The sequence below is a fragment of the Oryctolagus cuniculus genome, chromosome 5, assembly GCF_964237555.1.
Source record: "Oryctolagus cuniculus chromosome 5, mOryCun1.1, whole genome shotgun sequence".
Lineage (NCBI taxonomy): Eukaryota > Metazoa > Chordata > Mammalia > Lagomorpha > Leporidae > Oryctolagus > Oryctolagus cuniculus.
The window spans coordinates 32,567,951-32,712,129 of record NC_091436.1 but is presented as its reverse complement, the minus strand read 5'-3'; the positions used below and the strand labels follow the sequence as shown (position 1 = coordinate 32,712,129).

General features: G+C 42.8%; 3 protein-coding genes and 1 pseudogene across 18 annotated transcripts in view; 2 read left to right on the top strand and 2 right to left on the bottom strand.

The window, feature by feature from the left end:
- Positions 1-32,869, top strand: part of PDE7B (phosphodiesterase 7B) — a 358,034-nt gene extending 325,165 nt beyond the window's left edge. For all 3 annotated transcript variants that reach the window (XM_008263552.4, XM_002714841.4, XM_008263554.4), the window contains 5 exons: positions 11,440-11,531; positions 16,351-16,495; positions 19,081-19,177; positions 24,163-24,243; positions 29,234-32,869. In XM_008263552.4, the coding sequence (XP_008261774.1) occupies positions 11,440-11,531; positions 16,351-16,495; positions 19,081-19,177; positions 24,163-24,243; positions 29,234-29,457 (639 nt within the window). In that variant the 3' untranslated portion in view covers positions 29,458-32,869. The remainder of the gene's footprint in view (positions 1-11,439; positions 11,532-16,350; positions 16,496-19,080; positions 19,178-24,162; positions 24,244-29,233) is intronic.
- Positions 32,870-61,454: 28,585 nt separating this feature from the next.
- On the top strand, positions 61,455-64,779 carry LOC108177356 (histone-lysine N-methyltransferase KMT5B-like; annotated as a pseudogene).
- An 11,612-nt stretch (positions 64,780-76,391) lies between these two features.
- Positions 76,392-92,389, bottom strand: MTFR2 (mitochondrial fission regulator 2). Of its 2 annotated transcripts, none has more exons than XM_008263555.4 (8): positions 92,051-92,389; positions 90,587-90,703; positions 86,989-87,093; positions 86,431-86,543; positions 84,137-84,372; positions 81,398-81,707; positions 79,768-79,942; positions 76,392-77,092 (listed from the first exon to the last, which is right to left on the bottom strand). In XM_008263555.4, exons 2-8 carry the CDS (start codon positions 90,647-90,649, stop codon positions 77,045-77,047), a joined length of 1,050 nt encoding a protein of 349 aa, XP_008261777.3. In that variant the 5' UTR covers positions 90,650-90,703; positions 92,051-92,389; the 3' UTR covers positions 76,392-77,044. The 2 variants fall into 2 exon arrangements, with proteins under 2 accessions (XP_008261777.3, XP_017200873.2); XM_017345384.3 differs by having other exon boundaries at positions 79,763-79,942; positions 92,051-92,365.
- Positions 92,390-99,075: 6,686 nt separating this feature from the next.
- Positions 99,076-131,702, bottom strand: BCLAF1 (BCL2 associated transcription factor 1). 13 transcript variants are annotated; one of them, XR_011388499.1, is made up of 15 exons: positions 131,005-131,702; positions 126,339-126,427; positions 125,536-125,703; positions 122,174-122,283; positions 120,030-120,941; positions 118,491-119,156; positions 118,180-118,349; positions 115,792-115,897; positions 114,561-114,645; positions 112,034-112,209; positions 111,736-111,898; positions 110,786-110,966; positions 109,651-109,797; positions 101,785-101,997; positions 99,076-101,640 (listed from the first exon to the last, which is right to left on the bottom strand). XR_011388499.1 is itself a non-coding variant. In XM_008263557.4 (14 exons), the coding sequence occupies exons 4-14, from the start codon at positions 122,275-122,277 to the stop codon at positions 101,635-101,637; spliced, it is 2,766 nt and encodes a 921-aa protein (XP_008261779.1). In that variant the 5' UTR covers positions 122,278-122,283; positions 125,536-125,703; positions 126,339-126,427; positions 131,005-131,702; the 3' UTR covers positions 99,076-101,634. The 13 variants fall into 13 exon arrangements, 8 of the variants coding, with proteins under 8 accessions (XP_008261779.1, XP_051710266.1, XP_069929631.1 ...); XR_011388502.1 differs by having other exon boundaries at positions 120,030-120,935; positions 131,005-131,555; XR_011388498.1 differs by lacking the exon at positions 125,536-125,703 and having other exon boundaries at positions 131,005-131,586.
- Between the last annotated feature and the right edge of the window lie 12,477 nt (positions 131,703-144,179).

Genomic DNA, 144,179 nt, shown 5'->3' with positions numbered 1-144,179 from the left:
ATGGCTTACCACAGTTTCCTGGCCCCATTCTCATCTGACCCCTGCTGCTCCTTCCAGCCTTCTTTCCCATCATCCCGCTGTGAGGCTTCTATGCATCATTGAGTCTGAAACTGTGTTCAGTTTCCCAAACATCACTCATTCCTGTATTCACTCAACAAATATACATGGAGTGCCTACCTCCTACCAGGTACTGGGAATACAGAGGATGAACAAAACAAGTGAAAGTCACTGCTGTCTTCTAGGGAAACAGAAAATAAGCCATCCGTGCACTCTGTTAGAAAGTGATCATTTCTAAAGAGAACCAAACACGGGAGGAAGATACAAAGTGCCCTGTTACTGGCAGTTGTCTCTGTTCATGTGTGCTCTTCCTACTGCCAATTTAGTCAAATGCACTATTGTACAGCATATTTTACGCAAATATTCTATATAATAAAGTGTCTGTGCCTTTGGATGCCTCTCTAACTTGCTCATCCATTTGATCTCAACTTGAACATATCCTCCTTTTGGAAGCCTTTTTTTTTTTTTAAGGGAAAGATTTTATTGGGGGAAACACGACAGACTGGAGGAAAGGGGAGAAGAAGGAAGAGGGAGAAGGGGAGCATAAGAGACAGAGACAGAGGTCAGGAGACAGAGAGAAAGAGAGAGAGCCACGTGCTCAGGAACAAGTCCTTTTAAAACTTTGTGGGGGTGGGGCAGGGAAGTAGGAGCAGCAAATCCCATTAGGATGGGGGTGGGGCTGACACCGGTAGTTGGGCCCTGTGGCCACCTGGGAGTCTTCTTTTTCTCTAAAAATCCATCTTACATTCACCTCCTGTGTGGCTTCATTGTCTTCTGCTACGCAGTGTTTTTCTAACTTCCCGTTGCCTGGTTAGATGATCCCCAGGAGAGGCTAAGTCTCTGGGCGCCTAACTCACCCCCTGCTGCTCCCGCCGTGTCCAGTGCAGGTCTGGTGGTCAATGAATATTTGATAGCTACTCCCACTGATTAGCAATTTCTCAGGAAAAGTTTACCAACCATGCAGAAGGAGTAGCAATGATTTTTAAATTCTTTACAATGATCTAATTTCCTCTTCAAATGGACACAGGCTGTGTGACACATGCCACTTGTGAAGTTATTCACCTCTCCCTGGCCATCTGTGAGTGAATTCTGGGAGAGCCAATTGCTATCATAATTGTAAAAGCCTCTTTGGCATCTGCCTAAGTCTAAGGATTTGAAAATAGAAGATTCCCAAGTGGTGCTTCCATTAGATATTGACCAAAAATTCAAATAGGGCTCTTTTTCTTTCTTTCTTTCTTTTCTTTTTTTTTTTTTTCCGGTTCCTTAAATGTTTCAGGCTCTTGAACTCTGAGGTTTAAACCAGTAGCCATTGTACAAATATTTACTCATTGAGGTGGCACCGTGCCCCCTACTGTGGTACAAAGACGACTGTGATAAGTCCTGCTCTTCCGTAGCAGTCATGGACGGCAGCAGCTCCTTCGTGGGCCAGGGGAGCCACTGGGGATTGCATGGAGCCTTCCCAAGGGGTGCGCAGGTGATGAATGGTGCTAAGAGACCACTGTCAGCATTTTCAGATCCTTGGACTGACCTGTCTAAAACACACTTTCAAGGCAGTCAAGCCAGTCCTACTTTTCACGCCCCTTTCACAATTGCAGAGAAATAGGATGGGATGACAATAAAATACTTTCACATGTAAAAATACATTACATCGGGATGGGCGTTTGGCACAGTGGTTAAGAAACCCTGGGGATGCCTGCATCCTGTATCAAAGCGCCTAGGTTTGAGTCCTGGCTCAGCTTCTAATTCCAGCTGCTTGTTAATGCACACCCTGGGAAGCCACAGGGGTGGCTCAAGCAATTAGAGTTTTGCCACCCACATGGGTAACCCAGATTGAGTTCTGAGCTACTGACTTCGGCCTGGCCCAGCCCTGGTTGTTGCAAGCATTTAGGAAGTGAATTATTGGATATCAATTCTAAAAAGTATTGGGAGAACGTAATTTTTCAAAATTCATTAAAAAAAATTTTTTTTAAAAACTTCATTCAAGAAGAAATGAGCAGAACAGTGATATGTAGGAGGAAGGCCTGTGAGCAAAGTTGTGACTTGGCATTTTAGACACTAGGATAGAAGCTTAGGGTAGGGGTGGAATGGCCAGAGGATGGGGCTTTCATTTCTGTTTGGGGGACCAGAGAGGCTTTCTTAGCAGGTGGCTATTATCTGTCTCAAAAATAGATGGATAAGTACATGTCCCTGTGTATATACAGATGTAAATTTTATGTGCATGTATACATGTCCATGTGTGAGTCCAACCTTATTAAGGTGATTTCTCCTCACTCTTTTTTTTGGAGTTACATAATTTTTATTACCATGTCTTATGCAAAAAAAAAAAACAAGAAGTATTAAAATCAGGATGTTAAGGCACTTTCATACCTTCTTTCAGAATGATATGGTAGACAACAGCCTGATTTTAAATGCATTTGGAGTATCAGTGACTTCAACAAAACAGAAGTTTTATTTCTATCCCTCACAAGAGGTTTGACAGGACAGGCGTGGGAGCTGCACAAAGTCCGCAGGAACTCAGGATCTTTCCAGTTCATTACTAGTGCAGAAAACTTGTCCTCAATTGCCCAAGATAGCTGCTAGAGCTCAGGCTATTCCTGCTGCATTCTAGACGATGAGAAGATATGATGGAGGAAAGCAAAAAGAGGCCCCTTTTTAAAGATTTCCTTTAAACAACATTCCTGGAATTCCCACACACTTCTGCCTACATGTAATGGGCTAGAACTTGCCCAGATGATTCCACTTAATGATAAAAAGAAAGCTGAGAAATGTCATTTTTCTGGGCAGCCATGAGCCTATCTGAAAACTGAGATTCTGTTAGTAAGGGGAAAGAAAAAAATGTAAGGGATGAACTGACAGGAGTCTCTACCATAGCCCATGCTTGGTCTTAAGCCTCAAACCATGAAAATGACTGATAATAGACTGCATCTATTACAGTGCCTGGAGCATAGTAAGTGCTCGATATATTTGTCAAATGAAACTAAGTCATTTGTTGGGTGACTTACCTAGCAAGTTTATGGAAACCATGCAAGGTATAGGGTTGAGTGGATACAAAAGGAACGAGGGAGGCATCCTACTCATAAGTAGCTCCTGATGTAGTAAGAAGAAGTGCACACAGAACTCAACGCCTATCAATGGAACCAAGTCCAACAGGACTTGAGGACGGCCAAAAGAGAAATTCCATAGAACAGCCGTAGATTCAGAGAACAGCAGGTTCCTCAATGACCGGAATAATTCCGGACAGCTTTGTAGGTAGCGTAATTGAGGTGGACTTTAGAAGACACTCAGTCATTTGATAAGGAAATCTGAAGAAAGAGGTGGGAGGCACGAAAAGGGGCAGAAGAAGAGGATGCTGTCCTGTAGTAATAATATCATACTTATATCAGTAAGCTATAGTCTTAGGACAGGTTGGAAATTCCTGAACCAAAAATTTTCCAAAACTCTGAAATACTCAAAAATCTGTAATGACACATAAAAATGTTTCAGATTTTGAGGTTTTAGATATCAGATTTTCCAGTGAATGATGTTCAACCAGTAAAGTCTACGCAACTATTCAAAAGTCTAGGGGGAAAAAATCCAAAATCTGAAACACTTCTGGCCCAAAGCATTTAGCATAAGGATGCTTGACCTGTAATATGGTATCATTTATTTGGACTCTGAGATTTATAGAAAAAAAGAGATAACTGTATTGAATTATCTCTAATGTATAGGAACATATTGATAGTTGGGACAATTTTTAGAGAGCATTGAGTGCTGAGTTAAGAAATTAGGCTTCAGGCCGGCGCCGCGGCTCACTAGGCTAATCCTCCGCCTAGCGGCGCCGGCACACCAGGTTCTAGTCCCGGTCGGGGCACCGGATTCTGTCCCGGTTGCCCCTCTTCCAGGCCAGCTCTCTGCTGTGGCCAGGGAGTGCAGTGGAGGATGGCCCAAGTGCTTGGGCCCTGCACCCCATGGGAGACCAGGAAAAGCACCTGGCTCCTGGCTCCTGCCATCGGATCAGCGCGGTGCGCCGGCCGCAGCGTGCCGGCCGCAGCGTGCCGGCCGCGGCGGCCATTGGAGGGTGAACCAATGGCAAAGGAAGACCTTTCTCTCTGTCTCTCTCTCTCTCACTGTCCACTCTGCCTGTCAAAAAATAAAAAAATAAAAATAAAAATAAATAAATAAAAAAGAAATTAGGCTTCATTCCTCTGATAGGGATCCGCTGTGGGCTTGGTTCAGGACATAGGGAAAGGCAGATGGCATGATCACCCTGCAGGTGAGGGAGCTCCTGGAAGGCAGCAACCTTGTCTTGGTTTTCCCTGCAACCTGAGCACCTGCCCTAACAACTGGCACATTAGTAGGTACTCAATGAGTGTTTCTTTTTATGTGTCAGCAAACGGTTAGGGAGATGATGGAATATTCTAACAAATAAACAAGTCATGTTCTGGCAACTCTAGGGAGGATGCCCTTGAGGGGATGATGGTTAAGAAGGGGAATAAAGCACTGTGTTAGTCCATTCGTCCATGTTGTGCTGCTGTCACAAAGTACCTGAGGCTGCACACCATACAAAGAAAAGGCTGCACACTGAAAACCATGTGTTTCGTTCATGATTCTGGAGATTCAACAACGTGGCCCTGGCATCTGCTGTGCTCTGGTGAGCCTCGTGACTAATGATATCGCAGTGGTCACAACTGCAGAAGAGATTGCGCAGTGACACAAGAAGCCAGAGAGCAAGCTAATACAGCCAAGCTTGGTTGATAACAAGCCATTCTTGCAAGAACTGATGTAGCCAGCGCTGCAGCTCACTAGGCTAATCCTCCGCCTTGCGGCGCCAGCACACTGGGTTCTAGTCCCAGTCGGGGTGCCGGATTCTGTCCCGGTTGCCCCTCTTCCAGGCCAGCTCTCTGCTGTGGCCAGGGAGTGCAGTGGAGGATGGCCCAAGTGCTTGGGCCCTGCACCCCATGGGAGACCAGGAGAAGTACCTGGCTCCTGCCATCAGATCAGCACAGTGCGCCGGCTGTGGTGGCCATTGGAGGGTGAACCAATGGCAAAGGAAGACCTTTCTCTCTGTCTCTCTCTCTCACTGTCCACTCTGCCTGTCAAAAAAAAAAAAAAAAAAAACAAAAAAACAAAAAAACAAAACAAAAAACTAATGTAGACCGTGAGACCAGCATCAATCCCTTCCAAAGACAATGTCTCCCTGACTTAATGACCTTCCATTAGGCCCCACCTTTTACCAGTTCTGTGATCTCAACACCACCACACCAGGGACCAAGTTTCCAGCATGTGAACCTCTGAGGGGGACACACTCAAACTGTAACCAGACTATAGCAAGCACAGACATGCCATTGCTTTGATGAAAACAAGGGCTGGGTACAAGAGACGTCATATAGGACAAACCGACGGGAGTCAGTGATTGGATATGAAGTATGAGAGTGGAGCAAAAGATGATTCTCCCTGAAGACCTTCTAAAGCCATTCAACCATTCACACGTTCAGATTTCAGGAGCGCGAGCAGTGAAACCAGATTTGAAGATAAATGCGAAGATTCCAATATGGGTTTAGAAACTAATATCTAATTAAAATAATCAATTTTTAGAAAGTGAAATCTAATTGCAGGCGTTCATCAGTTATGAATTTCCAGCTCCTGAATGTCTGGATGTGGCAGCAAGAGGGAATTCTTGTGAGGCAGCAACACATGCAGGGCTTAGGTCTTAACATTTGGCAAGTCTCATTTAAGGTCTTGCTTGGCCACGCATTAGCTGTTTGGCCTCTCTGAGAACCTGAGCTCCTGTCATCTATGAGGTAAGGATTTAACAGTAGAGAGGTGAGTGAGGGTTAAGTGAAGTTCGTAACACAGCATTGGTGCTTGGAAATGCTAGTCCCTCTCCCTATAGACGGCCCTGCTTTGCCTACTCTCTGGCTGCCACTGGAATGTACCTACACCCAACACAATCCTGGCCAAAGCACTCTGATGCCTAATGTCTCTTCTACAAAAGAGTATTCGCGATCACATACTCTCTTGCCTATTTGCTACACCAGCTTCCAAGTCCACTCAATTTCCTCCCATGTCCCTGGTGCTGATCTCCAAATATGTCTCCCTCAGCAGATTTCCCAAGTGTCTTTGTATTCTGTGTTGAGGAAGATTATTAATGAAGATGTTAAGCCAGGCTGGCATAAATAACAATGCTTAAGGCCATCCTCTGGACACTTTTGTTACATTCAACAGAGATAGCATGTCATTTATCATCAGATCTTGTTACAGTTTTCTGGCCTCTTAAAAAACTCATGTGAGGACACTCATGTCCACATCTCCTTGAATTAGTCTGGCAAGTGCACTCATGAGTGACTGAATGAAATGTCATTGCAGGATTAAACATCTGTTACATCACACTAACCTATCACTCTCTGCTCTCATAAATCTTTACAATCAAAACAAATTCGCCTATTATTCCTAATAAACATTCTCTTTGTTGTGTGTAACTTAAGCCCAAAAGGAAATAATAGAACAGTTGATTAAAGTAACAAAATCTCATCACTGGTTCAAATGTGGTCAAGTGATGAATAAAGAATAATGACTCCTTGGCAACGTGAGAAGCAAATAACAACATAACAGCCTATACGGAGGGTGAGCCTAAGACTCAGCCCCATTGAAACTCATTAGAACAAAATCCTGGAGGGAATTGTCTGGTCTTAGAAACAAGAATGCTTGCAGTTTTCTTGAGCTTGTGTTTTCCTAATGAATCCAGGGTGTGTCACTCAAGATTCTCAATAAAAATTGAGCATCATATGGGTGGCTCAGTTACTAGAAGGAGGCGTAATGATGGGATGGTTTGCAGTCCCACTCCATTTAGTCTCCATATTGATTTCCTTGCTTCTTTTCCCTCAATTTCCTAAAACCATGGTACAATACTGAAATTTACCATCTTGATGATTTTAAAGTATGCAACGCAGTGATATTTACTACATTTGTAATGTTGTGCAACCATCACCACCATCCAATCCTAAAACTCTTTCATCTTGCAAAACTGAAACTCTGTATCCATTAAAGAACAATTTCCCATCCCTGGTGCCCCCGGACCCTGGTAACCACCATTCATCTGACTTTCTTTCTCCATGATTATAATAACTCAGGGTACCTCCTATAAGAGGAATCACACCATTTCCCTCACCTTTAATGAATGCTATATTCTTATTTTTTTTAATATACAGTAAGATCAAAGGAAAGATGGAGCATAATGCAGGTTCCCACAGGGGAAGAACTAAGATAATTGACATAATAGCTAAGATATGGAGTCAACCCAGATGTCCATCAACCAATGACTGAATAAAGAAAATGTGGTATATATACACAATGGAATGCTACTCAGCCATAAAAAAGAATGAAGTCCTGTCTTTGACAACAAAACGGATGCAACTGCAAACCATTATACATAGTGAAATAAGCCAGTCCCAAAAAAGACAAATATCACATGTTTTCCCTGATCTGTGGTAACTAATAGAATACAAAATGTATAATGGATATGACTGAAATTGACATTTTGAGATTTGATTATTGTTTATAGCTCTTGTCTCTACTGTTGAGGAACAGTGTATTTTTCTCTACTATTTGTTGAATTCTTTACTTAGTGGAGGGTTAAGCTTATGATTATAAAATAAACTGAAAGTATGTCATTGTAAAATTAAAAGAAAGAATAAGAAAGGAAGGAGGAGGGAGGGTGGGAGTGTGAGAGCAGGAGGTGGGTAGGAAGGGAAGAATCAGTATGCTCCTAAATCTGTGTATATGAAATACATAAAATTTGTTTACCTTATATAAATAAAAAAATTGAATAAAAGGAATGGAAGTCATAGAATGGGAAAAGGTAATCACAAACATATATCTACACTGGCACTGCGGCTTAATAGGCTAATCCTCTGCCTTGCGGCGCCAGCACACCGGGTTCTAGTCCCGGTCGGGGTGCCTGATTCTGTCCCAGTTGCCCCTCTTCCAGGCCAGCTCTCTGCTGTGGCCCGGGAGTGCAGTGAAGGATGGCCCAAGTGCTTGTGCCCTGCACCCCATGGGAGACCAGGAGAAGCACCTGGCTCCTGCGGTGGCCATTGCAGGGTGAACCAATGGCAAAGGAAGACCTTTCTCTCTGTCTCTCTTTCACTGTCCACTCTGCCTGTCAAAAAAAAAAAAAATATATATATATATATATATATATCTACTAAACTTCATATTAAGGCTATATAAAGAATTTCTGAATTAAAAAAAGGAAAGAAAGAATGCCATCATTAGGAAGTATATCAAATTCTGCTAACTGATCGTCAAATCCAGGTGCTCTTATTGCAGAGCATACAACTCCTTTGCATTTGTCAACTTCCCATGAATTAGACCCTGCAGTATGGCGGAGTGCCATGCAATTAAATGGGCACACGAGTGGCAGATGTCACACCTATCCCAGCCCATAAGCCCACCAATGTGTTTTCATCTCTGGCTTTCCTCACGTGACAACTAGACATAAATTCTGAGGATGATGTCGATAGGCAAATGACAAAGACTAAACCAGGGTTGCTGAATGCCTATGTTGGATACAACACTCTGTTATTCCAAGTGTCCACCAGCTAGGAAATCCACCCCATCATATTATATCCTCAAGAATGTATGTGACAATTGGAAGGATGAAGAAGTGGCCCACAGGGAATGTTCAAGGCAATGAGACTATTCCATATGTTATTGTAATGGAGGATACATATCACTGTGTGCTTGTTAAGCTCCATAAATTCTACAACACAAAAAATAAGCACTAATGGCAATGGTGGGCTTTAAGTTAATGATAATGTGGCAGTGTTGGATCATCAGTTATTGTCGCTCCCTGTCTTCGTGGAGGAACGACACAGGACCCTGCGTTGTTCTTTCGTCTGCTTGGCCCTTCCCAGGTTTGCTGCTGGTTCTTCCCGGGTTGGCTACCGACCCCTCCACCTCCGTGGAAGGGCGGTTCCCCCTGCCACTTTCCCCACTTCCACGGGGGAGCAGCACACCGCCAGCCGGCTCTCTCAGGGGCTGCACAGGTGTTCCTTCAGATAGATGTTCCCTTTAGATGTTCCTCCTGCATGTTGTCTCTCTCCTCCTTTATAGTCCTCTTCCACCAATCCCAACTCTGCTACCCACACGCCGAGTACGCTGCTCTACTCCAATCAGGAGCAGGTCCTGCTGTTTATTGGTTGAACTGGAGGCAGCTGTGTAGAAGCTGTTTCCTCCTCTCCCAGCGCCATATTGTGGGAGAGCAGATGTATAGAATAAGTCTTAATTCCAGTAACTTAGTCTAGTCCGAGTTGCTCCCCACAAGTTATAACCAATGTTGCACACAAATTAAAGATATTAATAATAGGGTAAATCAGAGGAGGTACGGAGTATATAGGAACTCTACTTACCGCTCAATTTTTCTACACTCATAAACTTCTTCCAAAACAAAGTCTTTCAGTTATTTTTTTGAGTATGTATAAACAACTTTCACTGAAACGTCTTTATTAAGCACTGTTGATAATTGTGCCTTGTGATTTTTAACTACAATTTTATAGAAAACAGAAATGATACACTTATGGCTTACCATAATATGTTTTTCATCATATTAACTTCACATTTAGAATTAAAAGTCTCTGATTCTAAAGTCAGAAGTCCTGGCAGAAGCTCCAGCAATCTATAAATGCAGTCATTTTCTAGGAATGGGTAGATCACAACCCAGTGTTGTTGCAAATGACAGACATGTTTTTCAGCATTTAACAAACTTCAGCAAACCTGTTTGCTTTGCCTCATTATCAAAATAAAATCTGTCCTTATGGCAAGATCTTGAAGATGTTGAATCTGGGTAATGGCAGTATGAGAATTCATTACATGTTTTTATTTTTCTACTTCTCATATGTTTGGAAAATTTCGTAATAGGATAATAACTTTTTTCAGAGTATCTTTTTGGTAACTTCTATTCTACATATGATTATGAACATTTGCATTTACAGGACATTCTATGCAAGCACAAACATCTCTAAGGCTGATGCTGCATCCCAGTTTCTAGTATCCTGCTTGCACAAGATCTCGTAGTCTAGAAAACACTTGTAAGCCAAGAAACACTTCTATGATTTAATAAGTTAATTTTTAAATACCTAATTGACATTGACCTAATATTTCTGTTGCTATTCCTGTCACTAGCTTTGATATTAAAAGATCTTACACTGTGTTCATCCTTTTGTTAGTGTTATAAAATTTACAGTTCTTTAACAGTACTCCTAACGTTTTGTTTGGCCGCAATAAAAGAATGAAATGAAAAAAAAATAAAGTCTGTTTTAACACAGAGAAAAATGAACTTCAAAAAAAGATTTTTGAAAGGATAATTATAAATTTTATAAATCTATTTTGGAAGGTAAAGTAAATTATTTAAAATTTTTAAAATATGAAATGGAAATGAAAGCATATTTGTAATTTAATTAAGCCTTTATAGTTAATATGAATTTTGTGATGTGCAGATGCTTATAAAATATCTTCTGAATGAAATATTGCAAATATGTATTCACTTTCTTTATTTTAAAGATCATATGTAATCAAACTTGACGTTTTCTTGAACTTGCAAAAACTGGTATTATTCATCAGTGTAAGCACTTTCCATCATATATCAATCATTTATATGATTGAGAGTAAAATAATTTGAGTAACTAAAACAAAACAACAACAAAAAAAAGATGCTTGAACAAGGAAGCAATCGGAGATTCCAAATCATAGACCTAGTGGGCCAGCCTCCGGTGTACTGGTCACAAAGGCTGTTGACAGAGCTGCCCTCATGACAATAGCTCTCAAAGTTTAGCAAACATGAGAATTAATCACCATGAACCTGCTGAGTCAAAACTATTGAATAGACTCGGGGGTCTGAATGTGCCACAGCTGACCTGGTGGTTGGAGCACAGGCGCGCCTTATCAATGTTAGGGAACAATGGTCAGGGCAGGAGATTAGTGCAGAGGTTGTGGGGGCGGTCTCTGCTTGGTTTGGTAGGCTGATCTTCGATTATGTTATGACTGTAATGCCATGATATCCATTGCTCCCTATCTTAAACTGCTGCACTTCCTTCCTTCCATATTTAGCATTGCCTGACCACGCTGTTGAAAGCAGGGGCAGAGGCAGACATGAAGGATGCTGGAAATAAGTCCTCATGCAGCTCTGCAGTGCAGGGTTACCCAGGGCCCTGCCACGACGTTACAGCCTTGAGCGTGGGCCTTATGATGATTTTGTTTTGTGTTTCTTTTCTGGTCTGCCTCTGTGCCATCAGGTGCAAAGAACTAGAGGGAAAATGTTGGCTTCCCTAGAGCCGTGTCCCACGCGAAAGATCGTATCTGGCTTCTCCTTTGTTTATAGCTTTCCTTTTCTTTCTTTCCTTCCAGAATATGTCTGTGCTGGAGAATCACCACTGGCGATCTACAATTGGCATGCTTCGAGAATCAAGGCTTCTCGCCCACTTGCCAAAGGAAATGACGTAAGTGCCGCGAGATGAAACATATTGATGTGCACACAGTCAAGATAAGCCGCATTCTCTCGGCCATGCCTGGGACCCCTGTGTGAACGGCAGGGAGCCAGCCACTGTGCTTCCTGCCTGCACTTGATTGTCTATCAGAGGCCATTCGGTGTCAGTTACACAGCCCAGAAACCAGAGTCTCTCTGTGCACTTTGAAAGGGCCTTGGACAGTCTATGACCTAAAGTCAGGGAAAGGGAAAATACACAGCTCTCCGCTTTCACACTCTTCTGCCTCACTGTTCTACTTTGCCAAATTCCCATCCTTTATCTTAGTAGAATTGTCCTCCCGTGCACATCCAAATAAATATTTGCAAGAAAGAACACAGGAGTTCTCAAGCCAGATAGAAGACTAGCTCAATAAAGCATGTTTTGCAATCACCAGTCTCACCAAAAATAGAAATCAGAAATTCTTTTCTAAAATGTCTTTCTAAAGTAATTGAATCCACCCCAGAAGTTTTTTCACAATTCATTTACTTAATGCTTCTTGCACTTTGAACAAAAGGAGAAATACCAGTTTCTTGGCCTGCTGTGTCTAAGTCCCAGTATGTACATGAGTCCTACTAAAATCCAAGGCCTTTGCCCCACTTTCCACATAAGCCCAAGTTAGCAGCTTTACTATCTCCCAAGGCCAATGCTAATTCTCATGTTTGTAATGAAAATGTACAGAATCCAAGGGAACTAGGTGAGAGGAGTAAATAGAAAATTGTTCCCTTCTTAATCAGAGGCACATAATGAGGTCAAGAAGCAAGTGGTATGTATCTCCCCATAGAACAAGCAGTAAGCTCTGGGGTGCAGTTTATTCCTGGCCCTCAGATATTATCTCATGCTGTTTCCTAGCACCCAGAGGAATGTGGAATTTGCAGGAGGAGCTTTGGCTCTGATAATTTTTTACCTCCTGGAACTCAAGAAAACCAGTCCTCGGGCATGCTAAAATAAATTGCAAAGTTTGAAAAATCAAATGCAAAAGGAACTAAAAAGCAAGATACCAAATAAAAAAAAAAGAGAGAGGGGAGAATGGAGGTAAGTGGAAGAGGCAGATAAAGAAGGCAAAACGGAAGAGGGAAGGAAGAAAGAGGACAGGAATGAGCAAGGTGAAAGAATAAGCAAAGGCAGGAGGGACTCAGGGTGACCGCCTTGTCCCTGTTAACACCACATCCATCCTGCTTTGTGCCGGATTAGTCTTCATTTCCTAAGGTGGTCCTACTCATACCAATGGATTCCAAGTATAAACGCCTTATTATCTGTCGATCTTTGTGAGACACAGCATTAAAAATAGCTGTTGCGTGAAGAATTATGATTACGCAATAATACATGTGAAAGGAGTTTGTAACACAAGTTATCATAATCATCATTATTGCTTCCATCTTCATGCAAATGCTTTCAGCTGATTTTTCTGATTTTCAAAACAAGATGGGCTTTCTGAAGGCACTAGGGAAAATCTAGAAAAGAATTAGTTCGAACCATAAGGAGTTGCTGTTTTTAAGGATCAAAAACAGTGGGAGATCAGCAGTTTCATATGGTTCAACCTGAAATGAAGAAAATTGAAAGGACTGGCAGTCCTGCCACTCTGGAATGGTTCATGGTAAACGGTCTGCTGTAGTTGCTTTTAGTCTTTCCCGATACAAGCACTTCTTAACAACACAGAGAACTGACTCCCCAGTCCATGTTCTGATTTTTTTCACTTCCTATAGAAGCTTTTTTCTATACCATACACTAAAAGTATTTTACTTGCTATGTGGCATTATTGTGCCAACATGTACGTAACTATTGCCTATTGCATGGAATTTAGACAGTTTCTAAATTTTTGTCATTATAAGTAATGTCCAACAAACATCCAACAATCATTCTTAAATATATATCTTATCCCAAACTCCAATATTCTCTTTTCTCAGAAAATATTTGTTGGTCAGAAAGGTCCAAATTTTTTAAGGTTCTTATTGTACCTTAGCAAATTGTATTCCCATTGTGGGTTAGTAGAAAAATCTACCAATGTACCATCTCCAAAATTGCATTTTAGCTTTATTATTTCTTTATTATTTTATGTGACTATATTTACATATATATTTATATAGCAAGAGATTTTCATTGAATTAGTAAGCATCTTTTAATTACAACTGAGATTGAAATTTCTCATGTATTTGTTAGCCATTGCAATTTACTTAGCAAATTTTTGTATTTCATCTTTTCCTATATTTCTGCCCACATTATTCATTTGTAAGAACTCTTTGCATGTTAACTACATTCACTATTAATTATGTGTTGTGGATGTTACTTGAAGTGTTTAGTTTGATTCATGTAATATTCTACCTAACTAAAATAGTTATATTTTCTGATTGTACATTGAATAGATAGTCATATTATTAAAGAATTCATATAATATTGAGAAGTACAAAGCAAATGAACCTAAACCATAATTCTTAATATATAGTTCAAATTCCTTTCTATGACTATATAAATCACACTTTGCATGCTTTGCATGTGTTTTTTAATAAAACAACAAAACATGACATTTTTCCAACTCAATAAATATGACTTACATCATGATATTGAGTAATTATTCAAAATAACTGTATCATGGTTTAGATAATCTATTCATGAATTTCTGTGAAATATTTCTGAAATGCTCCATTATTATAAATAACAATAGATAAGCATCCTTGTAATAGATGTCTTTATTAATGTGTTAATATAAATTTATAGATGAAATTATTTGTATTCATCAAATGCTTTTAACACTAACTCTTAAATGACTCAACACTCTTACTAACAGAATGAGGGGACCATTTCTCCATGCCATCAACAGTATAAGATATTAGCAATCATTTCTTAAGTCAGCATACTTAGCCGTTACTTTTTTTAATCTTCCCCAATAAAAAGAGAAAATCATTTCCTGTAACCATTTTGATTTACTTTTTGGTATACTAGGAATATTTAATACAACTTCATATTTGGGGAGTATTTTGTATTTTGTTGTGAGTTGCCCGTTTTTTGTGATTATTTATAATATTCAGAAGTGAATTAAAGACGTATGTAGGACTCAAAAGCAAAATTATGACTGGAACAATTTTGAAGCTTTTAGAATATGAACTGGAGAAAGATCTTCATCAGAACTGAGAAGAATTTCTTAAGAGGAATGAGCTAGCCATAAATAAGGTTTATGGAGGAGATACATTAAAAGTTAAGGCTTCACATCATTCAAAAAGTGCAAAAACAGCTGTAACATGAAAAAAAGATATTTGCAGCACATAAGCAAAAAAAAACCTGTATTTAAAATATTCTTAGAATCAATAAGTAAAAGGCAGACCCAACAGAATAGCTAAAGACTAGAATAGAAACTTCTTCATAAAAGAGGAAATGGACATGGCCAGTAAACATGAAAATATACCTATTCTTATTAGCAATCAAGGAAATTCATATTAAAACCATAATAAGTTGCATGACATAGCCATCGGCTTGGCAAATGATTTAAGTAAGAATGTAGAGCAATGAGACTCTTAACCTATTACTGCTAAGAGTATAAATTTATCCAATTACTTTGGAAATAATTGGCAATATCTAGTAAAATGAAGAGGAACATATCCCGTGACCCAACCATTTCAGTTCCAGATAGAGACTCTAGTAAAATTCCTGCACATGTCTGACTACAAGTATACAAGGATGCGTATTAGGACATTTTCCATAGTAGTCAAGTGGCCATCAAAAGTATGCCATTGTAGAACACTCCTACACTAGCTACAGGGTAATAATGCAAATGTATGAACTACAACTCCACATCAACATGCATGAATTTCAAAAAAGTGTGACACTAAAGAAGCAAGTCATAAACTAGTACATACCATATAACTTAAGGCTCAAAAGTAGTTAAACCATGTTTAGCTGTTTGGACAAACACATACAATTAGTGAACTTATTAGTAGTAGCAAGAAAATTATTAAAACAAAGAGTGAGAGAGAAGTTACTTCCAGGCTGGAAGCAGAGGGCTGTGGGGGGAGGGGCAGTGGGAGGCACTCTTCTTGACCTGGGTGGTGATTACAAAATGCTCCCCATGCACTCAACTTAAATAAATGCATTTTTAAAGGTGGAGTTTAAAAAGTACTGACTCTTTCCTTTCTTTGATTACTTTCTATATGTGAGATAAAGCTCCAACTTGCTTTATGTTTCCAAAATATCCCATTTTTTTTCCATATCTCTTGCTGACTAACATATCTCTTGCCTACCGGTTACTAATGGTGTCATAATCACCCTGTTTTTCTTAAAGTTCCATTATCTCTTTCTAGCCTATTTTATTCCATTGATGGTTTTTTCCATCCCATACCACTGGTCACTATTCCTCCCTTCATTGTATTGCAATTATAATTGCAGTTATTATGCCATGGTCTCTCTCCATGCAAATCTTTTCATGTTTGAGTAGAGCTGAACTCTGAAATGCACAACTATCTTTCAGCAAATCTTTCTTGTGTCCCTCTTAAAGCATGCATTTCCATTTGGCTTTCCATTTTCCTGCCTCTAGGGACTATAGGAACATTTAGGCCACTACCACTTTGTTCATCTAAGGTTTCAGTCACTCTGGACAGGTCATGGAATGCCTCTTGCCAAGGACAGAGCTGGTGGTGGGTGAGAGATGAGCTCTTGGGCTGCAAAGGACTGGGACCCTGGATAATAAATAGAATCAAAGGCAGAAACGAGATTACAAGCCACCTGATGAGGAGGAAATCAATCATCCTCCTCAAAGGGATTTGCTTTGTGTATGTGTTTTTCTCTTTCGTTCTTGTGGATGCAGACAGGATATTGAACAGCAGCTGGGCTCCTTGATCTTGGCAACAGACATCAACCGGCAGAATGAATTTCTGACCAGATTGAAAGCTCACCTCCACAATAAAGACTTGAGACTGGAGGATGCACACGACAGGCACTTTATGCTTCAGGTAAACAAAAGGAACAATAAAAACCCATTATCCTTGCTGTATAAAAACACTTAGGGACATGATCGATACTGTTAGCACATTGGGAAGGCGTTATTTCCCATGGTATAAGTTAGGGCCGTGACCTACTTTAATAAAAGCTTTGAGAGACATGAAATTTTTAAGTGACTCCCAAGCAAGTAAAATATGGGTTTCATATCAGTAAGTTGATAGTATCTCATTTTTCCTTATTTCATGATTGCTTCACCACAAAGTAGTAACTGGGGAGTTAAATGCAGTAAGTGTCTACCACATTCTGTGACTTGGTATGAAATTTATCATGGTCATACTTATGCAATACTAAAAGACTTTTTTTATAGCACCAAAGTATATTATGTTAACTATTAACATAAAGAGAACTTGAAAACAAGGTAGTCTTTGCTTCCTTTTCATACCAAAATTCCTATTTCACCTGAAGCTCAAACATGTTTATCTAGTCTTACCATTTTTAGGCACCAATCAATAAACTATTTTAAATTGAATAAAATTGAATCAGATCAAACCCAACCCTTTCTGTTTTACTCAATGGCAAGAAACCATTTGTGCCCTGAGAAGGGGGGTGCCGAGTGGACCTTTGAAATAGAAGTCTGACCTGGTATCTAAACCAGAGCCCGTTGGTCTTCCATTTTCTCTTTCTTCTTTCCTTTTGACACAAAAGACTGAACAGAGGGACCCTGGACTCTTCTAGATAGACTATCTTCAATGAGGAGCTGAACATGGGAGACTGAACTGTGCAGTAACTTTTTGTTCCAGTCCTTCCTGCTGCCTTCTGTTGCTGTCCAAATTGCTCTGTCCTGGCCAGAAAATTCCCTGCTCCCAGCTGTAGAACAATGCCTCCCTCCCTTCTTCCCAAACAAATCTTTTTTTTTTTTTTTTTTTTGACAGGCAGAGTGGACAGTGAGAGAGAGAGACAGAGAGAAAGGTCTTCCTTTGCCGTTGGTTCACCCTCCAATGGCCGCCGCTGCAGCCGGCGCACCGCGCTGATCCGATGGCAGGAGCCAGGATCCAGGTGCTTTTCCTGGTCTCCCATGGGGTGCAGGGCCCAAGCACCTGGGCCATCCTCCACTGCACTCCCTGGCCATAGCAGAGAGCTGGCCTGGAAGAGGGGCAACCGGGACAGAATCCGGCGCCCCGACCGGGACTAGAACCCGGTGTGCCGGCGCCGCAAGGTGGAGGATTAGCCTATTGAGCCATGGCGCCGGCCCCCAAACAAATCTTCTAATTTCTGAGTACCACAAAGACCAACCAGGTGTCTGATTTGAGTGACTTAAGTCAAGTGGTGAGTAGCTAAAAGGTTTGGCTGGCCTGCATGTGCCCATTTCAGAAGGAAAGCATGGTGACTCAAATGAATACCTAAAGTGCAGAACCCGGGAGTGACTTATGCCCCTTTCCCTACTTCCATTAGCCAGGAAATCAATAAACAACCAAAACTGCAGCTTACCATGATCTAAGGCTCTCCCAGACCCCAGCACTGCTAACTGTTCTATGATCTCAAGGACCTGGATCAAACCAATGGACATTGGTGGGGGGTGGGGGGGGGGGCAGTTCACATTGCAGCAGCCTGGCAGTTGATAGGGAGAATCTGCTTCTCTGGGAGTTCAGGGGTCATCATCACTGACAAAAGCTGGCAACCCAGACCCACACCAATGGGGTGAGCAGAGCAGTCTAAGGATTGATCCGATTTAGCTCCCTGGCCAGCAATCTGAGCCGACTTACATATGCACACACAGGCACAGAAGTGCAAACACACATCATTTAAGTGAGGTGTAGACTGGTCTATGTGGCAACTGTGAGAGTGAGATCCAGATGATCTCACAGGAGCCTGGCTTGGGCTCCTCCAGCCTGCCTCCCTGTCCCCCCGGGGAGGGGGGGGGGGATGGGGGAGTGGAGCAGGGCACTAGAAGGAGCCAGGCTTCAACTTTCCTTGGCCAGCAACCACCAAGTCTCCCCCAGGAAGCTCCTTGCCCTTGGCCAATGGCTCTTCTCTCCTTCTTTGTGCCATAAGATAGCAGCTCTGGGCCGGCACCGCGGCTCACTAGGCTAATCCTCCACCTGCAGCGCCGGTACTCCGGGTTCTAGTCCCAGTTGGGGCGCCAGTTCTGTCCCAGTTGCTTCTCTTCCAGTCCAGCTCTCTACTGTGGCCTGGAAAGGCAGTGGAGGATGGCCCAAGTGCTTGGGCCCTGCACCCGCATGGGAGACCAGGAGGAAGCACCTGGCTCCTGGCTTCAGATCGGCACAGCACGCCGGCCTTAGCGGCTATTCGGGGAGTGAACCAACGGAAGGAAGACCTTTCTCTCTGTCTCCCTCTCACTAACTCTGTCAAAAAAAAAAAAAAAAAAAAAAAAAAAAGGTGGCAGCTCTGAATGCAGGTTTTGTGTCCTGGTGAGCAAGTGCTGTTCCCTGAAGAGCCAGGTCAGGGAGGTCCTTTGTGAATATGGGCCTGGTACCATGAAGCGAACTGGTGGGCCTGACAGCCCCTTTGCCTTGAGGCACATTTGCCACTGAAGGGGCATCCTCTGACCATCTCCCCCTGCCCTGTCATTCCTCAGATCGCCTTGAAGTGTGCTGACATTTGCAACCCTTGTAGGATCTGGGCGATGAGCAAGCAATGGAGTGAAAGGGTCTGCGAAGAATTCTACAGGCAAGGTTAGTAGTGATCCACAGCTGAGATTTCATTACCCTTCGCCTTTTAGGCATTGATCCTAATAAAACAGGAAGTGGCTAATCTATGATGACATTTGTTCTTTCATCAACTCTTATTATCCTAACCTTCCCCTGTAACTCTCCCAAACCATCAAACCCTCCCCCTTTTTTTTTGGAAAAAGATCTAAGATAAACGTCCTTGACTTACTATAGAAATAGGTAGTAAGTAAGGAAGCACACTAAAAATGAGTGCAAATGGGAGCTTATGTCTTTATATGGCTTTCCTCTGTGAATTAAGAATGTGAAAGAGAGTTTGATTTTTTTTTTTTAATTCTGACCTTCATTTTAATGAGCTGAGCTCAGCCTAAAGGCTAAATGCCATTTGGGGTCAATGTTTTCCACTCCGACAGGAGGACTTAGATCCTCTTGTATGTCTTTTCCTTGCTTCCTTAAACAAAGTGAATAATGAAATAGAACCCAGCTGCCCAAAACTTGAGTTCATTCTTTAAAGTACAGTTTCCACAGTGAGGCAGAAGAATTTTGCCATGAAAAGACAAATGGCCCTGAGTTAGGGTATAATTTTTAAAAGATTAACCTCATTCAGAAATAAGGCAGTGAATTAGCAAGCAGGATCTTGACGTTGGGTGGGATATCGGCCTTGAAACACAGCCTTGTTTCTTCGGGCTTGGTTTCAACGTTCAGGATGTTTGTTCAGGCATCGGCAGTGCCCTCATGCTAGTGACAGGATCAGGTTTGAGAGGCTGAGAACAAATAAAGCCTGAAGTGTCCCACATCCCAGCTCCGTGGGGAGGTCAGATAGCAACAGTGAGCCTTCTGGAGAAACCCGCATTGAAGATGTGTTCAGTGACATCGCGATGGCCCCAAAGACAGAAGACAAAGAAGAATTGATTGAGTTCATGTGGGGCCAGAACGCTGTGCTCACCATTTCTTTCTCTCAGAATGAAAGCGTTCAGGTAGCTCCTGCTATGCTGTGTCATTTCACTCGAATTGAAGGAGAGTGGTTAGAAATCAAAAGATCAGTGCTAGTTGCCTATGATGAAAAAACAATTTCCACTGAGAGCAAGACAAAAGGAAATATAATGAAATTGGAGCAAAGAGGTTTTACCTTACATACAATAAGTACTTTCTTTACTTGTGTGATGTACAAAATATTGAAAGAGCACACTGAGAGAGTGCCTAGACTCTCCATCCTTGGAAATCAAACGATGGAGCAAGAGAAAAAGATTCTCCCCAGTCCTGTTTGGCATCAATTCTAGTTTAACCCTTGAATTTGTTCATCTTGCACCCTCTCTGGCTTCTGAGTAACTTCGGGCAGGATTTATGTCATTTGGACAGATAGTAAGGCCCACAGAATTAAAGAAACAAAGTTATTCAATGAGTAGAATAAATGGCATCAACCAAAAAGGGTGATCTATAACATCCCTTTGCAAAAGCTCATTGTTGTTCTACTAAAATACGAATGTGTGGCATTAAAAGGTAGAAAAATCTGGAACATTTGTAACTTGGACCACTAGAGGTGAGTTTCCATGCCCTTTGCGTGGGCATGTCTCCTGCAGAGGAAGCAAACTAGAAAGGGCAGAGCAGGTCTTTTTATTTATAGGCTTATGGTCTAGCAGAACTTCCACCTGTTTCAAGAGGGGAAGACCAGACTCTCTGACCATCTAAACTGCCTACTCTCCATACTGAACTACTATTTTTTAATTCTTTAAAGAGGACTTTTGTGATTTTCATTAATATTATTCTGGCTTTCCGTTAAGGACTTGGACTCAACTCCCAACTCATTCCAGCCTGCTCCTGGCAGGCAGACTTCCACTACCTAGACAAAGTATCTTTAATACGGTTCATGATGTTGAGCAACAAAAAACCTTTCAAATCAAGGTTAAATTCATGGAGGAAAAGAAAATGAGATCTCAATAAATTAATAAAACTTTTAGATTCTCAGAACAAAGATTAGGATTCCATGCCCCTTCCTCCCACCCCCCAATGCTTTAAGAAAGTAGAATTACCATTCTGTTGTGACTACAGATTGGTATCTTCTCAATCAACCAAGTTTGCCAGAAGTTTTTATTAAAACATGTTCCTCCAGCCTTGTCTAATCTTCTGCAAAACTGTGGTTTTCCTACACACAAAGTCCTACCGGGGATGTAGAAAGGATGTGAAGAGGTGTAGTTCATGTTTTATGCCCTCAAAATATTAACCAGTACAGTACCTAGAGGAGAGAAACTAAGCAGTTTTCCTCTTTGGATTCTCTGCGTTGATGAGCAATGGCATCAAAACCTACAAGTGAATAAGTGAATGAAGTAAATGAAGAAATGATCTCATTGGAAGGCCTCTGGTGGTAGAGGCACTAGGAGCAGACGCAATGCTGAAGAAGCTGGGGTTTGAGCCAAGAATGGAAGGACATGTACTGTTCTATACTTTCTAATATGGCAGCCACAACACAAATGGGGCTAAATATGTGTTCAGTAAAATTTAATGAAACTAAAAGTTTAGTCTCTCAGTTATGCTAATCATGTTTCAGAGGGGCTTCCAGAGTGGGTAGTGCAGAGAACATTTCTGTCATTGCAGAAAGTCCTATTGGACGGTCCTGGGCTACATAGAGGGGGATGGAAATGGACAAAGACTCCAGGCCAGGCCTTTGCCTTGTAGGCCAACTTGTACTCACAAGAGATGAGAAAGAGAGGATTGAGGAGGCCCCTGCACACCAAGCTAGAGTAGAAAGCATGACAATAGGGATCATCTTAGAATGAGCATTTATAACAACATATAGAGTTGAAGTAGAAGAAATACTGAAGGAACAACCCTAGCTAAGAAGAGGGCAGATGTTGAGCCTAGTGGCTAAGACACTGATTAAAACACCTGGGTCCTATCAGAGACGCCCACCTCCAACTCCTGGTTCCAGCTTCCTGCCGGTGCAGGCAGTGGGAGGCAGCAATGATGGCTCAAGCAGTTGGATCCCTCCCACCTGTGGGAAACCGGGATTGAGGTCTGAGCCCTTGGCTTTGGTGTGGCCCAGCCCCAGTTATTAGGGGATGGGATCTCCCTCTTTCCCTCCCTCCCACTCTCACTCTCACTCTTGCTCTTTGTCACTCCTCTCCCACTCCCTCTCTCCCTCTCCCTTTTCCTCTCCCTCTCTGTCTCTTTAATAAAAGGAGGAAGAAGAGGAGAATAGTGGCTAAGAAGCAAAAGTTAAAAATGAGTTGTTGGAGCAGGCATTTGGCACAGCAGTTCAGTCACCTCTTAGGGTGCCCACGTCCCCTCTCAGAGTGCCTGGGTTCAATTCCTGGCCCTGCTTTCAATTCCAGCTTTCTGCTAATGCGCACCCTGGGAGACAGCAGTGATGGCTCAAGGACCTGGTCCCTGCCACTGACATGGGAGACCAGGATTGAGCTTTCAGCTCCTGAACTTGGCCTGGCCCAGCCCCAGCTATTGCAGGCGTTTGGAGAATGAACCAGCAGATGGGAGATCTCTGCCCATCTCTGCTTCTCTCTTTCTCTCTGACTTTCAAATAAAATGAAAATTTATCTTTCTAAAAGCGTGTGTAATGAGAAACCAAACTAGGGTTAGGTAGAATGAAAAGGGGGTCACACAGTACTCTAAGCAAGACAGGAAGAAACAGGAATGGGCGCCTCAAGACAGAGCAGGAGGGGAACAGAAATGTTCCAGATAACTCTTCTAAAATCTCTAGTTTGACTAATTAACAGAAATAAGGCAAATGCCTGGTGATGGGAAATGGAAGCCTGCCCTGAGCTCAGAGTTTGTGCTCACGTGGAGCTGAAGCACCCGAGACCCGAGGCTCCCCTGAACACCCCAGAGAAGCCTGACCCTCACCTGAGGCTCACCAGGCTGGGAAGAGGGACCACAGGAAGCTGGGCTTCAGAGGAAGTGACAGAAAGAATGTGGTCTGGCTCGGTGGCCAAGCACAGGCCGGCTGAACCCAAACTCCCTGGCTTGGAATCCAGGCATCCCTGTCCTGGCAGTGTGACCTGGGGTTAAGGTTTTTAACCATCCCGGCATCTCAGAGACCTCAAAGTGGAGATGATGATGATGTCACCATGAGGGTGAGATGAACTAGCACATGCAAAACACTGACAGCAGTGCCCGCACCCAGTGAGCACTATGTAAATGTCGCTGTTTTCTCTCCTGTTGCTTAGGGGGGTAGGATCACAACGGTAAACACCAGCTAGCATGTCTGAGCACCAGCCTCCTCCCCCGCCCAAGATTAACCAGATTGCTTTATCCAATACAAAAATTACAATTGTTCGCCCTAAGGAAGCAATGCTAATGTAGTCTAATAAAGCTTTATTATGATGCATTTTTCCCCTTGGGTCTTCAAGCCGACAAAAACATTAAAAAGAAATATCATTCTGACCCTTATACTTTTTGTAAGCTTCAATTACGTTAGGTAATAGTCTGAGGGTTTGGTATGAAAGATACTGGACCCTTATTTCTGCCTAATTTTGTAGCTGCAGACTGAAATGCTGCCACATGAGATCTTCCTGGTCCTTCTACCCTGTTTCTCAGCTACTTATTATTCTTGGTTGTCCTCGGGTGAAACCAGACTGGGGCCAGGCAGTGTGAAATGAGGGAAGGTGGAGGGAAGGGAATAAAGCCTGTTTTCTTAACCTATAACTTAAAACCAGAACTCCCATTTCATGTTAGGGAATTACCCATTCGTTGTTTTCGTGTTTTTCTAAATCGTGTTCAAAAGTTTGTTCTAGTCCCAGAGCACACCTCTTTACAATGAGCCTATTCTAGAAGGTCATTAACATCCTGCTATTTTAAATTTTCACGGAAGCTACCAGAGCAAGGCACAGCAAGGCAGTGCTAAAGGGCCCCTAATGATAACAAGGCAGGGCCCAGTAATTCCCAGAATAACTTCGTCCAGCAGGGTCATTAAAACTACTGACACTCATTGTGTGAATCCTGGGTTCCCAACGTCTTTCTTCTTTCTTCTTTCGTCCTAGGTGACCTTGAACAGAAATTTGAACTGGAAATCAGTCCTCTTTGTAACCAACAGAAAGACTCTATCCCTAGCATACAACTTGGTGAGTGGAATCACTGTCCATTTGAAATGAATGTTTTGGGCGCCTCTGCCAGCAATGACAAAGTAAAGAGCTGCACCAGCTTTTGAGAGATCAGCACTGAAGCTTCATCAGCGCCCCCTTTGAATCCAAATAAACACTTTACACATGGCTGATACACCAGACAGTTCTCAATTGAGAAAATATGAAATACAGCATAAAAGCTGTGTTGCAGACCATTAGCTAACCTGTAGCAATGTTGTAGTTTAGAATAGAATCCAAATCAAATAGAGTAGTTGAAAAGAAACAGAAATCAATTATTCGTATTCCCCTTGGGGCTTGAAGGGTGAGAAGTCAGCAGAATCTGCCTATGAGACCCTTGCACTTGGGCTCCCACCCCACACTCCGAACACTCGTGCCCAGCGGCCCTGTCCCCACGAGTAAGGTCTGCAAGCCTTGCTCTCCCATTATGGCCTGGAGTCCCACGTCTCTCAACTCCCCACTTCAGAACTTATTATCAGTCTCATTCTCTGAAAAACACATTCTTCTTGCAAGCGTCAGTTGTCATAAACCGTTGTTGAAGGGCAGTGTCAAGACATCCAAAAATAATTATGACTTTATCTAATTGAGTGATGCATAAAGTCATTGGGCAAACCAAGCTATGGAATTCCAGGCACTTTAGTGCAAGAAATGATTTTGCTACAATAAGAATTCCTGTCACACCTTAAAACAGCCCACCGATACTGTGTACAGTGAAAGCAAACCTTTCTTTTCCTTGCAATTGCAATTGCGATTGAAACAAACTCAGAACTTTAATTTTTCTGCTGTGAACTCTGGCCCTGACATGTAGCAGTTCAGGGTGTTTTGTTTTGTTTTGTTTTGTTTTTTACCTGTCCCACAGATTTCGGATAGTGTCCAGTGCTGCAGACCTCTGCAAAGCTCTAGGTTGTTTGCTTTGACTTTGGCAGGGAAGGGGGAAGCCAAAACTGAAGAAAGCCAGAGCAAGTTAGCATGATCTGCTGGCCTCCCTGGGGATCTGATGTAACCCACAGACCACCAAAGAGTCATAAAATCATCATGAAGAAATAGGAACAAAGTAAAGCTAGCTACAGAGGTTGAAAGAAATACATAATCAATAAAATAAGTGTGCGATAATTATGCAATTCATGGTGATCCATAGTTTCTTTCCAAATTGCCCTTGATATTGTTATATTGTCTTCCCAATTAACCTGGTTCCTCAACATAAAAGCTGAGGGCAGGAGAGGGCAGTTGGTGTAGCAGTTACGATGCTGAGTGCCTGGGGAGTTCCAATCCTGGCCTCCTCCACTTCCAATTCCAACTTCCTGCTAATAAGCACCATGGAAGGCAGGGAGTTGATGGCTTAAGTACTTGGGTCCCTGCCATCCATGTTGGAGACCCAAACTGAGTTCCTGGCTTCTGACTTTGGCCTGATCCCAGCCCCAGTTGTTGCAGGCATTTGGGGAGTGAACCTATAGATGCAATGCAAGATATTCTCTCTCTCTCTCTCTCTCTCTCTCTTTCTCTAGCTACCTAGCTACCTATCTCTATTTATCTATCTTTGTCTCTATCTCTATCTCTCTATCTCTCTCTGCCTTTCAAATAAATAAATAACTCTTAAAAAAAAAAAAAGTTAGAGGCGGGGCATGTAAGACAGTGGAACCCAGGGCAGGGCCGGTGATAACTCAGAAGTGCGGGGGAGTTACAAGGAAAGGAAAGAGCATCAGCAACAGAAACAGAAACGCAGCCGCAGCCTCCTCAGGTCAGCTCTCAGCCATCAGCTGTTGGAGCCCCGGAGGTTCTGCAGATGAGATACCGACCAGAGTCCCCACCCTGAGATTCGCTGTGCTAAGCTCTGGCTAGGAAAAGCTTGCCAGGCAGCCATTAATGGCATTCTGAAGCCCCCAGCAAAAGCATGCACACTGTGGAAGCACGCAGCCTGCGTGTGCAGGACTGAGCGGATCTCAGTGCTTCTGTCCTGTTGTTGTCGTGAGCGCACACTTATTCTGTCAGTTCATACGTCCTGATTTTCAGCCCAGGAACATGTGGTTTCCATAGATACCTCTTTTAAAAATGGGATGAGGGTTGAGTGAGTAGGATGCTGCACCAGCTTACCGGTTATAAAGAGAAAGCGGTGATTATGAAGCAACGCTTAGTACGTGAACCCTTCTCTGCGTGGTGCCACCTCTGCCAGCCCTTACACAGGCTCAGTGTTGAGCAGTGTGGCAGGGAGAGACCAGGCGAAACTGGAAAAGCCAGGTAGGTAAACTGAGTCTCCTGGGTGCTGCAAGTTCCACTCTCTGCCTCCATTCCAAGACGATTTTTTCATAGGCTCTCAAGTAATGCAACTATTTCCTCTGTCCTGACTCCCTTCTGTTTCATGACCCCATCCAAGATAAGCATTTCCTGAATGCCAGCCTCAGTCAGGCTTAGATGGCTTTTTGTAAGTAATTCACATTAACCCAAGTGGACCTGGGCTTATTGTCCCCTTCTCCACTTCCTTCTCGCCACCAAATTTTGTATTTTAAAAAGAAGCTTCCAGTCAACTGAATCTCTAATGGGTGAAACATGTTGGCAAATGAAGAAGAAGGGGTATTCCTTCATTTCAGGTCTAGTCCGAGGGCCACCATGCCCCTCCCCTCCCCACCATTCCTCTCTTCCCTCCCTCCCCACCATGCCTCCCCTCCCCACCATTCCTCTCTTCCCTCCCTCCCCACCATGCCCCTCTCCCTCCCCACCATTCCTCTCTTCCCTCCCTCCCCACCATGCCTCCCCTCCCCTCCTCCCACACCTCCAGGAGGAAAATATGCTTGAGAAGCCAGAAACTGACACCATCATGATGGACAGGGCTCCAAATCTGACAATGCAGAAGCTCTCCTTTATTTCAACAACTGCCTCGTGCTATCTATTCAGACTTTAAAATAGCTTTTCCGTCTAGCATAAAATGTCTTTATAGCTGATGAGTATACATACAGGCATATAGCTCCAGGGTAATTTCAGGAAGAAAATGAGTTGATTTTTAAAGTGTGAATTTCAAAATGTTGGATTTGTAAATTTTTATACTTAGATAAATTTAATAAATATTCACACTTTAAACTTTACATTCTATAATATCATTTTGCTTGCTATCTTTTTCACCATCTAATATCTAGGCTCTTCAAGGTGAAAGATATGCAGAATTAAATATAGAGATCATGAAGGAGATGGAGAAAATTCAACAGCAGCGAGCAAAATGGGAAGCCTTTATTGGCTGACTCCCTATAGAACTCTATCAAATTGCCATATGCAGGGGTGGATGTTTAGCCTGGCAGTTAAAATGCCCACATCCCACATCAGAGAGCCTGTGTTCAGTATCTGGCTCCAGCTCCTGACTCCAGCTTCCTGCTACTGCAGACCCTGGGAGGCAGAGGTGATGACTCAAGTCCTTGAGTTCCTGCCACCCATGTGGGGGACGTGGAGTGGAGTTCCTTGCTCCCAGCTCCAGTCCTACCCCAGCCTCAACTTTTGTAGGCTGCAGGCATCCAAGGAATGAACCAGTGGGGAGGATCTCTGTTTCTCTCTCTCTCTCCCTCTTTCTCTCTCTCTCTAATAATTTTTTAATACCAATACAAACATAAAGTCACTGGCTTAACATTTTTCCTTGAGTTCAGATTATCTAAGATGATCTCACAATATTCAAATCATATTCCATGTAAAATGAGATAGTACAGAAATGCATGATAGCATTGTTTTTTAAGTATTTATTTGTTTATTTGAAAGGCAGAGCCACACAGAGAGAGAAAGGGAGAGAAAGAGAGAGAGAGATCCTTCATCCACAGGCTTACTCCCCAAATGGCTGTAACAACCCAAGCTGGGCCAATCCCAAGTCCAGAGCCAGGAGCTTCTTCTGGGTCTCTAATGTGGGTGCAGGGGCCCAAGTACTCTAGTCATCCTCTGCTGCCCTCCCAGGCACACTAGCAGGGAGCTGCATTGGAAATGGAGCAGCCGGGACTGGAACTGGCGCCCACATGGGATGCCAGCGCTGCAGGCTGTGGCTTCACCCACTGTGCCACAACACTGGCCCTGCAAGATAGCATTTTACATTGCCGCATCCTTTCCCCACCTGTATAGCATCCCCAAAGTGTCTGCTGTTTGTCCAATAAAAAGCTGATGTAATCAAGTCTTATAATTCACATGCCACAAACGTACAGGGTTCGTTGCTGGAAATCTTTATTATGCTGAAAAAACATTTCCCTTCTCCTGCCTCACATTCATTTCAAGGACACAAATCCTATGTAAGTCCAAGTCTGTGATGATTCCAGTAATTCCAGCCTAGGCTGAACATAATCATTGCTTAACAAATCAGGTTTGGTGTGGAAAGCACATTAACAGTGAAACATGGTTAGAAAGGAACAAATCGAATAATTAAGACAACAGGCTTGTAAACAAGGAAGCCTAATATCAGACAACTTCTGTAGTCATTACAGTAGGGGTTTTCACATGTAAAATCTGTATCGAACACAAATGAATTTTTTTTTTTGCCTAAATGTTGTGATTTAACATTATTGAAAGAAGACAAAACTATAAACAATAATCTTGGGGGAAAAAATCTCCTACAGGATAAATGCATGAATTCAGACGGTCCGAAGCAGGGAAGAATCCCTCCCCCGTCATGTTCCTATCCCGTCCTCGCCCCCCCCCCCACCCGCACCTGCTGCCTCAGCTCCCCACTCGCACGCTTCTCTCTTCCTGCTTGCTCGTCGTTATCCCTCAGCAAATAGCCACAGCCAATAGTTATGCGTTACTCCATGCCTGGAGCTTTCCAAACGCAGCACACGTGTGAAATCATTTGAGCACCTTTTTAGGAAACTGAGGCACACAGGGGTGAAGGGACAAGCCCACAGCGACCTAGCTCATGCTCCGGGACCCAGAACAGTGAGCGCCAGTGTCGTCCCGTTTCCTGCCGGTGGGTTCCCCCTGCCCTCCGTGGTGACGCGTGTGGCTTTGCCCCTTCCAGGTTTCATGACCTACATCGTGGAGCCCCTCTTCCGCGAGTGGGCCCGCTTCACCGGGAACAGCTGCCTGTCTGAGAACATGCTGAGCCACCTCGCCCACAACAAGGCCCAGTGGAAGAGCCTGCTGCCCAAGCAGCACAGGAGCAGGGCCGGCGGCGGCCCGGAGCCCGCAGGCCCGGGGACTGAGGCCGAGGAGCAGACGGTGGCCGAGGGCGACGCCCCCTAGAGCCGGCGGGCCGGAGGACTCTCCCGCAGCCAGGCCTCCAGGGAGGGCGGAGGCGTGCCCGGGCCCCCGCCGGCCCCCTCAGCCGCTGTCTGCGCTTTGCGCCCCGGGGCCCTCTTTTGAACGCCACCCTCCTGCTACGGACCTGCCTCCCCTCCTCTTCCCAAGCTGTACAGAAGCCATCTGTCACCTCAGCATTCGCTGCCGAAACGAGCGACTCCAATCAGGAACGTGGGAGCTGATTCCAGGGGCAGGCTCGCCTCCCCCACCCACCCCCTCACCCCTCGAGGAGAAGACGGGGAGCGAGGAAGAGGGGCTGGGCCCCGTCCCCGCCGGGGGCCCCGGGTCACACTGGGTCACCCTGGGACGGGCAGCTCCAGCATTTGCCATCTGACTGCTGAACTGCATGACAAAAACACCAGCATATTCGGACCGCCAAGGATATTGGTTGTTAGGTGCCAGAGCACAAATGAGAACGGGAGAGAGAGAACCTTCTATTTTAATAATAATTATTATTATTATTATAAAATAATAATAAATCTTTTTAACTTTTCTATTTTGTGCACTAAGACAAAGGAGCTGAAACTTTGGACTAAGATTACTCAATGCACCCAAACGTGCACGCGGGTTCATTGTTTTCTTACTGACTTGATGCCACTTGGGGTCAGAGATTCGGCATCTTCTCGATTTCAGGACCCACGTTTCCCAGCCGATCCGAGGGGAAGGTGCTGTACAGTTCATTCCTTTGCACCATCAGCCAATCTGTCTTTTACGGATTCCGAGACCTGTTTATATTCCCCCCGTGTACATTTCCTTGTAAATACCAAGCGCTACTGATTCCCATGCCAAAATACATGAGTATTATGGGATCGCTACCTGTCTAAACAATGGCACTGTGAACAGAATACTGTTAGTTTTCATACGAGAGAATGCATTTGTAAATACGGTATAGAGTTTATTAATATACTATGGTTTGCAGATAAAGGCCTTAACTTTAAACATCCTTTCATGTCCTGAAAGCCGCCCAATTTAAATCCTCCCAGATGGCTCTCTGAACTGCCTGCCCCTGTCCATCTTTGTGCTGTCCAGCTAAGTTCACAAACCCAAAGCTCATAAGGTCTTTGAGGAAACCTGTTGCAAAGCGGATGCGTATTCTGCTTGAAACTACAATGTTTCACCTCCGGCACCCACAAGACCCTTTCAGCCAGCCTGAAGCCACTTTTCAACACAGCGCCGCCGCACCCTGTTTGAAGAAGTGGCCTGATAAGCTTGTGTTTCTGTGACTCATTATGGAACAGGGCAGTGTGTCAGCCTCCCACGAGACACAGCCGGTCTCGAAAACCTTCTACCACCCTGTCGTCTCACCGCCAGGGGATCCCCTGGTCCCATACCACGCATTTGTCTGTTGTGGCTACAGTACCAAAGTACCTTTGGTTTATGCTTGGCGTACATTTCTTTGGTGTGAACTATAACTGGATTTTTCTTTTTTTTTCTCTTAATTCCAGGTGGACAACTACCCAACTGTTTAGCTGAAGTTAACGTTATTTAAGTAAAGAAAATATTTCAGTTTTATGACAGATATTACCTTGCTGGCAGGTCACTGTGGTTAATTATGGCTCTAGCTAGCAGAGTCTCCTTGGAATTTTGTTGCTGGTTGTGTTGTTTTTTGTTTTTTGTTTTTGTTTTTTTTCCAGCGGACATTTGGCTGCAATTCCCATCTGTGACAGCGCCTTCTCTAGTCTGCTACACTCTGTGCATTGAACTTTTCTTTTAGAAGTTCTAGCATACCTAATGTCAGATGAAAATTATCGCTGCCCCTTCTTTTTTACCTGAAAACAATATGGTAGTGGAAGAATGATCATTTCTGCTGCTGTCGAGCTGTTTCATAAGCCGACAGAATGACTGCTAGCTCTCATTTCCTAAGTGCAACTGATTTTATGGGTTTTTTCCATCCCATCATACAAATGAAATGTTAGGAAGGTGGCTGGCCTGTACCAGGTTCCTATAGAGAGACTGAGGCTTACAGAATTCAGGGAAATTTGGAAAAGCTGGTAGAAGAGGTTGTCAGATGGTGCTAAAGCAAGTGTAAAGACTTATGAAACGGGTGAATGACACGTGAAGTCACTGATGTGGGTAAGAAGGGAAGTTATGAGGACTGAACACTGACTTTTTTTTTTTTTTCTGTCATAGCTATGAACTGACATGTGTTTCTTTATCACTTTAATCTTCTGAAGCTTGTCAGCTCGGTGAGGCCCCAGAAGAGAATATGTTGGGTTTAGTCTTGCTTCCAGACTCTTACTTTTATGTGTTGATATGGAGAGGGGGCTGTTTTCAATGTATATGAGATCAAATCAAGGAATGCAATTGCTGGGGCTAAGAAAGCAGAGTTAGGACAGAAGACACTATTTTAGCTGATGAGGCCTCTATCTTGAGTTTAGGAAATGGACTTCGAATTATAATTATATCCTAATTTAACTAAATAAGATTGGGTGAGGGAATTCTTAGTAGTACCAAGTTATAGGGCAAAAGAGTTTATTTGACAATTAAGTCTTGAAGAAGAGCTCAAATACCCAATGGCTAAGAATACAGAGTTTCTACCAGTACAACCAAAATCTGAAGTGAAACGAGACATGATGTGTAAACCAGATGCATCAGTCTCCTTCGTTCACCACCTGGAGAGGCCTTGAGTTCCCCACTTGTTGGCAGAAGAAGAATGTGAAGGCTTTTTTTCTTGCCTATCAGTGGCTCTCTCACTTTTAATAGGGGAGTCTAATGGCTGGTTAGACTCTTTTCTTTACTATCTTATTCCTCTGGGCCACAGATCCCCAATAGTTGGCTTACCAAGTTTAGCTGCTTCATCGGTTGAGAAGAAAGGAATCAAAGGGCTATTTTTAGTAGAAGGCCAAAAGGTAAAGTTTAGATCAAAGTAAGTGAGAATATGTATCACTGCCAAGCAGGGCTGATCAGCAAAATCTGCTTTCCCTTTTTATCACTGCAATTAACGAACAGTCAGAACTGTATTCACGAAACGCTGATATGCACATCCCTCCTTGCCAGGCTGAGTAGGAACTCACTCGCTTCTTCCTGTTCACAGCTTCCCACGATGGCCTTAGAGCGTCCAGCCACCTGTCTGCAGGCAGTGCTTCCTACAGAGCACAGGCTTGTTTTGTTTCCTTTTCTCATGTTGAATCGGATCTGCTCCCGGATTTGGATTTGGTTATAAGCTTGCATCTCACTGTATTTCTCATGCTTTTTCCTTTGAAGCAAATCCTTAAAAATTGTGTTGTTTTGTGTACCCATGTGAGGTTTGAAAAAAAAAAAAATCCACTCTGTGAGTTTTGCTCAAAATGTGGCCTCACTATCCATTGGCATGTCTAGATGAACAATTAAAAATAAAGATAATTTCTTAAAAACATCACAGTATGAAGATATCCTCATTCTCACCAGGTAATGTGTTATCAGCCAACCAATCACATTCGACAAAAAGGACCCTCCGCTTAGGAGAGGAAGCATTTGAGGAAAGAGCCCTGTGCAGACATGGTCCATGGGACCCCTTCTGTTTGGGCTGCAGAAATGCCCACATCCACGAGGCGTCGCTTGCCAGTTCATCCCGAGCTAAGGAGATGGGCCCACCTTTCCGCTCTGCATTTCCCCGGTCTCACTGCTTTTCTGACTCACATTGGTCAAACTCATGTATGAATGGGAACGAAGTACAAGGTTTTCAGTGGTGAAAACATAGCAGACTCAGGGCAAGGATTATTTGTGAAAAATGCAGTCTCATCTTTCAGGATTGGAGGCCATGAAGAACGAAATATCAGTTCAGGTGGGACAACTCCTACATCTATATGGAAACAGGAGAGAAAGAATCTATCGTGTTTCCCAGAAACACCCTTGTGTCTTCATATCTTCTCCCACATCCATTTTGTTAAGATTTGTCCTCTTATCCCTTAATGCCTCCCTGTATCTAAGTGCAAAGCCACTTTCTCCTTCACAGATATTCCATATCATAAAGTCAAAAATCAAAAGGGAGACCCCAGTGGTATTCCAAAGGAAGGAAGGTCAAACATGACTTTCAAATATACCTGAGAACCCAGCCTAAGCATTGTCAAATAGGCCAAGCATACAGGAGCAGTCAAATTTCAGTTAAGCAAATATTGATTGACGATCCATTGTGTGGCAGATATTGTGCTGGGCACTGAAACATAAAAAGACTCAGTTGCTCCTAGAGCAGTCAGACCTGTATCAGAGGCTGACACTACCAGTAAAGGCCTCCTAGAAAATTCACAGAACCGTTGTGACAGCTCAAATGCAGCCAAAGCTCCCTACCAGAGTACAGCATAACAGAAGGTAGACCCTTGTCGAAGAAGTAGGTCCTGGGGCCCATGCTGTGGCATAGTGGGTCTGCAGTGTCAGCATCCCACATGGGCTCCAGTTCAAATCCTAGCTGCTCCACTGACAATCCAGCTCCCTGCGAATATGCGTGGGAAAGCGGAAGGTGATCCAAGTTATTGGGCCCATGGACCCAAGAGGGAGACCAGGAAGAAGCTCCTGGCTCCGGCTCCTGGCTCCTGGCTTCTTCTCGGCCCAGTCCCGGCTGTTGCTGCCATTTGGGGAGTGAGCCAGCAGATGGAAGATCTCTGTGTGTGTGTGTGCATGTGTGTGCCTCCCTCTTTCTCTCTCTGTAACTCTACCTTTTGGATAAATAATCTTGAAAGAAAGAAAGAAAGAAAGAAAGAAAGAAAGAAAGAAAGAAAGAAAGAAAGAAAGAAAGAAAGAAGGAAATGTGTCCCAATCCTGGTTCTGTCACTAATGTACTCTGTGGCTTCAGAGAAATTACTAAAACCACTCTAAAAATTATTTCCAATTAATATCTTTTATAATGTTGCTGTTGTAATTAAAAAGGACTGCATACATAAAGCACCAATCTCATGGTAGGCTTTCTTTTATTTATTTATTTATTTATTTATTTATTTTTAACAGGCAGAGTGGACAGTGAGAGAGAGAGAGACAGAGAGAAAGGTCTTCCTTTGCCGTTGGTTCACCCTCCAATGGCCGCCACGGCCGGGGCGCTGCGGCCGACGCACCGCGCTGATCTGATGGCAGGAGCCAGGTGCTTATGCTGGTCTCCCATGGGGTGCAGGGCCCAAGGACTTGGGCCATCCTCCACTGCACTCCCTGGCCACAGCAGAGAGCTGGCCTGGAAGAGGGGCAACCGGGACAGAAACCGGCACCCTGACCAGGAATCCAGCACCCCGACCAGGACTAGAACCCCGTGTGCCAGCGCCGCAAGGCGGAGGATTAGCCTAGTGAGCCACGGTGCTGGCAGTAGGCTTTCAGTAGATGTAAATTCTCCTCTTAAATTACAAAAGACGTGGCCAGTAACTGTTCACACAAGGCTGAGAATGCTGAGAATTTATGGAGAAAAAATGTAATAAAGAAATGCTGGCAGTTTCCTATCAGGAAATCAAATTCATATATTTTAAGAGATTGGTTAATTTTTGACTTATTTATTTGGGAAAAAGATTACCCCTTGTTGCTCAGTGAAATTCCGCCTCAGCTACAGTCTGCTTTTCTGTTGAGTCCCTGGGTTCTAGAATGGAAGACTATCTTTTCTTAGCAGTTCTGTCAGAAGTGTTTATGAAGGAAACAGCTCCTTAAAATGAGAGTCATTTTTCTCTCCCTTGTTTCCATGCCACCAAAGCCGTAATTCTTTCTGGTCGTGGCATTGATGCTGTGTGTCAGGCTTTGCTGGGCTTTTACCCAGGTGCTACAGGAGCCGTCCTGGATCGGGGTCTCCCAGGATGCACCTGGCTCCTGACACTCCCACATTTCCAGATGTGTCCTTAGTTACTGAATATTGTCTGTCCCAGAGCTGGCACCTAGCAGAGCACATGTTAACATCCTGTCAAAGAAGGGAGCAGACACAGCTCCTCCCTGCAAGGAAATGGGATGGATGGGCCACTGTGGGCTTTTCTGCTTTCAATTATGTCACCAAGTTTATTAGAAAATTTCAAGCTTTAGGGACCAGCATTGTGTCATAATAAGTAAAGCCACTGTCTACAATGCTGGCCTCATATGGGCACCAGTTCATGTCCCAGCAGCTCCACTTTTGATCCAGCTCCCTGCTAATGCACCTGGGAAAGTAGCTGAAGACAGCCCCAGTACCTGGGCCCCTGAACCTACATGGGAGACACAGTTGAAGCTCCTGGCTCCTGGCTCCTGGCTCCTGGCTCCTTGCTTTAGCCTGACCCAGCCTTGGCTGTTGCAGCCATTTGGGGAGTGAACCAATGGATGGTAGATCTCTGTGTGTGTGTGTGTGTATGTGTGTGTGGTGTGTAACTCTGCCTTTCAAATAAATAATTTTTAAAAAACTTAAACGCCAGCATCCCATACAGGTGCCAGTTCTAGTCCCAGCTGCTCGTTTTCTGATCCAGCTCTCTGCTGTGGCCTGGGAGAGCAGTAGGAGATGGCCCAAGTCCTTGGGCCGCTGCACCCACGTGGGAGACCCGGAGGAAGCTCCTGGCTCCTGGCTTTGGATTGGCACAGCTCCGGCCATTGCGGCCAACTGGGGAGTGAGCCAGTGAACGGAAGACCTCTCTCTCTCTCTCTCTCTCTCTTTCTGTCTCTCTCTCTTTGTGACTCTGACTTTCAAATAAATAAATAAATCTTAAAAAAAAAATGAAGGAAGGAAAGACAGCATTCCTGTGGCACTAAGAATACAATGATAAAACAAGGCACTATGTCTTCTGATTTTAAAGTAAATGGTCCTGAACCACTCTGACTAACCTGAGAGTGTCCTAAAGTCGACAAGAACACAGACAGCCTTGGCTGGAGAGAAGGTGTGGCGAAAAGCTAAGCCTGATAAGCTGTCGAGTTTTCATGAATTCCCCTCAAAGCTTACAAAACCTATCCACCGAAGTTTCCTGTAGCCCTTGCCCCTGTACCTTCGCCCATCCCTTCAGGCCACCACAGCAGAGGCGAAGGACTCCAGGGTGGCCTCTGCAAAAGAATGGCCCTGAAATAGAGTCAGCTCGAAACTGAAATTTTCCAAATTGCAATAAAATGGGTGTGCCAAAAGATGCTTGTTGGGTGTTCCCAGGGGAAAAATGACTTCGCAGTCAATGATGTTTGAGAAACAAGGAATTTTTGTTCTTGTGTGCTTGCCAGGGCTCTCTTGCCCTAATGGCCATCTCTGACAAGATGCTAAATATATACGATATATATCATGTAAATAGAAACATCATTTGTTTAGATCTAGCTTTGGTTTCATATCATGAATCCTTCATTGAATATCTCAACCAAGGCTGATCTCCCCGTTCATCACTGTCTTAGTGTTGTTAGTGATTCTTACCTTTCATTACTAAGAGTGATACGTGTGTGTGCTGTGCCCAACTTGAAGTATAAGAAAACAGTGCAGTCAACTTGCCCGAGGCTGTGGCTGACTTTATCACTTACTGAGTGTTTGACCTTGGGCAAGGTTCCAAATTTCCTCCACTCAGCTTCTTCACCTGTAAAACGATGATAAAAAAATATCACCTAGCTAGTAAATGTTTTGAAGATGAAAAGAGTTCATGCATATAAGGAACTTTGACCCATGCCTGGCACATGGAAAGCACTTGTTAAATGTTAATAAAACCAGTCTCTCCCTCTCCAATCTGATTTGTAAGCTCCTTTGAAAACAGAATTCTCCTTTTTCTCTAGTCTCCATAGTAAAGCTCAGAAAGTACTGAAAGAAGGACACATTTTTGATGGACAGATGGGAGCTCATATCAGAATAGTATGTTCACATTTAAATACCAATAAACTCCAGTTGGAACCATTTCTAGCCCAGTAATTTGAATGCAGATGCTGTTGTGCAGGTCGGAGTGGAACCTGCTACTAGACTCAGTGTTTCGAGGAACATGGTCTAAGGACAATAGCTTTGCTCTTGCCAGCCGATGGGCGCACCCTTCCTAGGAGCTTGGCAATACTTTCCTGAAGGACTCGATATCAGAGATCACTAGGCTTTTTTCCATCTGCTGAGAAAGAAGCCTACAGAAGCTCCACTACATTGCTCCCATTGTGAGGCTAACACAGTCCTGGATCATAAGACACACCAGGAAAAAACAGGCAGAGCCCAGTGCTCATCCTGAAGAAAGAAAGCACTTCACAGTACACGAAACCTCTCTTACAGCCCCTCCCAATAAGCAACGACAGGGGCGTTTGGAAAACTGTCAGCAAAGAAAGCCTAATGCGGGGCCAGCACTCGACAGCATCTCATATGGTGCCAGTTTGTGTCCTGGCTGCTCCTCTTCAGATCCAGCTCTCTGCTAAGGCCTGGGAAAGGACAGCCCACATCCTTGGGTCCCTGCACCCACGTGGGAGACACAGAGGAAGCTCCTGGCTTCAGATCGGCTCCAGATCGGCTTCAGATTGGCCCAGATCTGGCCGTTGCAGCCATTTGGAAGACCTTTCTGTCTCTCCCTTTCTCTGTCTGTAACTCTACCTCTCAAATGAAAAAAATAAATCTTTTAGAGAAATAAAAGAAAGCCTAAAGGACCAACATGTAGGATCTGTTTGGGGAGTTATTTATTTCTTCTTACTTCCCGCTGCTGAATTTTCCTTTGCATCTTTCTCAACTCAGGCTTTAAATTTCAATTAACTTATGTTTTAGCAGAAAAAAAATCTGACTAGGTCCATGTTTGAAAACAAAACACCCACAGTGTTAAATAACATAAATGAGAATCACTTTTTTTTTGAAAGATTGGTTTATTGGGGCCAGCACTGTGGCGTAGTGGGCAAAGCCACCACCTGCAGTGCCGGCATCCCAGATGGTTACCAGTTCGAGTCCTGGCTGCTCCACTTCTGATCCAGCTCTCTGCTATGGCCTTGGAAAGCAGTGGAAGATGACCCAAGTCTTTGGGCCCCTGCACTTGCATGGGAGACCTGGAAGAAGCTCATGGCTCCTGGCTTTGGATGAGCAGATCTCTGGCCATTGTGGCCAATTGGGGAGTGAACCAGTAGATGGAAGACCTCTCTCTCTCTCCCTCTCCCTCTCCCTTTCTCTTTGCCTCTCCTTCTCTCTCTGTGTAACTCTTTCAAATAAATCAATCAATCTTTAAATAGATTTATTGATTGATTGATTGATTTGAAAGTCAGAGTTACAGAGAGGGAGAGAAAGAGAGACAGGTTTTCCATCCAGTGGTTCACCCCCCAAGTGGCTGCAACATCTAAGGCTGAGCCAGGCCAAAGCCAGAAGATTTATCCAGGTCTTCCACTGGTCTACACTGGCGTGGGAGACCTGGAAGAAGCTCCTGGCTCCTGGCTTTGGACTGGCCCAGCTCCAGCTGTTGTGGTCATTTGGGGAGTAAACAACGGATGGAAGACCTCTCCCTCTCCCTCTCTCTGTAACTCCACACCTCAAATAAATAAACAAAAAGAAACTTTAAAAATAAATAAAGGTGAGGAACACACACACACACACACACACAGGCATAGTTCAGGAAAAGAGTGGGCCAGGGGACCAGCGCTGTGGTGCAGTGGGTTAACGCCCTGGCCTGAAGCACTGGCATCCCATATGGGTGCCAGTTCTAGTCCTGGTTACTCCTCTTCCAATCCAGCTCTCTGCTATGGCCTGGGAAGGCAGTAGAATATGGCCCAAGTCCTTGAGCCCCTGCACCCACGTGAGAGAACCGGAAGAAGCTCCTGGTTCCTGGATTCAGATCGCACAGCTCCGGCCATTGCAGCCACCTGGGGAGTGAACCAGCAGATGGAAGACCTCTCTCTCTATCTCTACCTCTCTCTATAACTCTTGTCTTTCAAAAAAAAATAAATTAAATTAATCTTTTTTTTTTAAAAAAGAAAGAGTGGGCCGAAGGGAAGCGGAAGGGGAGGGAAGTAGAGAGACAGTGCCTCAGCACCCTGTCTCATCTTCATCTGCAAAGAGAAAGAGAGACAGAGAGGGAGACAGAGAGAGACAGAGAGAGAGCGCGCGCTCCTGTTTTATGAGGTTAGAAGGGGAGTGGCTATGTGGTACCTTCCCCAGGTCCCAGGGGTAGGGGGATCCATTCTGGGAAAGAAGTGATTTAACTGATAGGATTACACAGGGCAGGGAGTGTGGCTTCCAGCTCATGGCCCTAATCTTGCTACCTGCCTATCCCAAATCAAAATGTTCAAGCATTGAGCTTGATGAGATGAGGACAACAAAACATCCTGGTAGATCTTTCAATACTTGGGTTATGCAATATTCTCTGAAGTATTTCTTCGTTGTCTCTATTGACTTTATTTGTTAGAAGATATTAACCATTCTGCAAATAGCTCATCGAAAAACATCCTTTTGTACCTGAAGCTTTCTTTATCTTCAACTCAAAGGGCAAGGTTGAGACACTTTTTCCCTCTAATCACCATTTTTTCCTAGCAGCAGGGGTCCAGGTCTGAAGCATGAATTAGCCACTGTCGAGCCCCAACACCAGCCTCTGTAGGTGGCCAGCAGCCAGGCCGTAGCCCCATGGTGATTATGCAGTCCATCACTGCCAAGACCTGAAGTCCCCAGGCACCTGTGCTGGCTTCTGGGGAGGAGGAGATGAGAAGAGCAGACAGGTCACCGAGTGGGGGCTGCATGCGGAGACTCTAAATATGCACAGGTATCATCATGGGAAAGGGCCTTGGCACTGTGTATTTGGGGAAATAACAAGATTTAAATATCTGAAGTGTGTACTGCATATTCATAATACTTTGTTTTGCTAATTTCATTTATTTATTCAAAAGTCAGAGAGAGACAGAGAGAAGTGTTCCCATCCTATTAGGTTTACTTCCCAAATGCTTGCAATGGTCAGGACTGGGTCAGGTCAAAGCCAGGAGCTAGGAACTCAATCCAGTTCTCCCATACGGGAGGCAGGGATCCTACTGCTGGATCCATCATCTGATGCCTCCCAGTGTCTGCATTAGCAGGAAGCTAGAACCAGGAGCAGGAGGGAAGTATCAAACCCAAACCCTCTCATATCTGATGCTGGCGTCCCAACCAAACGCTTGCCCCAGAAATTTTATTTGGGCTAACAAGCAAACTATGGAGCAGGCAACTCACTGGACATCTTTGTTTTTTGTCTGGAATTGTCAGAGCTAACTGTCCTAGGCTCACTTAAAAAAAAAATATATACAGGATGGGACCGGTGCCGTGGCTCACTTGGTTAATCCTCCGCCTGTGACGTCGGCGTCCCATATAGGCGCTGGGTTCTAGTCCCGGTTGCTCCTCTTTCAGTCCAGCTCTCTGCTGTGGCCCAGGGAAGGCAGTGGAGGATGGCCCAAGTGCTTGGGCCCTGCACCCACATGGGAGACCAGGAGGAAGCATCTGGCTCCTGGCTTCAGATAGGTGCAGCGCCGGCCGTAGCGGCCATTTAGGGAGTGAACCAATGGAAGGAAGACCCTTCTCTCTCTCTCTCTCTCTCTCTCTCTCTCTCACTGTCTGTAACTCTACCTGTCAAATAAAAAAAAAGTTTTTACAGGTGGTTTTGTTCCATTTTGCCATACGTCAAGCATGTTGGTAAACTTCATCCATATAAATCAGATCACCTTTAGGAAGTGATTTCTGAGGTTTAATTTCATCACAGAAACAATATTTCCTCTTCTGCAAATGTGTAGTGAGGATTAGAGTTGATGGAGTGTTTGCAAGTGTTTTGCATGTAATTGTATTACTGATAGGTATCACTGACCAAAAGCAATGGTGGTGAGGTCTATGTTACATTTGCTGCAAGAGATGATCCAATTCTTCTTCCAACTCAAAGGATTCTGCCAACGAAGGAAGGAGGTAAGGAGGAAAAATGACAAAAGGAGCAAACATACGTGGATTTTTCTGTATCGTGTAAGGGAAAAGAAGCATTTAAGGAAGAATAAGCAAGATGAAAAGGAATGACTACTCTCCTTGTGTATTAGTGTCCTAGGGCTGCCCAGACAGCCTGCATGCCTTAGAACACAAGAATCGACTGCCGCACAGGTCTGGAGGCAGGGATTTGAAAACCAAGGTGTCCTTCCGTCCTGTTCCCTCTGAAGACACCAGGGCAGACCCTCGCTGCCTTTGACAAGCTTCGTGTGGTTGCAGCAATCCCGGCGGTCCTTGGGTGGTGCTCACACAGTCCTTACCTGTGCCTTCAAATGGACCTCTTCCCTGCACCCTGTTTTCTCCTCTTATAATAGCATCAGTATAGCCTCTTGGTCACCAATTACATCCACAAACACCCCATCTTTAAATAGGATTGTGTTCTGAGGTTCTGCATGAACATGAATTGGAGGCACTCTATTCAGACAGATACATCGTGACATTGTTCACTCAGCCACTCCATGCTGTACCTGGGATTTGACCCTAGCACACACACACACACAAACACACACTGCAAACACATCTCTAAAAGTGTTTATTCTTTAAAAAACAAAAAGATTTAGTTCAGAGACAATTGTAGATTGAATGTCATTGCAATATGCAATGAGAGAGAGAGACTATGTAAATCCCTCACCCAGGTTTCTCCAGTGCTAACCTCCTGAGTAACTATATTACAATATCAGAACCAGGAAATCAACATTGATTAAAAAAATCCAATGACTTTATCAAGATTTTACCAATTTTACCTTCATTCATGTGCTGTGTTGGGGTGGTGGGGGAACGTCACATTTTTCAGATTTCACCTGAATGAGGATGTGGGGACAGATTGTTTCAGGCTTGAGATATGGTTGTTTTGCATAGTTTTTGATATAGTCAAAGAAAGCCTGGAGTTTGAAGGAAAGAGGGTCAATAGCCCATCTTTGTTCCTTTCTTTTGTATTCTTTCCTAACCAATTCAGATCTGGCGCAGGGTGAAAAAAAAATGTTTTCAACATCTCAGTGACCTGATGAGCCATCTGGAGATGGTGACTTCTTCACTTTCTCATCACCATGATGTTCCAGATACTGCAATCCATTCTTTCATTCGTTTGACAAGTGCACAAGCACTCAAGTTGTGGTAGATGATAGAGAGACCATGATGACTGTCTTTGCTGTGCTTACAATTACAATGAGCAGCTGGACAGATTTCATACTCAGCAGACCACGATAAGTTCAGTAAAAGGAGGAGTAGGCAAACTGTGAAGGCGCCTACCCCACTGCATAGTGCAGACAGAAGTCAAGGCAGTCTTCCCGGAGGAAAGGCACCAAAGTGGAGATATGACTGGTGAGTGACTATTCCACCGATGAACAATCCTGAGGGATGAAAAATATCAAGGATCATCAAGAAACAGAGGCTGACTTTTAGTAATCAAAAAAGATACTTAGATATTTGTTCAGATGATAAGAAGAAGTTAAAGATATATCAAAATGACAGGTGTGCCAGTTCCTGAGCAAGGATGGGCTTCAGAGAGCAGGCAGCCTTGGGGTGTTGGTGGACTTAGCACCACTGCAATGAGAGAGGAGGAGGGAAAGACATGGGGGACATGGCTGTTGTATGTGCTTCATGAGAAAGCAAAAGGAGCTAAGAATTTTCATCTGGTGGCCTCTCTATTCTGGCTACAGCACCACACACAGGAACTGCTAGAGTGAAGGGGGTGATAGCAGGGCCATGTGTATGGAAGACAGAGAGGAAATCAATAGACCATCTGTGGAGCATGGAGAGATGAAGAGAGCTGACTGAAGAAACTGCAAATGACGATGGAGACGTTAGAGCAGCGTCAATGTCAGAAGTCACGAATTGACAACAACATCAGTCTACCCATTCTGGGGCAGTTGTGAGCCCCAACACGGAGGCACAGGCAAGGTCAATTCTTCTTCCAAGGTCTGGATCTTGCCAAGGAGAAGAACAGCAGGCAATGGAGATGGTTTAACTTTTATAAGTTAAGCCAAGTAGAACAGCAGTGAGGGCAAGAAGCTGTTGAACAAGTAAAGAATCAAGAGATAAGAACTTTAGAAGACTTGGTGAAAAGAGAGAGTCAAAGAGAGCAAAAGTGTTAGGAGTGTGTGATCTCAGACTGTGGACAGGTTGGATTTGTTACTTCAGAGAAAAGGCAATTTGATGTGAGGCCCAGAAGGTCTGGCCATGGGAGTGGGTGGCTCAGGAATGTGGAAGAAAAGGTTACTGCAGCTCAGGAACCAAAAGGATGTGGCGGCAGATGAGTCACCCGCTGCACTGCCGAAGTCATACCGGATGTTGGCAGGACCTGGGTGAGGAGAAGTTGGGAGCTTCTCCAGTAACCGAACTAAGAACAAGAGGGTGGTAGAATTTCATGGCAAGAATCTCCAGGGGGGAAAAAAAAGCAGGGAGGGGGAGGAGTTTCTGGGTTTTTGATGCCACAACACAGCAGTAGATGAGTGGTATAGTGGAGGACAAGTCACAGGAGGCCCTCAGGGAGACACTGATCCCTTTCCAGTGCTGATGTGAAGGGCAGTCCGTGACAATTGGCTTCCACTTGTGAGGCTTACATAAAGCAGTGTCCTTGGAGATAGGTTTTTTTCTTAAAGATTTATTTATTTATTTATTTATTTATTTATTTATTTGAAAGGCAGAGTTACAGAGAGAGAGGGAGACGCACAGAGAGAGAAATCTTCCACCTACTGATTCACTCCCCAGGTGGCCACAACGTGTGGGGCTTGGCCAGGCGGAAGCCAAGAGCATAGACCTCCACCCAGGTCTCCCACATGGGCGGTAGGGGCCCAAATACTTGGGCCATTTTCTGCTGCTTTCCCAGGCACGTTAGCAGGAAGCTGGATCAGAAGTGGAGCAGCTGGGACTTGAACCGACACTCATATGGGATGCCAGGGAGTCATTTTTAATTAAAGCAAGATCAAGGAACATCTGGTGTATATACGGTGCCTATAAGAATATATTTGTTCTGATTTGAGAGCTCCAGAGATCCTACTGAAGAGGGTCAAGAAGGAGGACAGTGCTAGGAAAAGGTTGGCTCAGAAGACCACAGACTATGATATGAAGCTATGGGAGAAGATAAATGAATGGAGGAGGCATTATTCTACAGGGATGAGAGGAAAGGTGGACCAAGCTGGCCACTAGTTTGCCCAGAAAGTTAATCCCCAAATTCCCCCTGTAGATGGGAGAAGACTCTTAGGGATCTACAGAGTTCCAGCCTTCACAGAAGGGGACGCCATTGATCTGGATCCACTTGACGGTCTCAGGGAGGGTCCACGAAGGAGAGAACTTCCACCCAGATACCCAGGGAATGATCAGAGACACTGCACTCGGAGAGCTGAGCTGCAAGGGCTTGGTGGAAGCAGGCTCCTGAAGGGAGCAGCGATGACCAGGAGATACCATACAGCCAGCCCTCTGCTCATTTCAGGACCCCAAACCCTGAGGTACCACTCTTCAAGAATCCGTGTGCTGGAGGCAGTAGTTAGAATCTGTGCCTAGCGCTTTTCTTTTTCTTTTCTTTTTATTTTTTTTTAAGATTTATTCATTTATTTGAAAGAGTTGCAGAGAAGTAAAGGCAGAGGCAGAGAGAGGTCTTCCATCCGCTGGTTTACTCCCCAGATGGCCACAAAGGCCAGAGATGGGCTGATCCAAAGCCAGGAGCCAGGATCTTTCTCTGGGTTTCCCACGTGGGTACAGGGACCCAAGCACTTGGGCCATCTTCTACTGCTTTCCCAGGCCATAGCAGAGAGCTGGATTGGAAATGGAGCAACTGGCACTCAAACCTGCACCCATATGGAATAATGGCACTGCAGGCAACAGCACTTTTCAACTCCCCTCCATGCCAGGAGCCCCGAGGTCAACTGAGAACGCAGGTGGCTTGCTGCCAACAGGAAGGACCATCAGACCTACCCATACTCTGCATGAAATAGAGGGGCAGGATAAGTTTGAATAAAGCAGAAAGAAACCTACCCCCAACCCACCAAATGGGCCATTGTTTAATGAAAGACAACATCACGTGGCAGCAAAGACCAAAAGTGGTTACTGAAATGTAAGCGGTTTTGATAAGTACTTCCAATCACACACTGGAAGTGCAGGTATTCCCTTTGTAAAGCATAAATCAAGCAACATCCAGACTTTAGTCCAAATTCAGCATCCTGTTTCAAGTGCCTTGCCACACACAGTTCAGGAGGTAAAAAAAAGGCTTAGAAAGTAGCTAGAGAAAGAAACTCCACTCTGGCCCCCTAGTGGCTGATCAGAGCTGGCTCCCAAAAAGCAGCGGACAATGTGGAGGGAAAGAGAGCTTTGAGAGCATCCTAGCTATGCTGTGATTTCTTATTAACACTTAATTTAAGGAAGAGGGAATTCTTAGAATCTGAGAAGCTGCTAAAAAATAAAATACATCTTCTTCCCTGAAATTGACCTTGCTCTAGAGAAGCCTCCAAGCCTTCCTGGAATTTTTGTTTAGAATTCCAGAGAGTTGAGTGAGTATTTTCAAATGCAGCCCATCTTCTGCTAACTTTATATGCAGAGGTCTTCTTCCTCCTAGAACCAAAAGGTGTAATCCAAATTACAAATTACAAAAGGTGTAATTTCCAAATTGAAGCCTACTTTACATGAATTCTATATTGTTAATAAATTTTAAGTATACAATGAATTATTATTGGCTATAAGTGTAAATTTCTATTTTTTAATATCAAGAACTCAGACATCTAAAAATTACAATTATTCATTTTCCAATCATGTAAAAAAATATAGAAGAAGAATAACCATCAGAGGTTTCCATAACTTACAGAAGGGAGGATGGAAAGAGCCACTTACTAAAGCAAACTTAATGAGATTTAATGGCCAGGAGACTACAATCAAATAATTAAAATATGTTCACTAAGATAATCACATTTAATACTTGAACAGAACTATTTGAACATAGAAATAGCTGAGAATTTATCTTTCCCTCCCCCAGGAACATTCTAAAGTAGATGCTTATAGATTAACTAAGACTATAAAACAACCAAAATCTGGTTGTGTAACAACTTCTTCAAAAGGTCCTATATCACTGTCAGGAACTCGAACTCACTGTAAACCGACTTCCATCTTTAAATGACCCTGAAACCTCTCAACATCCCAAATTTCGATGACATTTTCTATCTTTATCTAACATAATCTTAGCAATATTTGTCATCTTTGCCCACTATTCCTTCCTTCAAGCACTGTAATTCACATCATAGGCTCTTGTTTCTTCCTACTACCTCTTCCAGAAATTCTTTGGTAGAGTAACCAGTCATCCCAGTTGGTTTAGAACTATCCCAGTTTTAACACCACGTCCCAAGAAACTGCTCACTCCAGAGCAAACCAGGGAGGCTGGTCATGCTAGCCTTCAGGCTCCTTTAAAGGCTTTGTGTCAGGGCAGGTGCTGTGGCATAGAAGGCTAAGCCTCTGCCTGCAGTGCAGGTGTCCCATATGGGTGTCAGTTCTATTCCTGGCTGCTCCACTTCCAATCCAGCTCCCTGATAGTGTGCATGAGAAAGCAGCAGAGGATGGCCCAAGTGCTTGGGACCCTGCTACCCACATGAAAAACCTGGAAGAAGCTCCTGGCTCCTGGCTTCATCCCGGCCCAGCCCCTGCTACTACGGCCATTTAGGGAGTGAACCAGCAAATGGAAGATCTCTATCTCTGTTTGTATCTACCTTTCAAATAAATAATACATCTTTAAAAATAAATAAATAAAGGTTATATGTCTTTCAATGGATATAAAAATGTCAGTATCTCAAAGTTCCATCCTTGACTCCCAGTTCTTTTCACCCTATACAATCTCCTTGGTGAACTCATCTAATTCAAGATTTCAAAAACCATTGATAGGAATGCATGTTTAGCCTAGTAGTTAAGATGCCCACATCCGCATTAGAGTGCCTATATTCAACTCCAGCTTTAGCTCCTAACCACAGCTTCCTGCCAATACAGAACCTGGGAGGCAGCAGTGATGGATCAAGTATTGAGTTCCTGCCACCCTTGTGAGAGGCCTGTGGTCCTGGCTCTGGCCATGGGCCAACTCAGGCCCACTTCCAGCCATTGTAGGAATTTGGAGAGTGAACAGAATAGGAGTGCTCTCTCTCTCTCTCTCTCTCTCTCTCTCTCTCTTTCTCCCTGCCTTTCAAGTAATTTTTTAAGCTTAATATGTATGTCTGATGGTTAACAAATCCATCTCTCCTCCAAACCCAACTACCAATATAGTTTAGCATATCAAAATAGAACACATGCTAGGGTGAGTGTTTGGTACAGTAGACAGTAGATTAAACACTGCTTGAGATTCTCATATGCCATATCAGAGTGCCTAGGAGTGTCTGAGTTCAAGTCTTGATCCACTTCTGGTTCCAGGTTTCTGCCAGTATACACCCTGAGAAGCAGCAGGTCATGGCTTAAATACTTGGGCCCCTGCTACCCATATGGAAGACTCCAGATTGAGTTCTAGTCTCCTGGCTATGTCCTGGCCCCACCCCAGCTCTTGGAGGCATTCTTGCTCTCTTTCTCTCGACTATAAATAAATATTCTTTTTAAAAAAAGATTTATTTATTTATTTATTTGATAGAGTTACACAGAGGGGGAGAGAGAGAGAGAGAGGTCTTGCATCTGCTAGCTTACTCCCCAGTTGGCCACAATGGCCACAGCTGCGCTGATCCAAAGCCAGGAGCCTCCTCCAGGTCTCCACATGGGTGCAGGGGCCCAAGGACTTGGGCCATCTTCCACTGCTTTCTCAGGCCATAGCAGAGAGCTAGATCAGAAGTAGAGCAGCCAGGACTTGAACTGGCGACCATATGGGATGCTGGTACTGCAGGTGGTGGCTTTTACCCACTAAGCCACAGTGGCAGCCCCAATTAATATTCTTAAAAATAAAAATCAGGACCAGCATTGTGGTGCAGTGGGTTAAACCAATGCCTGAAATGCTAGCATCCCATCTGGGCACCAATTTGAGTCCTGACTGTTCCACTTCCAATCCAACTCCAAGCTAATGTGCCTGGGAGGGAAGTGGAAGATGGCCCAAGTGCTTGGGTCCCTGCCACCCGCATCAGAGACCCAGATGGAGTTCCTGGCTCCTGGTTTTGGCCTGGCACATCCCTGAATGTTGTGGTCATTTGGGAGGCTGACCAGCAGATGGAAAATCTCTCTCTCTCTCTCTCTCTCTCTCTCTCTCTCTCTCTAATTCTGCTTGTCAAATAAATAAACTTTAAAAAAGAAATAGAACACATATAGTCTACAAAACCTGCTCCCTGTTTTCTATCTTGGGAAATGCCCATCTACCAAACCAAAGCAAAGCTAGAAGTCATCCTTCATTTTCCCCATCCCTCACCCATTGGCTCTATCCTCCAGCTACTCATGCCCCTCATCTCCAATTCTCTTATGCCGTTTTTCTTCATGCTCCATTGTTCCCCATCTGAAATATCAGTCTACTCTAGTGATCCAATGGCCTTTTTTTTTTTCTTGGACAGGCAGAGTTAGACAGTGAGAGAGAGAAACAGAGAGAAAGGTCTTCATTCCATTGGTTCACCCTCCAAATGGCCACTACGGCCGGCGTGTTGCTCCAATCCGAAGCCAGGAGCCAGGTGTTTTCTCCTGGTCTCCCATGTAGGTTCAGGGCCCAAGCACTTGGGCCATCCTCCACTGCACTCCCAGACCACAGCAGAGAGCTGGACTGGAAGAGGAGCAACCGGGACAGAATCCAGTGCCCCAACTGGGACTAGAACCCAGGGTGCCTGCGCCACAGGTGGAGGATTAGCCTAGTGAGCCTTGGCGCTGGCCCCAACCGTCTTTCTAAAGCACTATTCTAATTAACCTTTCCATGGTCATTTCATGGTTCTCTCTGGGACTTTTCAGAGTAAAATTCAAGTCCTTAGTTTAGAGCACTAAGGTGTACAAAAGCTGAACCCTGCGAAACTCTATAGCCCTCTCTCCATCCACTACCCCACCTCTGTCTTGCCACCTAACCCTTGTCTTGAGCCCAGTCATTCCATACCTAAAGATATCCAAAAGCCACATTCTATTTCCCACCAATAAGCTTACCCAACTGTAGTTCTCAGGTCACCTTCCTGGGCCTTTGCAATTCAAGTAACGGCACCTCTGTTCAGCTTGGCTGTCCTCCTTTGGACAAGCAAAGCACTCTCCCCCCTGGCACTTATCACCCGTACCCTCAGCATTGGTTATTGTGTGTTTCCCTGATTGAACTGTGTGCACCTTGAGAATGGAGTCTGATTTTTCTAAATGGTAATAGAGTCTAATGTACTAAATAATCCAACACCTAAAACTACAGTGCTCAGTAAAATTTGTTGAATGAAAGAATGGATGAACAACTCATGGGCAAATGACTTAATACCTGGAAAATCCAAGAGCTATCTAGGGCCAGCACTGTGGTACAGTAGGTTAAGCCTCTGCCTACAGTGCCAGCATCCCATATAGGCGCTGGTTTTGGTCCCAGCTGCTCTACTTCCAATCCAGCTCTCTGCTAATGGTCTGGAAAATCAGTGGAAGATGGCCCAAATTCTTGGGCCCCTGCACCCGTGTGGGAGACCCAGAAGAAACTCCTGGCCCGGCTCTGCTCCAGCCGTTGTGGCCATTTTGGGGCTGAACCAGCGGATGGAAGATCTTTCTGTCTCTCCCTCTCTGTGTTTGTAACTCTACCTCTCAAATAAATACATATATCTTAAAAAAAAAAAAAAAAAAAAAAAAAAAAAAAAAAAAAAACGCAAGCCATCTGGCTGGAAATGGTTTCATGGGCTTTATTCCTTAAAGTGGATATTTCTAAACTTCCACACATTTTAAAAGCCAGAACAGTTTCCAGAGTAATGAGAATTAAAGCAAGGTTCCCAATGATGAGAAAAAACATGTGAGGAAGCTTGGTTTAAGAATACCTATAGGCTTCCATAGCCTAGACAGCTCATAGCAAGAGTCTCAGGTGATTGCTGACGTCATAAATAAGAGTGCCAATTGTTAAATCAACAACGGGAGTCACTGGGTTCATGCTCCCCATGTAGGATCTCTGTCCTTAATGTGTTTAACTATGAAACTCAAACAACACTACTAGTCGAACAACACCCTATATCTTGTGCGGTTGTGTGAGTACAGCCTGTTGAAATCCTTGCTTAGTATATACTAAGTTGATCTTCAGTATATGAAGGTAATTGAAAATGAAACTCGATGAAGGGTGGGATGGGAGAGGGAGTGGGAGAGGGGAGGGCCACGGAAGGGAGGGAGGTTGGGGGGGCACAACAATACAAAAGTTGCATTTTATATTCTACTTAAAACTATTGGTTGAACTCTGTAATTAATACACAATTACTCTTAGGTGTTTAATTAATGCTATAAGCAGTACTCAAATAGTATTTTACACTTTGTGTTTCTGTGTGGGAGCAAAATGTGGAAATCTTTACTTAATATACGCTAAATTCATCTTCTGTATATAAAGATAATTGAAAATTAATCTTGATGTGAAGGGAAGGGGAGAGGGAGTGGGAGAGGAGAGCATTGTGGGTGAGAGGGAAGTTATGGGGGGGGAGGAAGCTATTGTAATCCATAAGCTGTACTTTGGAAATTTATGCTCATTAAATAAAAAAAAAAGAAAAAAAGAAAAATCAGTAAAGACAAAAACTAAGAAATAAAAAAAAATCAACACACATAAATCAGTGCCATTTCTATACACTGACATCAAACGACCCAAAAGAGATATTAAGAATGCAATTTCATTTACAATGGCATAAAAAGATGTACTTAAGAATAAATTTAGCTAAGGAGGAGAAAGATTTGCTATTCAAAATTATAAAATGTTCAAGAAAGAAATTAAATGTAACACAAAGCAATGGAAAGATATCTGATGTTCATGGATTGTACTACCCAAATTATTCAATTCAATCACTACCAATACTCCAAAATCATTCTTCACAGAAATAGAAAACAATGGTAAAGCCAAATAGAACTACAAAAAAAACCCAATTAGCCTAAGCAATCTTGAGAAAGAGTAGCAAAGGTGGAGGTACTCAGCAATTAAATTTCAAAATATAAAACAAAGCTATAATACTCAAAACATTATGCCAGAATCATACTTTTATTTCAACAAAGCTGCCAAGCACACACAATGTGGATAGGACAAAGTCTTCAACAAATAGCATTGAGAAAATTCAATATCTACATGCAGAATAAAATTGTATCCTAGCCTCCCCCATATACAAAAATAAACTCACTTTCAAGTCAGAAAAAAAAAAAAAAAAGAATACCTATAACAGGCTGGCGCCGTGGCTCAATAGGCTAATCCTCCACCTTGCAGCGCCGGCACACCCGGTTCTAGTCCCGGTCGGGGTGCCAGATTCTGTCCCGGTTGCCCCTCTTTCAGGCCAGCTCTCTGCTATGGCCCGGGAGTGCAGAGGAGGATGGCCCAAGTCTTTGGGCCCTGCACCCCATGGGAGGCCAGGATAAGCACCTGGCTCCTGCCTTCAGATCAGCACGGTGCGCCAGCCACAGCGGCCACTGGAGGGTGAACCAACAGCAAAAGGAAGACCTTTCTCTCTGTCTCTCTCTCTCACTGTACACTCTGCCTGTCAAAAAAAATTTTTTAATTAAAAAATTAAAAATAAAAAAATAAAAAAGAATACCTATGACTCCATAAATGCATTGTGAAAGGATTTTTTTTACAAAGTCCTGTTCAAATGTTTATTGGATGAATAAAGCAATGATTGTCTTTGATCCTATGTCAGCTGAGGAAGTAACACGCAGCAATAAGTATTCAGTAGACTAAGACACCATTGCTGTCTTCTGCAAGCTCACTGTCTGACTGCGAGACAAGATACGCAAGGTGACATTAGATAAAGACTCCAGGGAAGAGAAACTTCATTCCTTGATCTGGTTCAGAAAAGACTTCACAGAGGAAGGGCCTTGGAATTGACTTTGAGGGGGACCTAAATGAGATTGACAGCAAGAAGGAAGAAATGGCCTTACCCTGAGTAAAGGCCAAAAATTTCCATCACTTGAAGATGAGACTGTTAACCAAGTGCAGGTAAAAGTAAGAATGAATAGGACTATAGGGTCATTGAAAAAACTACAACAGAGGCAGATACTATGGCACAGGGGGTTAACCGCCACCTGCTACACCAGCATCCCATATGAAGCTAGTTCGAGTTCCAGCTGCTCCACTTCCAATCCAGCTCCTTACTAATGTGCCTGGGACAGTGGAGGATGGCCCAAGTCCTTGGGCCCTGAACCCGCATGGGAGACCAGGAGGAAGCACCGGGCTTCTGGCTTCGGATTGGCACAGTGCACCGGCCATAGCGGCCATTTGGGGAGTGAACCAACAGAAGGAAGACCTTTCTCTCTGTCTCTCTCTCTCTTTCTCACTGTCTAACTCTGCCTGTCAAAAAAAAAAAAAAAAAAAAAACTAATGTGCCTGGGAAAGCAGCAGCAAATGGTCCAAGTACTTGGGCCCTGCCACCCATGTAGGAGACCCAGATGGAGTTTCAAGATTCTGGCTTCAGCCTGGCCCAGCCCCAGCCATTGCAGCCATCTGGGAAGTAAACCAGCAGACAGAAAGTCTCTCTTTCTCTCTCTCTCTCTTTCTCTTTCTCTCTTTCTCTCTCTCTCTCCCTCTTTCCCCCTCTCTCTCCCCTCTCTGCAACTCTGCCTCTCAAATAAACAAATATTCTTTAAAAAGAAAATTACAACAGGCCCAAATGTGCAAGTCCTTGAATACCAGCTAAGGTCAAAGGGCAAAGGTACCATTGTGTGGTCAGAACATAATGGAAATAATATTGACTAAGTAACTGGGCCCTAACCAGTTACTGGTTAGATAAAGATAAAGGAAACCGAAAGCATCAAAATATTTTTGTTACCACAGCAATGTAAGAATGGAAAGAGGGAAATGGGAACACTTGATCTTCAAGGAGCCCCCTGTTGAACAGAAAGTTCCAGCAACTGGGGGAAGGAAGGTGGCCATACGAGGTGTACAGCCAGGCCGTGTTCTGAGAGTCCAGACAGAGATCAGCCTCACAGAGCACGGGGTAGGCCCACACAGGAGACACCCATGCAGAGGAAACCCTAATGCAGTGTGCAGGAGGTCATGGAGCACATCTGTGTAAAAGGGATGATGAATTCTATCTTCATAATAATTAGACCTGGGGCCGGTGCCGTGGCTCACTTGGTTAATCCTCCACCTGCGGCACCAGCATCCCATATGGGAGCCGGGTTCTAGTCCTGGTTGCCCCTCTTCCAGGCCAGCTCTCTGCTGTGGCCCAGGAGGGCAGTGGAGGATGGCCCAAGTGCTTGGGTCCTGTACCCGCATGGGAGACCAGGAGGAAACACCAGGCTCCTGGCTTCGGATCGGCACAGCATGCCAGCCGTGGCGGCGTGTACCAACGGAAGGAAGACCTTTCTCTCTATCTTTCTCTGTCACTGTCTATAACTCTACCTGTCAAATAAATTTTAAAAAAATTAGACAATCTTAGTAATAAGGAACTTTTAGGAACTACAGATGTTGCTGGCTGGTGGTACAACTGTACCACAACAAGATGATGAGCTGAGCAGCCTGGAGAAAACAATGACTACAAGGGACAAGCATTTGATATAGTGGTTATGATGTCAATTGGGGCGGCCAGCATTGTGGCATAGCACGTAAAGCTGCCGCCTGCAATGCCAGCATCCCACATGGGCGCCAGTTCAAGTCCTGGATGTGCCACTTGCAATCCAGCTTCCTGCTAATGTGCCTGGTAAAACAGCAGAAGATGGCCCAAGTGCTTGGGCCCTTGCACCCATGTGGGAGACCCAGAAGAAGCTCCTGGCTCCTGGCTTCAGCTCAGCCATTGCAGCCACATAGGAAACATGGATTGAGTTCCTGGCTCCTGAGTTTCGGCCTGGCTCAGTCCCAGCTCCTGCAGGCATTCAGGGAGTGAACCAGCGGATGGGAGATCTCTATGTCTGTCTCTGTCTGTTTTTCTGTACTTCAGATTCATTCATTAGCAAAATAAAGTGATGGCTGGCTGCTTGCCACGTCAGGGAAGAGTAAGCAGCCAGTCACAGGGATAGCACAAGCCACCGAGGCATCTGAAAGTAGGAAAGGCCTGAGAGGCAGAGGGGGAAATCCACCGAGGCACGGACAAGCACAGGAAGTCAAGGCAGGCGCCGGAGGCGTAATGCGAGCTCACCCCACACTGATCAGTGAGGACATTCCTGGTGCTCCATGCTTGTTTAGCGTTTTCCGGCTTGTTTTGTAATTTACTGTTTCATTAATGTCTCAAAAGGACGCCGTTGAGTGGAAGAGGTAGGAATTACTATCCTCATTTGATGACCAAGGACGTTAGGAAACCAGAACATGACTAAATTACTTGTCCAATGTCTCACAGGAGCCGGGTCTAGAGTTCTGATTCCTGGTTCAGTTCTCTTTACCCTATAATGGGAGGCCTCTCTGATGCACGCCTTGCCCTATATAAAGAGAAAATAACAGGCGGACATTTGGCCCAGTGGTTAAGCTGTTTGGGACGTTTGTGTCCCAGATCAGAGTGTTCTGCTTTTCCATCCAGCTTCCTGTTCACGCATATCCAGTGTTGGCTCAAGTACTAGGGTTGCTGCCACTCACATAGGAGACTCACAGGAAGTTCCAGCTCTTAGCTTGCCCTGGCCAGGCCCCAGCTGTTATCAGCATCTGGAGAGTGAACCAACAGATGAAAGATATCTAGCTCTCTCTCTTTCTTTCTCTCTCTCTCTCACTCTCTCTCCATTTCTCTCACTTTCAAATTAAAAAATAAATTATTTTTAAAATATTTATTTATTTATTTGAAAGTTAGAGTTACAGAGCGAGAGAGAGAGAAAAGAGAGGTCTTTCATCCACTGGTTCACTCCCCAGTTGGCCACAATGGCCAGAGCTGCGCCCATCTGAAGCCAGGAGCCAGGAGCTTCTTCCAGGTCTCTCATGCAAGTGCAGGGGCCCAAGGACTTGGGCCATCTTCTACTGCTTTCCCAGGCCATAGCAGAGAGCTGGATGGGAAGTGGAGCAGCTGGGACTCAAACCAATACCCATATGGGATGCCGGCACTGCAGATGGTAGCTTTACTCACTACACCACAGTGCCAGCCCCAATAAATGATTTTTAATAGAAAATAAGAACAGGTGAAGCCATGTGGAGACTGGCCTTGCAGAGACATGGCTAGGTGGCCAGCCATCCATAAGAAGACAAGTCAGCAGGGCAGGCACTGTGGCATAGTGGGCTAAGCCTCTGCCTACTGCACACACATACTTCAAATCCCGTCTGCTCTACTTCTGATCCAGCTCTCTGCTATGGCCTGGGAAAGAAGTAGATGGCCCAGGTTCTTGGGCCCCTGCACCCATGTGGGAGACCCAGAAGAAGCTCCCGGCCCCTGGCTTTGGATTCAGCCAGCTGTGGCCATGTAGCCATCTGGGGAGTGAATCATCGGATGGAAAATCTCTCTCTCTCTCTCTCTCTCTCTCTCTCTCTCTTTCTCTCTCTCTCTTTCTCTACCTCTGCCTCTCTGTATCTCTGCCTTTCAAATAAATAAATAAATCTTAAATGAATCTTTTAAAAAGAAGAAGAGTCAGCAAGGCCAGTCAACAGCCTTGCCAGCTGAGTTTAGACAAATCCCAAGCAGGGAATGCAGAAGACTGGCAACCTCAGACACCAGGTGTCCTTTGGAGTGACAGGGATGGTGTGGGACCAACTCCTCCCAGTTCGCCCAAGTCTGTCTCTGTTTTAAAACAGAAAGTCTCAATCAGATGGGAATGTCTGTAGGCAGTAGGGAACTCATAAATACGAATCAACATATCCATATTATTTTTATTTTTATTATTATATAATGATTCTTTAATATCAAAGCAAAGTAACACAGGGCTGGAGTGACCAACAGCTACAGTCAGTGGGGGAACTCTTGTAATTTTTTAAAGATCTCCAGGAAAGTTACTTTTCTTTTCACCTTTCCCACAGATTTTATTCCTGCCCTAGATTAATGGTCATTCTGATATCTACCAGATAATCCCAGGACAACCCAACAGAGCTGAAAATTCAGACATCTGGTTTGTTCTTAAAACAAATGTATGCTTCCAAAAATGCCCTGGGGCTATGTGCTGTGTGGAAATAAGAAAATACATTCATGAAGTGACAAGTGAGACCAGAAGCAAGCCACAGACAGGACCCTACTGGGGACACTGGGAAAGCAGAAGAAATGAGAACGCTGCTGGCTGGAAGCTGTATTCACCTTGAGTCACCCAGGAAGATGAGAGTCTTTAGAAAGTTTGTGAACTTGAAATGAGCAAATGCATTGTTTTGTTGCAAAACAAAATTGAAAACCATGCATAGTCTTTCCTAATACATATTTTCTATGAACTTTTTGAAGCACCATCTCCGCCCCCCACCCCCCGGAGGTTGTGTAAATTGGGTGGGAAATGTAATGATTGCTTCTTCCCCACACAGAGCTCAGAGATACGCAACAAACAAAAAGCTCCAGGCCGCCATTCCTTCCAAGAAAAGGGGGAAGGAAGGAGGGAGAAGTGAAAGCCCTGCTGCGAGAGCACAATCTATCTTCCAGGCCAGACATGAGCTCAGCCAAGGAGAGCGACTTGGAGCTGTTGAAATCAGCCCCTTTGGCCCAAGGCAGCTCTGTGAACCTTCTCTGACTTCAGAGTATCTGTAACAAGCACACGGCTTATAGAAAACCTCACTGCTTCCAACAGCAGCTTTCATGCCACAAAAATGACAAAAAAAAAAAAAAAAAAAAAAAAAAAAAACACAGACAGAAGCGCGGGGCCCCAGGGAGCCGCCTTGCTGGCCACACTGCCACCAGCGAGCAGCCAATGCACGTGCCAGACGCCACGTGGACAGAGCACCGACCCGGCTCCCAGGGCTCCGGGGCTCCATTCTGCTACTCAGATTATTTTCCCATGATTCCATACTGATGTGTTAATTTGCAAATAACGCCTTTGTTCCCTGTAAAACATTGAAAAATGTCATCACCTTTAAGAGAAAAAAAAAATATTCTCAAGCTCCAAAGGGCCAGCAAAACGTGTTATACACACTCAGCCCTCAAGTAACTTTGGGAGCTGGCACGGCTGTCAAAACCTTTTCAGAACATGGAAAATGAGGTCTATGGCCAGGCCGATTAGTCAGTTAGTGGGGACACCTGCTCCTCCTTCCCACCACTGGATTGCCAGGGGTGGTCCACTGGCAAGATCTCGGCTATGGGCTCGGCAGAGGACGGGGGCAGACAATTGTGATGGGTCCATGCCGCACCCGGCAGGCTGCTGCGCATGCGCCTCCACACACACACACACGCAGGGTCCTGGCAACATTCGCGTGTCGGGGTCTACACCGTCAGCCCAAGAGGATCTCCAATTTTGGCAGCCCCTCAGTGGCAAGTTTTTCAGAGAGGCGGAGGGAGAGCTGCCCACCAGTCTCTAGCCTGTCGGAAACCCATGGACCCACGACGCTACCAAAGGGTTAAATCATTGTTGTGGTCAATGAAACCAGGCCAGCAGGACCTGACAATATTGTGTGGCCTCTCAAATGCTTCCTGAGGAATCCCATGTGCTCGAATACCTCCAAAGCCGGCAGCTCTGTCACTCTGCTCACCAGCAGGTGCACATGCCCATTCTCTCCCAGGATTTTAATACACAGTTGTGCACATAGATGATTCTTTATTGGTGCATATTTGTCTTTTGTACAGAAAATAAGCTACATGTCCATCAACAGATAGTTAAATCCAATACCAGATAGCTACAAAGGGCAGTAGTCTGTAAAGCTGGCTCCAAGCTTGCGCCCCCTGCACCACTGCAGTCACACAGCCTAGCCATTGGGAAGAAAACCAGGCTGTTTCTTATAGGTGGAGGCAGCCCCTTGGCAGGGTACTCTCATTAGCCAAGTCTTTTGGTCATGTTTGCATTTTTATATGTGCTGTGAACCAAGGATACCTTTTAGAAAACTTGGAATTTAATATTAAAATTTGTTAAAAAAAAAAAGGGGGGGGGGTGATCCTTTGGCCAAGCAGTTAAGATACCAGTTAAGACACCCACATACCCTATCAGAGAACCTGAGTTCACTACCTGGCTCTGTCCGCTAACTCCAGCTTCCTGCGAATGCAGACCCTGGGAAGCAGTGGAGATGGCTCAAGCAGTTGGGTTCCTGTGACCCATGTGAGAGACGTAGATTGAGTTCCTGGCTCCTGGCTTTGGCCTGGACCATTCTGGACCATTCTTTGGCATTGTGGGCCTTTGGAGAGTGATCCAGCATATTCTCTCTCTCTCTCTCTCTCTCAAATAAAAAGAAAAATTACTACATAAATCAATAAAAATAAAGTACTCATTAATGGTGTCACAAACAAAAGACTAGAAAAAAAATTTTTGATAGGCAGAGTTAGACAGTGAGAGAGAGAGACAGAGAGAAAGGTCTTCCTTCAGTTGGTTCACCCCCAAATGGTTACTACGGCCGGAGCTACGCTGATCCAAAGCCAGGAGCCAAGAGCTTCCTCCTGGTCTCCCATGTGGGTGCAGGGCCCAAGCACTTGGGCCATCCTCCACTGCCTTTCCGGGCCACAACAGAGAGCTGGACTGGAAGAGGAGCAACCGGGACAGAATCCGGCGCCCCAACCGGGACTAGAACCCGGGATGCCAGCGCCACAGACCAAGGATTAGCCTAGTGAGCCTCAGTGCCGGCCTAGAAAATTTTTAAAAATAGAATCTAAATGTCCAACAATGAGGGGAATGGGTAAATACATCAGAGGATATAACTTTAGTGTACTTGTGTATTCATTAAAAACAGGAGCCATGGAAACTGTGTAGCAACAAGAAAACACCTTTAGATTATAACTTCATTGAAAAAATGAAAAAGCAAAATTCCGGCTGGCATCACAGCTCACTAGGCTAATCCTCTGCCTGTGGCACCGGCACCCCGGGTTCTAGTCCCAGTCAGGGTGCTGGATTCTGTCCCGGTTGCTCCTCTTCCAGTCCATCTCTCTGCTGTGGCCAGGGAGTGCAGTGGAGGATGGCCCAAGTGCTTGGGCCCTGCACCCCATGGGAGACCAGGAGGAAGCACCTGGCTCCTGGCTTCGGATCGGCGTAGCTCCAGCTGTAGCGGCCATTTGGGGGGTGAACCAATGGAAAAGGAAGACCTTTCTCTCTATCACTGTCTAACTCTGCCTCTCAAAAAAAAAAAAAAAAAGAAGAAGAAAGAAAAAGAAAAATTCCAAACGGTGCATGCAGTGTGATTGCACTACAATACTATGAAGACAGTGGCTTTCTCTCAGCAGTTAGAAGGGAATTTCTCCTTAGGCGTGGGGGAGCCTACTTCTATGGCAAAGATGGTTCAGTCAGTGCTTGGCCTGCAAATCCCCAGGCAAATGTCAGTGGTTTCTCTCTTCCTCCGTCCTACACTTCACAGTGAACAGATTCTGTTCACAAAGGCTGCGTGGAGAGTCAGGGGGCAGCTGATTCTAGGTTCCCCACCATGTAGATGCGGGAAAGAATGGCCAAAATAAGCAATGTGAATTGCTAAGTGATTATGCTAACAAGAAGTTTCCCCGATATTTTTATTTCTGGATCATAGGTAATATGATGTTATTACCTGATGTTTTGGTGTGCAGTCACACATCACTTAACAACACAGATAGGTTCTGAGAGATGCGTCACTGGGTGATTCCATCATTGTGTGAACATCACAAAGTGTATGCACACAAACCCAGATGCCATGGCCTACTACACACCTAGCTTAGAAGGTAAAACCTACAGCTGCTAGGCTAAAACCCTGAACAGCATGCTACTGCTCTGAACACTGGAGGCAACCGTAGCACAATGAGGAGTATGTTTGTATCTAAACCCAGTACAAAATTCGGGGTGAGAGATGTTTAGAATGTTGTATCTATATAGGGCGCTTATGGTGAAAGGCCTGGGACATCCCTGTCCACCACCATAGACTCTCCAAACACTGCACAGTGAGGTCATAGTGTATTTATAAAACACATTTCTTTCTTCTGTAATAAATCAACCTTGGCTTGCTGTAACTTCTCTACTGTATGAAATTTTTGACTCTTGGGGCCTGTGCTGTGGCTCACTTGGTTAATCCTCTGCCTGCGGTGCCAGCATCCCATATGGGCGCCGGATTCTAGTCCTTGTTGCTCCTCTTCCAGTCCAGCTCTCTGCTGTGGCCTTGGAAGGCAGTAGGGGATGGCCCAAGTGCGTGGGCACCTGCAGCCACATGGGAGACCAGGAGGAAGCACCTGGCTCCTGCCTTCGGATCAGCGCGGCACTGGCTGTGGTGGCCATTTGGGGAGTGAACCAACGGAAGGAAGACCTTTCTTTCTGTCTCTCTCTCACTGTCTATCTGTCAAATAAAAAAAAAATTTTTTTGACTCTTGGAATAATGCTTAGATTACATCACAGACACATAGTACAGGTGTACAAAGACATTTTCTTTCTTCACAGCCTTATTCTATAAACGTTTTTCTGTTTTGTTTTGTTTTTTACTTTTAAAATTTTTTCATTAAAAACCAAGAGACAAAGACACCAATCATCCTAGACCCACACAGACAGGGTCAGGATCATCACCATCACTTTGGTCCCACTGGAAGGTCATCAGGGGCAGTAATGCAGGGGGCTGTCATCACCGATGATAACTGCACCTTTGAGAAAGCTCCTGGAGGACCTGCCTGAAGCTGCTGTACAGTAAACTCCTATCCTCTGGTGACACCCAGGGGCTCAGAACAGCCAGGGTTGGGCTGAGAGGATCCTGGGAGCTGGGAACTCAACTCAGGTCTTCAACTGAGCCAGTTGCTGCCGCCTCACAGCCTCAGGATTAGTAGGAAGCTGGAATCAGAAACAGTGTAGCCTTGAACACAGCCCCTCTCCCCCATTCCCACCCAGTGCAGGATGCAGGCATCTCAAGCAGCGTCCTAACCCCTGTGCCAAACAGCCACCCCCTAAACATTTTTATAACACTCTAAAGTAACAATACAAAGGATAGCAATGGATAATGCATTAGCCGGTAACATATCATTTCTTACCATTTTCAAGTATTATGTACTGTGCATTATCGTACGGTTAAATTCTCTGCTTTTGTAGAATTGGCAGAGCAGTAGGTTTATTGACACCAGCACAAAAAAATGGGTAATTGTGTTGTGCTATGATGGCTGGGACGGAGCCACGGGAGTTTGTCAGCTCCATTGTAATCTTACAGGATGACTATCATATGTGAGGTCCAACCTCGTGTCATTGTGTGTGTCACTATAGGGTGCATTCATGATGGCACATAAAGAGACAAGTGAGAAGAAACTCTGGTCCACCTGAAAAGATAATTGGAAATCTTACAGAAAACAACAGTCCCCGTCTGCTTCCCTTAACTTCCACTTACAAGTCCAGGGCTTCCACAGAGACCAGGCAGCCCTCCTTCCCTCCCCACGTGAAGAAAATGTCATGTCCCCGAACAGTCTTCTGTTTGAAATCACACGTCCAGACGGTGTTAACTCCTCCCAGTGAAATACAATGTCCTGGGTGGGTGTTTGGCCTTTCGGATTCAATGCCCCTGTCCCACCTGGGAATACCTGGCTTCCACCCCCAGCTCTAACTCCCGAGTCCAGCTTCCTGTTCATGCAGGTCCTTTAGGACAGTTTGATAGCAGAGTTTATGAGGTCTGTGCCATCCATACAGGAGACCTGAATTGAGTGCCCATTTCCTGGCTCCAGCCCCAGCCGTTGCAGGCATTTGCAGAATGAACCAGTGGATTCCAATAAAATGTTTAAAAGTCAAATAAATAAATACATGACGGGGTGGGGACAAGTGTTTGGTACAGCGGTGGAGACAACACTGGGGAGGCACTCATCCCACAGCCAAGTGCCTGAGTTTCTGTCCCAGCTCCACTTCCAATTCCAGCTTTTTGTTAATGCACACCCTCAAAGACAGCAGGGATGGCTAAGTATTTGGGTCCCTGCCACCACATGGAGACCCAGATTGGGTTCTGGGCTCCTGATTTCAGCCTGGCCCACCTCAAGCTGTTGCACGCATTTGTGGAGTGAAGCAGCAAAAGAAATATCTCTTTCTTTCTCTGTCTCTCTCTGTGTCTCTGTCTCTGTGTTTCAAGTAAAGTGAAAATAAATTTTTTAAAAAAACTTACCTTTTGAGGCCAGCATTGTGGGGTAACAAGTCAAGCTGCCGCCTGCAATGCCTACATCCCATATGAGCTCCAGTTGGAGTCCTGGGTGCTCCTCTTCTGATCCAGTTCCCTGCTAAAATGTCTGGGAAAAGCAGTGGAAGACAGCCCAAGTGCTTGGGCCCCTGCACCCACGTAGGTGATCTGGAAAAATCTCTGGGCTCCTGGCTTCCTTCTGGTCCAGCCCTGACTGCTTACGTCTATTTGGAGAGTGAACCAACAGATGGAAGATCTCTCTCTTTCTCTCTCTCTCTGTAACTCTGCCTTTCAAATAAGTAAAAATAAATAAATCTTTTTTAAGAAAAACTTACCTTTTAATTCCATTTTTCCATGAACTTTTTTAAATATCCAGAAGCTTTTGTCAAAACTAGGTTGCTTTTATCTTCATCCTAAATTTCACTCTATCACCTGTTCAAACTAACTTTAAATCTTGGATCAGAATCCACACTGAAGCAACATCAATCCCCAAACACACGAATGGTTTAGAGTCCTAGAAATGATTTCCTGACATTCGTCCCAGAAACTAACTGAACCGAGTATCGCCTCTGGATTACACAGCCAGGGTAGCCATTGCTCAAAATATTTCTGGTATTGGGGCCGGCACAGTGGTGCAGCAGGTTAATGCCCTGGCCTGAAGCGCCAGCATCCCATATGGGCACTGGTTCTAGCCCCAGCTGCTCCTCTTCTGATCCAGCTCTCTGATATGGCCTGGGATAGCAGTGGGGGATGGCCCATGTCCTTGGGCCCCTGCACCCACGTGGGAGACTTGGAGGAGGTTCCTGGCTCCTGGCTTCAGATCGGCGCAGCTCCAGCGGTTGCAGCCATCTAGGGAGTGAACCAGCAGATGGAAGACCTCTCTCTCTGTCTCTACCTCTCTATAACTCTTTCGAATAAATAAAAATAAATCTTAAAAATATATATATATTTCTGGTATCACCTAGCGGTGGCCACGTCTGCAGTGCGGGCAGCAAGGCTGCGGGGCTATTAGGTGAGGTCGCCCGGGAAGCCAAGGCGGCACGGCAGGGCACGGGGACCCGGGACAGGACATGCAGCCCCACAGTGGCAGGGACCTTGTGGCCACCGAGGCCACGCGCGAAGCGGAGGAGAGAACATGGACATGATTCTCAGAGCGATTGGAAGAGCCTGACTACACGCACTGTCTCTGAAAGACAGTCGTTCTGTGCTGTCTTCTGGAACGTCCGCCAAGGAACTCTGAACATGATGCTCTCGCAACCAGCTTGGTTCTTGATCCCTGTTTAGGTTTTCAAACACACAACGTGGATGCCAGCGCCTCTCCTGCGAGGAGCTCGGCGCTTTCCACAACTGACATTTTCCTCGCAGCAACCCTGTGAGATGGAGGCCTATTCAAGGAAGACAAGAAGAACTCAAGGAAGTAATAGGACGTTCTGAGGAGGATGAGCACCCTGAGAAAGCCTTCAAACATCCGACTCCAGGCGAACGGGCACGCCACTATTTTCTCAATAAGAACGAAATGCAGGAGAAGCTAGCGAGGAACCTGAATCTATTTACCTGCCAATGTTTGCGACTGTCAGTGGCCTTGTAATAGACACTCATCAGAAAGAAATGGAGCCAAAATAGTTGCACCAAAAAGAGTGAAATTCAGAACATCTACTTAGACATGGAGAAAACCATTTCAGTGTCATGAATTCCAGGAGGAAAACTTGTGCTCGGCGTTGGCTTGGTCCTGCCCCGTGGGTCAACCGTGACTGTGGCCTTAACTGCAAAGTTTGCATCGTGTGTGAACCTGGGGAGAAATCTCTTGTTATTATGGAGATGGGCTTTTTTTTTTTTTTTTTTTTTTTTTGGAGAAAATAATGAGTTCTGGGAGTGTTACCCTTGTGAAAGACGGGGAACTGGTGCTTTTAAATCCAGAGTGGGACTGCCTACGCCTACGCCCGCTATCAGTAGCAAATACAGACTCAGAGAAGCAGGTCGGTATCTAGATAGGCTTAAAAAGCTAGGTGACAGCAGCAAAAATTCAGACATCGGTCAGCTCCAACACCGATGCAGGTCCCACTCAGGAAGAAAACAATGCAACTTCTAGCCGAAAATCTTCAGTGGGTATAAAAAGAACAGCGAGAGCAGAACATTAACCAAGCAGTCGACGTCAAGAACTCCAGCTTCCAACTCGACCTCATCTAAGCTAATTCCTCTAAATAATTCCAGGGTACCAAAGAAACGAAAAAAGCCTGTGAAGCTCTTGCTTTCAGAGATAAAATTAAGAAAGCATTGCAAGCGGCTGGAGCAAAAAAATGTAGTTCTGTATAGAAAACTGGCCTATTAAAAAAGATCAGCATGGGGTTGGCGCTGTGCCAAGTAGGTTAATCTTCTGCCTGCGGTGCCTGCATCACATATGGGTGTTGATTCTAGTCCCGGCTGCTCCACTTCTGATCCAACTCTCTGCCATGGCCTTGGACAGCAGTAGAAGATGGTCAAGTCCTTGGGCCCCTGCACCCGCGTGGGAGACCTGGAGGAAGCTCCTGGCTCCTGGCTTCGGATCAGCTCAGCTCTGGTGGGATGGGGCCATTTGGGGAGTGAACCAGCGGAAGGAAAACCTTTCTCTGTCTCTCTCCCTCTCACTGTCTGTAACTCTACCTCTTAAATAAATAAATAAAATCTAAAAAAAAAAAAAAAAAAAAAAGATCAGAAGCCAGAGGGCCCAGTGCACGCTGCAGTCGCTGCTGGGTGCTTGACCAGGCGCGCGGCACCAGAACACACACAGAATCTGGGAAGAGGTGCTGTTGGCGGACGGAGGCCTCGCCCTGCACCTACACAACCAGGGGACGAGAGCCAGCCTGAGGAAGGCCTGCACATGCAGCTGGAACCAGATCCGCAGGACGGCTATAAACACAGGGAGACCGAACCTCGCTCCAACAGCAGTGAGCAGGCAGGAGAGGAGGAACTGGCTCCTGAGACTGCACCAAGGAGCCAGCAGAGCGACACCAGCCGATCCAAAAAGAAGTCGCCACAAGGAAAACTGGTAAAACGATTCGTACGTACAGAGGAATCCACTGCGGTGCACGAATGCCCCGGAAAAGATGGTGTTCGCGCCAGATTTGGTGGAGCCGCGTCCTGCCCAAGGCGAGCACGGTAGCACGGTTGGGGTGCTCCTTCACCACTCGGTTGCTCGGTTGTTAGACCCGACAGACGGCTTCAGGACTGCAAACAGCAAGAAGAAGGGGTGGACCACGAGGTAGGACGCCCAGTCTTGCAAACGGCTCTGGGATGCCCAGTTGGCTCTGCGCAGGCGCCATGACAGCCGCAGCAAGGCAAGACCGGGAGATGCTGGGGTGAGCGCTTCGGAGATCAGCATCCAGGTAAGCGAAGACAAAGCTCAATGACGGGTTTAACTCGGGGTCAGGCAGTAGCTCTACCAAGTTGAAAGTCCAGCTCTAGCGGGCCGAGGAAGGCAGGGACCTGTGCAGAGGGCTGTGCTGCGGGGACCCTCTTTCTCCCCTGGAGTCTCCATGGGAGTGGATGACTGCGTCAGCACGCAGAGGAGTAGAGACGACGCCTCCCCCAGGGGACGAGGGGGACTCTGAAGACGACCTTATTCCTCCTCCTCCAGCTAAGCGATCGGGAGAGACGCTACAGGTACTGACATTTCTTCAAGGAGAAGATCAGTCTTTCAGCTTAACAACCGCACAAGCTCCTGGTCTCCATGTGACCTGGGTAACTGAAGAAAGAAAAACCCCGGTCGGTTGCTCCTCAGCTGAACCCTTCGTCTCTTCAGCTTTCTGCCTCGTGCTATAGAAAGCGCACAGTGTGCCGACTCTGCCCAAGTCGGATGTGCACGCATTTGTACCGTGCTTTTTAAATTGCCTTCCTATGTGCAGTTCTGAATTGCAGATAAAGCCCTGTTGTAAAATAAAGGTTCAAGCAAAATTGTGTGGTGAGAACAACTTTCCACACAGGACTGGTTGAAAACAATAATGTGGCTGCACAAGGTTTTTAGTTTAGTTTTTTTTTTTTTTTTAAAGAGCATCGGCTGAATCTAATATATGACTAAACAATGATTTAAATCATAGTAGCAGCGTGTTAAGGTCTCTGGTGTGTGCTCCTATCACCAGCAACGACCTCTGGCTTTTGGTTTATTTGCTACATGTTTCCTGGTTGCAGTTTGGTCCGTTTTACACTGTTTGGGGGCCCAGGTGTACTGTTTGTGGCCTTTGTTAACACAGCAAGCCACTGGTTGGAAGTCAAATTGATTTCTTTAAAAATCTAAAAAGAAAAAAAGAAAGAAAATTACCCATGTGACAACTCATGATGTGTGTGGGGGTGGCAGTGTGCAGGATGAGTTTCGAAACCGAGTATTTCTTGCCTGTCATGTAAATTCCAGACCTTGTATTGAACACTTTTCAATCCCTTCAGATAAAATGGTTCTTTGCAAGAATGATTGGTGCTTTTTTTTTTTTTTCAAAAATTTGCTGTGAACAATGTGATGACGACAAGCGACATTTGTCTAATGAACTTAACAGCTGTCTTGATTTGGTTCTTAGAGCTTTCTGTTGCACTTGTGAAATGCTACAAAGAATATTTTTTAAAAATCTATTCACTTTAACTTATAATACTTTGTGAAATAAAAACATGAGTCACACAAAAAATATTTCTGAAAGTGGTCTTTAGAAAATGCCTTTAGGGCCCAGTTGCGGCCTTTACAAGAAAATCACTTGAATTACTGGAAAGTCACACCCCTCGGGACCAGTCGTGACACCAGCTCGATCATCCACTCATTCATCAGATTTGGTACTTACCTGGCTATTTCCGGAAATCAAATGCATCCTCACAGGATGCAGCTCTTGGTCAGGCTCTCCTCTGACATGTGCAGGGACACAGAGCTAGCAGAAGGGGGAAGAATCTGCACCAGGCAGGGAGCTGCTCCCTGGTGTCCAGTTGGTCAAGCGCAGTAGCCAGGGCCTCCAAGGGCAGGCTGGTGCTCCTGGCCAGGCCAAAGGGCCGTCCCACTCAATGGATGCTTCTGGCACTCCGGGATTCCAGGCTGACCCATCCAGCCAAGGAGGCCAGGCCTTCGGGAAGGGCTTTCACTTTCCACATGGGCCATATATTCTGAGGGCCACAGCCCTGGCCTCAGGCATTCTTGGTTTAAATCCCAGCTCTGGGGGCCGGCGCTGTGGCACAGCGGGTTAACTCCCTGGCCTGAAGTGCCGGCATCCCATATGGGCGCTGGTCCTAGTCCTGGCTGCTCCTCTTCCAATCCAGCTCTCTGCTGTGAAAGCAGAGAAAGATGGGAAAGCAGTAGAAGATGGCCCAAGTCCTTGGGCCCCTGCACCCATATGGGAGACCCGGAAGAAGCTCTTGGCTTCAGATCGGCACAGCTCCAGCCATTGCAGCCTATTGGGGAGTGAACCAGCAAATGGAAGACCTCTCTCTCTCTCTCTCTCTCTCTCTCTCTCTACCTCTCCTCTCTCTATGTAACTCTGACTTTCAAATAAATAAATACATAAAATCCCAGCTCTGAAACCTTCTAGCTGTGTGAATTTGAGCAATTGCATTATCTTTGATGTTTTTTGGATGAGGTATTAGATATAATGTTAACTAAGTGAGTTTACATTATCTATTTTCTATCATACATGTCCGATGAGGATGCATATTCTAATCGTTACACGCATAGGCCGAGAAGTTAGCCTCAGGTTCAATCCCAGCTCCCCCCACTCAGGAGCAAGTGGCCTTAGACAAGCTACTGGAATCCTATGAACTCCGTTTGCTTCATCTCTGAAATGGGGATAATAATATTTCTTTTGAATGGCTGTGCTTAAACGAGATACACACGTACTGAGCAGTCGTCTATGCACACGGCAGCGCTCGCCAATTATCGGCTGTGATCGGTGTTTGGATGTAGGGAGAAATGAGATGAACATGACGCAGTGCCCACCATGAAGTTGCTCAGAAGAGCCCGGTGGAGCTGGGAGGGACGAACTGGGAAGGCATTTTAACTGCAATCAATCCAGTAGCTGACAGTCGGTCAGATCTGCTCCCCTGGGTGGGCAAGGGTGGGGGAGGAAGACCTGAGAAAAATGCCCTTTCAGCTTTATCTGAAGGCTGAGTAGGAGCTCCGCATGCAAACGCTGAGGCCCGGAGTTATGGCAGCGTGGCACTGGGGAGCCCAGCAGGTCCATGCTGCCTCGGGGACAAGGGCCACCGGCCGCTTCCGCTTTGAGGTCAGAAGAGGGGGCAGCGGCAGCCATTGGGAGGGCGTGGCTCAGCAGTTAAGAGTTCAGACTCTGCGGCCAGAGGGCCCAGGGTTGAGTCCTGGCCTGGCAGCTTCTCGGTGATGTGCTCTTGGTGGGGACTCAGCTCTCTGTTCCTCTGTACAGGGTGTGTGCTGACGCCTCTGTCCCACGGCTGTTAGGAGGACTTAGCAAATGAGTGCTGGAAAGGTGCCCGGCACAGGAGCAAGTATGAGGTTACTGTTCCATGAATTTAGCTACTAAAATAAATGATCGTCCTCCCTGACCATAGACACAGACCTGTGGAAGGCAGGAGGGTTGCCAAAGGAAGGCAGAGCAAAGCCCCGAGCCCCAGTCCCCAGCTCCCTTTCAGCCTTTAGGGCAAGGCTGCAAACTGAGCAGAGAGGGGCCCAAACCAAGACCACACCGCCAAAGGCTGAAACCCATGGGACCGAGCGTGCTGCCCTCAGGGGCTAACCCCTGGCAAATTGGCTCTGCGCCAAAGCAATTCCACGCTCCAGTGGATGGGTCTGCAGGCCCCAGTAGTGGGTCAGGTGTAGCTTCCCAGCAGGCTGATCTCAGCTGAGGGAGGGAGCTGATAACCCACACAGAAGGAAAAGCAAATGCAAGATGGTATCTCGGAAAGCATGGGTTTGCATGTACAAGTTTCTGTGTACCTAATATATTTCCACCACTTTGATTTTCCAGTCTTTACTGGAATAAAAGCAAAATCAATAAGCATATTATTCAAAGAAAGCCTTGCGCATTTCCCAAGTAGTGAAATAAATAGCTGTACTCGTACTGAAGAACTCATGGGACTCCCACTGCAATCTTGAAGTTTACCAGTTAAGCCGTACTATACCTTGCTTTCATCATTGAATTTTAGGGAATATTTATTTGTTGGAAAATGTTGAATTAGCTCGATGACATCAATCATCTAAGATGTATCAGCAATATGGCTATTTATGATTCAAAATGAAAATTCTTTAAAATAGCCACTTTTGCAATTAATAATGACTCTAGTCTTGCTTTGTCTATAGGTTCTAAAAAATTGATAACCAAAATGTGCTAACAGGTTAGCAGTGGTCAACATGGGCGCACTCAGTGTTATACTGCCCTCTTGTGGTAAACATGGAAAACTGCAGCCTGCAAGTGTCCTCTTCTGGCTTCTTGTAAACATTATTTTGCCAGGTTTTACTTTCTCTTTGCAAACTGCCTAAAATATTTTCTGGAATAAAGCAAAGCAAAGTCCAAATAAACAGATAGTCAAGTTTAATAAGTGGGCCGTGTTGGAAAACATGGGCTGGAAATCTCATCTGCCTGGGGTTCAAACCCAGCTCCACCACCTAACCAGCTGAGAACCCAGGATAGCTACTAGAATGGAGAGATGCCTATTCGGCATCTGTAAAATAGGATACCAAGAGCCTTCAGCCTCCGTGTACCGACGTGCAGGTTAGCTGAATCACTCTAAGGAAAGCACTATGAAGGGTGTCCAGCCGTAAGCAGCTTTCCAAACGAGACCCGTGCAGTGCCTCTTTGGCCTGGCAGTTAGGATGCCCACATCTCACATCCAAATGCCAGGGTCTTGCTCTTGCTCTTGCAGTCCCAGCTCTCGCTCCTGGCTCCAGCTTCCTGCTGATGCAGGCCCTTGAAAGCAACAGTGACCATCCAAGTAGCTGGGTTCCTGCCCACCCACATGGGAGACGTAGATCCAGCCTCTGTGGCCCAGCTCCAGCCACTGCAGACCTTTGGGGGAATGAGCCACTGCTTGGGTACTCACTCACTGTCTATCTGCTTTTTCTCTGCCTTTCAAGTCGATTTTTTAAAAGATTTTTATTTATTTATTTGCGAGGTAGAATTACAGACATAGAGAGACAGAGAGAAAGGTCTTCCATCCACTGGTTCACTCCCCAAATGGCCACAATGGCCAGAGGTGAGCTGAGCTTAGCCAAAGCCAGGAGCCAGGAGCTTCTTCCGGTCTCCCACCTGGGTGCAAGGGCCCAAGCTCTTTGGCCATCTTCTACTGCTTTCCCAGGCCATAGCAGAGAGCTGGATCGGAAGTGCAGCAGCCGAGACAGGAACCGGCACCCATCTGGGATTCCAGGGCTGCAGACTAGACCCACAGTGCCGGCCCAAGTAGACAAAATATTTGTGGGAGTGAGAGCCGCTGTCATTACCCAACAGGCGAATTAGAGCCTGCTCCCAGTCAGAGTGCTGCAGAGGCTCTCGCGGCCCCCTTGACTGTCCGTTGGGTCCAGCCCAGACCACACGGCCATGCTGAGATTAGTGACAAAGAGAATAACTGAACCTGCAGCCAGGCTGAGCTAGGACGATGTCTTTCCTCGCCAGAGCAGGTGAGTCATGGAATGGGGCACATTCTGTTTGGCCCCCACACTTGACAGTTGATGAGCCTGAGACCCAGAGAAGCGGCGTGGCAGTTAAAGCTGCCACCTACAGTGCCCGCATCCCATATGGGCGCTGGTTCATGTCCTGGATACTCCTCTTCTAATCCAGCTCTCTGCTATGGCCTGGGAAACAGTGAAGTTTGGTCAACGGGAAGGTGTTAAGAATCAGCACCCGGCCAGCGCCACGGCTCACTAGGCTAATCCTCCACCTGCAGCACCAGCACCCCGGGTTCTAGTCCGGGTCAGGGCACTGGATTCTGTCCCGGTTGCTCCTCTTCCAGGCCAGCTCTCTGCTGTGGCCCGGGAGTGCAGTGGAGGATGGTCCAAGTGCTTGTGCCCTGCAACCGCATGGGAGACCAGAAGGAAGCACCTGGCTCCTGGCTTCGGATCAGCACACCGTGCCGGCTGCAACGCACCAGCCGTAGTAGCCACTTGGGGGGTGAACCAACGGAAAAGGAAGACCTGTCTCTCTGTGTCTCTCTCTCTCTCTCCATCTAACTCTGCCTGTCAAAAAAAAAAAAAAAAAGAATCAGCACCCTCAAGGCGAGGAGAAACAGCTCCCAGTAGCCATCAGAGCCCCAGCGAGATCTGCTCGTCTTTACTCAGATGCCATCATGGCCCCTGCTGCCTCGGCTGACCCCGCCTCCCGAACTCACCCAGGGGTCGGAGAACACTTTACAGACGCCCTGCTTATTTACCTGAGCCTGCTTCCCAGGAAACTCAACCTACAGTAGCCTTTTCTTTTTTAAAAAGATTATCTATTTATTGGAGAGGCAGTCAGGGAGGGGGGGAGAGAAAGACAAAGGGGTCCTCCATCCACGGGTTCACCCCCGAAATGGCTGCAACAACTGAGTTGAGCTGATCCAAAGCCAAGGAGCCAGGAGCCCCTCCGGGTCTCCCACAGGGGTGCAAGGGCCAAAGCACTTGGACCATCCTCCACCACTTCCCCCGGGCCATTAGCAGGGAGCTGGATTGGAAGTGGAGCAGCCAGGACTCCAACAGGCACCATGTGGGATGGCTGTGGCACCAGCAGAGGCTTAATCTACTACACCAAAGTGCTGGCCCCCTTTTTTTGTTTTTTTAAAGATTACCAGTAACCTTTTTCTATAAAAATCTCTCCCCTTAAACTGTTTGAGGTAAGTAGGGGTTTTGTTTGGGGGCACATTGAATTTAAAAGAAATCCAACTATATACATAGCCTCTCCAATTTGAGTAGAGTGTATGTGTGTGTGTGTGTGTGTGTGTGTTTAAGATTTACTTATTTATTTCTTTATTTGAAAGGCATAGTTACAGAGAGGCATGGGCAGAGGTAGACAGAGAGAGAGAGAGGTCTTCTACCTGCTGGTTCACTCCCCAGAAAGCTGCAATGGCCAGAGCTGCACCAATCTGAAGCCAAGAGCCAGGAGCTTCTTCCAGGTCTCCCACATGGGTGCAGGGACCCAAGCACTTGGGCCATCTTCATCTGCTTTCCCAAGCCACAGCAGAAAGCTAGATCGGAAGTGGAGCGGCCGAGTCTCAAACCAGCACTCATATGGGACGCTGGCATGGCAGGCAGGCTTTACCCGCTACACCACAGCACCAGCCCAGAATGTGTGCTTTTTACCCAGCTAAATCTACTGAGGCTCTTTCCCCATTGCTACCCTCAAAATTACCTTCTCTATAACTGGCTCTCTCCCCAAACCCAATTTGCAACAAACTGAAAGCCTACATCTCCTCCATCTTCAAAAGCTGAAATTACCCACCCTTCCCCCCAAGGAAGGTGGGGGCTTTGGTGTGATTAGATCATGAGGGCGGCACCCACGAGATGGGGATGGTGCCCTCCTAAGAGACCCTGGAGGGCTAGCTAGCTTAGGACACGGCAAGAAGACCCATCTGTGAACCAGGAACAGACCCTCGCCTGATAGCGAATCTGCTGGCACCTTGACCTCAGACTTCCCAGCCTCTAGGACTGTCAGAAATAACCTTCTGCTGTTTATAAGTCGCCCGGTTTACCATGCCTTGTTAGTCTAGTGCACTGAGACAGAGTTTTTATTTAAATTTCATCATTACAATTATACAGATCCTCATTATAAAAGTAGGGTCTTTGGCTATCCCCTCCTAGCAACCATGCCACCACTATTTTCAATCTGGGTCTCCCTCCAGATTCTGAATCAGGAAAGTTGTGTCTCCCCTGTCTATGGTCTGCATATCTCAAGTTAAATTCTGAACAGCCTTCACTTTCTGCAGTCCACATTATAACCCTTTCTTTAAAAACTTCCAGATGGAAAACAGCAGAACGCTTTGTCAAATGTCCTCACTCAAGCATCTTAGTTACAGGGATTAACAGCCACTTGGGAAAGAAGACAGCAACCTAGTTTAAGGCACCCAAAGAAAAGGGACAAGGGTCTTTTCTAGGGCAAAGGAGAGAATCAATGTTGTAGAGCCTGGGAAAGAAACTAACATTTCTGTTGTCCTTTTTTAGATTTATTTTCTTTATTTGAAAGGCAGGGGAGAGAGACAGGAGAAAGGAGAGAAAAAGGAGAGACAGACAGACAGACATACCTTCCATTAGCTGGTTCACTCTCCAAATGGTTATAATGGCCAGGGTTAGGCCAGGCAGAAACCAAGAGCCCTGAACTCCATCAGGGTCTCTCACGTGGATACAAGGACCCAAGCACTTGACGCATGATCCGCTGCTTTCCCAGGCACATTTGCAGGGAGCTGCATCAGAAGTGGAGCAGTTGGGACATGAAACAGCATTCATATGGGATACCAGTGTTGCAGGCAGTAACTTAACCTGCTGAGCCACATCGCTGGCTCCAAAACTAGCTTTTCTGTAACTTGCAAGAGAAAGCATTTCAGCATTCATAGTACTGTGAACAAAACAGTGATCAAGTATGAATTTTATAAGATTCAGGTATTAGGTAACCTTTATACAGGCTCATGATCAAGGACAAAATTGAGTCTCCAACCCTGGGCCTCTATAGTAAACAGTTGTTCCTGAGAGCCCAAGCTTAGGCCACTCAAGGAGGGACTTTAGGGAAGACGGTCACATCTTCCAGAACACCAGGGGTCACACTTCCAGACACAGAAGAGTCTCATGTGTCACTGGTATTGAAATGTGCTTTGGGAAAGCAGAAAATTCCTTCTAAAGTAAAACACTAAAGTCTTCCAAAATTTCAACTCGAGGTTTGTCGAGAAAGATGCTTCCCTGAGCACAGGCTGGTACATGTTGAGCATCCCTCATTGGAGAATCAAACTCAGACTGTTCCAGAATCCTAAACTTTCTGAGCGCCATGTGATGCCAAAGTGGGAAAGCTCACACCATGAAACTGTTTTCATCTACAAAGTTATTAAAAATATTATCTAAAATTACCTTTGGTTTATGTGTATAAATTCTACATAAAGGGGTCAGTGCTGTGGCATAGTGGTTAACGCCACTACCTGCAGTGCCGGCATTCCATATGGGCACTGGTTCAAGTCCCAGCTGCTCCACTTCTGATCCAGCACCCTGCTAATGTGCCTGAGAAAGCAGTGGAGGATGGCTCAAGTGCTTGGGCCCCTTCACCTACATGGGAGCCAAGAAGCAGCTCCAGGTTCCTGGCTCCTGGCTTCAGATCAGCCCAGCTCCAGCTGCTGCAGCCATTTGGAGAGTGAACCAGGGAACGGAAGACTTCTCTCTTTCTGTTGTGTTTCTCTCTATATATCTCTGCCTTTCAAAAAAGTAAGTCTTTAAACACAATTAATAAATAAATAAATTTATATAAAACATAATTTAATTTTGTGCTTACACTTGGGTCCCCTCCCAAAGACATCTCATAACGTGTGTGCAAATATTTCTACAACAGCAAAAAACTGAAAACACTTCCAAGCCACAGCATTTTCTCTCTTTATTTTTTAAAGATTTATTTTATTTGAAAGCCAGAGTTACACAGAGAGAAGAGAGGCAGACTGAGAGAAAGGTCTTCCATCCGATGGTTCACTACCCAATTGGCCGCAACGGCTGGAGCTGCGCCGATCCAAAGCCAGGAACCAGGAGCTTCTTCTAGGTCTCCCACGCAGGTGCAGGGGCCCAAGGACTTGGGCCATCTTCTACTGCTTTCCCAGGCCACCGCAGAGAGCTGGATCAGAAGAGGAGCAGCCAGGACTAGAACCAGCGCCCATATGGGATGCCGGTGCTCCAGGCCAGGGCGTTAACCCACTGCGCCACAGCGCCGGCCCCAGGCCTGAGCATTTTCAGTAGGGGATCTTCAACCCATAACTTCCAAAGATTTCTGCTGGTTGCTGGGACATTTCTGAACAGGAAACTAGGAAATATCAACTCATTTTGAGGGATGAAAAGCAGTTATTTGGAAGAAACAAAAAGAGAAAAAGGCAGGGTGAGGGAAATATACATGAGGGAAAAGAACAATCAAGCAGGAAAAGAAAAAACAGAAAATCCACCTCAGAAGGAATAACAGGCAAGCATCAAAACCACACTATAGGGCCCGGCACTGTGGCACAGTGGCCTGCAGTGCCAGCACTCCATATGGGCGCCGGTTCGAGTCCCAGCTGCTTTTCTTCCAATCTGCCTCTGCTATGGCCTGGGAAAGAGTAGAAGATGGACTAAGTGCTTGGGCCACTGCACCTGCATGGGAAGACCTGGAAGAAGCTCCTGGCTTTTGGCTTCAGATCTGCTCAGCTCTAGCCATCGTGGCCATTTTGGGAGTGAACCAACGGATGGAAGACCTCTCTCTCTATCTCTACCTCTCCCTGTATCTCTTTCAAATAAATAAAATAAATCTTTAAAAAAAAAGAAAACTACACTACTTGCTGTATCATTACTGATGATTTGGGCTGCAAGTCTCAGAAAACCCACAATGCATATTTTTCTGAATTTCTCTTATATAAGAAGTCTGGAGAGGCCTTGCTGGCATTGGTTCATCAGCTCAGCCACATCAGAACGAAAGCCTACTCCTTGTGGTCCTAAGATGATGGCCGCACAGCCACTCCTAACCAGAAGGTGGCCAGTGAGAAAATGAAATGGAGGTGGGTGAGGCAGCCGCCCCTCCGCCACAGCAACAAGAAAACCCTGGGCAACCTGACAGTGCAGGGCCAAGTACAATGGGTGGGTACTGAGTCCATTCAGGTGTTTACCTAAGCTCCCAGCTGAGCACAGACGGAATCCCACATCACATTAGTTTGTAGGCAGAGACAGAACACTTGTGTATATTTACATGTTTTGTTTCTATCGTCCAAGAAACTCTACCTACAGAACTCACTCACAGAAAAGTTCCAAAGTTATGAAGTAGTGGGAAAACATGATTTGAATGGCTCCAAACACAATCAAGTTCAAAGAGTGCATTTATTTTCACTCTACTGACAAAGGAACAGAGTATAAATGTATTAAGGAATGAAGGAAACAAAAATGATACATTTTTATACAGCAATACTTGTCAAGATTCTTTAAATACTTTAAATTTTAGAATCTCTACTTTCAGTATTTAACAGTTAAAATCTGCTTTTAAAAATAACTTCTTTATCATCTCTCGAAGAAGTTTAGAAAACTTAACCTATATGATTGAAACTAGGAATATCTTAACAAAAGAATTACAATTTTATCTTCTCTGAAAATCTCCAAGTTGCTAGAAACCAAGCAAACCAGATCATTACCAACTTTTAAAATATCCAAAGGCTCTTAAAATTGGGAAAATTATTAGAAGGACGTGTTCAGCGTTCAGCAAGATTCACATACATGGAAGAAGTCCATACCCCTACCTATCAGCAGCAGCTCGCTCACTGCTGGATCTTGCGCAGCTGGAGACGAGGCTCCTCCGACGTCAGCCGTGTGACAGCCCGCTGCACAGACTCCACTTGATTCCCTTCAGCAGATCTCTAGCAATGTGGCGAAGGCGTGCGGGCACATTGCCACGATCTTTCCTTCTGAGTGTGGACACAGCTCCTGTTGTCGGTCCCTTGGTCAACAGCGTTTGTGTGTATCAGTTCTTCCTCTCCTGCCCTTCTGACTGTGAAGTGTTATGTCCAAACTGAAATAAAGCGAATGTTTAACACGCAATTTATTCCAGGGCAAAAAAAAAAAAAAAAAAAAAAGAATGTCATGGTAAGTAGCAGATGACACTTTGGACTGAATTCGTTCAACAAAAAAACAGTGATGTGAGCACTGGTGAGACGTCAGACACATGCTCAAAGCTAAGGACACAACAAAGCCAGCCAGCCAGCCACATGGCCTGGGAGTTGACGACAATTTTGAGTCCCTATGTGTCCAGCCTGAAAGTTGACGCTCTAAAATATATACGAAAATATTCTCAAATGTTCATAGTTAGATGGAAACAAAGAGCTAAGAGACAATGAACACACAGCACCTGACCACCAAATAATTGTTGGAATTCAGTGATGCACTGTCCTGGGAAATAGTGTGTTTTACCTGGATAACTAATGATTTTGAACATCCCATAATTGTAATGAACCACATCCTAGTCTCTGCTCTCCCCCTCAGATGTGGGATTATGGGCACTGTTAGGCTCACTCAACCTGGGTCTCGCAGGTGAACGGCAAGGACCAACCACTGCAGCCATCTCCGCCGTCTCCCGCGCTGTGCACTAACGGGAAGCTGGAACTGTGCTTCCAATTCTGACTGCTTCATCGGAACTCGAACCCAGGTACTCCATATGGGATGCAGGGCCCCAAATGCCACACCAAATACCCACCCCATCCAACCCCCAAGCCTTATTCTTATTACTGCAACAAAACTGTAGGATGCGAAAACCACCCTAAATTAGAATTATTTCTAAATTTCAAGAAATGAGATTTCAACAAAAGGAGTAATCTTAAGGATGAACTGCTTGAAATAAAGTGTGTCCTTTTAAACATCCAATAAATATTATTAACAATTATTATGATCTTATTTCCTATTTTAAAAGCAGAGTTGGGGTGAGTATTGGGACAGCAACTAAGATGCTATGTGGGATACCCACCTCCCATATCAGAGTGCCTGGGTCCCAGTCCCAACTCTGTTAATTCCGGCTTCCTGCTACTGCATACCCTGAGAGGCAGCAGGTGATGGCTCAAGTACCTTGGTCCCTGCCACCAACATGAAAGACTGAGTTCCAGGCTCCTGGCTTCAGCCTAGCCCAGCCCTGGCTGTTGCAGGTGTCTGGGGAGTGAAGCAGTGGACCAAAGATCTTTCTCTGTCTCTCTTTCAAATAAATAAATAAAAATTAAAGGGGCGGGCGCTGTGGAGCAGTGGGTTAACGCCCTGGCCTGAAGCGCCAGCATCCCATATGGATGCCGGTTCAAGACCCAGCTGCTCCACTTCTGATCCAGTTCTCTGCTATGGCCTGGGAAAGCAGCAGAAGGTGGCCCAAGTCCTTGGGCCCCTGCACCTGCATGGGAGACCCAGAAGAAGCTCCTGGCTCCTGGCTTCAGATTGGTGCAGCTCCAGCCGTTGCAGCCAATTTGGGAGTGAACTATCGGATGAAAGACCTCTCTCTCTCTGCCTCTCCTCTCTCTGTGTAACTCTTTCAAATAATAAAAATAAATTAAAAAAAAAATAAGATTAAAAAGCAGAGTTTAACATGCCTTTCAACTAAATAATCTGATGTCTTTTTATGTGGGAAAAAGACTACAGTATTCACATTTGATATGCTTAGATTCAATATGTTTAAAACTATGTAGAGTTATTTGCTGGTTCTCTCAAAGTTTCAGTCACCCAGTTGGTACTGAAGATAGTAACCTTTAACTAGCACCTGTCTGTGATAAAATCTTTTTTTTTAAACATGTAGAGGTTTTTGTTTTTTGTTTGTAGTTTTTTTTTTTTTAACATTTATTTATTTATTTGAAAGGCAGAGTTACAGAGAGGCAGAGGCAGACAGAGAGAGAGGAAGAGAGAAGTCTTCCATCTGCTGGTTCACTTCCCAAATGGCTACAATGGCTGCAACTGAGCTGATCCGAAGCCAGGAGCCAGGAGCTTCTCCAGGTCTCCCACACCGGTGCAGGGGCCCAAGGACTTGCACCATCCTCTACTGCTTTCCCAGGCCACAGCAGAGAGCTGGATCGGAAGTGGAGCAGCCGGGATTCAAACCAGCATCCATATGGTAAGCTGGCACTGCAGGCAGCAGCTTTTACCCCCTATGTCACAGTGCCAGTCCCCTGTGAAAAACTTATAAACTTGAACATGAGTACTTTTCTTTTCTAAGATTTATTTATTTGAAAGAAAGAGGGAGAAACAGAGAGAAAGAGATCTTCCATGCTCTGGTTCACGTCCAAATGCCCACAACAGTTGGGGCTGGGCCTGGCCAAAGACAGGTGTCAGAAACTCCATCTGGTCTCCCACACGGGTGACAGGGACCCAAGCACTTGGGCAAATCTTTCACCACCTTCCCAGGCACATTAGCAGAAAGCTGGATGAGCAGCAGAGCAGGCTGGAATTGAACCAGCCTCCAGTATGGAATGCGGCCAGCCCAAGCAGCACCACAACACGGGCCCTCGCGTGATGACTGTGTAAATCAATCGAGTGCTTTATTTCACAAGTCTTCACAATAGGTGAAAGGCAAAGACGAGGACATAAAATTCACAGAAACAGCAACATAACTGTCTAACACATTCTGCATAATAACTTCAAGAAAACTTGAATGCAAAGCTCTATAGTAAACAGTCCACTTGAAAAGAACTTAAACATTAATTTTACATTATTATACCTCACCCTTGAAGTTTCTGGACTAGAAAAGGGCGACGACTCCCAAGATCTATTTTCTTTCTCAAAGGAATCATCTTCTTGGAATGCAAATTTTTGCTTAAGTGCTTGTGATATTAAAGACACGGGGTCCCACTGTGAAGTCGGTCTTTTCCTCTTGTGAATGGGTCTACCGCCGGGTGACCTAATTTGAAAATTGAATAAATTGAAATTCTGATGTAATTTTAGATCCTTATTGACAAACACAAGAGAACTACAAGAACAATATCTTATAATATAATTAGTTAATCTCATTATTTTTCAAGAGAATGTTGCCATGAAATAAGGAATCTTCAGGGCACATGAATTAAGATTCAGAAAGTCACAAAAACATGTGTGTTAGGGCTATCTAATATCACTGTGCTGAAAAGCTTTACTTTTCATTTTTTAATTGTCTAGGTAGGGAAATCCGAAGAAATATGTAAGAATTTTTATTATTATTTTTTAAGATTTATTTATTTGAAAGGCTGAGTTACAGCAAGAAAAGGAGGTATAGAGAAGTATCTTCCATCTGCTGGTTTAGTTCCCAAACGGCCACAACTACCAGGGCTGGGCCAGGCTGATACTAGGAGCCTAGAACTCAATCCAGGTCCCCTGCACAGGTGGCAGGAGCCCAAGTGCTTGGGCCACCCTTTGCTGCTTTCCCAGGCACACTAGCGGAGCCGGCTTGGAACAGGAGCAGCCGAACTTGAACTGGCACCCAAATGGGATTCCAGCATCTCAGGCAGCCGCTTAACCTACTGCGACACATTGCTAGCCCCCAAGAATTTTAAAAAGGACTAGTCTTCATGAAAAGAAAACCAATAGGCTAATTGCTCACTCATATAGTCATGCATTCATTCAACTGCCATTGAATGCCTACTATTTCTTCATGCAACTCAGAAAGGCCTGCAATTTAAAATGTATGAACTGCTTGCTTCTGCAATTTTCCATTTGATACTATCAGATCACAGTTGGTTTTGAGTTACTGAAACCACAGAAAACAGAACCATCGGGGCCAGCACCGTGGTGCAGTAGGTTAATCCTCCACTTGCAGCGCCGGCATCCCATATGGGTGCTGGTTCTGGTCCTGGCTGCCCCTCTTCCGATCCAGCTCTTTGCCTGGGAAAGCAGTGGGAGATGGTCCCAAGTGCTTGGGCTCCTGCATCCACATGGGAGACGGGGAAGAAGCACCTGGTTCCTGGCTTTGGATCGGCGCAGCTCCGGTTGTTGCAGCCATCTGGGAAGTGAACAACGGAAGGAAAACCCTCCTCTCTGTCTCTCCCTCTCACTGTAACTCTACCTCTCAAATAAATAAATAAAATCTTTAAAAATTAAAAAAAAAAACTAAAAAGAAAAGAAAACAGGACCATCAATAAGGGGAACTACTGTATTCCTAACCTTCTATGGTGGAAAGTAAATATAATTAAAATACTGAGAAATAGCAAAAGTCTGTTTCAAAAATAAAGAGATAAGACACTAGAAGGAAAATCAACAACTGAAAGTAATTATCTCTGTCTGGGGAGGAGAAAGACAAAATTGTGCGGTGTTTTTCATGAACACAATCTTAAAAACCAAGGGGTACAATTTCAGTTCATTTCTCAAAGCTGCAAGAACATACCGTTCAATAGCCCGAAGCTTGACCTTGTTCATATCCTTGAGAACATCCAACATGTCTGGAACACCTTTCATTCTCTGGCTCTTTGAATGATGACCATAACTGGTCTTACTAGCACCTGGATTTCCCGAGTCACAAATATCATCTGATTCTGGCTGGATGGGAGGGAAACACGAAGGCTGGAGAGGAGAAAATGGAGGGGGAAGCGGTGGTGGTGGAGGAGGGGAAGAAAGGATCAAACCCGGAAACTGAGCAGCTCCTGATGGTGGTGCTTGTCCTAATCTACTGGGCCTGTCATTCACGTCAAAGGAACCTACAAACAAAGATTGTTTAAAAGAGTGAAAAATTATCCCTAAAATGATATATAACATTAATTAGGACTAAAACAGAAACAATTACAGTATTCCTACTACCACTGTGCTATGCTAGCCAGCAAGCAAAATAAGTCCTAATTGCTTGGCAAATTCTTTAAGAATCAAGTCAGGGGCTGGTGCTGTGGCACAGCAGGTTAATGCCCCGGCCTGCAGTGCCAGCAACCCATATGGGCGCCAGTTCGAGACCTGGCTGCTCCACTTCCGATCCTGCTCTCTCTATGGCCTGGGAAAACAGTGGAAGATGGCCTAGGTCCGTGGGCCTCTGCACCCACGTGGGAGACTCGGAGGAAGCTCCTGCCTCCTGGCTTCAGATAGGAGCACCTCCGGCCGTTTCAGCCAATTAAGGAGAGACCATGGATGGAAGACCTCTCTCTCTCTCTCTGCCTCTCCTCTCTCTGTATAACTCTGACTTTAGAATAAATAAATAGGCCGGCGCCGCGGCTCACTAGGCTAATCCTCTGCCTGCAGCGCCAGCACACCGGGTTCTGGTCCCATTTGGGGCGCCAGATTCTGTCCCGGTTGCCCCTCTTCCAGTCCAGCTCTCTGCTGTGGCCCGGGAAGGCAGTGGAGGATGGCCCAGGTCCTTGGGCCCTGCACCCGCTTGGGAGACCAGGAGGAAGCATCTGGCTCCTGGCTTCGGATCGGTGCAGTTCGCCGGCTGCAACACACCAGTCGTAGTGGCCACTTGGGGGGTGAACCAATGGAAAAAGGAAGACCTTTCTCTCTGTCTGTCTCTCACTGTCTAATTCTGCCTGTCAAAAAAAATATATATTAAAATAAAAAAAGAATCAAGTCAACTTATAAATTCATTTTTTTTTTATTTGACAGTGAGAGAGAGAGACAGAGAGAAAGGTCTTCCTTCTGTTGGTTCACTCCCCAAATGGTCACTATGGCCAGCACTGTGCCGATCCAAAGCCAGGAGCCAGGTGCTTCTTCCTGGTCTCCCATGCGGGTGGAGGCGCCCAAGCACTTGGGCCATCCTCAACTGCCCTCTCGGGCCACAACAGAGAGCTGGACTGGAAGAGGAGCAACCTGGACTAGAACCCGGTGCCCATATGGGATGCCGGTGCTGCAGGCTGAAGATTAACCAAGTGAGCCATGACGCCAGCCTCCAGTAATCATATTTACACATAGCTCCTTACATCCAAATCTATTGTTTTTTTTATTATTATTTTTATTTTTTGAAAGGTAGAGTTAGACAGTGAGAGAGAGAGAAAGGTCTTCCTTTTTCTGTTGGTTCACCCCCCGAGTGGCCACTATGGCCGGCGCGTTGCGGCCAGCGTGCTGTGCCAATCCAAAGCCAGGAGCCAGGTGCTTCTCCTGGTCTCCGATGCGGGTGCAGGACCCACGCACTTGGGCCATCCTCCACTGCATTCCCAGGCCACAGCAGAGAGCTGGACTGGAAGAGGAGCAACTGGGACAGAACCAGTGCCCCAACTGGGACTAGAACCCAGGGTGCTGGCGCTACAGACAGAGGATTAGCCTAGTGAGCTGCGGCGCTGGCTAAATCTATTGTTAAAAGCACTCACTCAGTATGTTGCTTTAAATTTCACACATACTCACATGCACATATGCATGGATTTCAAAATTTTTTAAAGCAAAAAGTAACATCTTTTAATTCCACTTTCCATGAACTTTTTGAAGTATACTCTTATGTATGTACTATTTATGTGTGTGTGTTTAAAGCAAGTAGCAAGTTGCATTTCTAAAAATTTAGAAAAGGATCATCTGGAAAACACTGTTCACCTGAATGCAGTGGAAGGGTAGCATCAGTAACTAAAAGTACAAATATATGAGGCCTCAAACCTATATGCCTCTTTTCAAACCAATGGATTCTTTCATCTCCAACACTTTTGTGATGAACTGGAAAATTTTATTTAGAAAACAAGGGACCTTTTTACACAAAAACAATCTTCACAATATAACTAGCTCTTCTTTAAACCAAAAGCCATAAACACCAGATATTATCATTGTATATATTCAGAGCCAGCAATGTAGCACAGTGAGTTAAGTCGCCACCTGTGACAATGGCATCCCATATGGGTGCTGTTTCCAGTCCTGGCTGCTCCACTTCCCATCCAACTCCCTGCTAATATGCCTGGGAAAGCAGCAAATAATGCCCCAAGTGCTTGGGCCTCTGAAGGCCCGTGAGAGACCTGGAGGAAGCTCCTGACTCCTGGCTTTGGTCTGGTCCAGCTCTAGCCATTGCAGCCATTTGGGGAGTGAACTGGTGGATGGAAGATCTCTCTCACTGTCTCTCTGCCTTTCAAATAAACTTAGTTAATCAATTAATTAATAAAAGAATTGTACTGATTTAAAAACCAGATGAGCATCACCTAAGAAACAAAAATTCCAGTATGTGACTTACCAGAATTTGTGCTGTTTCTCAGTTCCTGCATTTGCACAATTGCAGCAATCTGAGAGCGAAGGAAAGTAAGTTCCTCTTCGAGGGCAGCTATTTTTTTTACTGCAGCTTCATTTGCAGACAGGTCATGTTTCACTGGTTTGTTTTCTCGTCGAGTAGGTAGCAATGGATCCCCGACTAGTTGCACAGGACGGGTAAATTCAGTTTTCTCCTCTCCTCCATGTTTCCACATGCTACTTCTGTGGGATCGAAGGAAGAAATGGGGAGAGACGGAGGGGACGTGGGAAGGAAATTTTCAATCAAACAAGGAAAACAATTTTTTCATGAAAAGCAAAATACTGCAAAATCAGAGTAACCTTCTTTCCCTATGAGCAACTCTAGATTCACTGAAGACGAACCTATCTTATTTAGCTTTGTGTTCTCAATATAAGGAACTGAACACACCCTCCACTGGAAGGACATTAAGGGATAAGGGGGCTTTGCTTTTAGATTGCAGAACAAAAATAATTACCCTATAATTATTCTACTTTTTATCACAGTAGAAATTCTTTAAAAATTCTACATAAGGTATGAAGGGCCCTATATTCAGAATTATGTTAGGAGTAAGTTTATGATCTTCTATCATTTGGAAAATTGATAAACTATACATAACAAGTTTAGCCACATTATGTGAATAACTGGTTCTCACTGTGCTTATAGCCTGTATCTGAATAAATTATCACATAAGTCGGTATTCCTTCAGTGTAACATATCCAAAGTTTCGAAATAGTTGTCTCTCAGAATCTGTGGGGAAATTTGTTCTGGGACCCCCACCCACCCCGAGACACTAAATCCACAGATGCTCAAGTTCCTCACATAAGATAGTCTATACTGCATGTGTGAGCTAAGAGGGGTTGTGACTGCAGAGCCAGAGGCCTGAGACATGCAGTGAAGATGCTCCGAAGCACGACCTCCCAACACATGCTAACCCCAACCAAAGAAACAGCTACTGTCTCTTCATCAATAAATCAATCTTTACAAAAGTGAGCTTTCCCTCTTAGGGCAAGTGGGTGGGAAGAGTGATTAATGACCTATAGAGATCACACCATAGAGAGCGGGTATGTAATGCACCTCCTTAATCAGTGATCACATCTGTGAACTATTTCCAGGTGTTCTTCCGTTTTTAATGAGGTATTCTTCCATTTTCAATGTGATAACTACACATAACTTTGTCTTATTTGAACTTGATTCAATGCATATACCCACTTTGTGAGAAAACTATAAAACCTGTAACTACACTCAAGTTTGTGGAAGAGCCAACTCAGGCAACTGACGGGTTGAGTTAAATCCTCAATTTGACTAGCTAAATACACTTAAACTTTGATTTTCAATCTGACTGATTCTTTCACTGAACACATATAACCTTCACTCACCTTCCTATATACTTCAGATCATCTCTAGCTTACTTACAAGTCCCAATACAATGCTGACACACCACTTGTTACGTGTGGAATCAGCATAATACATGAGTATAGCAAATTCAAATCTTGCTTTTTGGAACTTACTGGAATCTTTTTCAATCTGTCATTGGTTGAATCCACATCTGTGAAACCCATATATCCAAAGCACCAACTTTATATTTAACATTGCCAGGTGTACAGTAAGTACTACATGAGATTTGACTAAATATATAAAATAAATCTTGTAGCTAGTTTAGAAAACAGAATCAACATAAAGATTCTAATATCCCTTTACTAATTGCTTCTTCCTAGGATGGTTAAATGTGCCTTAAGAAAAAACAGTTTTACAAAACTGAGAAGCAGGGGCCGGCACTGTAGCATAGTGGGCTAAGCCTCCACCTGAGGCACCGGCATCCCATAAGGGCACCAGTTCGTGTTCCAGTTGTTCCCCTTCCCATCTAGCTCTCTGCTATGGCCTGAGAAAGCAGTGAAATATGGCCCAAGTACTTGGGCCCCTGTACCCGCATGGAAGTCCTGGAGGAAGCTCCTGTTTCCTGGCTTTGGATTGGCACAGCTCTTGCTATGTAGCTACTTGGGAAGTGAATCAGCAGATGGAAGACCTTCCTCTCTGTCTCTCCCTCTCTCTGTCTGTAACTCTACTCTATAAATAAATAAATCTTAAAAAAAAAAAAGATAAACAACCAGGCATCCTTATTAAGAAGATAATATTAGGACACATAGAACCATACAGAGGTGGACAGAACAAGAAGACTCAAGGAGTAAAAACCAACTTCAACACATGCAAGAATCCAGGTTATAGGCGATACCCCACGTCCCAACATAAGCACTTAAAATTACCGAAATCTGAGACAACTGGCTTCTTCATCATTTGCCACACACAAAATATCAGCAAAAGATGGAACCCTAGGTCCACCATTATCAGGGTCTACAGAGTTCAAGAGCGGGATCAACTAAAGTAAAAAAAAATAAATTAAGTCAGAGCTCTGCAAGGAGTCGAGAGAAGTCACATGCTCATGCATTAAATAAGGTCACAGTGCAAAGGAGGGAAGAGGGAGAAGGATATTGAGTAGAAAACCATGCACCCATTAGCCAGAGTATCGGGCAAAATGTTATTCTGCAGCCAAGCATATAGCAATATTCTCTCCCCTGGCTACTCTCCTCAATCATAAACACACAATAAACTCCTGAGGTGTTACTCACACCTGCCCATCTCTGAATGCAGTTATTTAAAGAAACTAAAGCTATAAAAAACACACATGCAGTGACTTATTTCCAGAAGTAAAGGGTTTTGGCTTGCAGGAAACATTTCCTCTAGATTATTCTATCCCGTATCCCTAGGAGTATGAAGGATTATATTATACAGAGTGCTTAATCAATGCACGTCCATTGACTTACCTCAAAATTAGGTCTTTGACAAGGTTCTAAAGGAAGCATTTTCCCAATAATACGAACAATACTCCGAGCTGATCCATAATCTTTATTTTTCCAAATCACTGAAATCTATTTAAACATAAAGCACTATTTAAAATATACTGAATATGCATGGTTATACATCTCAGAAAAAATGTAAACTATGCAGTAACTTTTTTTTTTTTTTTTTTTGACAGGCAGAGTGGACAGTGAGAGAGAGAGACAGAGAGAAAGGTCTTCCTTTGCCGTTGGTTCACCCTCCAATGGCCACCGCTGCCAGCGCACCGCACTGATCCGATGGCAGGAGCCAGGAGCCAGGTGCTTTTCCTGGTCTCCCATGGGGTGCAGGGCCCAAGCACCTGGGCCATCCTCCACTGCACTCCCGGGCCACAGCAGAGAGCTGGCCTGGAAGAGGGGCAACCGGGACAGAATCCAGTGCCCCAACCGGGACTAGAACCTGGTGTGCCGGCGCCGCAAGGCGGAGGATTAGCCTAGTGAGCCGCGGCGCCGGCCCAAGTAACATTTATTTTTAAAAAGAAAACACAGAATGGTATAAAGTATCCTCCTCGAATAATTAAATTTTATTAACATTTGTCTTAAAAAAAAGGGGGGGGGGTATAGATAGGGGCTGGCATGGTGGCATAGCAGGTATAGCCACTGCCTACCATACTGGCATCCCATATGGACACCAGTTCGGGTCCTGGCTGCTCCACTTCCGAACAGCTCCCTGCTAATGCACCTGGGAAAGGAGTGGAAGATGGCCCACGTCTGCACCCACAAGGGAGACCCAGATGAAGCTCCTGGCTTCAGCCTGGCCCAGCCTCAGCTGTTGCAGTCATTTGGGGCAGGAACCAGCAGATGGAAGATCTTTCTATCTCTCCCTCTTCTCTGTACCTCTACCTTTCAAATAAATAAAGTAAATCTTAAAAAAAAAAAAAAAAAAAGCAGTGGAAGATGGCCCTGACACCCACACTGGAGACCTGGGAGAGGCTCCTGGCTCCTGGCTTTGGCCTGACCCAGCCCTGGCTGTTGCAGCCATCTGGGAAGTGAACCAGTGGATGGAAGACCTCTCTGAAACTGTTTCAAATAAATAAAATAAATATCAAAAAGAAAATTTTAAAAGGAATCGGAATGAACATATAAAATTCCAAAAAGATCTTTCATGATAGCACAACTTGTTTTGTTCTATCTCTGATAATATCTAAACAGCTTGGGAAACTTCCCCCCACCCCAGGAAAATCACCCCCACACACACTAAAAATCCCATGTTTTAGCCCAAACACTGGCAATTTCAAATTATCTAGCAATGAGGTAATACAGAGAAAACTTATATAATCTCCTTTAAAGAAGAAATGAATAAGAGGAATAAATAGAATCCTAGGCAACTGAAAAAATTATTTACATACAGTGGAATATTATCTGCTGGAAGCCAGTTCTTAAAAATGTATTAAAAGTGAATGTGGGGGTTGGCACGTGGTACATTGTGACTCTAGCATCCCACATTAGCACCAATTCAATGGTGCTAACCTGGCTGCTCCACTTCCGATCCAGCTTCCTGCTAATGGGTCTGGGAAAGCATTAGATAGCCCGAAGAACTGAGCCTTCGCACCCAGGAGGGAGACCTGGAAGAAGCTCCTAGCTTCTGACTTTGGCTTGGCCCAGCCCCAACCACTGCAGCCATAATATATCTATTCCACGCATTCCACATCTGTTCTGAAATTACCCCTTTGAGGTTCTCTGCTACTTGGCCCTATCTATCCAACTTAATTTCTTACTTGTCATTAACAAGAACACTTGTTCTTAGGTTAAGCTCTTTTCCTCATTATCCCAAAAAGGAGATAACTCCCATGCATTTTCCCAAATGTATAGTGAGCCCTAATCTAACTGTAGTGCCAGTGCTGGCTTAATGGACTATCCAATTCACACTCCTCTATTTCCATTCTTATCAGCTGCTTAAGCTCTACTAAGTTGTAAACTAGTCTGATAAGTACCACATAATCAGACACACAACTACATGTGACTGTATTTCCGTGGAAGCTATTTCTGCCCTACTATACTGAATTCTGAGGACAGAGACAGGATTATATTTTTGTTTGAACCCTTCAGGGCAGTAGTTAACCATCAGTATACTAATATCACATCAGATCTCTCCAAAAGAAATATAACATATGTCATATGTAAATTAAATTTTGAAGTCATTTTTAAAAAGAAAGGTAAAAGTTTCTTACTATATTTTATTTAACTTGATATGTATACATTATTTTAACATGCACTCAATATTTAATCCTTTGAATATTTGTAACTATAGCAGATTGCAATTCAGACATCTGAAGTACTTAAAAGTGGTTTTGAGGCCAGAAGCTGCCATATTGGATAGTATAGTCAAGTGTTCATAGATTCTAGATCTATTAACACTAGAATCTTTGGAGACCTGAGCATTTATATTTAATGGGTTTTACAGACCATTCGTATGTGTACCTCTGCTAAGAACCACAGGCCTACAGGCATCACCACAGTAAGGGCTATGCACTGTACAGTGTCTCCCAACTGTTGGGCACCTATGTGGTACTTTCGTATCTTGCTCTGCCACTTTGATGTTGAAAAACTCATTGATTGCCACAGACCATCTTCATCATTCTTAAAATTTCACCTCCTTTTCCTCTGTTCCTGGCCCAGCCACTTCTTTTTGATTTACCAATTTTGCTAGCTCACATGGACTTTCTGGTTAATTATTTCATTGATATGCTCATTGCCATTCAAAAACAGTTCATTGTTTTGGTATTATGTGTTACCATCTTGTGGATGAATAAACTAGCCCAACTACTTTTAGCTAAAGGAAAACACAATAAAAAAAATAAAGCTCTTTAGAAAAACTACAGGGGGCCAGTACTGTGGTCTAGCAGATAAAGCCATCGCCTGCAGTGCCAGCATCCCATATGGGCACCAGTTCCAGTCCCGGCTGCTCCACTTCTGATCCAGCTCTCTGCTATGGCCTGGGAAAGCAGAAGAAGATGGTCCACGCCCTTGGACCCCTGCACCTGCATGGGAGACCCGGAAGCAGCTCCTGGCTCCTGGCTTGGGGTCAGCACAGCTGCGGCTGTTGCGGCCATCTGGGGAGTGACCCAGCAGCTGGAAGACCTTTTTCTCTCTCTGTGCCTCTTCTTCTCTGTAACTCTGCCTCTTAGATAAATAAATCTTTAAAGAAAAAAAATTACAAATCCATGCTGACTTCCCCTGGGTCCTCACAGGCACTCTGCAATGTCCTCTAACAGGTTACACTCTGCAGTACGTGACCACACGAAACTCTCAACCTCTGAAGTCTCCAGCACCCCACTTCCATCACCACGTCTCCATTTTCCTTCCTTTGTATCTCCTGTTGACATTTAACCTATCAGGGAAACAGGTTCTTAAGAATCTTACCTCCCTTTCTAACTTGAACTATCAAAGCCATACTACTGTAAACTCCCCTTTGTTCTCATCTAAAGAGAAATAACAACTTTGCCTTAAATGTTTACATATAAATCGTTTTCAAAATGAGACCCACAAACAGCAGATTCATTCAAAACCATGAAAAGACATTTACCTGGTCTATGGGAACACCAAAATATTCCAGCATCTCTCTTAAGACACGCAATATGAGAGACATGGATGGCGTGAATAGTGAGGCAAATTCATGGAAACATTATCAGTGTCTTGGTGCCTTTGGGAAAAAATTTTAGAATACATTACTCTTGACAAGTAATTACCACATAAGTTCGTACTAAATAAGCTGGAAGTACCCTTTCGTGACACACCACATCACACCACTACCTGTATACTGAAGGTAGCCAAAGAGAACAGAGGAGAGACAAGGGAAGAGGGGAATATTATTATAAAGAAAAGGTCGAGATCTGTGCTGTGGCACAGGTTAATCCTCCACCTGCAGTGCTAGCATACCGGTGCCAGTTAGAGTCCCTGTTGCTCCTCTTCCAGTCCAGTTCTCTGCTGTGGCCCAGAAAGGCAGTGGAGGATGGCCCAAGTGCTTGGGCCTTGCACCCATGTGGGAGACCCAGAGGAAGCTCCTGGCTCCTGGCTTCGGATTGGCCCAGCTCTGATCAGTACAGCCATTTGGGAAGTGAACCAGAGGATGCAAGACCTTTCTCTCTGTCTGTAACTCTGCCTCTCAAATAAATAAATAAAATCTTTTTTTTTTTTTTATTTGACAGGTAGAGTTATAGACAGTGAGAGAGGGAGACAGAGAAAGGTCTTTCTTCTGTTGGTTCACCCCGCAAATGGCCGCTACGGCCGGCGCTGCGCCGATCCAAAGCCAGGAGCCAGGTGCTTCCTCCCCGTCTCCCATGCGGGTGCAGGGCCCAAGCACTTGGGCCATCTTTCACTGCCTTCCCGGGCCACAGCAGAGAGCTGGACTGGAAGAGGAGCAACCGGGAGTAGAACCCGGCGCCCATATGGGATGCCGGCGCCGCAGCTGGAGGATTAACCTAAAGTGAGCCACAGCGCCGGCCCAATAAATCTTAAAAAAAAAAAAAAAAAAAAAAAAGACAACCGACCTATTGTTACATTAAAATTTCATAGGACATTTGAGACACTAAATGGGTCTAGTTAACAGATATTAACAACAGAATGGACACCTAGCAAGGGAGGCTTCAAGTTTGCAACAGCGAAGCTCGCTTGGGCTGCGACTCAGGAGAAGGCTCAGTTCAGACGACCCCTGAGAGCAGCAAAGGGCCTGACTCAAAGCTTTGCCCTCTCTGTAACTCTGCCTCTCAAATAAATAAACAAAATCTTAAAAAAAAAAAAAAAAAAAAAAAAAAAAGCTTTGCCAACAGTTTTGTTTGTTTGTTTGTTTGTTTTTTTAATCGCATCGGAGTACCGCCCACCCCTGCTCGCTCATTTTAAAGATAAGATGCACGACCCCTAGTTAAGGGATGTGACTGTCACCAGCTAGTAAGTAACGGGCTGCGACCAGAGCCCAGTCGGGTCACTCGCTCTGGCCACACCTTGGGGGCGGGGGAGGGGTCTCCAAGCCCCGCAGGGCAGCACTGCTCACCTTCCCCGGAGCCGAGCCTCCCGCGAGCTGGGGAAGGTCAAGCAGAGGGGCGTTGTGGAAGTCCGACTCAGAATCCGCGACCCCAGCACAACGCGCGGCTCCCTCCAGAAGCGCTCAGCTGTCGACCGGCGTCCGCCTGCGAGCCTCGGCTTGCAGGGCACAGGGAGTAAGGTTGCCTCCGCGGAGAGTATGCGGCCCACTGGCGACTCGGTCCCACAGCGCCCGCCTCAACCGGGATAGCTTTGCGAGAGAAAGGACGTCCTCGCCCGACCTGCTAACCTGCCGCCCGCTCCCAGGATGGCCCCGTACTTCCGCGTTCCTGGAGGAAAATCAAACTCCGCGGGCCGTAACCCATGCCCGATCTCATTGGACAGGCATAAGATCGCTGCTTCTGATTGGTCATTGGACAACGTCAGACTAGTCGCGGCACTAGAACAGGCCTCAGAAGGCTAATGAGTTTCTCCCAAGAGGGCGGGTTTTCCACAAAGCAGCCAATAGAAGCCAAGAGATGGCTGGTGGGCGGGACAGTATGCGGCGGTGGGGACGCTGACTCCTGCGCAGGATGCGGCGGTTCGCTTGCAAGCGCTCCCAGGCCTCTGCGTGGAGAGCAGGGCCCGCCGTTCCGAGTTCGCACCGCACACAGCTCTGCACGCACTGTATCGCCCCCTACATCCGACCCGAAGTGACCCCGTGCTCCCAAACTTCACTGCCTTGGCAGGTCGCGATTTATTTTTCGGTCGTTCAGCGAACATCTTCTAATCGCTGGTAGGACGCGGAAGCTAAGCGGTGCCCTGGAGAGGTTTGCAGCTTTGCAGTTGTCAGGATTCATTCCTTGCGTCCTGGTTACCCAGGCTGCTGCATGTGGGCCAGACACTCCCCTAGTCTAATTTTCAGTTCTGACTGGTTAATGGTTTCATAAGACACAATTTCATATTCCTGTATTTCAGCGAAGAGGTGCATTGGCATACCATTGCCAGTTTAATGCCTTCTACTGAGCCACAAAATAAAAGGTAGACTGACTTCTTTGTGATCAACCTCGTTTATTCATTCAACGAGTGTTGGACTACTAGAACTAGGGATTATCCTACGCACGTCAAAAAAGCAGTACGGGCATGCATTTGGCCTTACCATTAAGACAGAGCTTGGCATGCCCACACCCCAATTGGTTTACTTCATTTTCTGACTCCTGTTCAACTTCATACTTTCAGTAATTTTCTCCGCAGTGTGGGGCCATTCCTAGCAGGGAACCTGCACCAGTGCTTTTGAGTTCACGGGGGTAATCTCTTCTAAACGCTCTAGTCCTCACTTTGGATACCTTGTACTCTACCGAAAAGGACAAAACTCCAAATTTCATCTTTTTCCCCATGACTCTTCCTCTCTTAGGTCAACTACTACGCCATTTCTTCCTTCCCCCCCTCATAGAAACCAACAGCAGGCTGCTCGGTAACTTGTCTCTAACGGCTGATATTTAGGGGCTTGTGGAAAACAGCTTATCGAGTTTACTGCAAATGCTGTCTACAGGTTTTTAGTTTTACGATCTTGCTGCCAGTATTTTTCCAGAACCACTAGAAATGTATTTCTGAAACCTAGTTAATAAGGATGCTTCAAAAGATCTTTGAAAAACAGAATTAGAAAATAAATTTTTCAAAAATTTAAAAGACTGAGTTATGGGGATGGGTGGATCTTCCATCCACTGGTCCACTCCCCAAATGGCCACAACAGCTAAGGCCAGGCCAGGTCAAAGCCAGGATTCAGAAGATTCTTCCAGTTCTCCCAAATGCGTGGCAAGAGCCCAAGTACTTGAGCCATCTTCTGCTGCTTTCCTAGGTGCACTAGCAGGGAGCTGGATCAGAATTGGAGCAGGCAGGACTCAAACCGGTGCCCATATGGCATGCCACTGTCACAGGAAGCAGCTTGCCCTGCTATGCCATAGCGCCAGCTATTCTCTTCAAGTACCTTCATATACTACATTCCAGACCCCCAAGTTCAGAAGTGTTCTATTCAGCTCGGTACACCATAATGCCAGATAGTTTTTCAATGGAGGATAAGGACTGCTTTGGACAAAGGCTACAAACATGTGTTCTGCAAGTTGCCCTTTACCTCTCTGACCCTAAATCTAGGTGAACTCAAATTACTATATTGTGATGAGGAAGGATTTAACATTCTCCCAAAGCAAGCAATAGCCTCTCCAACTGAACAATGCGCTTCTCTCATGCAAGATGATCAAATTGGGATGCACATGACCAGAAAGTTCACTTTAAGTTTTTACATTTCAAAAATAAACATGTGCCTCTTCCCTTCTGCCCTGCCTACATATGAACCTATATACTAAACAATCTGCCAATTATAGCTTTTAAAATTAGACCTTTTTGAGAACTTCCTTATAACTTTACATTTATTCAAAAATTTGAGACTATTCTCAATGTTAAGGTATTTAAATTTAAATTATCCTTAAAATCTCTACTTTTCAGTGCGATAGTAAGATTTAGTGGACGCACTACCTATACATTTATAGCTACTATGTATCCATAAATTGCTACTCATAGTGATGAATATTAATTTCAAATGTTTAAATCCTAACAGGATTGTTAAATCCTAAGGATTGTTTTGAACCTTAGAAATATCCAGATGATACTTAGTATTTAAACCCAAAGGCTTTTATGTGTCTACAGCTACATAGTATTTTTGAACAAAAATATTTTGCTACAGCTAAACCACCCTAAAAGTATAAAGGTGAAATGCCACTTGATTTTTCTGGTCCTATTATTATATAATTATTATATTATATATATATATTATATATTATATAATTATTATATATAATTTTTACTTTACTTATTTGAAGGGCAAGAGATAGAAATTTCTTCCATCTGCTGGTTCATTCCCCAAATGGCCACATCATCCAGACTGGGCTGATCCAAAGCCAAGAGCTTCTTCTGGGTTTCTCTCTTCGCTGCAGGGGCCCAAGGACTTGGACCATCTTCTGCTGCTTTCCCAGGCCATTAGCAGGGAGCTGGACTGCAAGTGGAACAGCCAGGACTCGAACTGGTGCACATATGGGATGTTGACCCTGCGGTGGCAGCTTTACCCACTATGCCACGACACCGGTCCCTGGTCCTATTATTCTTAATTTTTCATTGATTCTGCAATCTGCTTTTCTGATATATTCATGTTTATAAGTAGTGATACCTTAACTCATCAATCAAAATTTGATGAAAACCTGAATCATAGAAAAAAGTATTAGGATATCTTTCCAGGTTTGTTTCACATGCTATTTGTGAGGCAGAGAGTGAAAGACACAGTAAGCTCCTATCCACTGGTTCACTCTCCAGATACAACAGCCAAGACCAGCGCTGGCCGCGGCCGCCACTGGAGGGTGAACCAACAGCAAAGGAAGACCTTTCTCTGTCTCTCACTGTCCATTCTGCCTGTCAAAAAAAAGTTCAGCATCATGTAGCACAGCTTTTCTGAGACGCTATGAAGAATCTGCAAGGCTCTACAAAAACATGTTGCTATTCACATTGCCTATTCTACTTTTAAAATTTACTTGTCAAGTATCAGCTTACTGTGTTGAGCTAATTAAAGTCTATGTACCTATGATTTTTACCTACTTTGTTTCTGTTCTCCAACAATGGCATATGCTAAAATGAGGAGGGTGGACAAGGTCCTATATGACTTGTATTTGACTACTTTTTCTTCTCTGGAAATTTCCCTTTAATTATTTGAAGACTGCTATTAGAATCTATCTCAGTAACGATCTTTTACTGTTAACTTACCTTGTCCAACTATTTACATCACACTATTTCAGATTAGACCTCAAACTCTTAGTTAGATCTCTGTCCTTTAAATATATCCTGTGTTTTCCCTTAAAACATGGCTGGAGAGCACATTTGGCACAGAAGCTAATTAAAATGCATTTGGGAGGACCATATCCCCCGTTGGACTGCCACTGGAAGTTCCAGCACTGTTCCTAATTCCAGTTAATGCATAACACTGGGAGGCAATAGGATCAAGTATTTGGGTCTCTCCTCCATCCACATTGGGGACTGGACTGATTTCCTAACTTCTACCTGGCCCACCCAGCCCTGGTGATGCAGGCTCTTCGGAAGTGAACTAGTGGATGTCCGGAGATCTCTGCCTTTGAAATAAAAATTTTAAAAACCAGAGGCCAGAGTTGTGGCACAATGGGTTAAGCCCCACTACTTCCAACACTGTCATGCCATACCAGAGTGCCAGTTGGAGTCCCAGGAGCTTAACTTCCAACTTAGCCCCCTACTAATACACGTAGGAAAGCAGATGACTAAAGTGCTTGGGCCCCAGCCACCCATGTGGGAGACCTGCATGCAGTTCCAGGCTCATGGCTTCAGCTGGCCCAGCCCCAGCTGTTACAGCCATCTGAGGAGTAAATCAGCAGAGAGAAGATCTGTCACTTGCCCTTTCAAATATTCTTAAATATATGTATATACTGTTAAATCAAACATAGTATACCCAAACAACTCACAGCAGTAACTTGTGCAATTATCAGTCTTTCTATTCATGGCAATCTGTATTTTATTTTCTCCTCTTCGCATTTTTCTGGCAAAGCATGACACAAGTGGAATGCGTTCCTAGCCTAAAACAATGTGCTGCATTCAAAAGCACCAGTACAAATAGAAATCTGGAATGTTTCTGTTAGGGTGTAAGATTTCAAGATAGTGAATGAGGAACAGGAAAAAGAAAAAGGCTAAATACAGCTATAAGGAATTCCTATGGTTCATCACAACTAAAGTTCAGGCAATGGCAAGACATTCAGGGTTTGTTAAACTTTAAAATGAAGTTATATATCTTGAGTACTAAATAATCCTGTTTTGTGATTTATCCCCAATTATTTGTAGCCTAATTCATTCAAAAGAGATTAGGGTAAAAGGTCTAAATATATTATCAAAAATAAAAATGAGAAAAGAACATATAAGGCCTTTTCTTTTCACTGCTCCAGTGCTTAGTTCACAGACTTAAAATGTTACACTAATGAAAGATAGAACTTAAAAGTTACAAGAAATACTTATATAGTATTTAGAAATATGTATCCCAACCCAATTCCTTAGCTAGATATTCCTAATAGCAGGAGCAATACTGTTTTCAGGTCAGACTGTTTTTGAGGCCTCTGACAACTGTGATAGCCTGCATTATGCCCTCAGTCTGTAGAAAAAACTTTACAAGAAACAGTCATTTGAGACACTGGATTCTAGAAATACTGCTAACATAATTCACATCTTAATGAAAACCTAGAAGAAACATGTCTTTTGAGTTTTGGGATCAAGAATAGTTATGCAGGCAAGACATTTGGTCTAATAGTTATGTTGCTGATGAGAATACCAGTGTCCCACATCATGAGTACTTGTGTTCTATCTCCTGCTCCTGAAACCATCTTCCTGCTAATGCATACCCTGAGAGGCACTGGTATTCTGGTATTTCTGCCACACACAAGGGAGACTTGGAATGGATTCTTGGCTTTGACCCAGCCCAACCCTAGCCATTATGAGCATCTTGGGAATAAAGCAGCATATGGGAGTTCTGCTTCTCAAATATTTTTTAAAGAAAAGCAATCAATATTATCTGCATTTTAAATGTGCTACAAATAAGTTTACTGCTGTAAAAGACCTAAAATGTCCATAGAAAAATATTTTTCCTATTGTAATTGACACGTTATGTATTTTTTATGACACATTATGCAACTTTCTTAATAGTAGTGTAGTAAAGTACTGTCTCAATGACTTTTTTCAAAGGCATAATCTGTTAATAATATATTCAGAATTAGCACCCCTAATTAAATGTGCAGTCCTGGATTCATGGTAAGTGATACACACTAATCATTACTGTGTTTCTGAAACATGAGGAGATCAGCATAATCTCTAAGGCTTTCCAGTCAGATGATGGAATGTACCAACGAACTTCCATGTATTTCTGGGTTCAGAAAAAATTAGTGAAAACCTGTTCTTTCAGAATCTCCTTCAATAAAATGAACAATTAGACTTCTGAAATGCAAACTTAACAATAAAGGTTCTATTTGAGAACCTTAAACATATAAGACAGGTATTACTCTAATTTTGTTAAAATTATATATTAATATAATATGTAATACTAAAAGAGAATCCCATGATACTTAAGTTTTTCTCCATCTGTCTTCCCTTAGCAACCTCATAAACAGAACTAGGCCTTTGTACTTCTCTCTCTGAATATCAAAGGATACTGTTCCATATGAAAACCTAAGTTATCTTTATATCCCAGGGCATTTCAGTTGAAACTCAGAGAAAAATAAAAGTTGCATAAATGTCACTAATTAACAAAAGTAGTATACTTTTATATGGGAAACTTGTATATAACATTAACATTACCCAGCATAGCTAAGCTACCAATGATCTTACACATCCTTTTATATACACACACACACACACACACACACACACACACACAATCTTAGTTCTCCAGCAAAGTTTTAAGGGATAATTTGCCAATTCATATGAGTCAAAACGTGTCAATTTGACTTAGCACATAAATTTCCATGAAAATGTTTTCTTTAAAAGTTGAAAATGGTATAATGTGTGTTTCAAGTGATTTAAAAGAGTGTGGTATAGAAATATAGATCTCACTCCAAGTGAATAAAGACTAAGGTAAAAATTTACAACATTTAGTTATTAACTAGTCACTTTATTTTTAGAAAAAGAAGTAATTTCCAGCCTAGGATTATGACTGACAAAGTGCCATATTAAAACAAGAAGAGGAGACTACACTAAAAATCTAGAATACCTGCATTTTCTTAATAATGGCTTAGCAACTTATCAACCTGTAAAAGTTCCCATTTTCCCCAGGGAAGCAACAGAAATCACTAAAGAGAGGTTGAGGAATTTTATCAAGTATTTATGAAGCCACACCATACTGGTTTCCTTACAGATGAGCTGATATTCTAAATTCTATAAATGGGCCATGGAAATCAGTTGAGAAGAGACATAGGAATATGTCACAATCAGGTAAACAAACAACAGCTATACCACTTATGACATTTTATTGGCATATGACAATTTACAAGGGTCCCTGTTAAATTATACATTACACTGAGTAAGAATCGTTTAGCCATCTACATTCATTCTTAATGGGTGATACTTTCTTCCTCAAATTATAATTTAATTGCCAACACTGATTTTAACTGTGACAGAGGGAACAATAGCAATTCCTTGAAATAGACTGCAATTGGAAAAACATACTTTGCTTTTTGTATTAAAATTCCTAGGATGTTGAGAATACACACGTAAGAATTGAGTCATGGCCATCTTAAACAGCTTTCTTAATCCTTTACGGAAAATATCCTTTGGCTCATTTTTACTTCCCTTCTCTGGGCAAAAGGAAATCTATCAATGCAGGTATCAGAGTTATATCCTGGCACTTGTAAACAAATGTGTTTGTCAGGAGAACCATTCAGCTTTTGTAGCATGTCATAATGTGTGGAGTTAAACTGTGGTTTTAAAAAATACATACAGACTACTTTTTATTTGTTTGGTTCTGAGAAACTTAACATTCATAATGCATTCTATAACAGAGTTCTCAACAACCACCCTGCCTCACTACATTTTGGTATGATATTCTTTCTTCCATTTTAAGAGAATTAATAGTAACCAAAGGTTAAAGCAATGCACTTACACTTAAAATATAAGATCAAAGTAACTTCATTCCCAACTCCCTATTAAGTAATTTATAAGCAAATCTCTCTTTTCCTATTGTCTTAAATGGAAAACGTTCCTATTGTCTTAAATGGAAAACGAAGAACTGCACATTATGATCATGCATACAGATGCAGTGTCTAATCAAATAATATCTGTAAAAAGCTATGTTTATTTGTATAAATAAAATGGTAATGAAAATTCTTTTTTGGGGTATTAAATACATCTTGCTTTAACAAATAAGTATTAATTCTGAATAGGAGAATATTAGTTATGTCCTGATTAATGCAACACATACTTTCTTTGGCAGGTATTTTCTTGGCTTTAATCAACAATTTTAGAAACATAAAATTAATGGGGGAAATCATGCAATAGGACTCTTAATCCATAAATATCACATATACTGAATTTGGTTTTAGATTAGTTTCCAATAACTCTTAGCAAATGTTCCTGGCTGTAATCAAGATGCTAGAGACATATTCATAGATGAAAGAGTCATATGCTTAAAGATCTTTAAAAGTTCACATCAACAGAATAAGCATTATCTTTTTTAAATGCAAACATATACAACTAATTCAGCTGCTGAATTATCAAATGAAATGTAGGTTAGTTTATGTATTTTCATAAAAAAAGACAACAGTGAATTTTATAGCTCAAATTTTCATTCCTTTAACAGCCATCAAAATAAACATAAGATAATTCACATTTGAAAGATTATCTACCTGACAAATAGAACCTTTGGGAAGACACAGAAAAAAGCCAATTTACAAACTGCAACTGAAACAGGGAAAAAAAATAAAAACTAAGTTAAGCCTGCAACAAGCTTCCTACCAAAACTTTTTTTGGTAATACTTTAAAAAAAATTACTTCAAATATTACTAAAGAACTATCGGTTGTCTATTTTTTCTCATGGATGCGCTACAAAAACCAACGTGTCAGCTGTCCAAAAGGTCAAATAAATATAGAAGATATGAAATCATATGCTAATTTGTCAAATTATTCTGAAGGATAATACTCCATACCAACACCAGGATTATAGGTTTTGCTCTGTTCATTAATACTATGATGTTCAGTTGTGCTGGAAATTTTATTTGCAGTATTATTACAAATCAGTTTCCTTTCTCAAATAGCTGACATCCAAGACCATGACTCAAACTATCAAGAACAAATAAAGAGAACACTGACTTTTGAACCCAAATAGAAAAGGCTCCTAAAAATGTTTTTATAGGCCACTGCTTGCTTTCAGTAAAAATAACATTTTTCAAACTTTTCAATCTAATTTTTACTAACCTGTACTTTTTAGCTATTGGCAAAGCTTTTTTCCCCACTTAAACATTTGCTGAAGTGTTAAAATAGTTTATCAAAGTAACAACTTTTTTCTGTGGTATACTTCAAAATCAGTCACCCTACAATGTAGTGTGTTCAAATAAAGGAAGATGTTAAACAGATGGATATAGTTAAAATAATTAGTGTGGTCTCTATAAACAATTTCTTCAGGGATTTGTATGTAGCGCTAACGTTTACTTCAGAATAAAACATTAACAAACAGGGAGGGAAGAGAATCAGAACTTTCACAGAGTTGTACTTGACCATATCTTATAGACAAAGCAGTTACAATGCATGTAACAAAAACAGTAAAAGTTTGTTTTAAAAGTTGATAGTTACAAATATGGTACGTAACAATTTTCTACTTTATTTCAGTACAATTTTCAACATACAGTCTACTATTTTTCAAGATATTTGAAGACTTAAAACAAAATTTCTACAGACTACTTGCAAACAGTAAAATTTAAGTAAAATGCTTACATTCTTATTTGAAAACAAAACTCAGGTAAAAAAAAAATGGCGGGTGCAAGGTCTGCTCTCTGTTGCAATCTTACTTCAGATTTACTATTCCTAAAAAAAAAAAAAGAAAAGAAAAATTAAAGATTAATAAACATGTGGAAGTAAATGAACCATAATCAGTTTCCAAAAATGAATTCACCCACCAAACCCATACAAAGAAAGCTGTTAGAATCATAACAAGTTGAAATTTTCTACCTTTTCTTCCTTGCGTCTGTCCTTCTTTTCTTCATTATTTTCTAGGGTCTCTTCTTCATCTTCAACAATCCCATCCCCTTGGTATTTGTCATGAGTCCATTTTGGACTGCTACCTGATTTTTTGAAGTTAAAGCGCCCTCTGCCACGTTGAAAAGTACCACGACCTCTTCCTCTTTTGGCCCAATAATCCACACCATCATCTCTGTCATCATGCTACAGAAAGGTTAAAAACAATCATCAATGAAGTGTCTTGTAAAGAAAATCATTGTTTCTCCAAATCTAAGTCATGGCATTAATCTTCAAGACTGGGTATAAGACTGGTAATGTTATAAAACATAACAAAAGAAAATCAATAAAACTGAACTTGACAACAAAAAATATTCCATTGTCAGAATACTTACAACTTACTACTTAGTAAACCATGCACTGACGGTCTCAACTGCTAAATTATCCATTTTCAGAATTTAACTTTTTACTTTCAACTAATTTCAATCTGAGTCCACTTGTTATTATGCTGTATTGAGTAAGCTCAAATAACCATTTTTTCCCAACAAAATTACCTTAGTCATAGATATGTTAAAAAGCCATAAAATATCATTATAATATTGTAACATTCCCTAAATAAAATAGGTGGCAAGAACTGTATTTTACATGCAGATTTTAGCATTCTATTGAGATTTAAATCTAGATCAACATATAATATACATCAATCTTCTAGGCTAGGGAACTTCAATGACAAATCACAGTGGCACAGTCCCTATGTAATACCTCAGCTCTTCACCAACCTGAATTACAATAGTTATCATAGTCTAACCTTACTTTTTAAAATCTAACTGTTCTATTAAATAAAGTACAATATTGAAAAGTACTTGATTTTGTAGATAAGGAGTAGCACACTCCAAAAAAACAAAAGGTCAAAAGCATCCTGCATATTAATTACCTGCTGTCCACCTAAAATTAACTCAAATATTTGTAACCCACAAAATGGGAAATAAGATAATGCTGCTTTTACAAGAAAACAAATATAACACAAACAGAACACAGTATAACCTATGCAGTATTAGTATTCACCAACTATCCAAAAACACTGACACTTTTTTTTAAAAATGTGACAAGTACTGTTTTCCCAAACATAGGATACTTTTTTGCATATTTAATATAGATTACCAGCCGGCACCGTGGCTCAATAGGCTAATCCTCCACCTTGCGGCGCCGGCACACCGGGTTCTAGTCCCGGTTGGGGCGCCGGATTCTGTCCCGGTTGCCCCTCTTCCAGGCCAGCTCTCTGCTATGGCCAGGGAGTGCAGTGGAGGATGGCCCAGGTGCTTGGGCCCTGCACCCCATGGGAGACCAGGAAAAAGCACCTGGATCCTGGCTCCTGCCATCGGATCAGCGCGGTGCGCCGGCTGCAGCGGCGGCCATTGGAGGGTGAACCAACGGCAAAAGGAAGACCTTTCCCTCTCTGTCTCTCTCTCTCACTGTCCACTCTGCCTGTCAAAAAAAAAAAAAAAAAAAAAAAAAAAAATATATATATATATATATATATATATATATATATATATATATATATAATTACCTTCCTAGTGACTTAAAAAGGACAAATTATATAGTGGTTAACAGACTATATATGAAAGAGCACTTACCAATTGCTAACAATCTGTCTCTACCAAACCAAGAATTACTAGGGGTTGGGCTGGCACTGTGGTATAACAGGTTAAGCCAGTGCCTGCAAGGACGGCTTCCCACATGAGCACTGGTTCGAGTCTCAGCTGCTCTACTTCTGATCCAACTCCCTGCTATTCCTGTCTGGGAAAACAGTGGAAGACTGCCCAGCTGCTTGGGCTCTTGTCACCCACATAGGAGACCCAAATGGAATTCCAGACTCTTGGTTTTGGCCTAGCTGAGCCTAGCTGTTGTGCTCATTTGGAGAGTAAACCAGTGGGTGGAAGATCGGATCTCTCTTTAACTGTCTTTCAAGTAAGTAAAAAAAAAAATTCCTAGGTTGGAAGTGTGCAGGACTCCATAGGAAGGAATTTTAAAACTATCAAAAGCATAAATTTAAATACATAAGAGTTCAATTGCAAACCCAAAATAAACTATTTTAAAGCAGTCTGGAATTCAAAATCATTCCTGCCTGCTCAACTGTATTTCATGTTCCTTAAAGGCATTCAAACACTCAACTCGGGGCCAAGTTGTGGCGTAGTGAAAGCCACTGCCTATAGTGCCGGCATCCCATATGGGCAACCAGTTCGAGTCCTGGTGCTCCACTTCCAATTCAGCTCTCTGCTATGCCTTGGGAAAGCAGAAGATGGCCCAAGTCCTTGGGCCCCTGCACCGACATGGGAGACTGGAGGAAGCTCCTAGCTTCAGATTGGCACAGCTCCAGCCAGTTGGGCCATCTAGGGAGTGAACCAGCAGATGGAAGATCTCTCTCCCTTTGCCTCTGTAACTCTGCCTTTCAAATAAATAAATAAATCCTAATAAAATAAATGGTGGCAATAACAGCAATGTTTCCAATAGTGCTTACTAAGTATAGGGCATTATTTTGTGCACTTTACTTGTATTTAGTCATCCAATCCTCACAATAACCCTGTAAAGTACTGCCACTATCGCCATCTTAGAAATTGAGACACAGAGAGATTAAGAGCCCTTATGAGCATCATCCACAGGATACATTTCTAGACATTCTGGTGACAGTAAATAATTACCACATCAGGCAGCTAAGAGACGAAACTTTAAAAGGCAGGGGCAAAGCTATGTGCTAGAGTTAAAACCAGCTGTTACTTTTACATATTCAAAAAAGTTTGTGGAAAATGGAATTAAAGATAAGCTTATTTTGAAGCGAAAAATTTTTCTGAGATCCACATTTGGTTTTTTTGTAATATACAGTTTCCATCAACTTTGTGGCTGGTTAACTATCCCAAATGGCTGCAATGGCTAGGGCTGTGCCAGGCCAAAGCCAGGAGCCTGGAACTTCATTCTCGGTCTCCCATATGGGTACAGGACCCAAGCACTTGGGCCACCTTCCGATGCTTCTCAGGTAATTAGCAGGGAGCATTTCAGGCAGAGAAAGACAAGACATTGTGGGGGGAAAAAAAAGTCCTACACAAAGGATCTCCATGAGAGAGACTCCAGGGGGAAAAAGGGGCCATCAAAGAAGAATCTACCTTTCTCTGAAAGAAACAGAATTTCCACTTTGTTTATGGCCCTGTCAAAACATTGAGAGATTGTGGAATCAAAAGGCTTCCATAGCCTTGGCAGCTCATGTCAAGAGCCTCAGATGATCACTGCCGTCATACATAAGAGTGTTAATTATTAAATTAACAACAGTCACTGTGTACTTACTGCCCATGCAGGATCTCTGTCCTTAACGAGCTGTACTAAGAGAATTAATTGTAAAACTTGTTCTCAACCAGTCCTTTATACTTTTTGTGTGGCGGTGGGTGCAAACTGTTGAAATCTTTACTTAGTCGAGTTGGTCTTCTGTATATAAGGTTAATTAAAAACAAATCTTAATGAAGAATGGGATGGGGGCCGGTACTGTGGAACAGCGGGTTAACGCCCTGGCCTGGAGCGCTGGCATCCCATTTGAGTGCCAGTTTGAGACCTGGCTGCTCCACTTGCAATTCAGCTCTCTGCTATGGCCTGAGAAGGCAGTGGAAGATGGCCCAAGTGCTTGGGCCCCTACACCTAAGTGGAAAACATAGAAGAAGCTCCTGGCTCCTGCCTTCAGATCGGCACAGCTCTGGCCATTGCGGCCAATTGGGGAGTGAGCCAGCAGATGGAAAACCCCTCTCCCCTCTCCCTCTCTGTGTAACTCTTTCAAATAAATAAATCTTTAAAAAAAAAAAAAAATGAAGAATGGGATGGGAGAGGGAGGAGGTGGATGGACATGGCGGTGGGAGGGTGGACATGGCAGGAAAGAATCACAACATTTCTAAAGTTGAATATATGAAATTAGTATTCAATCAATAAAAAAATGGAGCAGCTGGGGGGGTCAGTGCTGTGCCGCTGCCTGCAGTGCTGGCATCCCATATGGGCACCAGTTCGAGTGCTCCATTTCTGATCCAGCTGTTATGGACTGGAAAAGCAGAAGATGGCCCAAGTCCTTGGGCCCTCTGCACCCACACAGGAGACCTGGAAGAAGCTCCAGGCTCCTGGCTTTGGATCAGTGCAGCTCCGGACGTTGTGGCCATTTGTAGAGTGAATCAGTGGACGGTAGACCTCTCCCTCTACCTCTGTCTCTCTGTAACTCTGCCTTTCAAACAAATAAATAGAATCTTAAAAAATAGTAAGTGGAGCAGCCAGGACTCAAACTAGTGCCCTTACAGGATGGCAGTGCTGCAGGTGGCAGCTAAACCTGCTACACCCTAACACCAGCCCCTCCATAAACTTTTTGAGGCAAGATCCCTCATACAGTTATCTGAAACTTAGTACAGAAAATGGCCGGGGCCAGCATTGTGGCCATAAAGCTGATGCAGGCACCCCAAACAGGCACTAGTTTGAGTCCTGGGTGCTATACTTGTGATCCAGCTCCCTGCTCATGCCCCTGGAAAAGCAGAGGAAAATGGCCCAAATCTTAAGAACTCTGCCACCCATGTAGGAGACCTAGAATAAGCTCCTGGATTCAGCTTGGCCCAGTCCTAGCTGTTGCAGCCATTTGAGGAGTGAACCAGCTGACTGAAGATCTCCTACCTCCCCAACTCTGCCTTTCAAATAAATAAATTAAAAATTTTATAACAAGAAAACAGCATGCAAGAGATTAAACTATGTCTTTCAGAGGTATCCTGGCAGCCACTTAAGTGAAATTTTTGATGCTACACATACTGTTAATATCCACATTTTTACATCTAATTTTCTACCTCAATTTTAGAGCTATTTCACAGATGATAAAGGGCCATAAGTTATAGTATTCTATACAGCCAAAATCATGTTTACAAAGCAATCTATACTGGAATCAAGATTTTCTGAATCATTCCTCATCTCTTCTCCATAACTCCATCCTGAATCCCTTTCGTCTCCTAGGAGTCTCTCTTCCTCAGAAAACAGTATCAACTCAAAACTGAGAACGTGCCCATTCCAGTATTTTCTCAAGTGTTCCAACTCTTCACACTCACTGCTTCACAGAATGTCAGCTTCTACCTACGATTACTAATCCAAGTTTTGAGATGAAAAATTTCAGAAAAGAATGCAACAAATGTGACTCTAACTCAGTACTGGAAGATGAATGCACAGGACTTGCAGAACTGGCTCTGGAACCCAATTCCTGTGTTCAGATACTGACCCCATTCCTAACCAGCTACATAACAATCAAGCCACTCAACTTCTACACAATAGCTATTTTCATCTGCAGAAACAGAATATCCACAATTCACAAGGATTGTATAAGCATTAAGTATAAACTTAATAGGTGCTCTGAATAGCACCTACCATAGTATAAAATGTTCAATAAATGTTGTCTTAACTAATGTTAAGTAGTGTTTCATCAATATGGGCAAAATTTCTATGCTAGTCAATTATTCTGAAACAACCTAAGAGGATGTCTGTTTTAAATCTAATTTCTTCTGCCTATTATTTTTGCTTGTATTTCTGCTGTTAGCACCACATGTCTGAAAGATCACGGTATCTATTCCTAAGACATCCATGTAAAAAAAAAAGTTACCATTTCAATGGCTCTTAAGAACCAACATAGTTAGGGCTTCAAAAAGTCCATGAAAAATGGAATTGAAAGATAGTGTGCAATTTTCATGAACATATTCAGACCCTTTCTATCAATTCTACTTGATATTCTATTAGTCTATGACACATAAATGTGTGTATTCTACAGGGACCAAGACTTTTAAATACAGTCAGAAAAGCCACATATATTACTACTTATAAATAGTAAAATAGCAATCTTATTCATAAAACTAATTACCAATCAACCAAAAATGAGTATGTGCCAGTTTATGGTAATGACCATGATACCAGATTCTGAAAATGCGAATGCCTGATCTAAATTACATATTTGTGAATTGTCAGACTTCCACATTTGGTCTACCTGTCCAGAAATTTTACTAGTATTCCTAACCCCACTCTTGAAATCACGTTCATTTCATCTTCTATTTGACAAAGTTATCTTTTCATGGCTTCTATGGTAACTAGGAAGATGACCGTCCAAAGATTTTTTTGGGCTCTTTATTAGGAACTGTTATCTTTCAGACATCTCCACTTGATTTCTCTCAGGCACTTCAAATTCAATCTGTCCAGACCCAACTTAACCTTCTCAAAAGGACTTCTTCCCTTTAAATTTACTATCATTGTAGTACTTCCTCTTCTCATCACCTATACCCAACTATCTGATCTAGAAGTCAGTCCCCATAGATGCTACATTCTTAACTTCACACATCTAGCTCCAGAGTTCAGGCACTCATGATCCCCTAAATCTTCTAACAACCATGGTTTCTCCTAACTGTGCTTAAAACTCAACCCCTTCTGTTAGCTGCAGCACACCTGCCTGTTGTTAAGCTCAAGAATCAAGCCAACTTCCTCCACAAAGTCTCTCCTAATCACTCTCCTTTTATGAGGGTAATTAAAAAAAAAATACACCTCAAGGTGAAAGACTTTAAAGATGATTCTGGGGCAAAAGAATTTGAAACTCTTGTAGTATACTTTTTTGTAACACAAATCTCCCATAATTTTTTGAAGATCTCTTACACATTTAGAATGTTTCTCTATTCCAAGTCTCTAAGAATTGGAATATTTGTCTTTCCATCCCTAGTACCAAGCATGAACAGCTGTCTGGTAATAAAACTCTTCAACAGTAGATGGATCTTTTAAACTTTTTTGTTACTGAATCAAATGCTTTTTATTTTCCAAATTGTCAATTCAAGTGACACAGAAGCCTAAATCTCTTATCTGAGAAGCATATGAAGCAAACAGAATGTACTCTGTAAAAACTTATGTAAGTTTTCTGAAATCTTGATTATTAATATACCAAAGAGGAAAATGAAAATTATTTTTTTAAATGCATACAACTCATTTCCTCAAAAACAGATTCACTTCAAAATACAGTTCTGCCCTCTAAGCAGGTATGTCATAAATATTCATGTTTATTCAAATATATTTGTAAGTCAAATGAAGACATAATGTTTTAAGTCCCATACTACTTTCCTCCTTGCTTCCAAAAAGCAACTAATTATAAAAACTAGTCTGAGACATAACTTCCCTAAAAATGTGTGACCAAAACAGATAACTCTGGTCATAGTGTTGATATTTTCTTAAGTCTTCCATTATTATGCAAGACAGATCTCCTTTTCCCCACCGAAAACTGCAAAATAATGACTTTCTTTCTCTCAAGAATCCTTCAGGATCCACCACTTTTATTTAGCCTGATCTTTGGAAAACTACTTCAGATGGAAACAGTTCTGTCATAAGGAAGCATCCAATCAGTACCTAGCAAACTCTCAATAATGTAATTTTTCATCTTTCTTTTACTTCAAAGAAAGCTGATGGCCTCCCTGAGATTCTCAATTAACCAAAAATATAAAAGAATTGTTCTTGTCTTTCATTGAACAATTGCTGTCATGCTGGAAAAATACCTTATTGAGAATTTTCTGTAAGCTCAACTACAATACAATAGTCTCCTCTCTGAATGTGGCTATCAAATCAGGTATATTTTTAGTTTACCCTGATCAGACTGTATGTGGTTATCAAAAAAGTACAACCAGGATTAAAGGGACCGACATTTTCAAAACTTCAAAATGAATCTTTTAAAATGGTCTCCTGCATTATGGTGAAATCTCATAGTGAGTATTCAAATGTATTCACCTAAGTATGCTTTGAAAATTAATGCAAACCAAATAAACAGAGATTTCTAACACCCACCAAGAAGTACTTCTTGCTCTTTGGGGTATATTCTGGATCCCATTCCTCTTCCTTCGGTCTCTTTTGAAAAGTAGTATTTGAGTTGTTTGGACCAGTATTTGTCCCAGCAAAAACTCCTCTGGCTCTTCCTCTGCCTCTAATTCGAAACTGATTAACATTAACAAAGTTGTTTAGTAATGCAATCAAAAGGCATTTAGTTACATGCAAACTCTAATTTTACTGCAGTAACAAAAAACAAATGCCCTAATTTCCTGCCTAAACTCAATTTCATAGCCACTGAGGATGGAAGGATGACCATTTTATACCACAGGCAAAAATTTCTGCCAACTGAAACTTTAGTACATTAAGAACTGAACAATCAAACTTGAAGTGTTAGTTAGACCACTGCATTTCATGGCTTACACTACATATATTTTTACACAATCACAGTTCCCCTCCCTCACTTTTACTAGCAAAAGGAACTAATTTGCTAATTCCTTTGAGTTACCATAGGAGCCAAACATTCAACCAAACTATCATCATGTCTAAGAAAAAGCTGTTCTCTTTCCCAAATGATATCATTAAATGAACCCTACCAATATCCAACTAGATACTTGCTCCATGTAGCAATCTGAATCCAGAAGTAAAATGGCAAGAAAATGTACTACTATGAAGTCATTAAACAGTTATAATGACTTTATGGGAAAATGAGAATATTATCTATTCTGTGTAGAATAAAAAGAAAAGTTAGGATTTCTATAGTTGACACACATAAGGACTTAAATAAGCAAAGCATGAAAATAACTAAGAGATGAACACAGAGTTTTTAAATGTTTTAACTTTTTTTTTTTTCCAAAAATCTAAGTGATTATAAAGAAGTGGACCTCAGTTAGTAACTTTTTCTGATACTTGGACCTTTAAGGACTAGTTATTGATCTCAAAACTGGGTTATTACCTAGTGTACATAAATGCTTCTACAGATATCAAAATGGTAACTCGTCAATGAAGATCAAATACTATATTTTTTTCAAGATTAATTCATACTGTAGGAATAGTGACTCACACTGACCATCTCAAAGTTATGTACTTGGCTTTCCTTATGTACATTACTCTCAGGTAAAGTCCTTTCAAATGATCAAAGATAACTATTACGTACAAAGGTTCCTCGTGGTCTGCTAACCCCTGCAAAGCCTGAGTATTCTTTCAGTTCGTGGTGAGTTTTAAATTCTTCTTCTCTTTCCTTCTTACTCTCCTTTTCTTCTCGAGAACTGGGAGAAGAAGGTGATGCTGAAGAGGATGAAGATCGAGAATGATCTTGCTCTCTACTTTTATGTTTGCTGCAAAATAAAGAAAACAAAATATGTGCTATTGTTAACAAGATAAAGACCTCATTGAATCTTATAATAAAAGGGATATTTTTCAAGTAAAAAAACTATCCCCTATTAAAATTATTATATAAGCAAAATAAAGGGTATTAAACTTTGACAGAGTCTGTTTCCATTCTCCTTCAATATTTGTTTTACATCACTAAAACTTGCTATGGCCTGCCAGTTACAAACTAGTAGCCTGTAAATTTCAGGAGTAAGGTTCAGTTCTTCAATATTTTTATTATCTTGTTATTAAAATGAAAGGAAGATAAATGTTCTTAAGACTAAGTTTCACAATGACTACAGTTTTTATACCCCAAGTGAGAACAGCTGGTATGCTCTGGGCCATAACACCATTATAGAAAATAAAAAGCATGACATTACAAATACCATTCATAAATTAAAAAAACACACAAGTAAAATCCACCATTTACCTAATGAACAGCAGGAGATACAATTGTCTATAATAGTTTGCAATCCTATGATTTGACTCTATGATGATCAAATTTACATGACTAACGCAACACCCGAGAAGATCATACCTGCAGTAAATCTTACCACTGCTAACAGTATCCATGGAAACATTATTTTCAAAGACTAATATATTTCTATTGCTAGTCCTTCCTCCCCACCCATCTCTCCCATGTTAAACCACTAGATATCAGTTCAAAACTCTTGTACTCTGGGTGTTATGAGTTGAAAAAGTGCGGAATCAAGCATAACGAACCAAAGTTCTTACACAAACTGTTTCTAGAAATGCACTGCATTGAAGTCCAACCTCCTGATGTAGCCTGGATAATAGGACACATTAATTTGTCATTTTTTTTTTCAGTGTTAGCTTGCTATTCCAAAGTTTTTGTCCTCATCCACCATAAGCCGTGTAAAAGACAAATACATTTTTGCTGTAAAACAAATAATTTTAATTGTTTAAATTTAAACATTTGATTACACAAGTCAAAATTGAAAGCAATTAAGCTGACAATTATTAAAGGCTAATTAGAAGCTAAAACCTAACTCATTCATTTCTTAACAATTACCTGTCATCTTTGTAAGATTTGTATTCCTTGTAATCTTTTGGAGTTTTCTCCTGCTTTCTTGATCCACTGGATTCCCTGGAGCCCTTGGAATCCCCCCGTTCTTTACTTCTTTCTTTTCTACGCCGATCAATGTCATGCCGAAGATCAGCAGAATCACATCTTAATTTTTTGTCCCCCTATAAAAGACAGATATAAAATACAGACTTCAGGGGAGAAATACACGCACAAATATGATACACACACACACATATAAGAAATCAAATTTTATACCAGTTTCTAAATTGGCATTTCAGTATCAGAAAATATCTGATCCTGTGTAATATACTACCATTACTTTGTTTAAAAATGTACTTGACTATTTTTACTAAACATATATGTACAAGTGCAGTGAGACTCAAGTCACTAAAAAGTAATTAGCTTCAAGATTTTACAGGTTTCTAGTCAAAACAATCCATAAGCTACTGTATAGCAAAATAATACAAATATTTTTCTAATCAGCACATCATTATCCCTCAACCTTCCGGAAGTTTTAAAAGAGTCGAATAATAGAAGTTATAATCTGTAGTTGTGATACAGCCTTCTCCCTATAAAGTTAAGGGATCCTGAAAATAATAGTTCTCATTAATTAAGCCTCATAATCATCAATCTCTTCCCAAAGAAGTTGACCAACCCAAAAAAAATTTCAAAAACAAGAATTCTGTAACTTCTATAACATGCAAGTAGAATATGATTAATGAAACCAATTGAGGTTGAACAAGGGTTGAAACAAAGCCAGAAAGATATTATTCGCAATCCTGTACTCAGTATCTTGGGCCATATACTGCCCTTTCTCAATTCAGGTATTGCAACGGACATTAGTTTAACTGGGTCACAATTCACCTCCTTCTTGTTCCATTGTTTTTTCAAATACTATATAATTAAGGAAGATGGAAAGAGGCATCTAGGAATGAAGAGAAATTATACATCAGTAAGATGCTAAGCAACGTGGACATCCTTGCTAGTATTCAACAATAAGAAATATTAACTCAGGGAAATCTAAGCTATAATATTCATAAACATGCATAAAACTGAAAGAATATACCTCCAAATGATATTAACTACTCACCTAATTACTCCCAAGGTAAGAAAAAAAATCTCATCAAAACAAAACACTTCCTTTCACCTAAGCATTATCAACTCCACAAGTAACAAGACAATTTAAATGAAGCTATCTTGTAAACTGCTAATTCACTTCCTATACATACATTAATTACATACTAACATGTATTATTCATTCAGATAAGATGATGAAGGATAAAAACCTATATCATATTTCTTGTCCATCCATTAGTTAGCACTACTCTCTCCTCCAGATCAAATTCTGGGCTAAACAATGAAAAAGCAAGATACTCACTATCAGAGCATGAATATAGATTGTTGGGAAAACAAAATTCACCAACAACGAAACCAACGTTAAAAGCCAAAATGCATTCAATCATTCATCTCAGAATCTTTTTCCAAGGTCAATATGCCTATGCAAAGAAGCTACTTTTTTTTTGTAAGCTCTAGTTCCCACGTTCAGGGAAAGTTAATAACATACCATAGTAAACAATTTGTATAATATCACTGTCACTAACAGCTTCCAATAATAAGTGTACCAATATTTTCACCAAATAGCTCAATGATTCAACAACTCCGTAAAATATATGTATTTTCATTTTCCTAACTGGAAAACTAAGGTTCAAGAAGCTAATCATTTTCCACACATCATACAGTACTTAGTCACAGCAAGAATGGGAACAAAGCAGTATTTCCAAGTTCCCTAATCTTTTCCAAACAGTTGCTCCCTTCCCACCTTTTCCCACATTTCTACTAGAGACTTTATGACCTGTCAAATAAGCTAGTCTATCTAGCAAATGTCAGTTTTGAATTATCAGAGTGTATCAGACTCCCTTAGCCAAAGAATTCCATTCTCAAGAAACATCCCTCAACACCTTTCACAGGCTCCTTTCTCAAGTTTAAATCCCATTCCCCCCCAAAAACACAGGAATGTGAAGAGCCTAGTATTTATTCCAAATGTTTTACTTGTAAATCAGTTCTTAGAATGCTTATTTCTTAATCCACATCAAAGACGCCCAGTAGCATGAGAATTATTTCATATTATCTGTAAAGAACCTAGAGATACCAATTTAGGCACATACAAATCAAGGAATATTTCTTGTCACTCATCTATCTCACTTCAAAACATTTTCAAAATCCTAATTTCTATGCAGATTCTGTAATTTTCTTTTGTCTAACCACTGATTCTTTACTTAGGATTAGTATTTTTGCTCACTAGTATTTTCAAAAACTACTCATGATTTAACTTACAATATTTAATATAGTGTCAGCTTAATTCCTTCTAGGAAGGAACACTATGTATCCTACAATGTATATTTACAAGTTAAAAATAGACGGTATCTGTAAACACTTTGCCTTAAGAAATATTTCATATACTATCATTAAGCGCAACCTAACACACACAAAAAAAGCACATTCAAAAACACACCTTTTGATTTTCTTCTTTAAAAATTCTCTCTTCCCCTGCTAAACGGGTATGCTTCCTCAGGGCACTTGGAGAGATGTCAATTCTCCTTAAGGTAAAATAAAGCATATTTGTAGTCACAATAACTTTATGGCTCAAAAAATACACAATATTGTCCATTTTCATATGTAGTACTATACAGTTATTTTTCTCCTAATCAAGAATCTAACTCCTAATTAAAAAATAAAAGCTACATCTATGAATTAAAATGCTTACCAGATGATTTTTATATTAAAGAATTCTCATCTTTTAAAACATTTTAAACATCAAAAGTAGAATTTTGTTGGTCTACTACCATTTTAAATGTAAACCACACAATTATAATACATCAATATTCTCAATGAATACAGTATGAACAGTATTACTGACTCAGTAATCTTAAAATTTTTACAAATCCTATGCATACTCAGTTTTAGTTGGTGCCTTTCCTCGACACTTTAAGCTATGTTTAGTTGCAATATTTTATACTTCTTAGAGCAGTCACCACCAAAACCACATCAATTATGCATGGTAACACTGAATTTGGTCCTTTATAACTAATATCACTAACTGTCTTAATCCCTCAGCAAAGTAGGATCATCACAATATAATCAAGTGACAAAATCAGGATTTCAACCTAATTGTCTAATTTCAGCTTTCAAACTCTTACCAGTTCTATTTCTCATCAATATTTTTATTTCAAACAAACTTACTTAAGTAAATTCAAGGGTCATTTTAGGTATCCATTCCTCTCCCCCAAAAAGCAAATGAACTGATAAAACAATTTAACTTCATAATGGACTGCTAAGAGTCAGTATTTTTAAATTCTATCAAGCAGTTTAAACCAAGTAAAGTGAAAAATGAGACAGAATGTAAAATTTTCAAGACTCGGGAATATAAGGATGATTCAAAAAGCTCGTTTTGGTACAAAGATTCTCAAATTCATGTATGTGGAGGTCTTCAAAAAGTTTATGGAACTGCATATTATGAAAAAAACTGCATATATTTCAGATTTTTTTCAACAAATACTCATCTTTTAATTGCATTTTTCCATGAATTTTCTGAGGTATCCTTATATAGTTACTCAAAGTCTAAATGAGGAATTAAAACCCAAGTATTTTTATCACAATAACATACTTCCAATCCAACATAATCATGATTAAACAGTCCCTTTCTATGAAAGCAACATTACAGGCCAGTTCAGTACTACACATACCTGTGTATCTCAGGGCTCTTTTGGCGGGTACTATGTTCTTCAGTGGCTTTCTGATACGAAGTAAACCGCTCGTTTAGGGTCACTGCAGGTGATTTGAAGTATTGCTCTGTTGATTTAGGAGAAACACTGGCCAATTAGTTACCTTTACTTTTAAGAGAGATTTTTGTTTGTGACAAGAAGGCATGTGGCAGGTAAAAAAAAAAAAAAAATATTCAAGAAACCTACCAGAAGAGAATCAAGTGTTACAAAAACCTCCTACCCTTTCCTTTTCAACTTCTTGTACCTCAACAGGCAAGTGATTACAAAGTTCCTCCAGAGGACCCAGTCAATACTACACAAAATCCAATACTACACATAATCCAAAAACAGTAGATTAAATCAAGCACCTCTAATTCCATTCCCTAATGCACTACTTCCTCAAATGGAACAATTATGTGGAACAATGTGGATATCCTTATACCTTGCCAATATGAACCCATGAAGCTTCTATCATTCGCAGAAAACAAAAAATATGAAAATAACTATAAAGCTGATTAAATAAAATTACTTCATCAACATCTATGTTGATATACCAACAGAAATGGCTTTAAGAAAAAACTGAATACTGTCAATCACAAAAATATTTTAAAAATCAATGAACAGACACTAATTAATCCAAAAATCTGGCGTCTTGGCAAACCTGACAGCACATTTGGTATTGCTGTCTTTCCTTAAACAATTTTAAAATTAGTAAAATCAATACTGATGAGCTTTTAAACCAGTTCAGGATATGCTGTAAATGTCAAATAGGAAGATGTATAAAGTCATGAACTATGAAATGTTACAATATGAAGCAAGCTATCTGCTTAACAGGTCAACATACATCTGTGTCAACTTACCGCCCAAAATCCAGCACATGTCTCATAACCAATCATTAAAACTTGAAACGGCCACTACCAGGGTAGTGCCTCAATCATAATTCCATGAAACCCAGGAATTTGAGCTAGCAACTCAGTTTTTATGCCATTTTTGCCAGGAAGACAGAAGATTCAACTTTGCCTGTATCTTTCAACAGCTATTTTACTTTGAAACATGGATTTTGCCATTTCAAAACATATTCCAGGACCTAGTTACAATGAAAAAGAAAACATCACTGGGCATTTTCAGCTCTGTATAAAGTAAGAGCTGTTCAGACTGGTTGCACAATACCATTTATGAAGCATAAATATAGTTTTAAAAAATTTAAAAAGAAAAAATTTAAAAATTTATTAAGATCTGATCTCAAAATTCAGCAATAAACAGTAAAATGTGGAGACAGGTCAAAAATGGTGAAAAAAAGAAAAAAGATAATGTTTCATATTTTTCATACCACCGTAATATGGTCATAAACTGGTTCACAAACCTAGATAAAGCCAAGCAGCAAAACTCGTTACCATGCTTAAATACAGTCAAAAAGAAACTCATTCAATATTGTTTTAAAATGCATGAGGAATCGCTAGTGAAAAGTTTCAGCTATTATAATGAGGTATTCTCATGTCCACTAACACAAACTTAAAAAAAAAAAAGTTTAATAACTGACAGCCTGGGAGGTTCCTGGGCAAGAACCTGTTTTATCAGTAAGCTTCTTTTTAAACACAAACAGAAAACCTAACTGCCCATAGAGTCATACCCTAAAACCTCTGAAAGTTATCAGTAACTTTGAAACAAAAATTACATATTGGTTAAAATAGAAGATTATTACTTTAGTTGAAATTAACACATTATCTTTAGGCCCTAAAGAAATGTCACTTATTATCCTATTTAGTCACTATATCACTGTACTTATAATCAGCTTATCTAAAGCACTCAATTTTTTAAAATCTTTCCCGTTTAAAAAATCTGACAAGTTTTCTTCTAGTTTATCATTAAGTCTTATAAACGAGTAACTCAGGAAGAAAGACAGTTTACACTTTTTTCTACTGGTTTCTGACTTTTTTAAAAAAAACACTGAAAGGAAAATTTTAGCAAATAATGCTTGGTAATAATACTAACTCATTTGTTGTAAATCTATGCAAAAGGTACATTATCACAAGTCATAGGCATGCCATGAAAGATAATCTGTAAGCACTCTGTACTTCAAATCTTGTTTGACAATTTTTAAAGACTACTCAACAAATCGGTATCATGTTTTATCATGATGTAAATTTTTTAGAATGTTTTAATCCTAGCATTTGGATCACTTTTTATAAACACCCCATCAATCTTAATTCTAAGACAACTGATATCTCGTCTATAAAAACTATGTTTTTCCAAATTTTTAATGGTATTGAGGTACACCCGCCAGCCATGGGGTACCTTTTTAAAAGTAAGTACTTTTTATATGCATGGGAGAGGCACTGACCTCACAACACTTAAAACATACAAGCATACCTTTAACATGATGAACCAAGGACACAATGTGCTGTATAAATGACTCCGAAGTGCTTTTGCTGGCCTGTGGCAACTTAATGTGGTCAAAGATGGATCGGAATTCTTGTTCCTTCTTGACAGAATGGACAAGTGTACTAGCAAGTAGCCTGTCTTTAGTCAAGGAAGCAGGTCTGGAATGTATCGATAACACACACACACACAAACAAAATACAGCATTGGTTTGAATATGAAAATGGTATGTTAAAAAAATAATTAAATGGATATTAACTAGATATCCATAGACTACTTACTGGGCATCAATGTAGAATTACCTGTTAGAATCATCAAGAGGAACAGGCGCCATTTTGAGTTTGACTTCAGGACGGTGAGAATCACTGGCTATCATTTTGATCCTAAGTGGGCTCTCCTCTCTGAAGGTAGACTTTTCTCTTGTGTCAAGATTCTTATGCAGAGGGGGACTATAATCAAAGAGGTCTTTGAGCTTTTCAGACTTTACCTGCTCAGGTGACTGAGTTTCTTTCTTTACTGTTATTCTTTCAGAGCTTTTGTCTTCTTCCTTGTGTTTATCTTTTGTAGCGCTAGGCCTTTCCACTACATATCCAGTCTCTTTAAGCTTGTAATTTTTTTCTTCTCTAAATCCATCACTTTCTCTATTGCCTTTCAATGAAACTTTGGACTTGTACTTGGGTCCTTCCTCCTCAGTATTCCGGTGAGATCCAGTACCAAAATTTTTACCCTGATCTGCAAGGACTGACTTTCTAAACTGTCTATAATCCTCTGTCTCCTCTGTGTCATCCCCTTCCGAATCATTAAACTTCTGTTTTCCAGACTCTTTATCACTGAAATAATCTAGTGCTTCCTGATCTTCCCATTCTCCCTCTGCCCTTCCTTTCTCTGATCCTTTCTCTTTTGGAGCTTCTTTATCCCTGGTATTACCCCTATCAAGCAGGAATACTCTAGACTCTTCATCTGTGAACCTGTAAAGAAGCAAAGAGGAGGACAGTTAACTCTGGATTGCATTCACTGCATGTTGTTTTGCATACTTCAACTTGCTGCCCAATACCACAGGACCAGCAATAAGAGAAAATAATCCTTTCAACAAAGTTCCCCTCGCCCAGGTTCCACTTTGAAAAATCATTAAAGCAACAATTTAGAACTTACACAATGACTTTTTAAGTAAATTTACATTATAAGGCTTTAGTATAAAAAGGTAAAGCCATTCTCAAATCTATCCTATTTAGTCACAGTCCACAATTCTATATCAATACAACATTGCCTAAAATTTAAGACTGCAAACCATTAACAGATAATTCCCTTATTAGAATTCTGCTTACACTTAAAATTACAGACTATTTCATTTAATTTTTCCCTGTTAATGTATCTATCAACACTATTACAGTCAGTGAGAAATACCATCTCTTCTACAGTCAGGCAGAATTTATTAAATACTGAAAGCACTGTTTATAATACCACACAAATTATATGACATTATTTATCTAGACTACACTCTCAGGATGAAAAGAACAAAATAAGCTTTTGGTGCTCTCATATCACATTGTTTTCTCAACAGTTTTACAATTTCTAACATTTATCATACTTTATACAACTTAATTTCCCCTCATTTATAATTTTAATTCTGGATTAAAAAAGGAGGACTATAAATTAGTTTTCAACATTTAACTTCCAAAGTCCACCAAAGAGTAAAAACAATATGGAATTCTTATAGAGGAGGAAGTAATGAGTAGAAACAGCTAGTTACATACATATTACAATGTAATTTTAAGTCTTCTAGTCCCAAATAGAATTCAAAGAACAAAGTATTAATATAACCTGAATTCTCTAGTTCTTACCTTTTTAAGAACTTTCCAGACTTTGCAGTTTCCTGATCTCCGCCATCAGGATAAAAGGAGGAACGTCCCCTAGAGTCGTCTCTTGGAGCATTCTGTGGCGTGATTGTCTTTGCAGGGCTTCTTCGTGAAGGGATGTGGTGAATTGGGCTATTCTGAGAAGGGCTATATCTACTAGACCCATTTCCAACAGAACCAGATCCAGACCTTTCAGGACTATGCTGAATGGAATGTGAATGCTGAGAGGGGGTATTTTTTGCAGAGTGGACTGTACTGAGCATAGGGGCATCAGAGCAAGATGAACTCTGACTAGGTGGTGTAGCAATAGGTGAAGGACTATGGGGTGATCTAGGACTATTATCATAAGCTGAAAGGCCTGGCCAAATATCACCGGATGTGGCTGATGATTTATTGAACTCATCAATAGATTCAGATGGGTCATGTTCAAAAGTATCTTTCGGTTCCTCTTGTGATTTACTTTTCAAAGGACTCTCTTCTTGGGGCTCCCCTTCAGCTTTTTTGGTTTGTTTTTCCTGAGATCCTCGTCTTTTAGACACAGGAGATTTGCTATATGGGGATGAAGAACGAGAAGACGATGATCTTGGAGACCTAGAGGATCTATATGACCGGCGAGATCTGCTTCGGGATCTTTGAGAAGAAACAGATCTTCTTTTTGGACTCCTGGAACGTGATCGACCTCGTCTAGGACTCCTAGAGTGCCTTCTATTCCAGACAGGTCTATAACCACCTCGATGATATCTACCTCCTCCTCCTTGGTAATACCCTCTACCCCTTCCTCTGTACCCATAAGGTCGTCTCATTCCTCTATTATTTCTGTAATCCCGACGATAATCTCTAGAATAAATACGATCTCTACTACGAGATCTTGAATATGTTCTGGAACGAGACCTAGAACTAAAAATGAAATAAATATCAATGCAAGAAAAACAAAATATTCCTTTCTACTGTTCTAAGTATTTCTGGTTAAATATAGCATGTAAATAGTAAAAAACTTATTTGTACAAAAGTTCACTGTTTTTAATCAAAAAAAAAAAAGCCTTACTTCTAAGGTAACTAATGAGAGAGAAAATTAAAGATCTTAGAAATAAGGCATAGAAAATAAGAAGAAAATCAGCATGTACAATATTAGGACATAATAGAAAATTACAGTTTATAGGCAGGCACTTAAATAGATAACATGAAAACATTTAATGGTACTATTTATTATTGAATAGGGAAAAGATTAACCAATATTATATACAGTGAAATACCATTAGAAAATAACCAAACTAGGCCTAGAAAGACACAAAAATCATAATATGATTTATTTTTAATGGATTGTATCCACTTTCTACCTTTTTTTTTTTTTTGACAGATAGTGAGACAGACAGACAGAGAGAGAGAGAGAGAGAGAATAGTCTTCCTTCCGCTGCTTCACCCCCCTAAATGGCTGCTACAACCAGAGCTATGCCGATCTGAAGCCAGAAGCCAGGTGCTTCCCCCTGGTCTCACATGCAGGTGCAGGGGCCCAAGCAGTTGGGCCATCCTCTAGTGCCTTCCCGGGCCACAGCAGAGAGCTGGACTGGAAGAGGAGCAACCGGGACTAGAACCCAACGCCCACATGAAATGCCGGTGCCGCAGGCAGAGGATTAACCAAGTGAGCCACAGCGCCGACCCAGATTGTATCCACTTTTATTTTCAATGTGTGGCTTCTATTTTCTATGCTATGCATGTACTACTAACTGAAGAAAAACCAGTCATTTTCAAATAAAAAACATCTTTTGTCAGATACAAAGACTCAAGGGCCAGAAATGAGATGCTATAAGAACAGAGATCATTTACTGCCAAATAATTTTTATATTACCCAATTCATCTCTTAATATTATGAATAGGAATATGTCATTTACTAGCACAATGATCTGGAATGAGACTCAATGGATTCAAATCTAAGTTCTGTCATTTATTATCCGCATTTATCTGCAAATTGGAACTATTTTCAATTTCTCCAACTTTACGGTGAGAATAACAGATTCATTTCACAGACTCTGAGAATATTAATGGGTTCAGCACTCTGTCAGTAGGTAACAGGCACTCAATAAATATTTGCTGGTATGATTATTAAAAGAATTAAGAGCACATTAATTCACCTGTATCGCTTCTTCCTAGAGTGTGATCTTGATCTTGATCGAGAACTAGACTGTGATCTAGACTTCGATCTTGAAGAATGTGATCTAGAATTGGAGCGACCCATTTCTCCCTAGTCAAAGAGCAAAAATGGTTAACACCATCTTATGTTTGAAGTTTCACATTATTTGCAGATACAAGTAGAATTTTATGTATTTCTCAGACATCACTATTCATCGTTACCATTCTTTTCAAATGAAATTTAGAAGACAGTTCAAGATCCTAACTAAAACTGTGTCATCACCTAAATGACAGGTACTGTATATTATGACACAACAGAAAATTTCTATGGACTGCCCCACATATATGCCACAATCCAAAAAAGCAACAGCTGCAGATGCCAGAAAGAGCAATGATATCAGACTGCAGCAGTATGCTAGATGTCACTCCAAGCCCAATACAAATGCCTATCTCTCCTGTAAAAAAGATATTATCAGAGTATTATAAATAAGGACTCTGAAACAAAGAAAATACAAGTGGCACAATACTGAAGCAAAATAAAATCTACAAGACAGTCATCACAGTAGTTTATGGTCTTGAAAAAGGACCAAACTGACCACTCAATTTACACAATACTGCCTGGAGTGGTACTGGAGTCTCCTAGTAGAATAAAGGGCACTATGCCTTCAAACAGCTGAAATAATGGCTCTGCTCTTCAGGAGTCATGACCACAGGATATTCTTTTTTTTTTTTTTTTTTTTTTTTTTTTTGACAGGCAGAGTGGACAGTGAGAGAGAGAGACAGAGAGAAAGGTCTTCCTTTGCCGTTGGTTCACCCTCCAATGGCCGCCGCGGCCGGCGCGCTGCGGCCGGCGCACCGCGCCGATCCGATGGCAGGAGCCAGGAGCTTTTCCTGGTCTCCCATGGGGTGCAGGGCCCAAGCACCTGGGGCATCCTCCACTGCACTCCCTGGCCACAGCAGAGAGCCGGCCCGGAAGAGGGGCAATCGGGACAGACTCCGGCGCCCCGACCGGGACCAGAACCCGGTGTGCCGGCGCCGCTAGGCGGAGGATCAGCCTAGTGAGCCGCGGCGCCGGCAGGAGTCATGACCACAGGATAAAAATGGACTTATGTGACAATACCAAGTTCACCCTGTAGCTTTCTGGGAAGATGAAAAAGGAACTGGAGAGATTGCTACAAGATATATTAGGATTACATGGAAAAGAAAAGTTGGGAGCCAATACTTTAACTTTAGTTCTAAACACTATAAGGTATCCAATGCTGCAATTATACCTCAAGAAGTACAAAAATCATTAAACAGTCAGGACTGATTTATATTTTATATTTCCAAGGAAGTCACTGCATGTGTATTCCTTCTGCTATATTCTAAACTTTCAAAAGATTTTTGAAAGTACAGTCTCCGCTTCCCAACCTTATTTGGGCTACAAATTTCATTATTTTTTTATTCAAAATAATTATTTCCATAGAAACCGACTTACTAAATTTCTAACAGTCTGCAATTTCCATATATTTAAATCATATCCCCACAACCAATTATACTTGAAGGCACTTATTTTCCCTAACTAAACTTTGATCACCTTTACAGATTAGTATTTGGAGATATTAAAATGAGTTATAGAAGTTATACATTGATATTGTTTGCATAGCTTCTTCTCAAAGGACATAAATGACAAACATAAAAGGTTTCTGATGTATCTATTTTAAAACTCTCTTCAAATACATTAGCGCCATCTTTTACTCTTCTTCTCAACCTCAAGTAAGCAAGAAATCATAAAGATAGAAGTAAAATATAGGACAAGTGATCAAAAATGTGGAATAAGAATCCCACAACCAATATAAAAGTAAATTTAATATAAACACAAGGAGATCTAGTTCTTGGTAGAAAAGACAATCTGGCTTACCAAACTGTCATTTTTATTTTGATAGTGAAATTTACAGTCTGAAACAAAAGAACTGTGGACCATAGCAAATTATGACACTTTATTGCTATCTGATCTCAAAATATGCTTCTCTCAAACTTTTTAAAGGACATATGTAATTTATTAGATTTGTAATTAGATTTCAAGAAACTGACGTTTTTTCCTACTCTGAGATCAGACACTGTGTAAGAAACAAAAAGGAGCAGCCATTTAGCCTAGACACCTACATCCCTGATCACAGTACCTAGGCTCAACTTCCAACTCTGGCTCCTGACTACAGCTTCCTGCTAATCCAAGACCATGGGAGGAAGTATTGATGGCTCAAGTAGTTGGGTTCTTGCGATCCAGGTGAGAGATCTGGATTGAGTTCCATACTTTGGGACCCTCCCAGCTTTGGGCAGGCTTCCCCCCACTCCACCAAAGGGGGATTGTTGCAGGCATTTGTGAAGCAAATGAACACGAGAACTTTATCTCCCAAATAATTCTTTATTAAAAACAATAAAACCAAAAATCCAGAGCTGCAAATTTTGGAGATCCCAAGAAGGCAAAATTTATTTTCCCTGTATTAACAAGTAAAAGAAAACACTCTCAATTCATTTAAAGATAAAGTTATTGGGTTATGTGTGTATCTGTAGAATCTCTGTTCTTAGCTTTTGGGACATTTTTATGGTAATTTCTGCTACGAGATTCAGGAATGTTGTAGGCTTTTCCAGTCTAGAAATCTTAGTTGGGGTGGAATTAAAACACACACACACACACACACACACACACACAAAATTAACAGATTCTAGATTAAGAAAAACAAATTCTCCTTCCAAGACTATAGACTATCCAACCAAGCATTTTTAACAGAATTATCTGAACAATATTATACATGGTACTATTAACTATTAACCATTCCTTACAATGAAAATTTGGTCAAGGTAAAGACAATGCCTTTTGTCTTTTATGTTCAATAAGGATATAACACTGCTTATGGTATGAGTACAATAGTTATTTCATAAATAACCTTTGAATGAATGCATTCTCCAGAACAAGGGTTTTGTTTTGTTTTAAACAGCAAGTTTTTTTTTTTAAAGGCTGGGGTTTTTCCTTATTTCTATATACATATCTGAACCTTCAAACAAAGTGATAAGAAAACATCTATTAATTATCAGTCCAAAATAAATTTGGATTTTTTTTTCCTGATTGCCTATAAAAATAAAAGCATATGTGGCTAGAAGAACCCTGGAATATAACCTCTGTATTTAGACCACCTGTATCAAATTCAGGCCAGAAATTTCCTTAGATGTATGCCCTTAGTATCTTTCAACCTCAGTCACTTCAATTGTAATATGAAGAAAATAACAGTACCTACTTCATAGAGTTGTAAAGGACTAAATGGGTTGACACATGTATTCTACTTAATACAATGTTTGGTACACATAAGCAATTAATTTTAATTACCTTAACATCAAAGGAGAGAAAAAAAGTTATTGTACTCCTCTTGACTGCATGAGGGAAGATGGGTTAAGTAGCAGGGTCTTTCTGTCTTGTTTTGTTTTTAAATAGCTTTGTATATTCTGAGTCTTTTAGTAGATGTGTTTACAGAAGTAGAAGAAGCAGATATACAACCTAGAAGCAGGAGAGATTAAAACAATCTTTTTCCTAAAACTAACTTACAATCTGGCTTAACTTCATACAAGCACAAAAAAAAAAAAAAAAAAAAAAACCCTGCAGACCACATCACATGTTTCTTTTACACATTTTTGTTTGTTTTTTTTTTTATTTATTTCAAAGTCAAAATGACACAGAGGGAGAGGGAAAGAAAAACAGGGAGGGGGGAAAGAATAAAAGGAAAGAGGGAGGAAGACTGAAGGGGGTGTGAGAGATTGATTTTTCCATCCATTCACTGGTTCACTCCCCAAATGCCCACAACAGTGAGGGCTGAGGTAGGCCAAAGCCAGGAGCCTGGAACTCAATCTGGGTCTCCCAAGTGCATGGCAGTGACTCAAGTACCTGAGCCATCATCTGCTGCCTTCCAGGGAGCACTGGCAGGAAGCTCGATCAGAAGCAGAATCAGAAGCCAGTATTCAAACCAGGCACTGCAATGTGGGATGCAGGTGTCCCAAGTGGAAGTTTAACCCACTGTGCCACAACACTGGCCCAAGACCACATCATTTTTAATCATTCCAACTGAATCATCAGTTCAGGAGTCACATTTCCAAGTTAAGCCAAAACTAAAAACTAGAAAGATGAGTGTTACTTACCTTGGGCTTTATGCAGGATCAATAAGTGAAGACTGTAAAATTCTTCCTGGAGAGAATGTTCTGAGAAGTTAAACTCTAGCTTCAGATTCCTAGCAAAGATTTAAAAAAATTAGATTTATGGTAAATATACCGTGAACTCTATATAATACCATGAACTCTAATAAAGGCACATATTATGATTTCAAGGAAGGAGAAACTGATTTAGGAAACAAATTTTAACAACAAAAACTTGAAACTCAACTTTTTTAACAATCACAATGTGATAGCAACTTAATCTTTTGGTTTAGCTACATGAATTCTAATTTTATCATTTAGATTTTAGAAAACAGAACATATGCTGTCACTCTCAGAAAATCAAAAGTAGCTAACAATGCATAATCTGTACTTAAATAGAAATGGACCAGACCAAACAGTACCTAGCACACAGAAGTGAGAAACTTGGATTTTATTTTAACTTTAATGGGAAACCCCTGGAGAATTTGATCAGGATTGTCACACTATATAATTTACATTTTAAGACAACTGCTAAGGTTGGTGCCATGGCGCAGCAGGTTAATCCTCCGCTTAGGGCGTCGGCATCCCATATGGGCTCCGGTTCTAGTCCTGGCTGCCCCTCTTCCAGTCCAGCTCTCTGCTTTGGCCCGGGAGGGCAGTGGAGGATGGCCCAAGTCCTTGGGTCCCTGCACCCACATGGGAGACTAGGAAGAAGCACATGGCTCCTGGCTTTGGATCAGCACAGCTCTGGCCACTGCAGCCATTTGGCGAGTGAACCAACGGAAGGAAGACCTCTCTGTCTCTTCCTCTCACTGTCTGTAACTCTACCTCTCAAATAGATAAATAAAATCTTGAGCCGGCGCCGCGGCTCACTAGGCTAATCCTCCGCCTAGCGGCGCCGGCACACCGGGTTCTAGTCCCGGTCGGGGCGCCGGATTCTGTCCCGGTTGCCCCTCTTCCAGGCCAGCCCTCTGCTGTGGCCAGGGAGTGCAGTGGAGGATGGCCCAGGTGCTTGGGCCCTGCACCCCATGGGAGACCAGGAAAAGCACCTGGCTCCTGGCTCCTGCCATCGGATCAGCGCGGTGCGCCGGCCGCAGCAGCCATTGGAGGGTGAACCAACGGCAAAAGGAAGACCTTTCCCTCTCTGTCTCTCTCTCTCACTGTCCACTCTGCCTGTCAAAAAAAAAAAAAAAAAAAACTTAAAAAAACAAAAAACAAAAAAAAAACACAGCTGCTGCTCACAGCATAGACAGCATGGGAAAGGGAAACAAGAGTAAATATAGGACGTTCAATTTATTAAATAGTTAATCCAAAATTTGACTGCAATCTCCTGACTCCAATTCCTGTGCTCTTTCCAAAACTCTTAACGGGTGGCTCAAGTAGCTAAAATTAAGGTACAAAATTCAAAATGTCAAATCAACATTCCCTTTATTGCAACTAACATCACTAACCGATTTCATGTGTAAATAAAGGTAAAGAATAACTTGCCTCAAAGGCCTTTATCCAACTATTCACCAATCAGTGAGGAACAAGGATTAAAATATAATCTAGCTTTATTTTTAAAAACAAAGATCATAAATATTTTAACAGAGCCTATCTTTATGGAATTAACACATAATGTCCAGGCAGAAGTGATGAGAGTAAAGAACCTGAACAACAAAATATCTTAAGATGCAGCTTCCTAGAATTCAATCTATTTTAGGGTACAATTTTAAGCACATTTGAGCCACACTTTCATTTTACCAGACTCAAGGAGCTTGCGCCCCACAACTTATAAACGAATTACTGATATTCTTATCTTTTAAAATCTTAAAAATAATATCCTGTCACTATTATTCTAGCAAACTAATTCAAATACTGGTTCATCATTAGCAACCCAACGTTGCATGTTACCTTAATCTCTTTCAGCTGCAATTTCTGCATGTGCAAAATCAGACTGGTCCTACTGAGTATATACAACTTGACTCAATGTCTGCCACATGATAATTCACTCACCCATTACCTATCATCACCAGTAAACCTTGTTTGTGGTAGTCTTTCTGCAGGCTACCCATTAGGTTTACCTGAGATAATTCTTGAATTTAATATTACTGTAATATTAATCTACATTACATAAATCTTCCCAGATATACTTCCCAAAATGTCTGGAATTTCACTTTAAGATGTTCCACAGAAAAGGGAAATAATAGTAAATAAAATTAATAAAATGCTAACAATTATTAAACTCAGATGATCACGTTGTACCTTTCTGCTTGAAAATTTCCTTAATTAAAAGCTTTCTAAAGTGAGGAAACAGAAATGTTGTCACAAAATCTCTACTCTTAGTCAAAAGGGGGAGCATAGGACTGGAGAATCAGAATACCTGCATTCTAAAACCAGGAAGTGCCACTTTCTGGATATGTAGTGTTGGCCTCTACCTAGAAAATGAAGAAATACTGGCTTGCCAAGTAAAATTAAAGTGTTTAAAAACTCCAAAATTATACAAAAATGTAGGATTGTATTATTACCTCTGTGTCGCTTAGACTAGTTGTTTTTTAGTCTGGGGAGGACAAAAAAAATTAAATGTTTACAACTCTTGAGGTAGTATTGGTGACCACTGTGCAAAAAGCCAAACATGAAAAATGAACAAATTCATATCCTACAGGTACAATATTTACATTAATTCTCCAAAGTGTTTGTCTTTTCCATTCCCTTACCTAAAATAAGTAACACAGAATTCAGAAGGCATTCGACTAAGTATTTCAAATGCAGTTTCTGAAAATTCCTAATCCAAAGCGCTATGCAAAACTGAAAAAAAATTCTTCCATTTCTCCAAGTTTTCTCTCATGTTATCTAGCAGATTGCTGCTCGCCTAAGTTATTCAATAAATTCAACTAGATCTTAGCCTACCAGTGAGAAACATTTTTAAGTGATTTAATTTTTTAAAGTGATTTAATTCTTAAAAATTTTTATTTATTTCAAAGGCAAGTAGAAAGCAAGCATGCCAGCTCCCATCTGCTGGTTCAGTTCCCAAAGGCCCATGACGCTAGGGAGCCAAGAACTCAACCCAGGTCTCCCACCAATTACTTGAACCATCACTGCTGCCTTCCAGGGTCTGCACCAACAGAAGCTGGAATGGAAAGCAGAACCAGGATGTGGGCCTTCCAAACAATATGCCGAACTCCGTCCCAGCAGTACTTTATACAAGTCTCTCACCAAGTTCTAAAATACTAACCTTCCAAGTCAAGAATCTGCTCTAAAGTCTTTTGTCATCATTTTAATTCTCTAAATTCAGGGGGATTGCGGTGTTGAACAAATGTAATGGTCAAAGTTGTGAAATACTGAGCCACTTTCCACAATCTCTCCCATCGAATTTACCCCGAACTGGTTAACATCACACAAAAACACAAATCCACCTGCAGCAGTTTTTCCTAAGTAAAAATTATCTTCTCAACAGTAGTCTAACCATTCCATCTAGAGTCTAAATGGAATAAGAAGTCACAGGACGAACTAGGAATTTTGTTTTCCTTTTTTATTATCAAGAAATTTAAAATAGGTGGCTGCAAAGGGATTTGAGTTTGAAGTAGCTAATCATCAGATCCAGCCACATTTGCTTTCAACTTTAGTCTTAGCTTTCAACACTTACACTTTTTAAGTGTGATGCAGAAAAGTAAGCAACCCACTACGTCTTAAGAAATTAAACTTAGAGGTTTAAAGCAAAGGCAAAGTCCACAACCTCAACTGGCCACTCCTACCCAATTATCCCCAGCACTGTCTGCCAATCATGGCTGCAACATTTCCAACGCGATGTAACAGGCCGCAATCACTCGCCCAAAGGCCAGGGCTTCCCTAGCGCATACTAATGGGAAACGGTCCTTCCGGCCGCCAGTGGCAAGGCCACTCTGCCAGGTCCAACAGCTAAGATCTGAACCCCACGGTAAGAAACAATCGCTAGGTACCAACTAGCTGAGCCAAAGTGCACGTCCGATTCAAAACAAGAGTGGGTTGCCAGGGCGACAAAGATTAACCCGAGAGAAAACTTTCCCACAGTACCAAGAGCCAACGGCGAGACAGCAGAACGGGATGCTAACACCGAGGAGAATTTACAAAAACAAGGTGTAAACCGACCAGGTAGCCAGGAAGCTGGAGAAAAGGGATGTAAACACAACGCCAAAAGCAGTCCACCTACCCACCGCACTTTGCGGCAGGTCACAGGATCAAAGCTCCAACGACCGGGAAGAAAGCGCTCCCAGCCAATGAGCCGGACACAAGTTGCACGTCGCGCCACCAGGCGGTAGGCAGGCAGAGGAGAAAGAACAGACGCGCGTGCGCGGGGCGTTCGGTCGGGCGCGCGGAGGGGTCCGGGCCCAAGACGTGGGGGAAGGGCTGAGGAGGGGAGTGTGCGCACGCGCAGGGGAAGCCGCGCGGTCTCTGCCTCTCGAGCCAGGTTCGCAGCCCCGCGCGCGCGCGCTCTGTCCGCGCGGCTCACCCCACCCCACACCCACCTTCTCAACCCGTTGTGCCTCGAAAAATCTGAGGAAAGCTGAGGGAAAGCCACACAAATAACCGCGCCACGGCTGCCGGCCTCTCTCGCCGCCGCCAGTCCGTCACTACCCACAAAAGAGTCGACGATATTCACCCGCCCTCGCTATTCACCGCCCTCTTAGCGACTCGAACGCGCCGCAAGGCCTACCTGACACGCCAAAGCACGGTTCCTGGGGTTTATCTCCGTTGGAACTACACAGCGGCCATTTCCCGACTCAAGAACGAGAGGAAAACCATAGAGGTAGCTTCGACGCGCTAGCTCGTCTCCGTCACTTCCGATTTGGGGCGTGGCCTCGCGTGCCGCTAAATAGCTGCGCAAGCCCCGCCCACCCTTCCGCCCTAAACCGGCTCACTGGCCGCTATTAAGATGTTGCCTGAGGCTTTCTGGGAAGTCTCGCGGCTAGTCTCGCGCGAAAATCGAGCGGCTCCGCCCTCCGGCCTGTAGCGGCTGCCTCAGCCTGGTTAGGGGTCCTCGGTGGAGCGGGCGTTTTCCCTCGCCGTGAGGCGCCGGGCTACAGTGCGTGGCGTTCTTTGGCGTGGCGCGTTCCTCACGCGGGGACTCTGTTGACCTCACTGTCGCCCCTAAGTTCCTTTGGGCTCGTCTGGCCCGGTCTTTTGGAGGACTGGCCCAAACGAAGCCAAAAACAAAAGCAATCGGAGGGAGGCTGAGGTCGCGGTGATCGCACGGCCGCGTCTCCCTCCGCCGGGAAGCGCCGCGCTGCTTCCTCTCTGTCCCCTCGCTGGAGGCTGAGCAAGTGTCGCTGTTGCTTTGGTAGTAGACTTGCCAAACGCACTTAAGTGGAAAAGTGGCCATGATGTGAGTGGCGGCTGGGTTCACGCCACAGTAGTGGGAAGCTGCTCGGGCTCTCCGGGCGGTGTGCGTCATAGGGTTTTTCCCTAAGTTGGAAGCGGGGCCGCTTAGGCTTTTCAGGTCGTTGGCATGGGCATGGAAAAGAAAAATAAGCGCACGAAGCAGTTGAGCCGTCATGCTGTAGCCATCGTGCGTGCCGTCCACGGAACAGAGCCCGGCGTAGTCAGAATTATAAATCACGTTATAAATAGGCACGCCACATTGGCTTTGAATTTCGAATACAGCACATTTTCTATTAATACTTCTCCGAGCTGCGCTTTCTTCCTTAGGGCTTAAACTGTTATTACTTTGATGCTGAGGGACGTTAACTACCTTGAAGGATGGTTGGCTTGTAATTAGCAACCGGCGTTGTGTCATTCAGTACAATCCGTTACTGGGCCCTGGTTGTGAATTTCACACTGCTTAGGGCGTTCTCTCCTCACACTCCAATTTACCAGCTCAACTGGAAAAAGACCCTCATTTGGATGGAATGAGCCCTAGGTTTTCTCTTACTACGCAGACTGCTCCTTACCCCCCCCCCCCCAGCCTCAGGACCGAAATCTTTGGCCCCTGTTGTACACTCATAAGATCCCAGCCATTTAGTAAGGTGCTTAGTAATTATGTAGCGAGTGAGTGAACTGTGTTAAAAGGAAAAAACAAAAAATAACCATGGATGGCTCAGTTCAACTCTGCTTTGTGTGTGTGTGAAGACACAGGGGAGCCCTTAGGGCTAACAGTTCTTATTCATTTACTCAAAATACATCAAAGCTTTTCAGGCTTAAGCCTTACTCTGCAATTCTGTTGTAAATATGTTGAAAATGAGGTCTTTTTTTTTCCTATGGAAGTATAGCGATATGGATAGTATATATGAATTTGAGGTAGGAAAAGAAAGGAGACGCACAGGAACAAATCCTTGAATAAATGGAAGGTCCGTCCACACCTCTCTTGAACTAGGTCCATTTGGTATGTGATAACTTTCACCAATCTCTAACCATAGAGGTTTTTGTTTGCTTGTTGTTTTGTTTTGTTTTGTTTTGTTTTTGAACAGGCAGAGTGGATAGTGAGAGAGAGAGAGAGAGAGAGAGAGAGAGAGAGAGAGAGAGAGAAAGGTCTTCCTTTGCCGTTGGTTCACCCTCCAATGGCCGCTGCAGCCAGGCGCACCGCGCGCTGATCCGATGGCAGGAGCCAGGTGCCTCTCCTGGTCTCCCATGGGGTGCAGGGCCCTAGCACTTGGGCCACCCTCCACTGCACTCCCCCGCCACAGCAGAGAGCTGGCCTGGAAGAGGGGCAACCGGGAAAGAATCTGGCACCCCGACCGGGACTAGAACCCGGTGTGCCGGCGCCGCTAAGTGGAGGCGCCGGCTCATGTAAATGATGTTTTATGTTCATTGTAGGAGAGTGCTTCAGAAAGTTTGTAGGAAATGGGATTAAAATATATGTTTATCAGGAAGGCATTTGGCCTAGCTGTTAAGATGCCATTGTCCCATGTTAGAGTACCCAGGTTCAAGACACAGCGCTGCTTGATTCCACCTTCCTGATAAAGCAGACCCTGGGAGGCAGCAGTTGATGGCTCTGGGAAACCTAGATTGAGTTTCTGGCATGCTTCCCCTGCATCCCCTCCCCACCATGTTGTCAGAACACTTGGATGGACACATGTCATGTTGGAGTACCTGGGTTTTAGTCTCAGCTCCACTTCCAAGTCCAGCTTCCTATTAATGCACACCCCAATAGGCAGCGTGTGATGATGACTCAAGTACTTGGATCTCTGCCACCCACGTAGACCTGGCTTGAGTTCCTGACTCCTGACTGGGGCTTGACCCAGCCCCAGCTAATGTGGGCATCTGGGAAGAGAGCCAATTGATGGAAGGTTTCTATCTGTCTGTCTCTCTGCCTTGCAATTAATTAATCAAAAATAAAGGAAGTTCATAAGGGTACAAGTTCTCCAGTGTTGAGGAGAAGGATACAGGGAGTAAGCAAGAAGGGGAAAGGCAGTCTATGCAGAGTAACAGCACTAAAGGTTCCACACACTTAAAGCACTCCCGGTGTACTGCCCAAGCCATGCCAGTTGTCCAAGTCTTTAGCAACCCGAGGCAAGCATAGATAGGAAAGAAAGAGAAGCAAGAACAAAAACAATAGCTAAAAGTAGTCTGGGCAACACAGTGAAAGAGATGTTAGACAGAGGCAGTCAGGGCTCTCATTAGATAATGGGTCCCTTGTGTTTTCTTCTCTTTCTGTATTTGTGTTTTCCACAATGAACATGTGTTACTTGTATAATCCATCTCTTTTTAACCAAAGGACCCTGGGAAAGTTTATTATTTCTGGAAATTATTGTACAGGGCTACTGTGACTAACCTTACTAATAAATACTCAAAAAAGAATGCTATGATAATATTTTATACCTAATAAATTAATAAACTAATTTTTAATATATTATTTTTCTGAAAGGTAGGAGGGAGGGGAGACGGACAGAGAGAGAGAGAGAGAGATCGATCCTATCCACTGGTTCACTCCCCAAATGACCACAATAGATGGGGCTGGGCCAGGAGACTAAAATTCCATCTTGGTCTCCTATGAGTGTGGCAGGGCCCCAAGTGATTGAGTCATAACTCCTAAGGTAACATCAGCAGGAAGCTGGATGGTCAGTGAAGCCAGGACTTGAGCCAGGCACTGCAACATGGGATATGGGTATCACAAGTGGCAGCTTAAATGCTGCACCACAGTACAATCCCTACCCCGGTAAACAAATTTTAATTTGTAGGTCACTGACAGTTTACTGTCAACATGTTTATGAAACTCTCCTGAGAGGTTTTTGGGGTTTGGTTTAAAATAATTAAAAGAGAGAAGTTGAGAAGGCTGAATATCTAAAAAGGACAAGGACAGAAAGATGGGAATGAAAATGGAAATGGAAGTCTGGTTCACTAAGGTAAACTCCGTCACCTTACTGGTTTTGTTTATTTTGTTGTGTTTGTGTCTCTAACCTTTCACTAAATTTCGTTTCTGAGTGAGTTAGTCAGAGTTGCTTTCAGTTTTTGCAAACAGGAACCCTGAAGTCCACGACACAGTTTTGAACATAAACAAGTCCTATTTATGAGAACAATTTCCCAAAAGCTCTGGCATCTTTCCAGATCTATACCAATGAAATAAATGGTTCCTCTTGCCTAATCTGTTTCATTTCCTCCTCGTGAGCACAAGTTGGATAGGACTTTTTTTCCCCCTTTTCTAAATTTTTTAAAATTAACTGTAGACTTTTATTTTGTTTTTCGAGGTTTAAAATCACCAAAATAACTTTTTCAAGAATGCATTATAGGCGCCGGCACTGTGGTGTAGTAGGTTAAGCATCCACAGTGCTGGCATCCCATATGGGAGCCCGTTCAAGTCCTGGCTGCTCCACTTCCATTCCAGCTCCCTGCTGATGACCTGGGAAAGCAGCAGAAGGTGGCCCAAGTGCTTGGCCACCTGCATCCACCTGGGAGACCTTCAAGAAACTCCTGTATCCTGGCTTCGGATCAGCTCAGTTCCAGCCATTATGACCATTTGGGGAGTGAACCAGCGGATGAAGACCTCTCTCTCTGTTCTCTGTTTCTCCCTCTCTCTGTCTATAATTCTTCCTCTCAAATAAGTAAAAAATCTTGGCCGGTGCCGCAGCTCACTAGGCTAATCCTCCGCCTAGTGGCGCCGGCACACCGGGTTCTAGTCCCGGTCGGGGCGCCGGATTCTGTCCTGGTTGCCCCTCTTCCAGGCCAGCTCTCTGCTGTGGCCAGGGAGTGCAGTGGAGGATGGCCCAGGTGCTTGGGCCCTGCACCCCATGGGAGACCAGGAAAAAGCACCTGGCTCCTGGCTCCTGCCATCGGATCAGCACGGTGCGCCGGCCACAGCGTGCCGGCCGCGGCGGCCATTGGAGGGTGAACCAACGGCAAAGGAAGACCTTTCTCTCTGTCTCTCTCTCTCACTGTCCACTCTGCCTGTCAAAAAATAAAAAATAAAAAATAAATAAAATAAATAAAAATAAAAAAATAAGTAAAAAATCTTAAAAAAAAAAAAAGAATGCATTATAGGAGTTGTCATTGTGGCATAGTGAGGATAGCTGCTACCTCTTAACACCAGCATCCTATATAGGCACTGGTTCCTGTACTGGCTACTCCACTTCCAATCCAACTCCCAGCTAATGACCTGGGAAAAGCAGCAAAAGATGGCCTAAGTGTGTGGGCCTCTGCCACCCATGGGGGAGACCCAGCTGAAGCTCCTGGCTTTTGGCTTCAGCCTGGCCCAGCCCTGGCTGTTGTGGCCCTCTGGGGAATGAACCAATGGATGGAAGATCTCTCTCTCTCTCTCTCTCTCTCTCTGTAACTGTGACTTTCAATACACAAAATATTTAAAATAAAAAAGAATTATGTATTTAAATACACATCTCTCCATTTTTATAAAATATAAATGCCAAACTGTCACTATTAACCATTGTTCCTAAATCCTATGAAGACTAATGTGCATCTTGCTCAGATTATCACAATAAATAAATATGTAAACTCTTCCAAGTTTCCATAAGAAATATTTGCCCCAAAACTATACCAATTTGCTATTTAATGTAACTGCTAAAGAACAGAGAAGAAAAAACCCTAAAATGAGATCATGTAATTATGATTAAATTCACCACATAAAGTCATTTCTTCCTTATGAGAATAACGTGGGTTGCTTATATTAAAACTATATCACTGAGTCTCATTACACATTTACTGTAGCAGAATCCATGGTATAGGCATACACCCTGAAGTTTGAGTACTACTAATTTCTTGAATATCTATGTAGTTTCCATGTGAAGTACAAAGCAGAATAACATATCATTGCTACTTCTCTGTTGGAACTCAAAATCTAAAAGAAATAGGATGTAATTGCCATAACAAAGGAAACAAAAAGCTACACGGGAATCAAGTGCCAATAGTGAAAGAGGAAAGAACAAACTTAAAAAATGAGTGGGACTCTGCCTCTCATTCATTCAACAAATATGCATGAAATATGTACATGCACAAGTACTGAACCAGATGATGAGCATGGAGCAGTGATGAAAATTAACACTGACACCATTCTCAAGGAGGCTATTATTCTGTGAGTCAGAACACAGACGACGCTTACCACGTCTGATACCGATAAGGAAGTGATAGAGAATTCAAGGGGGAAACTCACTCAGAGCAAAAGTGATAGAGAATTCAAGGGGGAAACTCACTTAGAGCAGCTGCTCCATCAGGGCAAGTCCTGGTAAGGATATGAGATCCTAAAAGATAAAGAGCAAGGACAAGAGAAGTAAGGAAATTCTAGGGAAAGGGACCGATGACGCAAAATTCTTGCAGTAGAGAAGATCATATTGTGTTTCTGGAATAGAAAGAGGAGCCATGGGCCTTATGTTTCAGGAGGAAGTTGCTAGGGTTTGGCTATGGTTTGTCCCCAAATGATTCATGTGCTAGAAGCTTAGTCCCCAGAGTAGCAGTGTTGAGGTAGTGGAATCTGTGTGTTTTTTTTGGTTTTTTTTTTTGGTTTTTTTTTTTTTTTTTGAAAGAGAGATAGAGAGAGAGATATCTTTCATCTGCTATTTCATTCCCCAGATGCCTACAGTGGCCAGCACTGGGCCAGGCCAAAATCTGGAGCCAGAAGTTTCAATGGGGTTTCCCACGTAGGTGACAGGTTCCCAAAAATGGGGGTCATTTTCTGCTGATTTTCCTAAGCCGATAGCAAGGAGCTAGATTGGAGGGGAACAGCCAGGACACTAACTGGCACCTACATGGGATGCCAGCATCATAGGAGGTAGCTTTACCCACTATGCCACAATGCTGGCAACAAGGTGGTAGAATCTTTAAGAAGTGGGGCCTAGAAGAAGGTAATTAGGGCATGGGATCTGCACTCTCATAAGTGGATCCATGCTGTCTCTCCTGAGTGGGTCTGGTCTGCTAGGACAGGTTTACTTTCCAAGGGAGCCAGCTGGCCACTCCCCAATCTCTTGCTTCCTCTGTTGCCATGGTACTTTCTTTATGCACAGTACAGTAGGAGAATTCTCATAGCAACTTTATCATGAGTTTGCTTCAATCCATATGTTCCTTTGATTTAGATTAGAATAACTGTTGACTGTAAGTTAAAATGTGGAAGACCTTCCAATTAATTTATAATTCTTTAGTAAATGTTATTTCAAGAGGAAAGCAAGTGAAAGGAGTGAGGCAAGGAAAAGCTGCTTAAACTGAGGTAACAAACACACAAGTTCTTAATGAGCAAACTGGGAAGTTAGCAACTCATTCTGCACTTTGGAAGTGGTTAAGGAGTAAACAATTATACATTTAAACTTTACAAAATTAGTAAAAACCAATCTTATTTAAATGGCTTTTAAAAATGTTATTTATTTATTTGAAAGGCAAAGTGACAGAAACAGAGAAAGAGATCTTCCATCTGCTGGATCACTCCCCAAATAGCTGCAATAGTCAGGACTGGGCCAGGCTGAAGCAAGGAGCCAGGAACTCCATTTGGTCTCCCACACGGGTCTCAAGCTAGAGCAGAAGTGAAGCAGCCAGACTGGAACTGGCCCTCCTGCGTGGGATGCAGGAATCCTAAGTGGTCGCTTACCCTGTTGCACCACAATGCCCACCCAAAATGGCTTTTTAATCAGAGAAAGATGCTTTGAGTCAAAGAAACAATTAGAGAAGTTATTTTAAAATACTTGAAGAGGGATAGGCATTTGGCCTAGCAGTCAGACTACAGGTTAAGATTCCTACATCATATATCGAACTGTGGGTTCAAGACCTAGCTTTGTTCCTGATTTTAGCTTCTTGCTAATGCACACCCTAAAAGGCAGCAGGCAATGGTTCAAGTTCCCGTCACCTGCGTAGGAAACCTAGATTGAGTTTCTGGCTCTCTGCTTTGGCCTGGGCTAGCCCCAGCTGTTGCCAATGTTTAAGGGGTGAACAAGCAGATAAGAGTGTTCCTTTCTCTCTCTCTCTCTCTCTCTCTCTCTCTCTCTGTGTGTGTGTGTGTGTTTCTGCCTCTGAAATAAATACATACATACAAAATAATTGAAGAAATTAAATGGTTAGTTTTCTTTGCCTCTTTAGAAAGTGAAAAGAGGCCAATTCAATAGAAAATAGACTTATTCTTGGTTATGGGTTGTCAGATGGGTTGAGAGCAGTGGAGGTAAACACACGTGATATCTTTAAATACCTACTCATGAGCCAGACATGTGATAGTCCTTTTACAACACATTTTATTCAGTATTCACAAGCCGTACTGAAAGAAATGTAATCGTCATCTCTATTTCATTGATGAATAAACATTTTTTCAGTTTTAAAAAATTCATTCAAGGGCCAGCATTGTGGCAACAGCAAGTTAAGCCACTGCCTGTGACGTCGCTGGGATCTAATAGGGACACATATTCTAGAGTCCTGGCGGCTCTGCTTCCCACCCAGCTCCCTGCTGATGCACCTGGGAATGCAGTAGAAGATGGCCTGAGTGCTTGGGCCTCTGCCATCCATGTGGGAAACCTGGTTGGAGTTCCAGACTTCTGGTTGAGCCTGGCCCAGTGCTGGCTGTGGTGGCCATTTGGGGAGTGAACAAGTGGATAGAAGCGCTCTCTCTCTCTCTCTCTCTCTCTCTTTCTCACTCTGCTTTTCAAGTAAATAAAATACATCTTTTAAAAATCCATTCAAGCCGGCGCCGAGGCTCACTAGGCTAATCCTCCGCCTTGCGGCGCCGGCACACCGGGTTCTGTCTCTCTCTCTCACTGTCCACTCTGCCTGTCAAAAAAAAAAAAAAAAAAATCCATTCAACAGCTAATCAATTGTAAATCCAGGGTGTTAAAGTTTACCTTTAACTCAAAATTAAATTCAAAGCTTATCTTCTTTTTACTACTTTTGGTTGAGAATTCACAATGTTGGAGAAGGACTTTTAAGATTTTTTTTTTATTCATTTGAAAGAGAGAGAGAGAGAGAGAACGAGATTGACTATCTGATGGTTCATTCCCCAAATGTCTGCAACAGCTGGGGCTGGACCAGGCTGAAGCCTGAAGTCTGGAATTCCATCTCGTTCTCTCATATGGATGCAGGAGTCCAAGCACTTGGATCATCTTTTAGTCTTTTCCTAGGAACATTAGTAGGGAGCTAGATTGGAAGTGGAGCCAGCCAGGACTCGAACCAACATCACAAGCAGCGGCTTAACCTGCTGCACCACAACAGCAGTCCCAGAGAAGGGGATCTTAAACTCTATTCTTCTTCATGTGTTTTTTTAAAATAACTTTTTATTTATTTGGTTAGTTATTCTTTTTTTAAAATTTCATTCAAAGAATACAAACTTCATGCATTTCATATATACAAGTTTAGGAATATAGTGATCCTTCCTGCCCTACCTCCCTCCCACCCATACTCCCACTCTTCTTCCTCCTCCCTCTCCCATTCCCATTCTTATTACAAAAATCAATTTTCAGTTAATTTTATACTCAAGATTTTTTTGATGTGATGCTTTTTTAAAAAAATTTATTTAGGCCGGCGCCACGGCTCAATAGGCTAATCCTCCACCTAGCTGCGCCAGCACACCGGGTTCTAGTCCCGGTCGGGGCGCCAGATTCTGTCCCAGTTGCTCCTATTCCAGGCCAGCTCTCTGCTGTGGCCCGGGAAGGCAGTAGGGGATGGCCCAAGTGCTTGGGCCCTGCACCCCATGGGAGACCAGGAGAAGCACCTGGCTCCTGCCTTCAGATCAGCGCGGTGCGCCGGCTGCAGCACACCAGTGGTGGCGGCCATTGGAGGGTGAACCAATGGCAAAAGGAAGACCTTTCTCTCTGTCTCTCTCACTATCCACTCTGCCTGTCAAAAAAAAAAAAAAAAAAAAGAAAAGAAACTAGAAAAAAAATTATTTAAGTTATACAAGTTTCATGTATTTCATAGATACAAATTTGGGAACATAGTAATATTTGCCCCCTACCCTCCCTCCTGCCCACACTCCACAACCCTTCTTCCTCCTCCCTCTCACATTCCCACCCTTAATTTTTACAAAGATGTATTTTCAGTTTACTTAATAATCATGTATCTAACTGTACAGTAAGTAAAAGATTTCAACAAATAGTATGAAAAGAAAAAAAAAAAAAACACTGTTCCTCAACAGAAGAGAAAGGGCTGTATACAATCATTGAATCTCGCAATGTCTATTTCACTCCAATAGATAACATTAGTTACCTCAGATCAAGGAAAACACATGATAGCTGTCTTTTTGGGACTGGGTTATTTCACGAAGTATAATGGTTTCCAATTGTGTCCATTTTATTATGGCTAAGTAGCACTCCATAGTGTATATATACCATAATCTTCTTATCCAGTCAACAGATGATGGACATCTGGGTTGATTCCATATCTTCGCTATTGTGAATTGTGCTGCAATGAGGTTAGAAAGTACTCTTTGGGACTGCTGTGTTAAGCAAAGCAATCAGAATTGGTGCCTTCAAATTATTAGGCAGCTCTAACCCTTTGTAGACCTACAGCATCAATTCTATCTTTGAATGGTTTAGGACATTGAAAGTTCAGATGAGAAGGCCTGAATTTTTCCCAGGTAGCAGAAGGTGACTTGCTCTTTTATTGGTTTCTTTGAAAATGGCCTTTTCTGAAGGCTGAGTCAGTAGTTGTGCATTGTTGATAGTAGCTTTCATCATGTTTGTTTTACTACTTGTATTCTTCAACATCCAACATCTTGATACAAGATACTGGTGCAATGGTGTCAGGCAGGTCCTTTACAATGGCAAAAGGTTTATGGCAGTTCAGCTAATAGTTTTCAGAAACCACTCACCAAACGTCACAGCAAAATAATATAGATCTGAGTCCAGTGAATATTACAAAGAAATAAGATATAATAATAACAAGGGCCCTTTGAAAAACGCTATGAAGACATGGTTGTCTTTTTGAGTTTATCTATTATTAGTTAATCCAAGAAAAGATTGCAAAGAAAATTCTAAGAAAAATCATTTGAAAAAATTGTATCTAAATCTACCCATCTGTATAGAAACAGACAGGATCAATCAATCTCTAAATGGTACTATGTTTATATTTGGATGGCCATATTATTGGTGGATTTTAAAATTTTTCTTTTCTATATTTTTAAAATTTCAACAATAAGCCTTACTTTTATACTATCACAAAAAAAACTTTTAAAAATATAGACATTTAATTTTAATTGTGTAACATAATGAAAAGTTAAAAACTAAGGAGAATTTTTTATATGGTCCTTTAAATCAAGTGTAAAAACTAACATTTAAGAAAGAAGAGTAAAATATTCATTACTGTCACAAGTAAAATATTCATACTGTCACTAGTAAAATATTCATTACTGTCACATTCTTTTTTTTTCTTTTTTAAAGATTGCTGGCACTGTGGCATAACGGGTAAAGCTGTCGCCTGCAGTGCCAGATTCCCATATGGGTTTCAAGTCCTGGCTGCTCCACTTCCAATCCAGCTCCCTGCTAATGCACTTGGGAAAGCAGTAGAAGATGGCCAAGTGTTTGGGGCTCTGTACCCTTGTGCAGGGGAGTGCAACAGGCTCCTGGCTTTGGATCGGCCCAGCTCCAGCTGTTGTGGCCATTTGGGGAGTGAACTAGCAGATGAAAGACTTTCTCTCTCTCTCTCTCTCTCTCTCTCTTTCTGCCTCTGCCTCTCTGTAACTCTGTCTTTCAAATAAGTAAATCTTTAAAAAATTATCCATCTATTCAAAAGCCAGAGTTACAGTTAGAGAGAGACAGACACACACACACACACACAAAAATTTTCCATCTGCTGGTTCACTCCCCAAATGGCCAAAATGACCAGGCCAAAGCAAGGCACCAAGAGCTTTCTCCAGATCTGTCACATGGATCCAGGGGCCCGAGCACTTGAGACATCCTCCGCTGCCTTCTCAGTCACACCAGCAGGGAACTGAATCAGAAGTGGAGCAACCAGCACACAAACTGGCACCCATAGGAGATGCTGGCATCACAGGAGGCAACTTAACCTGCCACACCACATGCCAGCCCCTAAGTCACATTCTTGATATGCTTAATTCTAAATTGCTTCTAGGCAAATATTTGCTTCCAGAATCTTTTGAACTTGTTTTTATGGAGTTTTTTGTTTCTCATTTCTTTGTTTTCATATTTTCTTAGTGTGCCTTATAATCCTTTTGAGCTGCGTAAGTTTTCTGTTGAACACAGAGAGAGAATACTTTCCCATCAACTGATTTACTCTCCAAATGCCTGCAAAAGCCAGAGCTGAGTCAGCCTGAAACCAGCCAGGAATGCAATCTAGGTCTTCCATGTGGGTGGCAGAGACCCCAACACTTGAGCCATTACTTGCTGCCTCCCAGGGTGCACATCAGCAGGAAGCTGGAATCAGATGCAGGGCTAGGACTTAAGCCAAGGCATTCGCATATGGGAAGCCAGTGTTCCAAGCTGTATTTTAACCACTGCACAAAATGCCCACCCACCTTGTTTCAATTTAAAAGGAATCTATATAGTGAATTTCAATCAATCATGATAGATATGCCGAAACATGGCTTAATTCTTTTGCAAAAGAGTTAATTTTTAAAATTCAGTTTGTCGTATTATGCTATGACTGATTAAGTTAAAAATTAGCATCACTGGTACATTTTTTCATTCCACTGTAGAAAGAACTATAAAACTGTAGATCTGACTTTGTTTCCCTAGTGCTGTGCCATTATTTTTTTAACCTAAGAAAAAGGTTAACTTGTTCTGTAAAAACTAAGTTAATTTAACTTAGTTAATTCTATGAGTCTGCTGTGTGTCCTGTTTCCCCTACAGGATCATTCTCTCCCTTTTTTAACCTAAGAAAAAGGTTTTTTTACGGAACAAGTTAACCTTTTTCTTAGGTTAAAAAAGGGAGAGAATGATCCTGTAGGGGAAACAGGACACACAGCAGACTCATAGAATGGCAGCACTCCTGCCTCAGAATCAACCCTTGGGACATTCGGATCTGGCTAAAAGGTCCATGAGAGTCTCACAGGCATGGAAAGCCATGACACAGTGGCAAAAAAACAATCTAAATGAAAGATCCTGGTGAACAAGACCCCAGCAGAAGGAACAGGCCATCAAGGAGAGAGGCGCATTCTCTGAAGGGAGGAAGGAACCTCCACTGTGATACGGCCTTGACTAAACAAGTTCAGAGTCGGTGAACTCAAGGGGCTTCCATAGCCTAGACAGCTCATAGCAAGAGTCTCGGGTGATTGCTGACGTCATAAATAAGAGTGCCAATTGTTAATCAACAACTGGAGTCACTGGGTACATGCTCCCCTCATAGGATCTCTGTCCTTAATGTGTTTTACTATGAAACTCAAAAACAACACTACTAGTTGAACAATACCCTATACCTTGTGCGGTTGTGTGAGTACAGCCTGTTGAAATCCTTGCTTAGTATATACTAAGTTGATCTTCAGTATATGAAGGTAATTGAAAATGAAACGTGATGAAGGGCGGGATGGGA

What these genes read in the sequence shown, in the direction of transcription:
- MTFR2 (XM_017345384.3), bottom strand. Translation starts at nt 90,649, where the DNA reads ATGTCTCTCATATTGCGTGTCTTAAGAGAGATGCTGGAATATTTTGGT. An exon ending in TTGGTGTTCCCATAGACCAG is followed by an intron (nt 87,094 to 90,586) that starts GTAAATGTCTTT and finishes ATGTTTAAATAG; the next exon opens with ATTTCAGTGATTTGGAAAAA. An exon ending in CCAGAAACTTCAAGGGTGAG is followed by an intron (nt 77,093 to 79,762) that starts GTATAATAATGT and finishes GCTTTATTTCAG; the next exon opens with TTTGGACATAACACTTCACA.
- BCLAF1 (XM_008263557.4), bottom strand. Translation starts at nt 122,277, where the DNA reads ATGGGTCGCTCCAATTCTAGATCACATTCTTCAAGATCGAAGTCTAGA. An exon ending in AAGAGCCCTGAGATACACAG is followed by an intron (nt 114,646 to 115,791) that starts GTATGTGTAGTA and finishes TTTTACCTTAAG; the next exon opens with GAGAATTGACATCTCTCCAA. An exon ending in AAATCTTACAAAGATGACAG is followed by an intron (nt 110,967 to 112,033) that starts GTAATTGTTAAG and finishes TTTATTTTGCAG; the next exon opens with CAAACATAAAAGTAGAGAGC.